The sequence below is a fragment of the Schistocerca piceifrons genome, chromosome 1 (assembly GCF_021461385.2).
Source record: "Schistocerca piceifrons isolate TAMUIC-IGC-003096 chromosome 1, iqSchPice1.1, whole genome shotgun sequence".
NCBI lineage: Eukaryota > Metazoa > Arthropoda > Insecta > Orthoptera > Acrididae > Schistocerca > Schistocerca piceifrons.
In genome coordinates this window covers 971,446,197-971,590,375 of record NC_060138.1, presented here as the reverse complement: position 1 = coordinate 971,590,375, position 144,179 = coordinate 971,446,197, and positions in this window count along the sequence as shown.

The window sequence follows — 144,179 nt, the reverse complement described above, 5'->3', positions numbered from 1 at the left end:
TCTATCACAACTAAAATATTTCTTGGCCAGTCTGTTGGGATTTTGGTTTTATTCAACAGTGGAATATTTAAATACAGCCTTCAAGTGTATTAGAGTGGCTTGGCACCATACGTCTGGGTAATAAATGACCCAGTCTTCATCGAAAGTTCGTAATTCTACATAACCTCCGACACACTTAGATCAAATGTAATAAAAAACCATATTAATCACTCAGTATCATTGATTATATTTTCCCAGTATATAACACGATGCATATCGTTTTCCCCTTTAAAGCTGTGTCTCGTGATATGCAGTGTCACTGAAAAACTTCTCAAAATGCCGGGTGTCCATAATTTGACCTTTGTGATATGAGTAATACAACACCAAGTAAGCTTATCTTGAAGTGTAAACATCGTAAAATGTCTATTTTACTCCATAAACTGTCGTCAAGCCACAGTCACTAAAACAATGAAATTTTTAAAAGGTTACATAACTAGTTTCGACGCGCTGACTACTCAGCTACAGGATTAAAATCAACTATCAGTCCACTCAGATGAATCGCGAAGTTGCTTTGAATGATGGTCTTGAACAGGCTCACATAGAAACAGAGTAAAGCAATAAGAGATCAACTGATTAACCTAGCACAACATGCAGAGGGTGCACAGACAGTAACAAATGTAGCTAAAGGCATTTGGAGTGCATCAAATCACTCAAACTGAATTAAATTCCTGGAGTTCAATAAGTTCATTGAAGACCATATACGATAAGCAGTTCACCACAGTCAAAGTTCAGTCACTGATAGCTGTACTAGCAGTGTTAAAATATTTTCTAAGAGCTGCGCTGTTAGACTGATGTATTCCTATGTACTGAATAGCTGCACATTGAAATAATTTTATTTTTGCACCACGCCCTAGCCTGGAGTACTGAACTGCCTGGAATCTACGCAGAAAAAAGAAATAATAAGGCCCGCATCTCGTGGTCGTGCGGTAGCGTTCTCGCTTCCCACGCCCGGGTTCCCGGGTTCGATTCCCGGCGGGGTCAGGGATTTTCTCTGCCTTGTGATGGCTGGGTGTTGTGTGATGTCCTTAGGTTAGTTAGGTTTAAGTAGTTCTAAGTTCTAGGGGACTGATGACCATAGATGTTAAGTCCCATAGTGCTCAGAGCCATTTTGAAATAATAGGGATAGAGGTACTATAATTATGGTGTCCAGTCACCTGTAAAGTAAGAAGAAGTATTCAGGGCCGGTCGGTGTGGCCGTGCGGTTCTAGGCGCTCCAGTCTGGAACCGCGTGACCGCTATGGTCGCAGGTTCGAATCCTGCCTCGGGCATGGATGTGTGTGTTGTCCTTATGTTAGTTAGGTTTAAGTAGTTCTAAGTTATAGGGGACTGATGACCACAGATGTTAAGTCCCATAGTGCTCAGAGCCATTTGAACCATTTTTGAACGTATTCAGGGTGCAAGAGAACTTATTCAATGAGCTGATAAAGCGAGAAAAGGTAGCCAGCACCTTTGAAATCTGAAGTTGGGCAACATTACAGCTCTGGCTAGGTTCTTTCAGGGCCTGGCTGAACAAAAATAGCAGAATAGAAGTCAGAGCCACGCAATCTCAATATCCAACTGCTACAGTCTTTTTTATTTTTTTAATTTTTTTTATTTTTTTTAATGGCTTAAGGGCTACTGCTGTTGGAGAGGTAGTGGCGAACAGTCCGTCATAAATGCCCTTACCACCCTTCAAATCAGACCCATAGTCTCCGAAGTGTACAGATGTGCTCCTATGTACTCATTTGTTCCCAGATGCTCGCCGAAACTATCTCTACATGCCCACAACGAGGTATGTTCCTTATACCGACCATCTCTATCCTCATCGGCTTTTGACTTAGAGGTGGAGACTACCGAAGGGCCAGATGAAATGACCAGTCATCTGCAAATGGATTTGTCTCCCGCAGCGACAGCCAACCACCACATGCACATACAGTGCCTTCACATCATTGAGTGACTTTAGGTAACTGTTTCTTGCTAGCGGCCACGTCTCTCGTGGGACATCTGTTCAAGCTCAGGTGGGAGTGGCGTGTGCTCTTTGTTGCTGTGCACTGGTTCCTGAAGGCTTCCACCGATACTGATCATCGCTCAGGCGTGTGCAAGCCTTTGACACTGATCAGGCTGGGGCTGCAGTTTGTGTACCGTCCCTGTACTCCGTGGCATGAGGTGGACACGATTCCAACGGTGACACTGCTTATGCACATCGTTACCCAGGCAAATATGCTGATTACAGTTCACTGAACTCTGTGGCCCACTATGTCATCTTGGCCTCTCTTACAGTGGCAACCACATCTCTGTACCCAACGTGAATAAGAATCTAATTTAAGCAGGATCGTCTTATTGGCGTTCCGACAGTTGTTTTCAGACACCGCGACCACCATTCTCAAGCCACGTCATTGCGAAGCGGATGGCATTAATTTGTGATCTTAACAGAGCTGTTTCCTCTGACACAGTAGAGGTCACATGCCCAACCTCTACACTATTATGTCAATTATTTTCACTAAAAGGTTCGGCACAGGACCCTACCCCCATAGGATACCATAACATTAAGTATAAATGTCTTGTCGCTACATTATCAACAGTGTCTTTTAAAATATTTATTTACCCTTCTATTCTTTCTTATTACTGGTTATCCTTTGTTTGACTTCAGAAATATAACCTTGATGGGTCTTAATTCTACATATGTTTGTGTTTCATACATTTTACTCCTTTGTTCTTGTGCCTGAATCTGCTCCACAAGATCGCTTTGCACAGGTTCTACTTTAGCTAGTAAGCATTTCTCTAACCCATCGACCATTTCCTAAATTTCCTTTACCAATCTAACACTAATTTGAAATTTACTCTCAATCCCTGTGAATCTGGCCTGCAATTGATCTATTATCCCTCACTACTACTTTTAACTTTGATTCCATTTCTCCCAATAGTTCAGATTTTATACTCACTATCATTAAATACATCTTTTTTTAAAATTTACTGTTAAAATGAGATTTTATTTCCTAAGCTTTGACTCCTTAGTCCCACAGTTAGAAGCCGGCCGAAGTGGCCGAGCGGTTAAAGGCGCTACAGTCTGGAACCGCACGACCGCTACGGTCGCAGGTTCGAATCCTGCCTCGGGCATGGATGTGTGTGATGTCCTTAGGTTAGTTAGGTTTAAGTAGTTCTAAGTTCTAGGGGACTTATGAGCACAGCAGTTGAGTCCCATAGTGCTCAGAGCCATTTGAACCCACAGTTAGAGTTCATTTGTCCAATTAGCACACACACCTCATGGCTCTCAAAAGTACTACGTATGGATCTTCTTTCAACCACTGAGTCTCAATTCCTAATTCTGTCTGACTTCTAGAGCTACCTGTCTAACTATCTGCACCCGCTGATCCGTAATCATTTCACTATCTTGTGATTTCGTCAGACATGACAGGCAATTCGAAAAACAGCCGAAAATGTAACTGGTGCTGTGCTTAACTAGAAATGTCTCGCACACTCCTACGGCGCAATATGACGCCAAAGACAACTCATTTGGGCACTCCTGCGATGATTGCAGTGTAAAGTATGTCCCCCCTTTAAATCAAAATTCCAGTTATTAGTGTGAAGGCAAGCCTTTAATGCTGTTTAATTCCTTTTTTACATGTCTTTCATTACCTTCAAAGTCCCTTTAAAGTCTGTGGCTGTGATGTATCATGCTCATTTCAATGTCTACATGATTTGCACAGCTGATGGTTACTGGCAAGATTTTTTGTTAGTTGTAACAACTTCTTAAACTCTGAGGTTGCAGGTCGTGTTATGCTTCACTATTAGCCGGCAGTAATACCATGCCACTCGCGGATGTGTGTCCACGAAACATAAATCAATGACATGAGGTTAGATTAATATTTAAAAACTAATAGTTATAAGAAATAATTCTCACTAGACAATTATTTGTATGATTCGTCGGACAATGAGTAAGAGCAGCTCATGAATTATAACTGTGTTCATGCATCAAATTGCAATGCCCAAAATGACAGTATCTACCAATGAGTTTCGAACACGTCTTTCGCAATCATAAGAGTAGAGCAGAGTCCCATTTTATTGATTCATTTTTGAGTAGGAAATTAGAGAACAGCTGGAGAACAGCAGAGAAAACATTACGTGTCTAAGTGCTCCTAACCACTATTACCTACCCAACAGCTAGAGTCACCAGCAAATGCTATAAACGTCGTTTTGGCATGGACAGGCTGTGGCGTGAACGTGGCGGACCTGTGACAACTGTGGCACAGACAGGTGCGGCAAGAAACTTGTGGAGCAGAGTGTGCAGCACGGACATGTGACGGCTCTGAGTTTGATGCCGAAGAACAGTGTTAACGCATGTACTCCTTCCTACCACAGCACAAAATTGTGTTTCCACACACAACTGCACTACCACTACTGCTGCTGCTACTACACTGACTAAAGCTAGAGGCCCTACACTAACTGTCCATTCTTAACGCCTCGAAATATTTATTGGGACATCTGATTCTGGTATAAATGTTGGTATGAATTGCAACTACAGCCCCATGCTGGACGAGCGACCTCTGTCACATCACTAGGGGGTTGGTAATTGGTAAAATGATAAATCAATTTGTTTCTACTTACCCAGGAGGAGAATTAACGAGCTAAAAATTTGTATCTGCCTCATCTGTAAACTGGGGGGTATGGTCATGCACTGTTGCTTTAAATCGTTATAGGGACTTCGATCTATCACGAGGCACATTAATTTAGCAAAGACAAGCAGAGACCATCAGTGAAAAGTTATATAACAACATAAGTTAATGAACGGATTAATAAAATAAAGGATATATTAAAGAAATAACCCATAAGGATAATGATGTAGCCTAACCATAGGATTAAAGTTCGCTACTTATTTATTCAGATCACTGGTGGCCTTACACAATCTGATATTTAAACACAGTAAAGCAATAATAAATTAACTGAATGACTTATTAGGGCAAGCAGAGAGTTGGAAGACAGTTAGTTACTAATGTATACCAAAGGCACTGTTCAGAGTACAAAATAGCCAAAACTTAATTAAATGCTGTAAGTTTAACATGTTTACTACAGACTATACAGCAAGAAATTCACCATGGCAAAAGTTCCAGCACTGAATGCTATACTAGCAGTCACTGTTCAGATAATTAAGTCCCAAACTGGACTATTTAAACGCGAAAATAACATTGTTACACTTGACATAAACATCATGTGTGTTATCTTCTTCTTCCCTAAAGTAATACTCGGTCACATTTGCCTCATTTAGGTCTAAGATGAAATGTCAGCTGACCGTTTAGCATGTTATTTTAGAATAGCACAGGTGTTTTGTATAGTTGTAGAACAAGTCAGATGTGGAAATACTGTAGGATACACCCGTTATATTTCTTAGACACGGAAATAGCGTTGTGCCACTTGACATGAACATTCTCTTGCTGACATACAGTATGTTCGACATACATTTTAGACACAGAAGTACTATTGAAAGGGTACAGTACCGCCCAACATTGAAAATAGGTACGAAATTCTTGTCAGAACAACACATTTTTTGTGTAAAAGTAACTCAATTTCAATTAATACAGCGAAGCCGGATACCAGTGTGGGAAAGAATGACAATTTATTTATTTAATTGATCACATGTGCACTCCCTCAAAATAAATCCCTACATCCAGTTTGGAGAGATCTGTGAAAGGAATGAATGTATGGTCGTCTGCTAACCACAGATAGTGAATCGGAATATATGATCATCTTTGAGTCGATCCTTTGGCTACCTTTGGTGAGACCAAAGAGATGGAAGTTACCAGAGCTTTGAGCGTCTGAAATGTGGCTGACCAATAAGGTAGCAAGGTGCTTCTCCCACTTCGAGAGAGGTGCGAGAGAATCGGAATACGGCCATGTTTCAGCACTCTGCCGCTGAACCTTCTGCTGTAAAGACCTGTTTTTTTGTTGTGCTCCGGAATGAAAGAGTGGAGGCATGGTATGGATGTGGAATATTTAAGAGTAGTTAGAATTAATAATTTCTCTTTCACAGGACCTTTTGTGAGGAAAATTACAAAGTGAGGCAGGTAATTTTAAGGGGATTGTAGTAAACCAACGGTCACAAAGAGCCCACGTGTAGATATAAGTTGAGATACTTCCGTGAGCTTAAGCTGAAATATTTAAGAATTAATAGCGTGTGTACAATAAGCTGAAATATTTAAGAATTAATAGCGTGTGTACAATAAGCTGAAATATTTAAGAAATAGCGTGTGTATCATAAGTTGAAGTATTTAAGAAATATCATTCCGTGTGACGCTGAATTTAAACTCTGAGAGAGAATCAAGGTGAGTCGGCCGTTTTTCCAGCAACGCCACATGGCTTGCATTGCACAGGAAGACGTGCGTTTATCTCCAGAGTTCACATTAGGAAAGTAGAAATTACAAAGTGGGGCAGTGTCGTGTGAAACTGGGATAAATATTGATTGAAGTGGGAAAGCGGAAGGTGATGAAGTTGTAACCGTTCTTTGTGTAATATTTCATATTGTTGTGTTGTGTATGTCTTGTAATTTGGGTATGTGTGTTTTGCATGGGAGTAGCAAGGTAGTTTCGAAAGATTTGTGGGTATGCCTGTTCCTTCTGTATCGCTCGATCTGGAGGAAAGTTTCGTGAGGATAATTGTGAGAGGCGAAGTGTGAGGTATAATAAAAGATCCACCATCCGATCCAGGGAGTGCACTGTTGCGGTAAATAGATTACGAGACCATAGTATGGAGATTCACTAACGTAAAGCCATGCCCACTGGGCGGAATTTCTCATGTGATTTTGTTGTAGGTTGTAGAATTTGTGTGTTTAGGAATAAATCAAATAGTGAAAAGAAAGAGATTGGTGGCCTTTTTTCATTAAATTGTATATTATTGTAATGTCCCGAATTTATATAAAAGCCGTTAAATCAAAGACAAAAGGTAAATGTGGTATTGCCAGTGCATAGTGTACAGTCAGAGTTCTATAAATCACTGATAGTCAGATGCGTGTTTCCGTTGCGTATTATTCATACAGGAGGATAATTTGTAACTAAATAGTAAGATACGAGAATTCATGTTGCTCGATAAATTAAGGAAGATTCCACTCGCTTGGCAAACCACTCATCTTGCAGGCCTGACTGCTTGATGCCACAGTATGAGAAAGGCAAGTGGGTGCCTCTCATAATTTCGACCCTGCCAGGATTCCGTTTTTTGCCACGATAATTTTGTTACCAGGATATTTAATTTGTTGCCAGGATTCCGTTTTTTGCCACGATAATTTTGTTACCAGGATATTTAATTTGTTGCCAGGATTCCGTTTTTTGCCACGATAATTTTGTTACCTGGATATTTAATTTGTTGCCAGGATTCCTTTGCCAGGATCGTTTTTGTTAGGATATTTTGTTGTTAGGGTTTGCTGTTAAGATTTTTTTTATGGAATGTATTGTGATAGCGTTAAGAAGTAAATTTTTTTCTGTTTGCAAATTCTTTCTGGATTGGTGAGGATCTTTTATTTTATTTTATGTAATTAATTGCTATATCGCACAAGGCTGGAAGATCGTTTCATAATTTTTTTTGCGTAATGTCCGTAGTAACTAGGTCGCAGTCGAAAAGTGTAGCCACCATGGAGAATAGCGATTCTGGGGTGGACGTAGCAGTGCAGCAGGAAGTAGCTGTTGACCATGGGTTAATGAGCGAGAAAGACAAACGCTCCGAAGGGGCTGTATTGTTCAGTGGACCGCTGCAAGGGGAACCTTTATGCGGCGGGCTTTGTCCACAAACGCGGGCTTTTCCCGACGACGCGGGCTCGGGACTAGGTCAGGTATTCAGTGAAAGTGAAGCTACCCTTAGCGAAGCTACCGTTTCTCAGGCGAACGAGGTGAGCGCGTCGAAAGTAGGAAATAACGATGTGATACTGCAGTTTTTACAAGCGATGAGTAGGGAGACTAACGAAAGATTAGAAGCGATGAGTAGAGATAATAAAGCGATGAATAGGGAGACTAAGGAAAGATTTGAAGCAACTAACGAAAGATTAGAAGCAATCAATAGAGATAATAAGGAGAGAGATAGGGAGAATAAGGAGAGAGATAAGGAGGCTAAGGAGAGAGATAGGGAGGCTAAGGAGAGAGATAGGGAGACTAAGGAGAGATTGGAAGCAAATAAGGAAAGATTGGAGGCAATTGATAAGGGAAATAAAGAGGCAATGAGGAAGCTACACACAGTTATCGATGAGCGTCTGCCCGCAGTTAATAATCGGTTAGATGAGGGGGAGGAGAATCTGGGTGCGTCGAAGCAAGTACAGGATGCTGTGAAAGAAAAAGCCAATAATTTGGAGGTACGAATAAGGGCAATAGAGAGCGATATTACAGAACGTAGGGACGTGTTGCCGGATGAGCGAATCAAAGAAGTTGTGGTCAGAATGAATACGATTAGTGCAGAGGTAGAAAAGATTAGTATAAGAGGCGAGACAGGCTCTGACAGTACGCAGCGAGAAGCTTATGCCAACCAGGGGGAGATACAATCGCTATTACAGCTTAAAGAGGCGCAATTAGTAATAAGTAGGAAACATAGTGAAGAACTAGCACAGTTGCAATTAGCGTGCAGCAGCGAAGGTGACACATCACCAGGTAGAGTGGAGAGGGAGATTGAGATAAACTCAAAAAGCGAAAATAGGCAGAAAGAGCAAGACGAATTCACAGAGTCAGAAGAACGGTTGTGTCGGATAAAACAGGTGGTAGACTCAACTGGGTATAGTCCAAGGCTGTCTCAATTTCAAGATCCATTACCTTCATCGTGGGGACTGCTCCTCAAAACGAAGTTTGTGTATAACCAATTGAGGGACGAGGCTAGAGCGAAAATGCAGGAAGTTATTAAAGACTGTAGTAGCTATTTAAATGAATTCTGGTCGCAAAGTAAGCAGGACCAGGTTACGCAAAGCATATTGATGATGCGAAATGGTGACGAAGGTGGTATAAGAGATCCAGTGTCGTGCTATCAGGAAATCCTGAGACGAAATAGGTATTTGGATGTGACATACGAACCTGGGGAGCTCATTAGGATCTGTAGAGCGACCGTTCTGTAACTACAACATTATTATGTATTGTTTGATTGGGATGAACTTCGATGGCAGGTCAGGATTTGACATCATGTGGATGGTTCATACATGTCCTAGAAATGTTGTTATATATAATAAAATGTAAAATGTATAAAGAGATACTAATTTCAGTCTGTCACAAACACAAAGGTGCATTGTATGTTGTAGATTTAGAGTCACCAGTTTCTAAAATGTTTATTGTGTTAGGATGTTAAAGTAGTTTAATATTTAATAACCTGTGGTAGGTAATTGTGAGCTGTATAGATTATTTCTTATTTTTTTTGTTAGAACACTTTCAAGTGGTATTAATTTCAATCTGTCACAAGCACAAAGGTGCATTGTATGTTGTAGATTTAGAGTCAACAGTTTCTAAAATGTTTGTTGTGATAGGATGTTAAAGTAGTTTAATATTTAATAACCAGTGGTAGGTAATTGTGAGCTGTGTAGATTATTTCTTATTTTTTTTGTTAGAACACTTTCAAGGGGTATTAATTTCAGTGTGTCACAAGCACAAAAGTTCATTGTATATTGTAGTTTTAGGATAAAGTTTCTAATATTTTCACTGTGATAGGATGTTAGAGTAGCCTACTATTTGATATTGTAATTATGAGCTGTATAGATTGTTTATTATTCCTTTTGTTTTTTTTTTCACACTTTCATGTTTTGTATGAGGGACGACAGGTACAATGAATAGAACGAGTGTGGGCTGTCTATAGAAAAGAGATAAATGTTGATGTTGTATGTGTAGAAAACTAGGGTGTACAATTTTAATGTAAGAATTTCCTTTTGTCTGTAATGTTGCGAGATGCACGGAAGGCTAACTGATTGGGTGTCGTAACGCCCATACCGCTAGCGGGCCGAGCTGACGATGCCATGGCGACAGGCGACAGAGCCGCGGCACTCCCCACTCCACTGTCGGACGGGGTACACTCCACGCGCCCGCTACAGCAGGTCAACGGCCTGGGGCGACACGCACGTACCACTGGCCATTCATGAGTACCGCCACCCTTACGACAGGGGAAGGTATCCCGCGGAGGCAACAGCGGGTGGTTTCTTCTGCTCAACGGCGCGCGCAGCGGCGCTACTGCAGAATGGACGAGGCGCGGCAGAGCCCGGCGAGCATTTTTTTTACCAGCAGCTAATAACTAGTACTGGACTGTGGAGCCGTGAAACAAGATGACTGCGACTTTCCATAATGTGGAAAGTGAAGGACTGGTGTTTCCACGTTGTGAGTGGTGGAAAAGATTTTGTCTTTAGCAGACAGGACGATCGTTTTGTTTTGTCTTGACCACTGAATGGTGGGATCCATAAACTTTTGGCAGTGACTTGTTAAGTGTGCTTTGTGAATTGCACGTGGGACACTTGGTATACTTAGAGGACAGTTGTCGTTTGGTGAACAATTATTGTATGAAGGCAAGAAACTAGAGTGGGACATTGACATTTGCGTCTGTAGTACGAGACATTTCTTGAACTGGTGCGGGAATAAGTGCTGTTTGTTGAAACTTACGACTTTTAATTACACCATGAACTGAAAGGACAGAACCGTGGGTAATAGTAGTTGTAGGGCCATTTTTTTGGACGAACAGATTCGTGAGGATGGTACTCTGACAGTGACTATGACATTTGTGTTTAATGTGAGATACAGTTTACTGTTCAGTGCGTGTTCAAAATGCCGATTTGAGTGACTCAAAGACTTTCGTCCGGGTAACCATGGGAGAGCTTTGACACCGAGACAGTGGTTCTAGGAAAACTATCAGTAACTTTTTGACCCCAAGAAAATCACAGAATGAAAGGCTTCCGTGTGACTCGCAAGATAGGAAATAATGTATTTGTAATTGTGTAAATGTTTTTTTTTATGTGTTTCATTCCTGAAGGGACAGCAAGTGTAATTGTACTTCATCAACATTTGTCTTTAGAATAGTTAGTGTTTGTTTTTTGTCTGTTCTGGGTTATCAAGTTCACGTAGCATGTTTATCAGAATATTTGGTACAATGATGCTCTAATTATAAGCCAGTGGCGTAATACTAACGTAGCGGTTCATGTAGCATTGATCAGTAAGGTTGTCACAGGGGACAAGAGTTTGCATTGCACAACAAATATCGGAATTAACTGATGTATTTTGATGTCGTCCATAGTAATAATCTTGTTGGTGTTTTGACTGAAGCCACTTATTTTTATTATCACAGTGGTGACATTTCACATTAAAGTGTAACGAAGGCTAGTCGAAATGCAAGTTCTTGTCGTCTATATGTGTGACAACAGAGAAAGTATTTTTTATTTGTTTTAGAATTACTGAAATTTGGATTACTCATAAAAATAACGAAGATCCCAGTAACTAAAGCAAAATTTTATCTCAAGATTATTTTTTCATTTCTATGATGTGATGTTTTATTTGTCATGTAGATTGTTGTAAATTAGTATGTGTACGTTACTCCGGATTGTGGAGAGTACAATAATGCAACAACTGCCAACTTGGTAAAGTAACAACATTTGGTCGTCAATTTGAGGTCACCAGGGGCTAAGGTCTCCTCCTGGTTACTTTGATGACTTGCTACGTTTGTTCGAATACAGTTTTCTTAAAAAAATGTTCGGAACTACCCTCGCATTGCAAGGATAGTACCGTGCCATTTTTTTCTGCATGGGTAGCCGGTGGTGAAAGGGTACAGTACCGCCCAACATTGAAAATAGGTACGAAATTCTTGTCAGAACAACACATTTTTTGTGTAAAAGTAACTCAATTTCAATTAATACAGCGAAGCCGGATACCAGCGTGGGAAAGAATGACAATTTATTTATTTAATTGATCACATGTGCACTCCCTCAAAATAAATCCCTACATCCAGTTTGGTGAGATCTGTGAAAGGAATGAATGTATGGTCGTCTGCTAACCACAGATAGTGAATCGGAATATATGATCATCTTTGAGTCGATCCTTTGGCTACCTTTGGTGAGACCAAAGAGATGGAAGTTACCAGAGCTTTGAGCGTCTGAAATGTGGCTGACCAATAAGGTAGCAAGGTGCTTCTCCCACTTCGAGAGAGGTGCGAGAGAATCGGAATACGGCCATGTTTCAGCACTCTGCCGCTGAACCTTCTGCTGTAAAGACCTGTTTTTTTGTTGTGCTCCGGAATGAAAGAGTGGAGGCATGGTATGGATGTGGAATATTTAAGAGTAGTTAGAATTAATAATTTCTCTTTCACAGGACCTTTTGTGGGGAAAATTACAAAGTGAGGCAGGTAATTTTAAGGGGATTGTAGTAAACCAACGGTCACAAAGAGCCCACGTGTAGATATAAGTTGAGATACTTCCGTGAGCTTAAGCTGAAATATTTAAGAATTAATAGCGTGTGTACAATAAGCTGAAATATTTAAGAATTAATAGCGTGTGTACAATAAGCTGAAATATTTAAGAAATAGCGTGTGTATCATAAGTTGAAGTATTTAAGAAATATCATTCCGTGTGACGCTGAATTTAAACTCTGAGAGAGAATCAAGGTGAGTCGGCCGTTTTTCCAGCAACGCCACATGGCTTGCATTGCACAGGAAGACGTGCGTTTATCTCCAGAGTTCACATTAGGAAAGTAGAAATTACAAAGTGGGGCAGTGTCGTGTGAAACTGGGATAAATATTGATTGAAGTGGGAAAGCGGAAAGTGATGAAGTTGTAACCGTTCTTTGTGTAATATTTCATATTGTTGTGTTGTGTATGTCTTGTAATTTGGGTATGTGTGTTTTGCATGGGAGTAGCAAGGTAGTTTCGAAAGATTTGTGGGTATGCCTGTTCCTTCTGTATCGCTCGATCTGGAGGAAAGTTTCGTGAGGATAATTGTGAGAGGCGAAGTGTGAGGTATAATAAAAGATCCACCATCCGATCCAGGGAGTGCACTGTTGCGGTAAATAGATTACGAGACCATAGTATGGAGATTCACTAACGTAAAGCCATGCCCACTGGGCGGAATTTCTCATGTGATTTTGTTGTAGGTTGTAGAATTTGTGTGTTTAGGAATAAATCAAATAGTGAAAAGAAAGAGATTGGTGGCCTTTTTTCATTAAATTGTATATTATTGTAATGTCCCGAATTTATATAAAAGCCGTTAAATCAAAGACAAAAGGTAAATGTGGTATTGCCAGTGCATAGTGTACAGTCAGAGTTCTATAAATCACTGATAGTCAGATGCGTGTTTCCGTTGCGTATTATTCATACAGGAGGATAATTTGTAACTAAATAGTAAGATACGAGAATTCATGTTGCTCGATAAATTAAGGAAGATTCCACTCGCTTGGCAAACCACTCATCTTGCAGGCCTGACTGCTTGATGCCACAGTATGAGAAAGGCAAGTGGGTGCCTCTCACTATACGTTACACTTTTTACATGTTTTGGTAAATAACACTAGTCGTTTGGACACATTAAAGATGATGCCAATTTATGTAATTTAGGTGAAGTTACATATATTGCGCCGACCGCGGTGGTCTCGCGGTTCTAGGCGCGCAGTCCGGAACCGCGCGACTGCTACGGTCGCAGGTTCGAATCCTGCCTCGGGCATGGATGTGTGTGACGTCCTTAGGTTAGTTAGGTTTAAGTAGTTCTAAGTTCTAGGGGACTGATGACCACAGCTGTTAAGTCCCATAGTGCTCAGAGCCATTTGAACCATTTTTTTTTACATATTTTGATAACTAATATAAGCCGTTTGGATACTCTTAAACGTGGCGCAGAACTGAGGTGTGTGTGTGTGTGTGTGTGTGTGTGTGTGTGTGTGTGTGTGTGTGTGCAATAAATTCGAGGATCCAGTTTGTGTTTCGCCAACTGTGTTACATTAATCGAACCAAGTTTATTGGCATACGCCTCTTAACCTATAAATTAGATCGTTAGTGCCAAGTTACTCTGGTATTATCAGAATATTCAGATATTTTTGACAAGTAATAGAGTGCTTTTGATCACGGCAGCAATTTACGCAAAATTAAGGTGAACCTGACATGTTTGTGACAGAAGAAGTGCAGTATTATAAATGTTTTTAAACGTTTTTGGTCATGATGCATATGTCAGATCATTTGCATACTTTTGAACTTGACACCATAATACCCAATAGCACAAATGAGCTCGGACATTTTTATATTTTCTATTTTTTTTTGCATCCCGCTAGCACAGCTGGATTAGTTCCACCATCTTGAATTTTTTTTAATTTGCTGCCATCGCCATTTTTAAGTTTTGAATTTCCTGCCAGCGCCAGCTTCGATTAAGCGACTGCAAATCTGCAGTTGCAGTTATGCTAGCGACAGTTTCCTGAACTGTGGGTAGGGTACTTGATAGCTATGCTATTGCCTTGTTATGCTGGTAATTTGAACATCTGAAATAAAAGGGAAACTACAGGTATTATTTTTCCTGAGGATATGCAGCTCCACTGTATAGCTTAATATTTGAGAGGTAACATAGTCCTCTACTCGGATCTCCAGGAATGGACGACCATGAGGAGGTAGTCACCAGGAAAAACAAAACTGGCATTCTGCAGGCCAGAGTGTGGGATGTTAGTAACTGCGTAGGTAGTTTAGATTATTTAAAAAGGGAAACGGATAAACTGACGTTAATTATAGTAGGAATTTGTGAAGTTTGGAGGTAGAAAAAATGAGACTTCTGTACAGGTGTGTACAGGGTTACCAACACAAAATTAGGTAATGATAATGGAGGAGTAGACCTAATAACAGATAGGAAAATAAGAATGCGAGTATGCTACTATGAACAGTGTAGCGAAAACATTATCGTAACCAGGGTAGCCATGAAGCCAATAATCAACACAGTTATAAAATTTAATATACCAACTAGCTTGTAGATGATGACAAGTAGCTCTGTAGATGATGAAAACATTAAAAGACTGTATCGCAGGGTAAAGGAAACTATTGAGATAGTTGAACGATATGAAAATTTAATTGTGAGGGATGGCTGGGATTCGGTAGTACGAAAACGAACGGAAGGAGAAATAGTAGGAGACCATGGACCGAGAGGAAGGAATGAAAGAGGAATCTGGCATCACTAAAACTTGGTTTAAGAATCATGAAGGAAGTTTGTATATGTGGAAAACTCCTGGGGACACTAGAAGTTTTCAGACTGATTACAGTATAATGGTAAGACAGAGATTTAGGAACTTGATTTGAAACTATAAGACATTTCCCGTGCCATATGTGAACTATGTGAGCAAAGTAAAAGTGAAAAATCTGCAAAACACCTGAGAGTTTCAGAGGGAGCATTAGGCAACTTTGGAATGAAACACGGGAAATGTATGCAACAAAAGGCTAATGGGTAGCTTTGAGACAATAAATAGGAAAGGCAACGGAGGATCGCGTAGGTAAAACGACTAGGCCAAGCAGAAATTCCTGGATAACTCAGGAGATACTGAAATTAACTGACGGAAGATGAAAGAGCAAAAATAAAGCTGACGAAATGGAGTAAAGTCCTCTAAAAATGAGAATGAAAGAAAGTGCAGGATGACTGAGTAGGAATGGCTAGAGGCAACACATCTAAAAAATCCTGGAGGACAAGTGCAACGCTGCAGGAGCATGCATAACTAGGGGAAAGATGGATACTGCCTATAGGAAAATTAAGAGAAAATGAAGAGAAGCAACTGAATCAATATCAACAGTTTAACAGTTTACACAGCAAGTCAGTACCAAGCAGAGAAGGGAAAACTGAAAGATCGAAGGAATAAGTAATATATATATATATATATATATATATATATATATATATATATATATATATATATATATATATATATATATATATATATATACATATATAATGGAAACCAACCTGATAACAGTATTTTAGAAATATAAGAGGAAATAGTTTAGTTGAAGAAGAGATGGAATGTATGATTCCCAGGCTAAAATTTGACAAATTACTGGAAGACTGAGTGGGAACAAGGCTGCTGGAATAGACAATATTTCCTCAGACTTACTAGAATCCTTGGGAGAGCTAGCCATGTCAAAACTATTCCAACTTGCGCACAAGACATATGAAATACCCTCAAACTTCAGGGACAATGTTATAGTAGCAAAGAAATGAGCTGCTGACAGATGTGAAAACCACAGAACCATCGTAGTCACAGTTGGAAAATACTAACACAAGTTATTTACAGGTAAATGTAAAAAATTATAGAAGCAGAACTTGGCATAACTCAATTTGTGTTGCAGAAAAATGCAGGAGCAGCGAGGCAATACTGATGATTTATTCTAGAAGATACGCAGAAGAAAAACAAAACTACGTTTATAGCCTTTCTGAATTTAGAGCAAGCTTTTGAAAATGTTGACTGTACTATACTATTTGCAATTTTGAAGGTAGCAGGGATAAAATACAGTTCAAGATATTAGTCACAAATTGTACAGAAATCAGTTATAAGAGTCGAATGTCATGAGAGGGGAGTCGTAGTTGAGAAGGAAGTGAGACAAAATTGCACTCTATCCCAAATGTTATTCAGTCTGTAGATTGAGCATCCTTTGAAGGAAAGCAGGAAAATTTGGAAAGGGAATTAAAGTTTACGGAGAATAAATAAAAACACTAATTTTCTGATGACATTATAATTCTGTCAGATATGGCAGGGAATTTGGGAGAGCAGTTGAGTGGGATGGAATCAATAAAAATAAATCAAGGTTAATGGAACGTAGTCGGATTAAATCAGGTGATATTATAATATTAAAGAATAATAGACGAATTTTACTGTTTGGTCAGCAAAATAACCGATATAAAAAGGAAATTGTCGATAGCATAAGGAATTTGTTAACATCTAATATAAATGTAAGTGTTAGGAACTCTTTACTGAAGGAATTTGCCAGGAAATGTCAGCTCAGTAAAGAGGGGAATAGAGGCTTTGGAAATGTGGTACTACTCTAAAATGCTGAAGATTAGATGGGTAGATCGAATGACAGATGAGGATGCACTGAATCGAACAGGGGAAAAACGAAATTTGTGGCACAGCTTGACCAAAGGAAACGTTGATAGGACACTAAGACATCAAGGAATTATCAGTTTAGTAATGGATTTAGGTTGGACTAGTTATCCAGAGATAAGGAGGCTTGCATAGGATAGAGCAGCGTGGAGATCTGCACCAAACCAGTCACTGGGCTTGAGACCGCAACAGAATGTCGGTTTTGCTTTTTTGGATGACAATATCGTCCTGAGCAGTTCCCATCTGGAGATACTAATGAGAGAACATTTTTCTTCAGAATTTTTTACCCAAGATAATACCATCATTATTTAGCCATAGTGTAGAGTTGTGTATCTTTAGGTAATATAATGAGAGTACTTTCACTTTGCTTTAAATACTTGTTTTCAGTACCAACTTAAAAAAGCTTGTTGACTAATGTTACAAGGGGACGTCAATCACCCAAACTGTTGTCTCTGCAACTACTGAAATGCTGCGGCCCTATTGCGGAACCATTGCTTAGTTAAGCCTCTCCACAGATATTTCTCCGTTGTGCTTGTAGTATGGCTATCTGTATCATTGAAGCAAGCAAGCCACTCACTTCAATTGTTCATGGTTGGGGGGTCTTTAGTTGGTAATCTAGAAAAAGTCAACTGTCATGAACTGATGTTAATAAAACGAAGGAAAATGACACTTTGTGTTGGATGTACAGACAAATCATAACGCCCTTCTTTGTGAATGCTCTGTATCTCATTTTTCCAATTTTTTCCTAGAACACTGAGCTGCTTTGCACAAGAGTTCATGTAAAAATGTGTGGGAGTATTAGCTACGGGGGTGTGTCAGCTCTGGTGGGTTGGAGTTACTGGATGGTGGGAGTGCCCACTACTATGGAGCTGCCTTTGTGACAGAATACAGTTTTAAAATCCAGTGTCTGTCACCCCCCCCCCCCCCCCCCAGTGGCTGATACCCATCCAGTAGCTGACACACACAGTAGCTGCTGCCCCCCTGTCCCCCAGTACTGACACCCCTCTAACTGACACCAACTGCATGTACACATTGTCAGCATCAGGTGACAGAATACTATTTAACATTGATATACAGTAGGTGAAACCCAGTGTTAAGTTACAGCATGTACACTGTCACCATGTATTGTGGGTAATAGTAGTCACCATGATCGGTGTAATGACACTAATGGTGTCAACTGAATGTCATTACCCAGAGTAGTATCCAACATGTAGCTATAACATAGAGGGCAACTGCTTAAAGTTTAGTTGTAACATGCAGCTTATTATAGTGGAAGTGTGCCAAAAGAAATCATAACTTACTTAGTCAATCATAGTGATTAGACTTGCTAATATTTGCATTTGCACATTGATGCATTCTGCAGCAATTTCATATTTTGTTGAGTCGAGATAAATGCACATGTCGGGTAGTCAGAGTCAACGCGTCAACTGGATGTCTGTGCCCCACCCAATAGCGCCGAAACACATCCTTTGGAAAATAGTTACACTGGAAATAGATGTAACATTAGATAACTTGCTACAGTTTTGCAGTACCATGGAGAGCAACTTGTTGTAGTTTCATTGTAACATGTGGAGCATTTTGTAAGATTTTTCTGTAATGGGGAGTTAACCCTCGGTAGCTGACACCTCAACAGTTGACACCCACAGTAGCTGGCGCCTACTGCACATACACACTGTCAGTTACTGCTGTTACAACACAATTTTAAGATCCAATAACTCACGTCCACAGCCGAGTCATGTCACACACACTGTGAAGTTATGGCACGTATACCGTCAAATTCCGGTTTTAGAATACTATTTCAGTTCTAAATGCCTATTTTTTTGCTTCAGCTATCACCACATTGTTGTATATCATTAACAGCATAAAATGACGAACATTTTTATTGTAAGATAACATTCATAACTTAGCACAGAGTCGCCATAATGTCTGGGTGACTTTGAAAGCATAACAGCACTCATTTCTTACTTATGTGATCGTCTATTACTGCTGCTGTTTCATCGAAGTCTCATCTATAGTTTCCACTATGTGACAGTGGAAGATGACAAATGGTTTACACTACAAGATGAAGTTCACACCTAGCTTAGACTCACTGCAATGTTTGTCTGACTTTGATATCGCTTTTAGAGATGAGTTTTGGGTGAATTTAGATGTAGTAGTAACACTATTTGCTTTGGCAACTCTCATCAGCATGTGTACTTTAAGGTGGAAGTTAGCTCAGCAGTGCTCTTCACAAGTGTTTTTACAGAACAAATTTCTATGTATTTTTATGAATTTAGTCCATGTTATTAATGTGTGGTATAAAGAATGAACTATGCTCATCTACTAAATTATAAGTTGTTTCAGTAGTGCCAATAGGCAAGCTATATGTATTTTAATAAGTAATAGAGAATGTTTACATGTGGAAATATTTATAAATGAAATGCGTAATATCTTGTATGTTCAATAAAATTAATTTATTATGTTAACCGGTTTTCAGCTTACAAGGACATCATCAAAGTATAATGATGATCTTCTAAGCTAAAAACTGGTTAACTTAATAAGTTAGTTCTGCTGAACATCCACAGTACTGTGCTTTCAATTTAAAACTACGTTGTTCAGCCAGGATGTAGTGGAAGAATCAGTTAACACTTAAATATTTTTTTTGAAGATTCTTTGTACTTGTGAAGTGTAATACAGTATTGAAATTCTGGTTGTCAACATTTGCCAGTACGCAAGACAGGTGGTTTTTTAATCTTATACGGCAATTAAGTTACATCAGTATTGCTGTATGTGTTTTGTGCTCGAAATCTTATATATGCTGAGAAATAATAGAACTTTATTTTGATGTGAAGTTTGATATTTTGTTCATATTCGTAGATATGTGACTATACTTGCATATTATGGTAAGCAACCTGTGTGTGTGTGTATTTAGATCATGCATTTTGATTAGATTGTCGGTGTTATTTAGTAATTAAATACTGTCAGTAAACGTTTTAGTGGGCCTTGGCACCAAAATTCCAACTGGTAAAGATTGCAGCCTTCCTCCAAAGTTATTCTTGTAAATAATCTCAAGCAGGCCTAGTTCAAATGGAAAAAAGAGCAGTTTTGGCCTGTTAATGTCATAGATTACGTTTTTATAGTGTAGACCATGATACATTATCTTATTCCCCTACCCCATCCCCTAAACTGGTGCTTGCTGCGGTGGAACATTACTGAAAAACTTCACGAAACTGTAGGTGATGATAGTTCATTCTATGAACGACCAATAAGTTAGCTTCAGATTTGAATGCCAACATATTTTACGAATTTTAAACATGGATATACTACTGTAACACTTGAAAAACGTCATAGAGCAATACAGATGTGGAAATATTTAATTTGATGATCTGTTGGATGTGGAAAGATTTAATTTGATGGTCTGTTGTGCTTTATGCCTCGCGTAGGCCTTGAAATTAATCACACTCTTTCAGAATAAATTTCCTTTACTTCACTCCTATGATAGCAAAATTTTTCTGCATCTACATCTACATTTATACTCCGCAAGCCACCCAACGGTGTGCGGCGGAGGGCACTTTACGCGCCACTGTCGTTACCTCCCTTTCCTGTTCCAGTCGCTTATGGTTCGCCGGAAGAACGACTACCAGAAAGCCTCCGTGTGCGCTCGAATCTCTCTAATTTTACATTCTTGATCTCCTCGGGAGGTGTAAGTAGGGGGAAACAATATATTCGATACCTCATCCAGAAACGTACCCTCTCGAAACCTGGACAGCAAGCTACACCACGATGCAGAGCGCCTCTCTTGCAGAGTCTGCCACTTGAGTTTGCTAAACATCTCCGTAACGCTATCACGCTTACCAAATAACCCTGTGACGGAACGCGCCGCTCTTCTTTGGATCTTCTCTATCTCCTCCGTCAACCCGACCTGGTACGGATCCCACACTGATGAGCAATACTCATGTATAGGTCGAACGAGTGTTTTGTAAGCCACCTCCTTTGTTGATGGACTACATTTTCTAAGGACTCTCCCAATGAATCTCAACCTGGTGCCCGCCTTACCAACAATTAATTTTATAAGAACATTCCACTTCATATCGTTCCGCACGCATACTTCCAGATATTTTACAGAAGTAACTGCTACCAGTGTTTGTTCCGCTATCATATAATCGTACAATAAAGGATCCTTCTTTCTATGTATTCGCAATTCATTACATTTGTCTATAGTAAGGGTCAGCTGCCACTCCCTGCACCAAGTGCCTATCCGATTAAGATATTCCTGCATTTCGCTGCAATTTTCTAATGCTTCAACTTCTCTGTATACTACAGCATCATCCGCGAAACGCCGCATGGAACTTCCGACACTATCTACTAGGTCATTTATATATATTGTGAAAAGCAATGGTTCCATAAGTCTCCCCTGTGGCACGCCAGAGGTTACTTTAACGTCTGTAGACGTATCTCCATTGAGAACAACATGCTGTGTTCTGTTTGCTAAAAACTCTTCAATCCAGCCTCACAGCTGGTCTGATATTCCGTAAGCTCTTACTTTGTTTATCAGGCAACAGTGCGGAACTATATCGAACGCCTTCCGGAAGTCAAGGAAAATGGCATCTACCTGGGAGCCTGTATCTAATATTTTCTGTGTTTAATGAGCAAATAAAGCGAGATGGGTCTCACACGATCGCTGTTTCTGGAATACATGTTGATTCCTACAGAATAGATTCTGGGTTTCCAGAAACGACATGATAAGCGAGCAAAAAACATGTTCTAAAATTCTACAACAGATCGACGTCAGAGATATAAGTCTATAGTTTTGCGCATCTGCTCGACGACCCTTCTTGAAGACTGGGACTACCTGTGCTCTTTTCCAATCATTTGGAACCTTCCGTTCCTCTAGAGACTTAGGGTACACGGCTGTTAGAGGGGGGGGGGGGGGGGCAAGTTCTTTCGGGTACTCTGTGTAGAATCGAATTGGTATCCCGCCAGGTCCAGTGGACTTTCTTCTGTTGAGTGATTCCAGTTGCTTTTCTATTCCTTGGACACTTATTTCGACGTCAACCATTTTTTCGTTCGTGCGAGGATTTAGAAAAGGAACTGCAGTGCGGTCTTCCTCTGTGAAACAGCTTTGGAAAAAGGTGTTTAATATTTCAGCTTTACGCGTGTCATCCTCTGTTTCAATGCCATCATCATCCCGGAGTGTCCGGATATGCTGTTTCGAGCCACTTACTTATTTAACGTAAGACCAGAACTTCCTAGGATTTTCTGTCAGGTCGGTACATAGAATTTTACTTTAGAATTCACTGAACGCTTCATGCATAGCCCTCCTTACGCTAACTTTGACATCGTATAGCTTCAGTTTGTCTGAGAGGTTTTGGCTGCGTTTAAACTTGGAGTGAAGCTCTCTTTGCTCTCGCAGTAATTTCCTAACTTTGTTGTTGAACCACGGTGGGTTTTTCCCGTCCCTCACAGTTTTACTCGGCACGTACCCAGTCTAATACACATTTTACGATTGCCTTGAACTTTTTCCATAACCACTCAACGTTGTCAGTGTCGGAACAGAAATTTTCGTTTTGACCTGTTAGGTAATCTGAAATCTGCCTTCTATTACTCTTGCTAAACAGATAAACCTTCCTCCCTTTTTTTATATTCCTATTAACTTCCATATTCAGGGATGCTGCAATGGCCTTATGATCACTGATTCCCTGTTCTGCGCTTACAGAGTCGAAGAGTTCGGGTCTGTTTGTTATCAGTAGGTCCAATATGTTTAATTGCTCGAGGTAATTTTGTCATCAGATTACCGATTCCGGTCTATAATGACCGTCTTCTCATCTGTTTTGAACAGTACTGCTGCTGACAATATGAATTTTGCATATGCTGTTGTTTATATATATTTGACGAAGCTGGCGGTGTTTTTGTGTTTTACATTTGACGATGCTACTATGGCTCCAGTATATTATGACATGTTTTTACAAAACAAATCTGAAGATGGTCATTACAGACCTGAACCGGTAGTCTGATGACAAAAAATGTGTGTCTATAGACGTGAAGTAAAGAAATTTGTTCTCTATTCGGATCACTGTTCAATTCGCGACCATGTCGCAGCTTATGAATCTCTTTCAGTAGCTCGTAATTCAGAATGCCTATTTCTTTATGTGCTCTCCTGCTTAGCTTAGTATTTCAGCCAACATATTTATTCTGCATTATGTGGTTTGCTGGAGTATTTTAGATGTGAAAAATACTGCACGTAACAACTTTTAAGTAATTTTTTGCGTGTACACTTTTTGACGGAGAAAATTCGGTTCTTACAGATACTTTTGATCACAGCCAAGGTGGCGTATCTGAGTCAGCACTGTGATTTGATTTTAATGCCTGCTAAAACGTTGCGCTGTGCTTGGCTGTTTCGTTTTAATATTACGCTGACATTGCCTGGACAGTGGAGGTAGAGGTGGATAGGAAGGGGGAGGTAGAGGTGAAGGGTGTGGAATGTCACGTGATGATGATGACGTCATAGATAAGGAAGGTGGGGCTTATCACGAGAGGGATAATGGATTCGTGGCCTGTCGCTATTTTTGATTTTTGAATTTCCTGCCACCACCAGCGACTGCAGCACCTCGACAACAGTGCCGACTATTGGCAGAAACTGGAATTATGTATCAGTTAGTAGTTTAGTAGCCATAAAACTATCAAGCCAGGAAAAGTTCTAAATTTTGTTAAAAATATTCGGGATTAATTTTAAGTCTCATCACATGATAGTAATGGTGGCGACTGCAACACAGAGGATGAGTGTAGTGTAATATGTTTCAGCCTTCAGTATAAATTTAAATATACGGGCTGATTACAGCAAGGAGTACATATTGTGTTTCTGAAGTTTACCTTAATTGTGAGTAAAAGTGATAGTGATCGCGTTACAATATTTCTTAAAAAATATGAGCTGCCAATTAATCATCTGTTGTTGTAACATTATTTTATCGAGGATGAAGTTATGAGTGACTAAACTGTCATAGTCACACATACAAGTTTGTAAAACTTCTGTTAGAAGACATAAGAAAATTATCTCCGCTATGAGGTCTAGAGCACAATGCGTTGAATACCACCTGCCGTGTAATCCTCTTTTGGATACCGCATGGAGCGGAACATGGTCAACAAAAGTCTCCCAGGGTTCCAGTTGTCGGAACCACTGCTTCTCATTCGAGTAGCTCCTCACTTGGACTCACAAGGCTGGGTGCAGACCGTCCCAATCCTGCAGCTTGGAGAAGACCCTGACAGTATGGGAAATTGAAAGCAGCTCTTCCGCACGGCAGTCAGACACGTTGACTGTTATGGAGACATAGGAACGCTTTATTCATTTATAAAGTTGTACCACATGACGGCTGCCAATATATGCATAGGTTGCCGCTACTGGACTGAGTCAGAATCAATGTCATTACTACTGACAAGTATGAACTGAAGCATGCAGTTTATTTGAAAATGGTGTCTCTGAGTGCAGCCGGCTCCGTTTTACAAGTCTCACTTATATTGAGGACTATGTGATGTCACCTAAGTTTAGGACAACAGTTGTATCGTATTTTTTGTGCTGTTCTGAAATGGTGATGATAGGTGATTATTTCTTTTATTAGTTTGAAACCGTGGCAGTATATCGACCTCACTGTTGGCATCATTTGCTGAATGCCACATTTTTATTCTATCGATGTTTTCGAAGATCTTAAATGTGCATTGAGTGTTTTTATCTCTGTTTCTGATTGTCTCTGTCCATCATCGAACCGAAAGGCACCTGCTCGCACAATGTCTCCGCTGAGACATGTCCTCATCTTACCAAATTTCTTCACTAATATGCAGTTGCCATCGTATAACGAGCTTAACGATAGCTGAAGCAGGCAGTCAAACAGAACGTGGTCTATATTAGTCTTGCGACATTATTTCACGAAACTGAGAAAGCGTGCTACCTTTAGGAACGATTAATTCGTACAACAATCATATAGGTGATTTTTAGACGATTATCTACTCTCGTTTAAGTGCACGTTTTTATTTTTCCAATTTATAGTTCTTCTATTCTATTCATAAAGTTAGCTAACACGGTGGACGCTTCATTAGATTCACACGTTTTATTTTAAAAATTAAGCTGGCTTAATTCTGCTAAGATTAGATATAATTAGCTACTGAAAAATTAGTGTCGTATTTTTTAAATTGAGGCGATATATATGATGATTCAGGAGGAAGAGATAATGCTTTGAGTGGTAACAGTATTGGTCATTCTGGACGAAATAGAAAACTTTAAATGAACATATGCTCTTTTCTTAACCGTATCCGACATACAGCTGTTTAAAAATCACGTGCGTGATTCTAATTTCCTCCCTCACCAACATTCACATGCGAATGCAACCAAAGTGACATTAGGCTACGTAGTGTTGTCTTTACTGACCATTTCAATGCGCAGTAGACTTGAGCATGGCAGGGCCTTCGTATTTTATATGCGTGCGTTCAAGTAAATACCGTGCGAATGAGCTCAGAGTAGCAATGCACCAGTTATCTACAAGAGCTGAAAAACGTACTGCAGTTGCCGATGGACTTTTTGGACATATTTTTATGAGAAAACGAAAGTACACTCCTAAACAAAATATTGGATCATGCTATTTGATATACTGTCACCTGCACTTGTCCTGTTCCCCATTGTTTTTATGTTACCTCGTAAACGGTTAAGAGCAGAAAATATGTCCAAAACAGTTATTTTGTTCAGAATTGCTAATACTAGCACCCCTCAGACCATATAGCGGTATTGTTGATTCTGGGCCAAAAAAGCTTCAAATGAACATATTCTCTTTACATCAAATCGATATACTGTGTTTGAATGTGGTAACAATAAAATATTTACTTACTACCACCCTTCAAAGCATATATTTTCCTCCTGACTCACCCTGCATTGGAGAAATACAGAGTCAACAGTTTATTTCATCAACATAGCTGACTCTTTAATTACTATTTACTGTTATTGTATCCTAACACATGCTTCAAAATCACTCAAACTAGTCAAAACGTCTACATTTATCTACCATCTAGTAGGGAGAAATTTAAATACGTTGTTGCTCCCATACTCCTGCAACATCTGAGGACGTCCGATATAAGTTATGAGATGTCAAAAAGTTTTGATTATCACTTCGTTAAAATGAAATTACCCAATTAATATTTTGTTGGTTCTTAGATACACGTCTACAGTAGAGTGACAAGACATCCCATATTTTACGAGGTCGCCCCTTATTTAGCTTAAGTGTCCTGCTGTTCCGATTAAATATATCCGAGACGCACATTGTCCTGTTTTTCATTCACCGTCGAATATATTTTGAAATAGCGTGGTTTTAAGTAAAGTGTAACATAAGCAAATGAAGAACAAATGTAGTGATACCCACAGAATAAAGGAAAAAAACGCTGTTATAGGGTAGCAGTGTATGTTCTGGTACAGAAATTTTTTTTCGAGAACGTACGAGTGCACTGATACCCTGTTCATTGCTTAATTAAACCAAAATGAACACGATCCATCATTTTCAACTTACTTACATCTCAATACATCTGATGCAACAATTTTCAGCTCATTCCTACGTTTGTGCTAGCTCTAAGAGGCCCTAATGCTGCTACACAAAGTATGTTCTCTATCAAAAATGCTTTATGGACTGATGAAAAGAGCAGGTTTAGCGTGGACATTACTAAGGAAATAATTATAACTAATATTCAGTTTCAGGGTAATTCATGTTGTTTTTTATAAAATTCTATTTGAAAATATGAAACTCCTGAATGATAACAAAAACTTTTTTCAGAAACTACGCACGCCTAAACTCCCAGACCAGCTGAATGCAGAAAATAGTTAACCTATGTAAATAACAATCGAAAGCTCTCACTACATGAAAGTGATATATTGTGTTTGAATATGACAACAATAAAATAATAAAATATTTACTCAGTTAGTAATGGAAAGTACTTTGATGTTTTTTGTGCATGTTTTAACAGAAAGGTACGATTAACTACGTAGTTGTAACATAAGACAAGTACTTTAACACAAATCTGCGACATACAGTATAAACGGAACTTTCCACAAAATGTCGATTCATTTCATCTTCTAACTCGTGTTCCAGGTTTTGATTTTGGAAGTCTGCTCACCCTAACGTACATTCCTGGTACACATTAAAATCCGCGCGCTACAGTAGTGTAACATGCCATTAGGAGCACCAAAACAAAGTGGTGCGTCCCGTTGATAAAGCGGAGTTTAGTTCAGTAATAGTTCTCTGCCTTCAGAGAGGAAAAGCGCTTCAACAACCTACTCACATTTGGTGGAAACGTACAGTAACAATGCACCACTATATCACACAGTGGTTATGTGGCGCAGGTTTTTCCAGAGTGGACAAACAAGTTGCAATGAAGAAGAGGGATGTGGCAGACCTCTCAATGTAGAGTCGCAAAGAGAGGTGGAGGCCCTTATGCTTGATGATCGGCCTATCACATTCCAGGCGACATTTTAGACGCGATAAAGCTCGCCACTCGGTAGGATCACCGAGTGCTCACACCCACTCAAAACGTCCACTGAATCCAGACAGAAGCGGAAACGTAGCAGCTGTATCAAAAGAGTACAGGTGACTTCACTACCCACTACATCAACATGGACTAGTTTTGGGTGCAGCACTGTGGCCCTGAGACTAAAGAGCAAAGCAAGCAGTGGAAACATGTAGATTCATCAGCCCCGATAAACCAAAGGCACACACATCATCACACAGGGTGATGCTGGGTTTTCGTCGGACTACAGTACTGTGATACTAATATATTACACTCATAAAGAGAAAAGCGTCGAAAGAACATACTATCGAAACAGAAAAAATAGGGTCATTAAGCTGCCCCTACCGACGTCATTTTGTGCAACCCCTAATGTTATATCTGGCCTTCAAATACAACGCGCGATATATTTATGTTTTCTCGCTCACTACGTACAAACTATTAGCCCTGCAGAAAAAAAATGAATAGGGCCTTTTCGTTGGAAATTTGATGCAGTTAGCTTTAGTACTGAAACTTCCTGGCAGATTAAAACTGTGTGGCGCACCGAGACTCGAACTCGGGACCCTTGCCTTTCGCGGGCATGTGCTCTACCAACTGAGCTACCCAAGCACTACTCACACCTCGTCCTCACAGCTTCACTTCCGCCAGTACCTCGCCTCCTACCTTCCAAACTTTACAGAAGCTCTCCTGCGAACCTTTTAATCTGCCAGGAAGTTTCATATCAGCGCACGCTCCGCTGGAGAGTGAAAATCTCATTCCAGCTTTAGTACTGGGCTGTAATTTACGAGTTATTCAAGAAAAACGGTCAAAGTGACCTTCAAACGCATCCTCCCTCCCACACACAGCCCCAATTGGCCACGTTTTGTTCACGGCTCTCCCTCTTATCAATGTACAAAAATTTGCGTCTGTACGAATTATTTCCCACATTCGACCTATTTTCATCTTTAATGACTGCGATTATTGAGCCACAAGTTAAGTTGGGCACTTACAAATTGTGAAATTTAGGTTTGCGTAAATTTTACCTTGGAATTTTGTGAATTTTAATAGCATAAAATTAATAATCGTATTCATCAGACGTTCTGACTACGAAACTACTGTGCTTGAAAGTTTGGATGGAATTGTCAACGTAATTAGTTTTATAGTAGCGTTTACAAAAGTCATTTATCTTTCATTACTCTTCACGGGCACGTTTAAATTAATGATGTTAACGAAATAGCCGACTATAATGGTGGAGACCAAAAAATGTCGAAAATCGGGAAGAGTTGGTGTAGAAGGAAATTTTTGTGCAGTGGTAGCAGGCAGCGCCACAGACAACATACTACAAATCCCGACTGTTGAGAGACGAGTGAGAGAGTGGAGGCGCGTGTGAAGGTCACTTTTGTATCTTTTTTCTTATATAACTCTAAAACCGTGGCTTCCAGCGAAAACGTTCCCCAGTTCAATATTTAACTACATGAAACTTCCTACAAAGAGATCCTAATCATTTTTTTCTGTAAGACTGATAGTTTGCGCATGGGGAGCGAGGAAACATGAAAATCTCGAGCGTGGTTTTTGAAGGCTAGACGTAATACTGGGGGTTGCATAAAACCACATCGGTAGGGGCAGCTGTGTACTGGTGGAAATCCTACTGCTCCTGCCGCATCCCGCATCTCAGCCTCCATAATAACCTACTTTGTCGGTCTTCAACGGTCAAATTTCTGTCGGAAATACTCCTTTCTATCCATTGAATCCATTTAGGTCGTGGTGTTCTTCCGCGCCTTCTGTTTGTCGGTCTGTATATGATACATTTTTGGGTATTCTTACTCGTACCATTCTCATTAACTATCCACACCAGGAGAGTTGACTGCGTTTTGTTTCATTCTTTATGGTATCTGTCTTGTGTGTTCCCCTCAAACATCCAAATTTGTTCTATGTCCGAAATGGGATATCGTTTATACTCGTCTCAGAAATTCTATTTCTACAGCTTGTATCCTCTTGTAGTTCTTCTCTGTAATCGTCCAGCACCCCGGACTCCGAGTTCGTGAACTGTAAACAAAACCTAGTATATACAGATGTAGCCATTACTGAGCCAGTTACCATCTATGATTCGGAGTGCTCTACGATTACGGAAAAGAACCGCAAGAAGACTTGAAAAGTTGTCCAAGGTGGTGTTTTTGCTCCATCCAAAGGCCTGTGATTACTCTCCACTGGACACAGTCACACACGTAATTTCTTTAGGGTATCAAATTGTGCCTCAACCCTCGTATTCTGCAACATGGATGCAGTAACTCCTTCCTTTTTCCTCGGACGAAGAAAATATTGCTTGTTAGGCATTATCAGAATGACGACGAAGTGACTTACAAGGTGGAACGTTTCCTGAACTGCCGAAATGCAAACTTATGGAACCAAGGTTCGCACCAAGTCATCAGTGTCGTGATAAATATTCGAGAAATGCATGACACAAACTATGATGTCTTACAATACATTTATTCATTACCGGTTTCGATCATGGACCATCTTCACAGTGGAAAAATATCTGTTGTGAAAATTGTCGCATTGAAGGGTGAGGACGAAGAGCAGGATATAGCTACCGTTATACTCTCGTTATTCCCCATCTCGTGGATCTCTCCTCTCTCTGTTATACAAAAACGGTAAGTGGTGTGGATCGGGAAATTGAATTTAACAGACTTACACGAGGGTTTAAGCTGATAATAATCATTTACTGTTACTGGTAGCTTTCTCCACTATAACTAGTTCACAGAGCACTATATACCTCTGCCTTCAACTGAGTCGTCTTATCAGCAATCAAATTAAATCGTGGGTCATTTTGCGCGTCCATCTACAATTTTAGGAAACTGCCTCATTATTACGATACCGCGGTGCCTGTGTTTTTAAGATGAACAATGCAATGCATGCATGCATGTCCGAAGGAATATTGCACCCTTATTCTTTACGAAAGACAACGTATGGAAGTTTGGGTATGGCTACGGGACGTGCACGGATAGCGGAAAATCCGAAATCGGTCCCGGTCCGGCACAAATTTTCATTGTCGTCATTCCCTTATTCAGCTGATGGTTGTTCGTATTCACAGCTGCGAGTACATTTCAAGTGTTTCTTGTTATTAGCACGTGAATCGTTTTGAAGTCTCGCGCCCGATCCGTACAAACATTCTGGATGTCAGCCCTCCACCAACACAGCCGATCGACTGCCACTCCCCGCAGCGGTAAACACAGGGCAAACAAACTCACTCTTGTCGCGAGAGGTGCAGATTTTCTTATTCTTACAACGCTGTTGGTCGCTACGATCGTAGGTGCACAGAGATCTATGCACTAGTTGTGAGAACAGCAACCTTGCAAGGACTGACATCAGGTTCTACGGTGAAAATTTGATTTTTCTTAGGCTCAGTTAAAATGTTTTGTCTACTTCTCGTATCTTATTGTGACTGAAAATCTATGTATTGTATTTCACTGTTATTTTATCTCCAGTCATCACTTTTGTTACTATTTGGTATTAATACTAAAATTTTAGTATTTATCGCAAACAGAAAAAATAAATACAGCTTATTGGAGATAAAATAATAATAATAATAATTATTATTATTATTATTATTCCCGTGGAGGCCCGGAAAAAGAATAGGCCTCCGGTATGTTCTGCCAGTCGTAAAAGGCGACGAAAAGAACAAACCACTAATAGGGCTAACCCCCCTTTTAGTGTGATTAGTTGGTTCAGGACAGAACTAAAGAAGCCTCGGACAAGTGCCGTCATGGTCGGGGACGACGCTTGAACCCTATGCCCGCCCACAATGGTAACGACACTGCTAGCCAACTGGAAAATGATTCAAATCCAAATAGAGGTGTTTTGCAGGATATGCTTCCTGCAACCACCCTAGAAGGAAAACAAAGACAGAGGATGAGATGGTCAGATGAAGTTAATCGACACCTCATGTTCTGTTATTACCAAGCAACAAACCTAGGAACCAACACAACTGGATACAGATCACAAGTATACACAACATTTATTACCAGATACCCAGAATTAAAATTTTTAACAGAACAACGACTAGCTGATCAGATCCGGGTAATAATGAAAAATAACAGGATACCCCAGTCAGAATTAGAAAACATCAAACAACAAGTACAACAAATACTGGAGCAAAATAATGTGCAATCAGAAGAAGAAGAAAATACAGTAATGGACTCAAACATCCCAGAGCAAACAAACAAAGAACAACATGCATCAATTAAACAGTCACAGGAAAACGAAATCTTAAGACAGCCACCAGAACAAGCACAAATAGAACACGAAGTGACACACATGTTAGATATAGAAGAAAAATTTCAGCTGACATATATAGAATACAAAGACACAAACACAGACATTAGACCATTCTTGCATAGACCGCCAAATAACCCACAAGTCGAAACAACAATAAAAACTATCAACACAGTCATACACAACAAAATAAATGAAAACACAACTATGGAAGAGTTACAACTACTGGTTTATATAGGAGCACTCACTACACTAAATATACACAGTAGGCAGAGATCAGAACCAACCAACACACAGAAGAAACCCACAAAACCAGCATTGCAACACAGGCTACAGATCAGAATAGAAAAACTGAGAAAAGACATCGGACAGCTAACACAATTTATAAGAAATTAAATGTCAGAAAAAAAAACGAAAAAGGATAGGTAAAGTCTCACAACAAGAAGTGATAGAGCAATTAGATGAAAAGAAGCAGAAATTACAAGCATTGGGCAAACAACTTAGAATATCCAAAAAAAGTGAAAATAGAAGGAAACAAAACCAAACATTCAACACAAACCAAAAGAAATTTTACCAGACAATAGATAACACACACATTTAAATAGACAATCCACCAAACATAACAGACATGGAACACTTCTGGAGCAACATATGGTCAAACCCGGTACAACATAACAGGCATGCACGGTGGATACAAGCAGAAACAGATACATACAAGATGATACCACAAATGCCTGAAGTGATAATTTTGCAACATGAAGTCACCCAAGCAATTAATTCTACTCACAATTGGAAAGCCCCTGGAAAAGATAAAATAGCAAATTTCTGGCTAAAGAAATTCACCTCAACACATTCACATCTAACTAAATTATTTAACAGTTACATTGCTGACCCACACACATTCCCTGATACACTTACACATGGAATAACTTATCTGAAACCTAAAGATCAAGCAGACACAGCAAACCCAGCTAAATATCGCCCCATAACATGCCTACCAACAATATACAATATATTAACTTCAGTCATTACACAGAAATTAATGACACATACAACACAGAACAAAATTATAAATGAAGAACAAAAAGGCTGTTGCAAAGGAGCACAAGGGTGTAAAGAGCAACTGATAATAGATGCAGAGGTGACATATCAAGCTAAAACTAAAGAAAGGTCACTACACTACGCATACATTGATTACCAAAAAGCTTTTGATAGTGTACCCCACTCATGGTTACTACAAATATTGGAAATATACAAAGTAGATCATTAATTGATACAATTCCTAAACATAGTAATGAAAAATTGGAAAACCACACTTAATATCCAAACAAATTCAAATAATATCACATCACAGCCAATACAGATTACATGTGGAATATATCAAGGAGACTCATTAAGTCCTTTCTGGATCTGTCTTGCTCTGAACCCACTATCCAACATCCTAAATAATACAAATTATGGATACAATATTACTGGAACATACCCACACAAAATCACACATTTGCTATACATGGATGATCTAAAACTACTGGCAGCAACAAATCAACAACTCAACCAATTACTAAAGATAACAGAAATATTCAGCAATGATATAAATATGGCTTTTGGAACAAACAAATTTAAGAAAAATAACATAGTCAAGGGAAAACACACTAAACAAGAAGATTACATATTGGATAACCACAGCGACTGCATAGAAGCGATGGAAAAAAACAGATGCCTATCAATATCTAGAATACAGACAAAAAATAGGAATAGATAATACAAATATTAAAGAAGAACTAAAAGAAAAATATAGACAAAGACTAACAAAAATACTGAAAACAGAATTGACAGCAAGAAACAAGACAAAGGCTATAAATAACTATGCTATACCAATATTGACCTACTCATTTGGAGTAGTGAAATGGAGTAACACAGACCTAGAAGCACTCAATACACTTACACGATCACAATGCCACAAATATAGAATACATCACATACATTCAGCAACTGAAAGATTCACATTAAGCAGAAAGGAAGGAGGAAGGGGATTTATCGATATAAAAAACCTACATTATGGACAGGTAGACAATTTAAGAAAATTCTTTATAGAACGAGCAGAAACTAGCAAAATACACAAAGCAATCACTCATATAAATACATCATCTACACCATTGCAATTTCATAACCACTTCTACAACCCTTTAGATCACATAACATCAACAGATACGAAGAAAGTAAATTGGAAAAAGAAAACACTACATGGCAAGCACCCGTATCATCTAACACAGCCACACATCGATCAAGACGCATCCAACACATGGCTAAGAAAATCCAATATATACAGTGAGATGGAAGGATTCATGATTGCAATACAGGATCAAACAATAAACACCAGATATTACAGCAAGCATATTATTAAAGATCCCAATACCACAACAGATAAATGCAGACTTTGCAAACAACAAATAGAAACAGTAGATCACATCACAAGCGGATGTACAATACTAGCAAATACAGAATACCCCAGAAGACATGACAATGTAGCAAAAATAATACATCAACAGCTTGCCTTACAACATAAACTTATAAAACAACATGTTCCCACATACAAGTATGCACCACAAAATGTACTGGAGAACGATGAATACAAATTATACTGGAACAGAACCATTATAACAGATAAAACAACACCACATAACAAACCTGACATCATACTCACCAATAAAAAGAAGAAATTAACACAACTAATCGAAATATCCATACCCAATACAACAAATATACAAAAGAAAACAGGAGAAAAAATTGAAAAATACATCCAACTGGCTGAGGAAGTCAAGGACATGTGGCATCAGGATAAAGTTGACATTATACCAATTATACTATCAACTACAGGAGTCATACCACATAATATCCACCAGTACATCAATGCAATACAGCTACATCCAAACTTATATATACAACTACAGAAATCTGTAATTATTGACACTTGTTGAATTACCTGAAAGTTCCTAAATGCAATGTAACACATACTGTGCAGTTAAGAGGAAGTCACGCTTGATCAAGGTCCATGTCACCTTCCATTTTTAACCAGACACAACGTCTGAGACAAGAAAGAAATAATAATAATAATAATAATAATAATAATAATAATAGAGAACAAATGAGGGCTGAGCACCATAACAGCCAAAAGCACGGAAACAAAACTTTGAGAAAAATAGATGTTTGCAGAAATCACTTTGTAGGCAGTTTTGACTGCTTTTTAGCCAAGTATCCTATATTTCCTATAAAAATAATTTACTCAATTTGAATTGTTATTTTATCAATATTTAGAATTATTATTATTAATATTAATTCATAAAATTTTCGCATATTGACTACTGTCAACAATTTCTTTTCGACTGTGGTATGGTTTGTAATTAATGTGAAACTGGAATCAGAACAGATAATAACAACGCCACACAGAGAATTCGCTACTGCCTTTATCCCGCATTGGGCGCAGGGTCGGCAGGGTTAAGGACGGATTTGGCATGATTAAGTTAAGGGGTGGCTGGATGCCCTTACTGCCGCCACCCCCCACCCCCACCCTCCGGGACGGAATTAGTGTACCCCAGCTGTCTGCGTCTAGTGTAAATCGTGAAATAGTGTGAATGTGTGTCAAATGTCTGCGAGTCGTGTAACTTGAGGCCGGATGTGGGGACCAGCCAGGTATTCACCTAGTACGATGCGGCAAACTTAAAAACCACATCCAGGCTGGCAGGCACACCGCCCGCCGTCGTTAATCCGCCTACCCGAGTCCAGGAAGCAGCGCGTTAGTGTTCTCGGCTATCCTGGCGGGTCTCTGACTCTCCGTTGATATCAGGCACGAAATATTGTAGTTTCATTAAGTCTATTGTTTCAAATTTGATCTAGTAGTTTTGTTAAGTCCTTGTGTTTCAAGATTCCTATTTGCCTTTCACCTACGTATTTGTGTACTAGATTTTGCAAGGGAAATCAGAAATCGTCGTCCGCCTCGATGTGAATCAAAGAAAATTGTGACCTCCACGATTCCAGTGAAGAATATGTTACTTCAATGGCAACCTGTTGAAATCTTCATGGCAGCAAATTTTCCGGAATGTACATTTTTACCGGAACATCAACTTTTGTTTTGGTGGTGAGGTCAGTAACACTCTTAAGTTTTGAAACCCTCAGCATTCATTTTAAACAATTGAATGCTGAAATCATGGCATGTGAGGTTGTGGTGGGACATTTCTTTAACAGCTTCCAGCTTTTATCAAGAAACAGGAGTCAGTGTAGCCAGTTAGCGTTTCTAAAGCAATGGAAATTTGGTCTCTGGGCCAATATCTACATCTACATCTACATACATACTACGCAATCCACCATACGGTGCATGGCGGAGGGTACCTCGTACCACAACTAGCATCTTCTCTCCCTGTTTCACTCCCAAACAGAACGTGGGAAAAATGACTGCCTATATGCCTCTGTACGAACCCTAATCTCTCTTATCTTATCTTTGTTGTCTTTCCACGAAATATAAGTTGGCGGCAGTAAAATTATACTGCAGTCAGCCTCAAATGCTGGTTCTCTAAATTTCCTCAGTAGCGATTTACGAAAAGAACGCATCCTTTCCTCCAGAGACTCCCACCCGAGTTCCTGAAGCATTTCCGCAACACTCGCGTGATGATCAAACCTACCAGTAATAAATCTAGCATCCCGCCTCTGATTTGCTTCTATGTCCTCCCTCAAACCGACCTGATAGGGATCCCAAACGCTCGAGCAGTACTCAAGCATAGGTCGTATTAGTGTTTCATAAGCGGTCTCCTTTACAGATGAATCACATCTTCCCAAAATTCTACCAATGAACCGAAGACGACTATCCGCCTTCCCCACAACTGCCATTACATGCTTGTCCCACTTCATATCGCTCTGCATTGTTACGCCCAAATATTTAATCGACGTGACTGTGTCAAGCGCTACACTGCTAACGGAGTATTCAAACATTACGGGATTCTTTTTCCTATTCATCTGCATTAATTTACATTTATCTATATATAGAGTTAGCTGCCATTCTTTACACCAATCACAAATCCTGTCCAAGTAATCTTGTGTCCTCCTACAGTCACTCAAGGACGACACCTTCCCGTACCCCACAGCATCATCAGCAAAAAGCCGCACATTGCTATCCACCCTATCCAAAAGATCATTTATGTAGACAGAAAACAACATCGGACCTACCACACTTCCCTGGGGCACTCTAGATGATACCCTCACCTCCGATGAACGCTCACCATCGAGGACAACGTACTGCGTTCTATTACTTAAGAAGTCTTCGAGCCACTCACATATTTGGGAACCAGTCCCATATGCTAGAACCTTAGTTAGGAGTCTGCAGTGGGGCACCGAGTCAAACGCTTTCCGGAAGTCAAGGAATATGGCATCCGTCTGATACCCTTCATCCATGGTTCGTAAGATATCATGTGATAAAAGGGCGAGTTGCGTTTCGCAGGAGCGATGCTTTCTAAAGCCGTGCTGACGCATGGACAGCAACTTCTCTGTCTCAAGGAAATTCATTATATTCGAACTGAGAATATGCTCGAGAATCCTGAAACAAACCGATGTTAAGGATATTGGTCTGTAATTTTGAGAATCCGTCCTTCTACCCTTCTTATATACAGGCGTCACCTGCGCTTTTTTTCAGTCGCTCGGGACTTTACGTTGGGCAAGAGATTCGCGATAAATGCAAGCTAAGTAAGGAGCCAATGCAGTAGAGTACTCTCTGTAAAACCGAATTGGAATCCCTTCAGGACCTGGCGATTTATTTACTTTCAACCCATTCAGCTGCTTCACAACCCGAGGGATGTCTATCACTATGTCCTCCATACGGGAATCTGTACGAGACTCAAACGGCGGTATGTTTGTACCATCCTCCTGCGTGAAAATTTCTCAAATGTTAAATATGGAAGTGAATATCTGAGAAATCGGTGAGGCAGCTTTTCAAAAATGTTGATACGTATATTTAAGTGTACAGCACAGATAAAATTGGTTCACTGTAAGCTCAACAGTTGTCAGGCGCATGGATACATGCTACAGCTTCAAAATAGATGACGGTGTGCTTGCTATCCAGAGATTCAAATGATTTTATTCTCCACAGTAAGAAGTTGGAATTGGCTGTATTAGAAAGGTGCTGTTAGATCGAAGTAGTAGATCTCATATTTCCTTAAATTTTCTCGTCTTTTGGATTCTCCTTCTTGCTGTGAATCCTAAAGTTTCTAGTTCTTGACTAATTTTTTCGATTCGCACGTAGAGCTGCTTCGGTGTCGGAAGGGTTGCCGGCGCGGAAGGGGCCACACCACTGCTACGCGGAGCGGCAGGTACATCGCTCGCAGAGGCGGCCGCCTTGCCCTTGCCGGGGAGGAGACGCAATTTCAGGCACAAGGTCGACGCAAGTGCCTTCAAAAGCACTTCCCGCGCTTCACTACGCGATAAAATATACGTAACGCCGCTTCCGGCTAATTCGAGCACAGCTTACAGCGCACTTTGCAGCAAACTTTTTATTGTTTTCCTTCGCCCCTTCCACAGCCCCGACGTCCCGTACCTACACGCTGTCGGCCGTCCTGCAGACATTTTTGTCTGCTCTTTTCTCGCTCCGCTAGAGCACAACAGTTCTCCCCCGCATGAACTTGCAACTTCGTCGTCATTTTATTCAATAAAAACGAGAAGGCGTTCTGTGAGAAGAGAGAGAAAAAAAAATTGCTGAGGAATTTGATTTAACTGTCCTTAATATCCCCCGAGGCGGAACGACGGAGAAGAAAAAAAGTTTTGCCACGCTCTCTTTCTTTCTTTTCTTGCCCCCCTCTTCTTCTTTTTTGTCTCTGCGCCAGAGTCTGGCTAATACGAGAAAATTAAGTTTTACTAAAATGGCGGTAGCAGGAGTTGGGACAACCGTGATGTGGGAGCGGTTCGCCCCACCTCCCCGGCGGCTGACAGCGTCGTGCTGTATATTTACCGCCAGGAAACTTCGACAAAGAGTTGTGGCCTGGCTGCCACCCTTCCGAGCCAGTGGAACCGCCGACCACCGACCGGCGACACGGTGACGCCACACCGTCTTTCCTCCTTTTCCTGCACTCCTTGCTCCTTTTATTTCCAACAAGTAAAAATAAAGCAAAAAAGGTGTGCGAGTGTTCCCTCGTAATTTCGGGCGTGCCGCAGTTATGCAAACGGACAAGGTGCAGCGACTTCATATTTATTTCAGAGCAAGAAAGGACTTTCAGAACAACATTAATGTTGGAAAAAAATGTATGATTGTTTAAGCTCTTGTACTCGTTCCTCGGGCACAAAGTCACGGCCGGTATTTCTTTTCAGCCCACCCCGGTTAATATCTTACCAGCCGGTAGTCGTCTTTTTGCCTTTCTTTTCTCTGGAGCAGGTAATTACTGAGAAACATAATAGCGGCGCGCGTTTACCTCGTGGGCAAGAATACACTCCAGGACTCCTTAAAGAATTAATGACTCGAAGAGGGTGCTCGACGAAGACTACGCTTCTTGATGGCCTTTTACTGACAGCCCTCTCTATAAAAGTTAAAAACACGGGAATCAACCACCTCAGTGAAATCGAAAGAGTATGTGCTAATGCACATACTTTGATACTGAGACTACTGTTAGAAAATGCTTGAGGATTTTACAAAATACGAATAGAGAAGCAAATTTTTCCGATGTCTGCCCATTTTCTAGCAGTATCAAAATTTGACTCTTCTTGGAGAGGAAAGCTATGTTGAAACTATTATCGGCATCTGCACGTACGCTCTGTAACTTTCTCTCATATTGCTGTTTTATTTTCACGTTACCTACCTTATGAAACAGATGTATTTGACTAATTGAAAACTTGAAATTCTGCACAAAATACGTAAAAAAGAAGACTACACTTTAATATCTAGTTGACGAGGGGAACATCAGAGATGGATGGAATAATAAACCCTAACAAAACGAGTATTATTACGTTACTCAACGCTATTAACGAGTCGTAATTATTAACGAAATAAGTGTCTGCTTACAAGAACCATCCTTTGAATGAAGAACCGTCCTTTGAACGCAGATAAAATTTATGTTCGATAGCAGTTTCTAATGATATGATTCCATCGTTGTAGGTATAAGAAGAAACATTGCTTAGGTATGCTGAGTAAACAAAGGACACATAAATGTTACAGTTATAAAGTGCTAAATTTGCATCATACTAATTTGGACGTTTTATTTAGAAAAGGCATTTTATGTTTTAAAGTTGCTGTTTTTGGTGCAGTTCACAAATGTAGTTTCTATCTCTCTTTGTGATTTCTACTTGTCCTGCTCAATTTGGGTACTGCTCTGTCACAGTTTTCCATTTTATATTGGCTACGCTGTGGAGTTACAAGTAGTACAAACACACCACACGACTGGTGGTGATATGTGGCAGTTGGAAGGTGGCATAGTGAATTTTTTTGCCAAGCACCACATACTGTGTTTTGTTAATTTTGTGTTCAACGGAAGTATGATAACTGATTTCGTAATGCAACGCAAAGACACATACAGAATAACCTTTCACTATCAACAATAGAGAATTTCACGAATCAGATAAAGCGAAGAATTCTTAATCCATTTCCAAAAATCAAGCAAGGGCGTCCACAACGATTTTGTTTTCATTTAATTTTCTTTTTAAGTCATAAATCATAGAAATAAATGAAAGTACTCTTCCTTTAATGTTCCCCAGACAAAATAACACCATTCATACAAGAAAGAATCTTTCTTCGTCAGAGACATAGGAAGATTCATGTGATACGATATTGTGATTCTGAGCTTCTCATAGTTATGGCTAACGTTTATAGCCTATTTAAGCATTGAGAGAGCTAACTGCTGCAAATGTGGCGATGTAATGATTTGTTACCTACTTCCAGGAAAGTTCGTCATTTTTCTCTGAAATAAATTTTGAGATTTACTTGTGTTATCTAGTTGAGAATAACTTAGAGTCCAGCTGAAGCGCGCAGTGATAACCGCTTGGGCGATTCTCTAAAATGTCTTATTTTTCTTGATACATCGTAATTTGTGACAGCAAATCTATACTGCTCACTTCTGCGACTTAGTTAAATGTACAAACTCGAAGGAGCGCAGCAATTTTTGTGCACAGGCAGAGGTTATTTTTATCTTCTTAAAGATAGGAGTAGGATTTCTCATTAAGAGCAGTTCGTCGGTTTAAACTACGAGTTGCTAAAAATACGAATATCTTCTATGATACGTCATTTTAAGCTGTTTCACTTGAAGATGAGATAAAATTCTTGGGGACTCTTCGTGAGGATGAACATGTAATAAAATTGTGACTGTATATAGCTTAACATAATTTGTTTATTGAACTGTTTCTCTCTGAATAATACTTATTTCTGGCCTGTAATGGTGCAATATTTTCAGGCGTGTTTGTTATGTTTTGTTGAAAGCTGATGTTCCGTCCCAGACGTTGACTGTCAGCTACTAAGGCTAACAACCAGCACATTGTGGTCTGAAAATAAGATACGAACTTTATATCAGAAAGAGTTGTAGATGTGCTCCGGAAAGAAACGAAAGCGTAGAATGTAATAGTAGATGAATCGCACATTAATCAATCCAATATGCCTGACAAGAGATGAATACATGATGCAAGCGATGACTATGCAATTTAATCATTACGCATCTATTGTTAAATATTTCTCCAATGGTTTCTTACTGATTTCAATGATTAGTGAGATTTATTCCGATACAGTAATTTAGATTCCTATTTTTGTGGTGTAGCGATCTCATTTTATCATCCAATAGCTGTCTTAACGTAAGTAGGTTAGCCAAACACCAGTAAACTTCTGATTCTTTAAAGAGTCGAAATCCGATGTATAAAACTGCTTTAAACGTCTGATTGCTTACAAATGAGTTAATGTGTTAAATACTTCATTTTAAGCATCTAAGCAAAAACAAATTTAGAAAAGGTTTGATATTATGTTTAAATTTTGTTGGAAGTCGCTAAATGCTCTCATTATCAAACACTGGATGAATATAGTCTGGATGATTTGCGCACCATTTTCAGCAAAAGCTTATTTTTCACGCATCTAAATGTTAACGTCTTCGCATCTCCTGAACTATGTGCTGTTCTTTGATGTAATTTTGATACATTCAGTGGTATATGTGGCTTACTATCTGCAGACTGCGTTGTAAAAAAGAGTTAGTAATAAAGAAGTAATAAGTTAAGACGTCCTGGCTGATGCTGTCGTTTTATTGCAGGAATAGCGGAACGTTTATCTTTCCTTCATTTTGTAGCGGGGCATGTCACCGACAAAAGTTTCGAAAAGATTTGAAATTATCTGTAAAGTTTGTTCGAAGCGCTAAGCACTCTCATTCGCAATACTGGATGAATAAATATAGTGCCGGTGTTTGCACGCCTTCAATTATGCTGACTCAAGACAAACACAGTTGCTTAATGTAAGACTTGTCTTATTGTGTTAAAAGTTTAATGTAATATTATACCTCTTAATGAATAGATTATGACGAAGATCAACAATTACGCATAGGTATTAAAAACCATATTTTTGTTACCCCTGGAAGTCATTATATAGGCAACCTGCAACTGGAATTGGGTTCCAGATTCCAGGATAGTCACTTAGTAATACAAATATGGAGTTTATTGCCAGAAAAAATAAGCATATGCGTTGGAGTTTAGTGACGAGATCTTTTTTTTGTGAACCTCTCAATTTCTTCCAAAATTCAGTACATGCAACTAATACATGTTGTAAGACGTAATACCAATCCGAAATTATAACTGAGTGAGCTTATAATAAAAAGTTCATTACTATTGAAGATAAGGCTAACTTTATTACTGATTCTCAAAAAACACGTTTATGCAACATTTTGTAACGGAGATTGCGCATTGCTGCGGATGTTCGTACGTTGAAACCATCATTCAGAACAATCTTCGTGTCTTCTGAAGATTGAAGGTGACCCCTTTCTGAAACCTTCGAGTCCCGCCCCAGTAGGAAGTTTTACGACGAACTTTATTTCGCATCCGGAGCATTCAGGACAATGTTCTTCACTGCTTCGCTTTTAATTTAAGTCTTTCTTGGAGGACGCGCTTTAATGGACTGCCCCAATGAAAATTAAATGAGATCATGCGTGACGGTCCCCCAAGGACATTATTTAAAACACTTGGCGCGTCGTGAAAGGCGAGGAAAGAGGCATTCGAAACCATTTCCCTCCTACTAAAAAGCCGGGAGTAGGAACTTCGGGAGATAAAATAAAAAATCCATGAGTCCTGCCGGGTCGGATTATGGGGCATCGGGGACGGTCTAAGGTGACATGGGAGTTTCATACAATAAATATTATAATACGGGGAAGAGACGCAAAACAAGAGGGCCGCGATACTCACGTTCCGTGTTATGCGAGAGCGTGGGAGAAAGAGTGTCGGAGGTGGAGGGGGGAGGTGGCGGGGGTGGGGTGGCGAGGGAGAAAGGAAGGGGGGGGGAGGAGGGAAGGCGGAGGCGGGAGAAGAGCGCAGAGCGGCGCGGGTCGGCGCAACGCGGCGCAGCAGGCGTCGTTGTTATGAGCTTCCTACGGTGACAATTGCTTCCGAGGAAAAAGTTTTATGGCAGGCGTGGGACCAGAGGCGGCCTCCGGTTCGGTGCGGCGGCTCTTTTTCGGTGTTTGGGGCTCCAGGGCTGTCGCCGTTAGCGCTTGTATGGCTTGCGGGCGCTGGCTGTGCCAAAGGTGGCGGCTGCCACTGTATGCTGGTCAAACAGCAGTTAGTACCCCGTCACATACGATGACCGGACACGCCTTAAATGGTCCTCTGCATTTCCGCGAAGACTTTCTCTCATGCTGCCACCCAACAAGCCTTATTTTACAGATACGAGAGTTGGAACTTAAATAGTGGCAGCTATTTATTCACAACCGATACAAAAGAGTTACATGTTTGCACCTGTTACTGTCTTTCAAAGTAGTCACCAGTCTTGTGCAGAACCCGTTGCCAGCGATTTGGAAGGCGTAGTATACCGTTAGCGGAGCCTGGAGCGGTCTACTGCCTGTCGAATCTCTGGAACAGTTCTGAAGCGAATGCAACGAAGTGGTTCCTTCATCTTCGGAATCAAATAAAAGTCACAAGGACTTAAGTCCGGGGAGTATGGTGGATGGTACAGTACTTCCCAGTCCCATCGACAGAACAGAGCAGCCACAGCTTGGTCTGTATGCGCCAAGCAATGTCATGCAAAATGATGGGTCACAGGTGGCTCTCCAAAAACGAACAGTAATACTGTGCATTGACGGTCTGCCGTGGAGGAGCGTAATGCGTTAGGATAACACCGTCACGGTGGTACACGAGAATCACCAAAACTTTAGACCGCTCCATTCGCACCATCAACAGAACAGGCTCTGCTAACGGTATACTACACCTTCCACATCTCTAGCAACGTGTTCTACACAAGGCTGGTGACTACTTTGAAGGACAGTAACAGGTGCAAACATGTAACTCTTTTGTATCGGTTGTGAATAAATAGTTGCCACTGTTTAAGTTCCAACCCTCGTATGTGAAAGCTGCCACTGTGGGAGGTACGAGGTGAGGCTATGAAGACAAATCAGAAGCCTCTATACCAAGTACACGCATTTACGGAGATGGAAAGTGGTACAGCTACGTTTACAAACATACTCCGCAAGCAACCGTACGATGCGTGACGGATGATACCCTATACCACTACTAGTCATTTCCTTTCACGTTCAACACGAAAATAGAGCGAGGGAAAAACGGCCGTCTATATGCCTCTATATGAGCCCTACTTTCTCGTACCTTATCCTCGTAGTCGTTACGTGCAATGAATGTTGGAGGCAGTAGAATCATTCTGCAGTCAGCTTCAGATCTTGGTTCTCTAAATTTTCTCAGTAGCGTTCTTCCAAAAGACTGTCACCTTCCATCCAGTGTTTCGAGTTGAGATCATTAAGCATGTCCGTAACGCCTGCGTGTTGTTTGAACCTACGAGTAACAAAACTAGCAGCCCGCCTCTGAATTGCTTCGATGTCCTCCTTCAATCTGATCTGGTGCGGATCCCAAACACTCGATCAGGACACAACAACAGATCACACTAGGGCCCTATAGGCGTTTACCTTTACATATGAACCACACTTTCCCAACATTCTCCTAAGAAGCCGCAGTCAACCATTTACCTTCCCCACAACCTTTTTCCGTTTCATATCGCTTTGCAGCGTTATTCCCAGCTATTCAAATGACGTAACTTTGTCAATCAGGACACTACTAATGCTGGACTCGAATATCACAAGTTTTCTTTTCCTACTCATATAAAGTAATTTACATCTTTCTACATTTAGAGCTAGTTGTCATTCCTCACAAAATCTAGAAGTTTCGCCTTGGTCGTACACTAATGAAACACCACCAAATAACAGATTATCTTCCATACCATATGGAACTCGTAGGAGTCACCAACATTATTATGAGGACTGACTCCGTGGAGACGAAAGCACTGTAGTATTCGTTTTAGGGGCTACGCATATCAACCAAGGATTCATACACTACTCAAGGTTGAAATTTTCGCTCTGCAACGGAGAGTGCGCTAATATGAAACTTCTTGACAGATTAAAACTGTGTGCCGGACCACTACTCGAACTCAGGACGTTTGCTTTTCACGGGCAAGTGCTCTACCATCTGAGCTACCCAAACACGACTCACGACCCGTCCTCACGGCTTCAGTTTCGCCATTATGGAAACATCTCCCAGGCTGTGGCTAAGCCATGTCTCCGCAATATCCTTTCTTCCAGGAGTCCTAGTTCTGCAAGGTCTGCTGGAGAACTTCTGTGAAGTTTGGAAATGAGGAGACGAGGTACTGGTGGAACTGAAGCTGTGACGACGGGTCATTAGCTGTGCCTGGGTAGCTCAGATGGTAGAGCAATTGCCCGCGAAAGGCAGAGGTACCGAGTTCGAGTCTTGGTCCGGCAAACTGTTTTAATCTGCTAGAAAGTTTCATTCCTCAAGGTATTCATTATTCGAACTGCAATGTGAGGTCTTGAGTTATCCTGCTGGAGTATGGTATACGGTACATTGGTCATGAAGGGACTGATAATAGGGTTGTTTACCAGTCTTGCCACAGACTGACAAATATTCAGTCTTCCTTAAGCAGTTACCAAATATCCTGCTGTCATATCTAATAAGTCCACATACCATCGTTCCATGCATTAGAGAGGTACAGGTCTCGAGAATAGCTGCTCCCTCCGTCCTTTCACCAGATTATCTAGGCATACGTCTCTGTCGATCTGGCCGCCACAAACATGGGCGAGACTCATCGCTAAACACTACAGAAAGCCACTCAATGTCCCAGGCCATTCTGGCTCTACACCAGGCAGGCAAATATTTGTTGCCTGTTTATTGTGTCAGCGATAAACGACCTATTGGAATCTGAGATACCAACGCAGCTTCCGGTATTCTGTTCCCGACATATCGTGGTAACACTCTGGCTGTAACCTCTACCGGTTTTTCAGTTATGTAATGAAAGATTTAGTCCTCCTGTAAAGAGCAATGCGAGCTCTTTTTGCTCCATTGGTGTCTTGTGTATATATTGTCACCACTCGTTTTATAGTCATTGCACTACAGTGAGCTGTCAGTGCGATCTGATAATCTGATGTTCCCGTGTCTTATGTCAATGATTAGCCCTCCCTAAAAATCCGAAAGATGCCAATAAGCTGCGTGTGCACATCCTTTGGGCATGCTGTGCTGTGATCTTCACCTGAAAAGTCCCAGTAACGTTAGACGCACCCATCAGCCATCATGTACTCTCAACGTTATCAGTCTGTACGATGACATTATAGTGCACTGGCAAAATTGAACATAAGTTCTCATATAGATGAAATTTTAATCAACATTTCCAACAGGCATGCCGATAATATCACTTTACCTACAAGCCCACTCTGCATTGCTACCACATATCACCTTCCCCCCCCCCCCCTCCCCCTATGATGACATAGATGATAGCAAGCATTGTTGCTAGATTTTACCATCTGCCTTGATAGGCCAATATTCTATACGTAAAATGGCGGAAAATACAAAAATTGGTGAGAAATTCGAAATAGCCCAATTATGCCACAGGTTTTGCCCACCTCCTTCATATCCCTGAGGAAGTAGGTCACTTTTCCTAAGTGTAAAATGACAGGGAATTAAAAAATGCAGAATGGGCATGTGTGTAATTCCAAAATTAAAAATGGCGATCCAAGGTGGCAGACACAGGGACATGGGCGCAGGACGCATGATATTCAAGTCAGTTTCGCTGAGTATAGAATCAAGATGACAAGCAAACAAGGCTGGCCTGGAAATAGGAGTTAAGAATGAAGTGTCAAGTAAGTCCAGTCCTCGAATTCAATATGGCGACCAAGATGGGTATTGGGATTTCCCCAGACCGATGTAGTCAGAATCCAAAATGAGTGGGACCATCTTGTATGGTTGTCAGATTTCCCCAATTCAGAATCCAATATGGTGTTTGCCAGAATTCATAGGTTCTAAGTTCAAAAACCAATCCTGAGTTTAAATGGCAGGAAATTCGAAACTCATCGGTTTTCCGTTGACATTGTTGTTCACTCTTGTTAAGAGTCCATTTATGAGAAATTTAAAACTATGTTCTGTTTAAACAATTATGGTAGGAACAACTACATTTTATTTTAAAAGAAAATATTCAGAGAGTGTCTTCTCTGTAAGTCACAAAGTTTCTGATCGCCGAGCTACCATGATTGTAGTGGACCAGGATTCAAGACCGACTGGGTAGGCTAGGTTACTGCTTTGATAGCTGCCTCTCTGAGCAATCAGATCTGTCTGTCCCAGTACTGGAAGTGCTACTAAGTACTACATGCATGTGCGACTGAAGTGCCCATCATAGCGAGACCAAAGACCATCGCGGTTTTATGGTTACTGAGCAGTAGCTGCATTTGGCACCACACTGCTCCTGTCATATGACTGCAATCACTACTTCAGCACTGTGGAGCTGCCACTCTTACCCCACAACTCATGGAGCCCATGACTGCATGGACACTGCTATATCAACGTTCACGCCATGTCGTAAATGTTAGACTGCAATCTGAGATGGATCCAGACTTGTTCTGTACATAGTTGAGATAATGATGTTTTTCCCCATACAGCTCTAAGCCTGTCACTTATTTCTAAACATGTTTTCCCATAAAGATACGAATGAGATAGATATGCTATTTTCGTACTAATCATTCTAAGCCTCTCAGTTATACATAAATGGCCTACCATCGGCAACGTGAAAATCTATACCAACATGTTTCTCCTCTGTAAGAAGGACTCTATTACTCACTCACCAAGCAGTCAGGCATGCTGGGAACTACAAGGCTATTTATAATAAAGCCACGAAAATTCACTCATCAGAAATGCGGGGACACATTTTGTAGGCCTAGGGTTATAGAGTTTCATGTTACTCCACATACGTACTCCATGGATAAATCTGGGCACAGTCAGTGCAAGACCCTTCTGATGTTGTAATCAAAGAAAACATTGATTCAAAACTGGTAGAACTCAAACAGTGAATAAAAAAATTGATGATGATAATTTTACATGAATAGCCTTCCTAACAGACCATCTCTCACAATAGTACAGAAAACTGTGTGGCCAGTGTGGCACCGCTGATTTAGTTATAGTTATATGTTCATTCTATAGATTCAAACAGTAGATCACAGAATCTTCTATCCTACCAAAGATTCAAATGGTAGGTCCCCACAATTAGTTGTATCAAATCGACCACACACGTCGTTTTACAAAGTTAATCACATTGCATTTGGGAAATGATGATTTACCACCAATAAGTAATGATTTCAGCTGGGAATGTGTGATCGGAAAGAGAAGTAGCCAAGCTCCAACAAAACAGCTAACATCATGTATGTATCGTCAAGGTTCTTGCATACAAGTGTGTGGTTTGTGTAAATACATAATTTAACTTATTTTTTTTGTTGCCTTACAGTATTGTGGAGTATTCCTGACAAAGATGCATCAGCAAGAGCATATACCCACATTTAACAAGTCTTTCACGCTAAAGTCAAGAAAGTAAATATGTCAGCAGTGGGACGATGTCTGATAATGAACTCAAGCTAGCTGTGATTTTTGAAAACCTTTATTATTGTGTCACTAATGTGATATTATCCCTACAGTTTGGTGTAGCCTGTGTGATAACTCAAGTAGGATTGTGGGTATGTTTGCTCAAAATACTGAGACACCTACAGTGGCATTAGGCGATCACAAGCTCAGTGCAAAAAATTTCCCTATGACTGATGTAATTTTTTAACGGAACAGAATAGACTCAATTGCAGGAAGTAACTTTCAAGAATTTGAAGTGTAATAGCTGTGCCATATAGCATGCAATCAGGTGAAGACTTTACAATTACATTATCATACACGTGGTTTTATGGTAAATACTGTACATTTCTGTATCTTTTGGTGAAGAATTGTCTAGTTTTGCAGTTTTTAAAAATATTAGATTCAGAAAACCACTGTTGTTTCAAATTATCTATTACTGGTATGTATTGCACAAATGATTAAACTTACAAGTTGAGTATCCAGCACAAATGGTTTTTCCAAGCTTACTCTGTATGTTCTACCTATCTGACTACCGCTATAATTTTTAATGAAATCGGCAGTAGCACCTTCTTTGGAGTTATTTGCCTTTCATAACTGCTTGAAATTTCTGTTAGTATCGACCGTCATTCAACTGCCTCATTTCATCGATAACCAAAAAACTGTACTGCGAATCATTCCAGGAATCTCTCTGAAAAAATGTAAATTCACTGAATGCCATGTCAGTTTTTACATTTTCTTGGTTTTAAATTCATATTGTCTTGCTTAAAAACGATAATATGGTTTGTGGTATCTCTTTTCAGTTGCTTTTGGATCAGACAGTACATCTGACTTAAGTAAAATTCGTCAACCCCTCTTGGTGGCAGAAGCAGAAGTATTTATTTTATCTTGATTTTCCACTGTAATGTCATGAGAGCTCAAGACGAAACATCCACTTCCCAAGAAAATGTAGGAACTGACATGGCATTCAGTGAATTTACATTTTTTCAGAGAGATTCCTGGAATGATTCGCAGTACAGTTTTTTGGTTATCGATGAAATGAGGCAGTTGAATGACGGTCGATACTGACAGAAATTTCAAGCAGTTATGAAAGGCAAATAACTCCAAAGAAGGTGCTACTGCCGATTTCATTAAAAATTATAGCGGTAGTCAGATAGGTAGAACATACAGAGTAAGCTTGGAAAAACCATTTGTGCTGGATACTCAACTTGTAAGTTTAATCATTTGTGCAGTACATACCAGTAATAGATAATTTGAAACAACAGTAGTTTTCTGAATCTAATATTTTTAAAAACTGCAAAACTAGACAATTCTTCACCAAAAGATACAGAAATGTACAGTGAAATATTATTTATGCCAGAGATATATAAGAAATCTGCTTCAATAATGGCAACAAACCCCAAGAGTTTGAAATGTAGAAACATTATTAAACTGGCTTAAAGTATGTACCTAATACTGCCGTTATTGAGATTCAGAGTGAGAAAATTGACAGGTGATCTCACCTGTACATCCACTATGTTGAACGGAATGAAACAATTGAACGATTATGATTGCTCATAGCATTGGCCACAGCCAGGGGTATAGCAGTTCGAATGAAATCATTTCAATAATTTAAATGTTTCAAAAGCATATGGTTGAATAATCATGGACACAGTTGTTCAAGAGCTCTATGAACCAGCATGCAAGACATTCCTGTGTAGCTGTTTTCTAATTCGCGGTTTGGAAGATTTATGACACACGGATCTTATAGGTATGAGACAACGTTCATGGGACAAAAAATAGTTTCAAACACTGGGGCTTTAACTGCGGAACCGAAGACAGGGAAGGCAGTTGCACAGGTGTTTGATCAATTGCTGCTCTTAGGAACCAATCACATTCCACACTACCTTGAAACAGATCATGGTGTCCACATTTATAACAAATATTTCAAAATGGCAATGGATTGGCATGGAATATACTGTTCTCTCAGATGATGGCTAGTATCGTGGAGCATTTTAACTGAACAATAAAGGCGTGCATATGGGTGTGTTTTAACCTTCATGGTTCTTATAAATGCATTCATATGCTCTTACAAATCATTAACCTGTTGAGACGCTGCTATTAACAAATCGTTAGTTTGCGATCATAGAACTTTAACTTCGAAATGTGCTGAAGCACTTTAAATAATTTTCACGGATTTTTGGTGGGCTGAAGTAAACATGTCAACTTACTAAGGTCCTGACATTCACAAATATCGTGTCAATAATAATATACTGTGAATAAAAATAAAGGATATTGTGTTCATTTTTTGTGTGCAATGAACTCAGTTTGTGAAAAGATTAAACAGGTGTTGGAAGTGAACTTTATTTCACCGAAAATTCCTGCCTGCATATTTAGTAAACTTATGACTGATATTAATTTGGGTCAGTGGTTTGGTCGGTCATGGACAGTGACATAGCCAATGTTCTGAGCTCCAATGGTGTGTTACGAGGTGCTATGAAGAGCGTTTTCCTTTCTGTATTTAACGTTTATTCATGCTGATGCAAAACATTCCTGATAATGAGCTTCCAAACTCCATGTACACTATACTAAAACAGAAATTTAATGTAGATGACTTGTATCTATTTCAAAACACAAGACTTCATTTGAGAAATCACACCTATCAACTTGGTCTGCAGAGATATTTACAGTTTCCAAGATACAAGAAATAAGCCCTAGAACTCACATCTTACAGCATAACAGCGATAGCTTGTAATTTTTTCACAGAGGATATACAGAGAAACAGTGAGGAAGACGTCTTCTTTGTAAAATGTGTTATAATGTGATGGAGGAATAAGGCCTTTGTTAAATGACTCAGCTTCCTCTCATTGCTCAGCAAATGGGTAAATGTAAATGGTTTGCTGTACAAATAGCCGCACAAACCTCAAACAATGCAATAGCGTAACATGCATGAAAGGAAGCACATGCAGGGGTAGTGGTATTCTCGACAAGTTACATGTACAACTTCACATTCACATGTACAACTTTTTTGGACATGGAACCAAGCTCAAGAACAACTAGCGTGTCATGACAAGAGAATCAGTCTTTCAGATGAGGCTTGCAGACAACACGATACTGCATAAACAACAAAACAGGTTCTCCCGGACGTCATGCTACAGATCCAGTTTTAGCCGACAGAGTTAACGAAATACGGGCAAGAAGGAATATTTGTATGGGTCAGTGTATTGCTGCACATACAGTAGATAAAGCAACGCATGAAAAACTTAAATTAGGTATACTGTTCAATTTCAGTCACGATACGAATGTATCTCGTCGTCTCTTGAAGATTAAGAACAATAATAAGAAGAAAGGCAAGTCAGAGTGCTTAAAAGATGCCTTCAGTTATTATTGGCAACCGTTAAAAGAGCCTCGAAAGGAAAACTGATTAAAACAGTTGGAGTCATACCACTGCCTTGCAGATCAGGTGGAATCCTTCCGTTGATAATTCCAACTCTGGTTCAAATGGCTCTGGGCACTATAGGACTTAACTGCTGAGGTCATCAGTCCCCTAGAACTTAGAACTACGTAAACCCAACTAACCTAAGGACATCACACACATCCATGCCCGAGGCAGGATTCGAACCTGCGGCCGTAGCGGTCGCGCGGTTCCAGACTGTAGCTCCCAGAACCGCTCGGCCTGTTAAGCAGGAACATGCATTAAAATAAAGTAGAACAGATGGTAATGCATGTGTCAAAGATGTCAATCCAAAAGACAGGAAGACTGTGCATGAGATAAATTTTGAAAATTGCCTACATCTCTATCAACGGAAAAGTGTATTTAAAACTTTAAAATCACTTGGCTCTGGTATTCAGTTACCTTTAAATTTCAGATTTTGGGAGTTGTTTGAATATCGTCTACTTACAGCTAATCTTAGTGGTCATAGGCTTTTTTTTTAAAATATCAGCTCAAATACAAACTCCACAATTCACCATAATTACGTTTAAAATGACAGGAAATTGAATGTGAAACACTATCTGAATGAATCCATGAATTTTAACTGAACAAGCACAAAAGTTTTCCTTAATTCCAAGTTTACCCTGTGTGATAAGTTACAACATGATTGGTCTAATAATGTGGAAACCTTCATTTCGATGTGTATGCTAAGTTTCGACCAATATACCATAAGAGTAAAGAGAATGGAGGGTGTCCACTCAGTCCAAAGGTATTTGAGAAGTTAGCTTCAGTTGTCATTGTAGATTGGTTAAAATAAAATGAGAGAGTGATGACTGGGCTGATTGAAATCCATATTGAATCTGAAATCTATCAAAACTTCCCAAAAAACGTAGCAGCATTCATATTAACATTACATGAATGCATCATCAACTATATCCCACTTACTGAAATTGTGCATACATTTGTATGGATTAATATGTGCAGTATGAAAACTAAACCCTTTCATGGCGGCACCTCGAACTAAGATAATTGTATTTGATGGCCAAGGCTCCCTTCATAAATATGGACATAATATGCCTTCATGAATGACTGACGAGTTGTCATGACATTTTCTACTATAGTCATCTTGAGAAATCCTTTTAGAGGTGTTAACTGCATCAAAAAGCGTAAAGTGTGTTATGATCAAGCCGAAATTTTCGTGGAGTGAACTAGGACGATGGTGAACTGACTCTCGAAGACATGGTGACATCTCCTAAGAAGATTTTAACGTACTGACGCGATTGTTTACGTGGACGGAAGTAACAAACCATTATAGACACATGACATTTACAGGAACATCACTGTTAGAAGTCTAGAAACATAGCAGTGCCCTTAGGATGGAGAATAAGAAGAATAATAATAATAAGAAGAATTGTTTTGTTTGTGCATTAAAAATGTATAATTGCCATTGAGCTGGATTACAAACAAATGATTTAAAATAATCTGTCACATATTCTTCTTTAACAAACATTCCATGAGCGCTCACAGTAATCCCCTAGCACTCCACACCCCAGGAGCCACAGTGTCACATGTCTACTGTTTCAAGAATCTGCAGTTCTAAAGGCTAAATCTTACCCACACCACCACTCCCTGGTCATGAGTATATAAGGCAGCCAGCATGCCACATTTCACTTAAGTCTGACTACGGCATTCATGTGTGTCATTAGCATTGTGATCAGCATCATTCTCATTAAGAGATCCAGCAATATCAGCAGTAGTGGCAACAATTGCCCCTGTTTTGAGGAGAGGTCGATGACAGCACAACATCATTTCTCTTTGATGAAGACACATTTGCAATTTTAATGGAATGTGTTACAGTTGAGGATCTTACATGTAGGCAGCTTTTATTTTCTGTAGGTATGTGCATGTGCATGTGTGTGTGTGTGTGTGTGTGTGTGTGTGTGTGTGTGTGTATCTGTAAATTTTCTTTACTTGAGACTATCGTTGTTGTTTTAGGAATACTGAATTATGAAGATGATGATGATCTGAGAGCAAACCCTGTAGATGTGACTACACCGTCTCCAGGTGAGTATCATGTGTACATGTCTGTGTTAGTGTCTATATTCTTTGCCTTTTACTTACCCAATGTCATTCTTGTCTTAGAACCAATCATTTCTGATGCATTGTCACTACGACTGCTCTCGGTTTTAGCAACATTATCACATGCATAGAAGTGCTGGCCACACTTCCTCACTGTGCGTTCATACATGCATGTCTGTGCTAGAGTCTGTATTTTTCGCATTTTTCGTACATGGTGTCATTCTTGTTTTAGGATCAATGAATTATGATGTCTCACCCACTCCATTCTTGATTATGACAACACTGGAGATTTGGTTTCCTAACAATAGTAGATATTTAGAAATGTTGGCCAAGCTGTATCAGGAACTTAATGATGATGAGGATAAGCAGTATAAATCTCTATCTCTCTATATATGGGTGCTTGTCAGGTACTGTTTTTCCGTTCATGTATACTTAACAAGTGTCATTGTTTTGTTTGTTCTAGTGGGCCAGATACCCTCAACACCGGCCAACAATACGTCATAGGACAATAGATACTTGTGAGGCAACTTCTGCTATATCAGAATAGCACAGAAGAGTATATGTGTATGCTGGAGGAGAAATTGGAGGTGTATGTGACCCCTGACTGATTCACACGAGGCAGAGTTTCTACTTTGGCAATGTATCTGCCTCTATACGTGAGTATGTGAGTGCAAATTTTTTTCACGTGATGCTTATAGACTGTAGTACAGCTTTTTCAGCATTCTCGAGGAATCAGACCTGCCCCACACAAAGCTACTAGTCATGAAAAACCGACATTTGGACTACTGCATCCAATGTCTGGACCAGTATGTGTATGAATGTCATCGATGTTTACATCACCATTGTCAATGACACCTGGACCATCGAGAGGAGCAGTGCCATCGTTGATAGTCATAAGAGGCCTTCAACACTTTACTGATGATAGTGTAGTAGTGGGCAACACTCATTCTGCCCATTCTCGTAGCAATGATTAAGATGTTCAGGTATGACATGCAGAAGTATCATCCTCAGTGTTTCGAGGTACTTTTGGGGATAGGATATTGCATCTGTAATATGGTAGGGTATTGAGATCCTATCCTTTTCCTAAACATGTATCTACCCATTTTGGAAAGGGAACTATCCAAGATCTTAAATTAGCTATGGTATGTTATCATTATGACCAGTACTATGATATGCTGTGAGTTCGCTCTTACACCTAAGAAGGTGTCTTGAATAATGTCATTACACATATGTGGGCTCTCAGCAGAGTCCTGCATTAGACATTCATGTCCATGTTTTCTATATAATACGTAGGAAAGGTCCTTCTGTATCGTCCTTCCAGGGGTTATAGCTAGAAAACAGAGTGTTATTAACATCGAGAATAACGACACACATTGGTTTTGTATGGGAACTTCTGGCTTGTGAGAGATATTACAACAAACATATAGTGCGTACAAATAAATACCAACTGTAAGATATTTGTGGGTATTATAAACATGATTCCACAGGAACCTTCAGAATATAGGTAAATTTGAGAGGCAGAATCCCTATGTATCTGTACATGAACACATCCTGAAATGATCCAAGTCAGATGATGCTGTTCATATGCACAACGTCGCTAGACACGTACACTTCCTCAAATTCGCTGGTTGATATCAACAACATATAGATTTATTGTTAATCTCCCAGGATGAGAAACAGTACTACTGCTGAATCAAAATCGTGTCCCACCTTATTTGCTCCCAATTGTCTGCAAGAAAAGGTAAGCATCTTTTTTTTTTTTTTTTTTTTTTTTTTTTTAGGTGCCCGAACTCGGTGTATACAAGTAAGCGATTAATACAGCATCTGTTTGATTGCTCTGCAGATGACCCCATATGTGTAGGAATGCCCAATGAGACAAATAAATTGTTAAAGTTTAAGAATTTTCTCTGCAAGGAGTGAGCGCTCCTCGCTCTGTGTGCTGTCCCTGAACGCGGACTTACTAGGAGCGGAGGTGGGGCTATGAGGATGATGCGACTGCCTCACATTCCACTTTCACAGAACGGCATTTGCCTTTTGTAGCAGCAAATCAAGCTGTACATCCATACGATTCTACACAAATAAAAATAAAAAGTTTTGTATCACCTCGGTTCCGAGAGTTCCGCAACCTGTACATACTACCCACAAGGTCTTGAAGGCACTGTTGGTCCAGATTGTCCCACTCCTCAACGGCGATTCGGCGTAGATCCCTCAGAGTGGTTGGTGGGTCACGTCGTCCATAAACACCCCTTTTGAATCTACCCCAGGCATGTTCGATAGGCCTCATGTCTGGAGAACATGCTGGCCACTCTAGTCGAGCGATGTCATTATCCTAAAGGAAGTCATTCACAAGATGTGCACGATGGGGGCGCGAATTGTCGTCCATGAAGACGAGTACCTCGCCAATGTGGTGCCGATATGGTTGCTCTATAGTTCTGAGGATGGCATTTACGTATCGTGAGCCGTTACGGCGCCATCCATGACCACCATCGGCCCCACGTAACGCCCCCAAAATAGAAAGCAACCTCCACCTTGCTCCGCTCGCTGGACAGTGTGTCTAAGGCGTTCAGCCTGACCCGGTTGCCTCCAAACACGTCTGGTTGAAGGCATATGCGACACTCATCTGTGAAGAGAACGTGATGCCAATCCTGAGCAGTCCATTCGTAATGTTGTTGGGCCCATCTGTACCGCGCTGCATGGTGAGGACTCTATAAATGTGAGACTGCAACTTTCTCATCCCAAAAACATCTGTAACAGGCCCCTTATATATATATAAAGCAGATAGGAATATTAGGAAGGACGTAGGAGGCAATATGCTAACGCCCGTCTTGGAGGTACCGTCAGGACAGAGCCGAAGCAAATTCCTTTCTTTAACTGTGAGATCTGTGCGCTAAGATGCGGGAATTTGTTTGGTCAGCCTGGTCTGACATAGTAGCTCTGGAAAATTATTGAGAAGTGGGAGGACGCTCCAAGAGAATGACACTTGTCTTTGGAAGACTGCTAAGGAGAAGCTAGGATTGGTTCTCGAAGAAGGACGAATGTCACGAGAGAAGACAGAAGGGACTAAGCTGACACTACATCTGCTGCTAGTGAGACAATAACTTAGAATTTTGCTCGCAGAGTACGCTGTGAGCTCCAGCTGGAGCATGATGTAAAGTTTACGATAAGGAGATTTTCGGGATTCACAGGTATCGTCCAACACTGGCTGATAGCAGCAGGCTAGCGGACAACAAAAAGACGTTGTTAAAAAAAAAGACCGTAAGATCTTTAATCGACTTCGGCGTGTATTGGCTACAATGTATACAGTAAACATTAAAGTGCTAATGAGTAGGAGGAAGGCTTCCTTCTGGCGTGCATAATTTTACGGTCTCAAATTTTGACAATCTGTGTCATGAGATCATGGAAACGGATCAGTGTTCTAATAGTGTAGTAACCTACCTATCGCTTCCTAGTCCTGAATCTTCTGCAACCTTAGTTACCCGTAACCGTTTCATGTTCTTGCGATAATTTTTGAGTGAACAGGATGTTATTAAACATGTTCGTGTTGTACTTCGATGTAACTGCTGCACTCGTTTTATGTGAGGAATTATAATAAACAATAGAACTTATGGTAACCTTGACCGTCATTACACACATATCTCACCTGGTCACAAAATTAAATCACAATGTCACTATTCCACTACGCTTTCGAAGTATTTAGGGCGATAATTTAGGGTTAATAAAAATAGTTTCATAACAAATAATAGTTTACAGTATTAATTGGGCATCTGCATACTGATACAGGTTAATTATCTAAAGACAGAGGTATTGGGGTACTACAATTTGACCATTTACATTGTTGTGTTCAGTTTTATTATGGGCAAGTACATTTGCACTTCAAATGTCCTTTCATTAGGAAAGGAGGCATTTACACGTAATTAAAAGTGTTTAATTTTACAATAGGCAGACACATCTTTTCTATAAGAAGAGACGCATTTACACTGAAAGTTTGCGAGAGAAGTAGCGTAGGGAAGGTATGTGAAGCTGTGCAGGATATGGAATATACACTGCACGACCAGTCCTGGCATGGCACAGGGTGGCACTGTGACTTGGCCCAGCATGGCAGTTGATGGAGCAGCAGCCTGGCCCAGTGCAGCTGCAATAGCAAGCTGTTCGTGAAGTTAGCAATGTGTACAGAAGGGACTCTCTCTGCATTTTTTTACCATAAATGTTTAAACAGCACATTGTTTAAAACTTACGGAAAGTCCAAATTTAGCACAAGTGAACTGTAACATCAGTGGAAAGTCAACGAATTTCGAATTTCCAGCCATTGAAATTTATTATCAGATTCTAAACTTAGAACATATGAAATCTGTCCACCATCACATTGACGTTAAAGGGTTGGAGAAATCTGACAACCATACAGGCTCAGTCCATATCCGCAGGTCCATGATCTTTCATTCTGATGACATATTGCTTGGGGAAAGCCAGTGGTTATCTTCGATCTGCACCTTGAATTTGCAGAGTTACATAAAATTTGATACTAGACTCGTATCCTCAGGTCAGCCATCTCGGATCGCAGTCTTGGATTTTATACGTAGTAAAGTAACCTGGCAACCATACAGCCCGTGTCTGTATCACTGAGTCCACCATTTCGAATCGCCATCTTCGATTTTTAAATTAAGCACCAACAAGATAACTGCCCATCTTGCATTTTTGAATTTTCTGCCACATTACACTTAGGACAAGTGACCTACTTCCACAGAGATATCAGAGGTTTGTGGGAAAAACTTGTAGCTCAATTGAACTATTTTGAATTTTGCTCCAATTTTTTAATTTCTCTCCATTTTATCTGTCATGCCAGACAGGTAATTTGGCAACAATGCATGATGTCACAAATGGCATTATGGAGCAGGGGGAGGGTGGAAAATCTGGCAACAGTGCATAGTGGGTTCATAGTTACCCAGTCCCTCTATTTGGAAATACTGAAGAATCTGTATGATATCTTTCGGTCAAAGTATTCATACTCTAATACTTTCCATTTCCGGTGGCATATGTGGCAATGCCACCCCCACTTTAACCATGGACCTTGGCGTTGGTGGGGAGGTTTGCGTGCCTCAGTGATACGGATAGCTGTACCATAGGTGCAACCACAACGGAGGAGTATCTGTTGAGAGGCCAGACAAACGTGTGATTCCTGAAGAGGAGCAGCAGCCTTTTCAGTAGTTGCAGAGGCAACAGTCTGGATGATTGACTGATCTGCCCTCATAACACTAACTAAAACGGCCTTGCTGTGCTGGTACTGCGAACGGCTGAAAGCAAGGGGAAACTACGGCTGCGATCTTTCCCGAGGGCATGCAGCTTTACTGTATGGATAAATGATGATGGTATCCTCTTGGGTAAAATATTCTGGAGGTAAAATAGTCCCCCATTCGGATCTCCAGGCGGGGACTACTCAGGAGGACGTTGTTATCAGGAGAAAGAAAACTGGCGTTCCATGGATAGGAGCGTGGAATGTCAGATCCCTTAATTGGGTCGGTGGATTAGAAAATTTAAAAAGGGAAATGGATAGGTTAAAGTTAGATATAGATGGAATTAGTGAAGTTGGCATGAGGAACAAGACTTTTGGTGAGGTTAATACAGGGTTATAAATACAAAATCAAATAGGGTTAATGCAGGAGTAGGTTTAATAATGAATAAAAAAATAGGAATGCGGGTAAGTTACTACAGACAGCCTAGTGAATGCATTATTGTGGCCAAGATAGATACGAAGCCCACGCCTACCACAGTAGTAAAAGTTTGTATGCCAACTAGCTCCGCAGATGACGAAGAGATTGATGAAATGTATGCTGAGATAAAAGAAATTATTCAGATAGTGAAGGGAGACGAAAATTTAATAGTCATGGTGACTGGAACTCGACAGTAGGAAAAGAAAGAGAAGGAAACGTAGTTTGGGAATATGGAATGGCGGTAAGGAATGAAAGAGGAAGCCACATCCTAGAATTTTGCACAGAACACAACTTAATCACAGGTAACACTTGGTTCAAGAATCATGAAAGAAGGTTGTATACATGGAAGAAGCCTGGAGATACTGGAAGGTATCAGATTATATAATGGTAAGACAGAGATTCAGGAACTAGGTTTTAATTCGAAGACATTTCAAGGGGCAGATGTGCATTCTGACCACAATCTATTGGTTATGAACTGTAGCTTAAAAGTGAAGAAACTGCAAAAAGGTGGTAAATTGAGGAGATGGGACCTGGATAAACTGAAAGAACCAGAGGTTGTAGAGAGCTTCAGGGAGAGCATTAGGGAACGATTGACAAGAATGGGGGAAAGAAATACAGTAGAAGAAGAATGGGTAGCTTTGACAGACGAAATAGCGAAGGTAGCAGAATATCAAGTAGGTAAAAAGACGAGGGCTAATAGAAATCCTTGGGTAACACATGAGATATTGAATTTAATTGATGAAAGGAGAAAATACAAAAATGCAGTAAATTAAGCAGGCAAAAAAGAATATAAACGTCTCAAAAATGAGATCGACAGGAAGTGCAAAATCGCTAAGCATGGATGGCTAGAGGACTAATGTAAGGATGTAGAGGCGCATATCACGAGGGGTAAGATAGATACTGGCTGCAGGAAATTAAAGAAATCTTCGGAGAAACGAGAACGACTTGCATGAATATCAAGAGCTCAGATGGAAATCCAGTAATAAGCAAAGAAGGAAAAGCAGAAAGGTGGAAGGAGTATATAGTCTATACAAGGGCGATGTTCTTGAGAACAATATTATAGAAATGGAAGAGAATGTAGATGAAGATGAAATAGGAGATGTGATACTGCGTGAAGAGTTTGACAGAGCACTGAAAGACCTAAGTCGAAACAAGGCCCAAGGAGTAGACAACATCCAATTAGAACTAATCACAACCTTGGGAGAGAAGAATATCATAATTCCAATCTCAAAGAGAGCAAGTGTTGACAGATGTGAAAATTACCGAACTATCAGTTTAATAAGCCACGGCTGCAAATTTTCAACACGAATTTTTTACAGACCAATGGAAAAACTAGCAGAAGCAGACCTCGGGGAAGATCAGTTTGGATTCCGTAGAAATGTTGGAACACGGGAGGCAATACTGACCCTACGACGACTGGAAGACCAGCTCAACGGAATGGGCAGTGTCTTGAAAGGAGGGTATACGATGAACATCAACAAAAGCAAAACGGGGATAATAGAATGTAGTCGAATTAAATCGGGGGATGCTACGGGAATTAGATTAGGAAATGAGAGGCTTAAAGTAGTAAATGAGTTTCGTTATTTGGGGATCAAAATAACTGATGATGGTCGAAGTAGAGAGGATATAGAATGTAGACTGGCAATGGCAAGGAAAGTGTTTCTGAAGAAGAGAAATTTGTTAACATCGAGTAGAGATTCAAGTGTCAGGAAGTCGTTTCTGAAAGTATTTGTATGGAGTATAGCCATGTATGGAAATGAAACGTGGACGATAAATAGTTTAGACAAGAAGAGAATAGAAGCTTTGGAAATGTGGTGCTACAGAATAATGCTGAAGATTAGATGGGTAGATTACATAACTAATGAGGAGGTATTGAATAGAATTGGAGAGAAGAGAAATTTGTGGCACAACTTGACTAGAAGAAGGAATCGGTTGGTAGGGCATATTCTGAGGCATCAAGGGATCACCAATTTAATATTGGAGGGCAGCGTGGAAGGTAAAAATCGTAGAGGGAGACCGAGAGATGAATACACTAAACAGATTCAGAAGGATGTAGGTTGCAGTAGGTACTGGGAGATGAAGAAGCTTGCACAGGATAGAGTAGCATGGAGAGCTATATCAAACCAGTCTCTGGACTGAAGACCACAACAACAACAATGTGGCAATGATATCAATAAAAGTTTGTTTCAAACATCTCTGTAAATGTGAGCAATATTGTCAGTCAAGTAGAAAACTGTGTTGCACAATAGTTTATACAGATTTTTAATAAAGTCATGTTGTGTGGATGAACCAGAGTAACATCAGATGAAAGCATTGATCTCTGACATTTTATAGCCAACTGCAGTTCATTCATAGTTCGTGGAGTTTCGAATGACGTCTACTCCCTAAACTCTAAGAAATAATGTACTCTTATTGGCTGCTGCTATTAAACATGACTTGAAGATAATTAATTTTGTTTATAGCTAGTACCACATTATACAAACCAACTTTTTTCCTTAAGAATACATACACACAAATTTAACACACAGAAAAATTCATAAGTTAATTAACTTTGAAGTGTGTACAAACAACATAAGGTCACAGACATACGTCCAGATACTGAATACAGTCAACTGACCATTCTTTTGTCATCAGGACCGCTCCAGATCGCCAGGAAATGATCGTTTTGGGCATACACATATGATATGCTGAAGAGCTCTTCGTTCTGCACCACAATCACAGCTGAGTGATGTTGTTAATTTCATTTTTACATTGAGTCAGTGCACCTTTCACTACTTGAACTTATTCTGTTGAATGCAGGTCAGATCCTTTGGTGCTCTTCAAAACCAGATGCGTTTCGACGAGTATGGCGAATGGACTGCAATGCATTTTTCTGCCGCAGGGTAAATGAGTCAAAGAGCAGTAGTTCTTAATGCTGGAGCTGATATCATAAGGTATGTGCAAGATGTTATTGCTTGTTTTCATCTTAGTGTCATTTCTCAGCAAGTGCTCTTTAAAGCTGAACGACCTGTTAAGTCTGACACCTAGATAATGTGGACTTCTGTCGTGACTCAACTGTTTCTGTTCAAAATTTATATTTCATTGCTGACGAACTTGTTACTAAGATGGAAACTGATGACTTCCGTTTTGGCAGCACAGATGACAACATCGAAAAGCATACCAAAGGGGTGTAGAATACATGACGCTTTAGTCTTCTCAAAAGAAAGAATGTTAGTCATTTTAGTCGTCATATTAACTGTGAGAAAGCTTTGTGAAATGTGGATGCCAAATTTGTCAACATTCACAAAAGAAAAATTTGAAAGAATTTTTTTATCAATGTTTCCAGAGTTTTAAATAATCAGTCGAAGCAGTGGATGGTATCCTGTAGTTTTGCAGCAAGAAAGATGAATTCTTGTGTTTCCTGAAATATGAAGATATTTGTTCTAGTTGAAAAGCTTGAAAAAAGAAAACAAGTCATGTACCTCACAACACTTCTGGAGAATATACGTGGGAAAAGGCATGGTAGGAAAGAAAAATCGACGAAAATCCATCTACTCAAAACGGTACATTGACAAAGACGAAATCAAGGAATCTGAAGTCCCACTTGTTTGGTACATCGACATTATTCACCAGATTTTGAACGTTAGGCCTCCACCTGTTTTCTCTATGTAAATGTGTGACGACATTTTGAGTCCATTGAAAGATTATGACAGCTTCAGACAGGTATTTCCTGGATCATCCATAGTCACAACTCAGAAACTGATTCTACTTACAGGGAAATAACTTCGATCAAGTGCATCGATGTAAAAGGCTATTGCACTGAATAATAAGTTCGTTTGCTTGCTTATGACACCTGTCTGTCACTAATACTTGACCGCTATGATCTCTTCAATGAGGATAGCCAATGAGGTAATTTATCAGAGACACTACTTTCAAGTGTGCGACAGTCCAAGAATTTGGTTTAGACGAAAGCATGCTCAGATAGCCGACGGGGTGAAGGTGACCATTCCCATGATATCGGAAATCCGAGTTAGAGACCCGGTCCGGCATAAATTTTCAACTTTGGCCATTGAATTATTTGAAGGTCCAATTGTGTCTGATGTCTACACCTCCTTCGACATACTGGTATTTACGATCGCTAAATCAAAAACAGTGGTGCCTGTTCTGTCGGACATATCTGATAGAATAGGAATCACAAGAATGATATGGATTTTGGAAGAATCTCTCGCAGAATAGCAAGGTCTATTTTACAAATAACAAAAGATATCTCGAGGAAGTGTTTTAACCATACGCAAAAGCATGCATCTACGAAAAGTTACAGAGTTTGAGATATGCTGCTTCAAAATTGTAATGGGAGATTCTATTATGGAAGTAAGACAACAACAAAAGAACGATATTCTTCAGTCCAAACTGTTGAATATGGTACCAGACATGACAGAGGTCACATATTTGTAAAATTTTCTGATAAGAAAAAATATGCGTGTGCTTAAAGCATCTTCTGAAAAAAAAAAAACGAATAGAGAATAAGATCGACGGGAATGGAATAGAGCTAAAATTATTTTATCTGTATTTTGTTGTATAAGAAAGAAATGGCACTAGACGTGGCATCCCTCAGGAATTTTCGGATTGTAAACGATCAAAGAATCATTAAGATGCCGAATAAAAGCACATATAAAGCCACAAAGAAACACACTCATCAGTCAAAAAGCAATAAACGTAGACTATAAGATTATATTTAAACAAAGAGTGGTATATGAGATTAACTGAAACAATGTTAATATCTTTGAGTATTAAAGTTGTATAGAAATAGACAAAATGGGTTACGATTATACAAAATTTCTTACCCAAAACGACAAGATTTTTTTAGGTACAAAGAGTGTAACAGAAAGAAAATTTCAAATCGAACGTGATGGGTATAAAAGAGAAAGAGAGGAAGTAAGAGTTTGAAGAAAGAGAAGTTAAGCAATACTGAATGCACTGAATAAACAAAACCATTCCGAAATATCTTCGAAAGGATTTAAGAAGATAAAATAAAAATTTGGTGAGTGAAACAGTCAAAAACAATAACAGTATGAAGAAAATAGCAGTATGTATTGGATGCAAACCATATACCATCAGATAAGATGACAAACGGAACAGAAACTAAGAACAGAGATATGATAGCACAAATATTACAAGATCTCTTAAAATAATTGTGTAGTTGAAAATATTAATCAGAAACACACTTAATAGTAAAAGTAATTACATTTTAGAAACATTTTCAGATAGGTGTATAAAGTCATCAGAATAATGTAGAAAGAAAGAAGAAATAGCAGCAGCAATAGTTAAAGCTGGAGGTAAGAAAATAAAACGAGGACATTCAAAATTGTTGCAAAATATCTGTGGAGGGAAAAAATTCCCCCAATTTGCAACAGTGCTGTATTTGCACTAACTATACCATAATGAAAGGTAACAGACAACACAGAAAAATTATACAGTTGTTAGTCACTACTACGCAATTTGCAAAAGATACTCTAAAACTGTCTCCAATGTCATAGGGAAAAACTGAATTTGAAGCAGTCAAAAAAAAAAAAAAAAGTTCCAAGCTGTATTTGCAATTAGAAGCAATACTGTTAACCACTTGGAAGTTGAAAACTAAATTGTTGACTGGATTAAGGAGTTCGAATTACCGCTTTGTCCAGAATCAACAAATTTTCAGAGTGTTGTTGACAGTTGCGACAAAATCTCTACAACAGCCCTTGAGAAGCAAGACACTAACTCAGTTTGTGGTAGAACGCTGAAGAATACATACATCAATGTTACAGTTACTGTTACACGCCGTAAGGTCTGAGATAGTACACAGGACGTTTTTTCTGGACCTTGCAAAATAACAAATGCAATAAACATTTATGTAATAAACGTTACATTTCCTGTGGAATTATGAACATAATTTATATATTTATTTCCCAGTGAGCTACAGCTATGAGCTACAACTTATTAAATAGAAAATTACAGTTTTCTGTGAAAAGGTGATTTATTAAAACTCTGTACAAATAAGTTTAAATCAAATTTCTATCACTTTTAGCTAACGAATTAGGAACCTTATTATTGTATGGTTGATGCAACATGCTGTACATAACTGGTGTGTTCAGATGGATGTCCTGATGGTGAAGTGTTAATTCAAGTGAAGTGTTTACATGATTACCTGTTTTCCTTAAAGCACAACTCACTGTGCCTTCTGTACAACTTGTAGACGATATGTAAAGTTGCTGGTGTCAAAACGACAAGTTTCCTCAACGCATTGTGGAGCACAAACTGACCTCCTAGAGATACGGAACTATCTCAGTGGCCGTGCAAAGAGGCTGATCAAATAGCATATACTGAGCACCTGAAGTTGAGTGTAGCAGAAGAGCACAAAGTACACAAAGACAACTGTTGCGATCTACTTAATGCAAAATATAATGAGATGAAATGAAATTACGAAACTAAGAGAAAACTTTCATCACCTTCTCCTTGGTAAACTCTATAGATTTGAAACATGCTCTGGAGAGACCACCATAAGCCATTCCAAACTGAAATATGAGACCCTAACAATTTTCAAAACAATGAAGTTATTGAATAACAAAACGAATATAAAGAGTTGTAAAATGAAATAAACTAGGGTAACTTCATGGCGGAGCTTGACATTACACAGTAATAACCTATGATTTCTCACAAGTTGAGCTTAATGGTTGTACTAAGATATTCGATTGTCTTCATGGCAAAACATCTGTGAATACAAAAAGTATGCCACATGCATCTTTCATTTGGAAACTGGGTGGGTCTAAGAATGAATAATTGAACATTTTGGAAAATAACAAATAAATATGAATTGAAATGGACTCTCAGCAAGTTAGATGATTCAAAATAATCTAAGTAATATTAAAAGAAATAAATGTTACAGAGATCTTTCAGCTACAGGAAGTGAGCAAAACATGAGTTTACGGCATAACAACAGAAACATAAATTTATGTTTATGTTTATGTTTATGAAGAAAATAAATAGTAAAAGATTTAGGTAGATGTATTGCCTTACATACAAACTTTTAAGTAGAATGTTATATTTAAAACATATATTGATAACACTAGAGACTGTGTTATGTAAATGTGTGATGTATGTACATGTATGCATCAACGTTATTGCAAATAAGACTATTTTGGAGTAAATAATTTAATGAGGAGAAGCATTCTAGTACAATAGCTCTTAAATTTTTAAATGTGATTGCAGTCACACAAGATAACATTAGAAAAAATAATAAAATAGCGTGGAATTTGATCAGGTGACAATAATTGTGAGAAAACTTTTGAGAGTTCCTATATAATCTTCACTGAGGACGTTCATGATAAAAATATATATTTAGGATAGTATTTGATCCATTTTCCTCTCTCATCTTCATTACACAGAGTGTAAATAAGATATTTTCCACACATTGTATCTCCCTAAAATTACTGCAAAATTGTGAATACAGAAAATGAGTATACCTTGTTTTGGGGATTTGTATGGCAAAAAGCATTTGACGGGTAGGCTACATTGTTTGGTGCACAGGAGAACACACACACATTTACATATGATGGTTTCATCGCAAAATTGTTAATTATGGTGATACAGGTCAGAACAGTCTATTCTTGTTTGTTGCCTATTCTGGATGTTAAATACCAGTTGGTCCATGTCAAGGTTCCTGTGACCATCTATGACATGCTACAGTTACTGTGGACTTACAGAAATTTCATGGAAGGAACCAAGATCTCATTCCCCATATTTCATGTCAATTACCCGGTTAGCACCTTACCTGGGCAATCAAGAGCTTACTAAGTGATGAATTCCATTCTGCTTCAGACAGTCATCATACTCTGTACTGGTGGTCTCAGCTAACATCTGATCAGGTAGCCTGTGCATGTTGTGGCAGTGTCAGCCTCTGTCTTGCCATCCACCCCATGGCCTGGAATGTAAAAATAATTTAAAATAATTAATCTAACAGTATCATATGGCATTTCAATAAACAAACATATGATTTATTCACATCATCTCTCAAGTTGGATGTCTTACAATATAAAAAATAGTTACTCTATTTCTCTGTAACTTGACAGATCTTTTCATCCCACGATAATACACATAAAATTTGCTATACACAGTTATCAACATTAACCTAATTACATAAAATCATAACAAGTTCTTAAATTAGCTCAAAATACAATAAATAGCATCTATGACCAATTCAAAAGCTTGATTTTACATGTAATATAGATAAAAATACCATGCCACAAAGGCTTATTCATCAATTCTTGAACTGACAAAAATACACCACTACTTACTGCTCATTGCTACCACACAAGATCTACATTAATCACAGCTATGCCATACTTTACAAATACTACAGTTTGACTACTTATAATTCCAACACCCACTATGGTCATCTTGTTCTTACTTTTTGAGTATCTATTCTCCCAACATGTCCTTTCTTGCCTGCAGAATGACTTGAGAAGTTAATCAAATAATGCCTCATCACAAAAATGGAGAAAGCTTGGTTGGAATTGCTCAGATTATCCTTTAACTTTAAATTAACAAACTCTTGTCATCTGTACTCCATCTGTAACGAAAATTAAATTTTTCACATTCATCATTGAAACAGTCCTGCAACTCTCCTCTGTCCTTGGAAATCACAGTCAATGCATGATCTCCCTTCCTGTAATGCATTAACAGCAAAGCAATGAGCCAATGCACAATGTTCATCAGTCAAATACACAATTTCACACACAGAATGATATAAAATGTCACAAACACAAACAGTTAGTAATTGAAGGATAAAAATATAAAATTAAGTCTCTTCTCCTCTTCAGCATCCGCAACTAGAGACAATGCTAGCAGGAAAGTTCAAGTGCACTTCCTCCATACATACTGGTGAACACAAAAATATAGCAGAAATATATCTCCCAACTGGCAACTGTCAGAAACAAAAGAAAATTTTTCATAGGCATAACTTCAATACTCATACTCCACATAGAAAATAAGTTGTCTGGTTTTTGTTCACTACCTCAGCGTCTAAAATATCTATACAAACAACAGTTTTTGTACACAGCCTTAGCACCAACATAACTTACAAAAACGTAATGGTTGGGTTCCATGATCACAATCTATACACCATACAAACGGATCCTTGGGGGCACACAAATACAGTAAAAGAGAAGAACATGCCCATGTGCACTGCAACTAATCTAATCACAATCAGATAAGGACCAGCACCTAACAGAAGCATTACCATTTCAGCATAAAATGGGCAAGCAAGTACAAATCAGGCAGTTCACTGAAAAATGTCAATATGTCTTCAAAAATTTACAGCATCAAGCAGTTAAATCAGGCATCCAGAACTTCAAATTCACATAACATCATTAACTTCAGAACATACAAATATTCGTCAATAAAAACATAAATTCACTTAAATAGAAAAAATTTTCAGTGGAGAACAACATATTCACACACATAAAAAAGACATGTTAGTTCATCAAGTCATACACATCAAATTAACCATTCTGAGAAGAAAGAAGATTACTCAAAGGCATTCAAGGTGGCAGTCAACAATCAGTATCACAAATTCCTTTTTAAACTGAGGAATACCAAAATTTTTCAAAGGAATCAACTTATCTTTTGCCACTCACATACATAATTTTCTTTCAGTATTAACTCACTAACATTCAGGGATAAAGAAGTCGAAAGTATTCATTGTTATTACTCTTATGACCAGTTTCCAGTTGCTTAGTACCATTCATCTCGAAAGCAAACTGTTGTTTAATTATTCCTGTGGTGATTACATTTCATCTCTCATCAACTACTCTCCATCTGTTAGGAATAAACATAATGTGGTTTCACTCTGCAAATCAAATCACACTCAGATTCCTTACAGAATTATAGTTACACAAAACGTCTGTATGGCTTTACAGTTAAGTGGCAAAAGAGGCTTTCTTCATATATACTTGGGTAATAGTAATCTCTCTCAATTATTCTCTTAAATAAGCTGTAGGCTCCATGCACCTGGCACTACCAAAAGTACATCAGTAACTATCGGCTTATCTTACTCCATTTGGATACCAGCATACACAAATCATCATTTCCCAACCAGGATGCAGTGTTCCCAACACCAAGAAACACTTCATTTTCCTATCTTCATAGTCTCAAGAACTGAGATAGTCACTGTTTAATCTTTCGGACAAGTACCCAAATTCAACCCAGAAACACAGTATGACACATTGTCTACCAACTGCCTCCATTCATTGGGAAAAACAACAGACCTTAAGCAGTCATCAGTCCACTAAACGACAAAATTTTATCTGAACCCCTACTTTGGAGGGAATTCACAAAGACACAAAAAAATTCGCTTCAAATAACATCTTCGCAGTATTCAGTACAGCCACAAACAAAAGACAAAAGAAATCCATTATTCACCTCAAACAATATTCAATGCCACCACAGTCTATAGAAATCATCAGTCATTTTACACAGTCACTCTTTACTGGAAGCAGAACTCACCTCATGATCTCATTTAAGATTATTTGTACCTGACAACCTGTAAGGGTTCACACCCTGAAACAAAGCCAATTTACTTTCATTAACTAGCGACCAACATAAAATTTCTTGCCGATGACTTTAACCTTTTCACAATTTCCACACAAAGAGATGTTGATAGGAAGAGAACTGCACTCATGTAGACACAGGATAGAAACCTCACTTCTTATCAGTTTCATAACCACCCTCTCACTGTATAATAATCCATTGATTGTGAGACAGGTGAAATATCCTTCACATCATATGCACTTTCCAAACACGGAACATGCAGCTGCAAAACAACAAAAACACGCTTAACACATAAGCATAGAAACATCGCTTCATCTTAACCGACTAACAACCATGTACCAGGAGTAAGAAATTTATAAACCTTCACAACCTATCAGACCACGCTTGCACATTATTTACACCAAGTAATCACTTTCCCATGCCTTCCAACATTCACAAATATCCATGGTCCACGTCTCAAACTATTCATCAAATTTCATGTGGTCCACAGCAAACTCATTACCCTATACCATTCCACTAAACTCCTATAATATCCACACAACATCAGTACATAGCGTCACGAGCACTAATAAGAAAGGAGGTACACCAAAAAGCATTCTGTGGTAAACTGTCCACATCAACAACTACAAAGAAGCATTACTCAACACTCTTATCATGTCACACGCACAGAAAGGAAAACATTATCATTTATACAGAAAACTAACTCACGAAATCAATATATATAAATGCAAGGAAATATACAAAAATTCGTGGGAAACCATCTTCATAATCAGTGGCATGGCCTCATCATTATTACTAACCACCGTGTGCCATCGTATTATAGGTATCGTCTACAATTGTATACTAAAGTGACAAAAGTCAAGAGATGTCTCCCAGTATTGTGTATCAGTGCAGCAGCTCTATGTGACATGAATTCAGTAAGTCAGTGGAGGACCATTGCAGAAATATCGAGCCATAGTCGCCGTAAGCATAGTCTATAGTCGCGCCATAATTGCGAAAGTATAGATAGTACAGGACTTTGTGCACGAGCTGGCCTCTCGATTATGTCCCATAAATGATGGATGGGACTCACCTCAGGTGATCTATGTGGCCAAATCACTGGCTCGAATTGTCCAGAATGTTCTCAAAAAATACCATTAAATACAGGATCGTTGCCTCATGTTTCCTGAAAACACTTCCAAAAGAGAAGATGCACCTCAAAAACATGTCCACTGCTTGATTCTGTACAAAAAGTAAATAGTTAATTAACACACAAAACAAGGTCATTAACGTCTTCCTTCTCAACACTACACATTAGAACCTTTGGACTGCTAAACACTACCACAATGACGCCAGATCTTCTGTCAGTTTCAAGGAAGTCCCTCTTGTACATGATTTGTTGCCCATTACGTTCTACAGTATTTAAGCAACCATGAAGACATTAACGACCTATCAAAATCGGAAAATTTCTACTTAAGGTGTCCATAGATTATCATACAAGTTAGAAACAAACCTGCCTCCAGTGGCATGTGGAATCTGTGGATCGTTGGAACAAAAACTTGCATCACTATTAGGGACAGCAATGTAATCTGTCAAGATAAAAGAATTTGTGCCACCAAAGCAAAAGAGATGCAAGCCATGTGCCACGTCGAGTGGAGCGACGCATTCGAGTAAAGTGTTGCGCTGGAGCCGCGAGACGGCACATGGCGAGAGCACGTGACTGCCGCGAGCGCCGCCGTGGCTGAGCTGGGCTCAAGCATGGGAGGCGATGTATTCAGTTGTTCCATGGACACCAGCCACCGAGTTCTGGGTGGAGCCAAGAGCGAGTGCCCCAAGATGCTGGTGCGCTACAGTATGGTCAGCTGGACATCGCTACGGTCTGTGTGAGGCATGGTCTGGCAGAGGGTTTGGTATCTTTTCCCAATTAGATGGACAGCCCAGTAAAGGTGCAGAAAAAGATCTCTGCATGTCAAGAGAAGCGCTAACTGAGCGCTTTAGCAACTGACGGTTATACCCTGGTGGTTTTGTGGCTGATGCAGTGCACTGTGTTGTGTATGAGTGGCACACTGGGTATATTCATAACAACATTCTGCACTAAGTTCATGGTTGTCATGTGACAAGATGGTTGCTGATTAATGGCACATGGGAAGTGCAAGTGTGCACTGTGAATGAGAGCAAATTAATTTGTGAAATTACATACTGTGATCAATTCAATTAGGCAGAAAGTGATTTTGTGTGAATCACACAGTGAGTGTAACTCAGTTGTTCACACAATTTGTTCTAAGAACTGATCTTGTTCTGTGTGAATGATCACCTGTGTGTGCATGCGTGTGTGTGCGAGCGTATGTGTGTTCGTGTGTGTGCGTGTGCACGTGTTTCTATAAGAATTTATTAATATATACATATGTAGGTAGTTTGGCAGAGTGTTGTGGGGTAACTCACTGTGACATTGTGTCTCGTGATGACAGTAGTGCTAGATCAATGTTTAGTTACATGTTGTGCAATTGAAATGTTTTGGCAGCATATATTTAATTGGTGAAGTTGTCTCCATTACCGTTATTATCTGAGGGCCATGCATTGTAATTCCTAATGTTGTTGCCTTATTAAGTATCCTAGGGCAAACCCTGAATTTTAATTCTATGTACTGTGTGGAACATATTACGTTGTATTTATGGTATGAGTCCTGCTTAAAGATAGTAACAGGCTACAGGAACATATATCGTTTTATTATGATTGTATTATTATTTTGTCATTCAGAAGTATTATGCATTTAGTAAATAAACTGGTAAATTGAGTCCCACCTGTGCACAACCACCAACCCAGACCCATCTCCACCTAAATTCTACACGGCAAACAACATTGTAATTAGGCTACTGGATCAATTCGCACACTATGTGATAATGTAAGAAAATCCAGGTTTAATGACATTTAAGTGTAGACTGACATCATTACGCCGTGAACTGCAAACAATAATATACCCAAAAAAAGTTTGCAGATCACACAGGCACATGATATCCATGCAAGATTAGTGTACAGACTATTGAGTCCCTTACTTTTTGTTTTGTTATTTACGGTTACTATTTTTACCCATAATGTTAATTGTACTAAATGTCAGAATTATTTGAACTTATGGAGATCCATAATAATTATTTTTAGAACAAAGAGCTATAAAGTATTCAGAAGGATGAGAAATTACTTCACATCTTAACAGTGAAAGAATATGTAGTCAGAAAAAGGGGTCTTACCATATTATTACATTTTTTGTTGCACAGAATGAAACATTTTCCTCATTGTTTAATTTATAACTAAGCAGTATTGTAATTTAAATAAATAGTGAGAAACAGAAATTTCCACATCAAATGAAATAGTTACATCAGTCAATTTCTTCTATCTTCCAGGAGAATCATTATGTTTTAACAAATAAGATACAAGGCACAGAACCCAAGCAAAGAAGACAACTGAAGATGAACGATAGGAAGGTCTGTGGGGAAGTAAGGAGGCCCAATAAAACGAAAAAAAGGAAATGAAAACAAAACTCATCCACTTGAGCACTTATCCACGAAAGGAAAAGGTCCTAGGTTCGAGTTCCGGTCTGGCACACAGTTTTACACTGCCAAGAAGCCTTAGTCACATCACATGGACGCGTACAGTGAGGGTAGCTAAGTCTCAAGGTTCGATGTAGTCATTCCAATAATGGTTTTTCCTCCATTTTATTTCACTACAAATTCTCTTCTGTCTTTCCATACATCGTAATTCGTCTAGAAATTTCTGCTATAAGTAAATATTTTCGGTAGGATTTCTCCACTCTCCAAATCGGGTTAAAACCTCGTCCTGCAATTAAGTTGTAATATAACTAATACTTCAGCGATAACTCCTCTGTTTGGAATCTTTGTCGTCCAGTGAGAGCCACGGGGCGTAGTTTACACTTACATTGAGTATCCTCACCTGCGTTTACACTAATGTCGTTCCAATCATGCAGCGCAAAATTACTGGCGATGTGTACGTCTTCGGATGCAAACCCGGTCGAACCTGTTCACAAAACTCTCGCTTGATCGCACAACTCTGTCATACTATTTTTAATTCGGGTATCACTCCATCTTATCTGCACTGTACTCGCTTTTCGGATTCTTTGCTTCTCTCTTTGAAAACTTCTTTCCAATTACCGTGTTTAGCGACTGCATTGGAGAAATAACCTTGTACAACTTCAACCACTTTCTCTACACTCTCATGCACATAAAAAGTACTCCTCCGACTAGAGTGCCCTTTGTTCGTTCTCGTCCCGCTCCGTATTACAAAACCTCTCGAATCCACTTACTTCATCACTCAGTTCTTTTTTTGCTTTATCTTACTTACAAATGAGTCACAGATTTTTCAACATTATCACCACCACCCGTTAGCAGTACTGGATAGGTACCCGATCTACGACCGCACAATCTATCGATGATATGATGTTCCTGGATATCTCCTTTTCTGGTATTGGAGTGCTGTATGTGGCAACTTATTCTCAGATATCCTAAGAACTCGTTGGTGGATTTAGACTGGTATGTAAGTACATCGTTTACCACCGCTTCTATGTGCCATTGTTTTCTTTCATTTTCTATTTTCACTCGCCCTTCAAAGTTAAGCCACTTAGGCCAAGTTAAAACTCTTCCGTATTTACATCTCAGTACATATTCTGTAAACCACTGTAAAATGTGTGTCTGCAGGTACTCTCAGTTGTAGTAAATATTACGGCATCTTCTCGTTCCGTTAACGTGTGGAGCGCAAGAAGACTGATAATTTCAATGTCCCCTTGCGCGCTGTACTTCGTCGAATCCTGTCTTCGCAGTTCCACTGGGCGTAGTACGAAGCGGGGATTCCTCACTTAACATTGGGTCTTGAAACTGTTTATGTAGACTTTCACGGTATAGCTGGCGACTGCTTTGAAGACACTGTGATTGCACGTTTTTCAGCATTGCCGCATCTGTGAGCTATTTATTTTGGATTTATCATTTGCGCAAAAACACCAACAATCAATAACACGAAGAAAAGCCAGTTTTGATACGACATGGTTACCCAATTTTATTTTCAGTGTTTCATTTAATCTAATTAAATTCTTTTACGACTGCTTGGTTTGAAAATTGCAAAATATGGGTATCCAAATATACGTATTTTAGGTTTACTATTGAAAGACATTTTCAGATTACAAGCATTGTCTTATAGTTTATGAAATTTTCCATACTATACTTTGTGAATAGGTTTTAAACTTAGTTTAAGGCTATGTGTAAATCCTCCTCTCTTTCACCCATTAGTATCTCCTTATCTGTAAAAAACAGTATTCGCAGCATTCTGTTTGTGGAAATTGTTACACTAGGTGAATTTCCTTTCATTTGTTGGTTAATTAGTTGTTACAAATAACGCAGAACAGTAGTGAACCACCACATATTTTTCTATGTTGCTGCTTAATTTCTATAGTCTCTGTTTATTTTAAACTGAGTAACTTAATTTTATTCCGCATAGATTAGTATACTTCTTTTACTGCATTGGTAGAATTATTTGGAAGATGATAATTTTCTTGTGCTTCATATGTCGATTACGTTTTGAGGCGCTGATGAGGCTCCACAAAATCTAAAAAAGATAATTGAATTCATTTGTAATATAAAATGTACTTATGGGTACATTTTCCACGTTCATAGTGAGCTCCTCGTCCGATCTAATACTACCGCATTTCAGTATCAGTATGGGCCCTATGATGTTGTCTTGCGTTGGTTTACGGAACTCACTGTCTACAGGTATTACACGTGGAGCTACTAGTAATTCATTTTTACACGCAACCTACTTCCTTCAAGTTGATTGCAAACACAAAGCATCTATCATTTACAAGGCTCCCCTATTCTAAACTACAGCAATTCACTTACAATTGCTCGTCATGCACAGTGCATTTTTCCTACAACATATGCACAAATACCACGACAGAAGAACTGATACAAGCTAAGAAAATAATCTAAGAGGAAAACTATTTTAGTTGTAGCAGTACATTATATTAATTGAAAGAAGGCCAATGAGAAGCCGAATCTCCACTTGCACCTAATCTGATTTTTCTATTTTCATGTTATTCCCATGCAATTTAATTAATAATTCTGATACTGTTCTTCCCTCAAAACAGATGAATCTTTGTGAAAAAAAAAATTTACTTTGTGTGGCATAGAATTTGTAAATGACTGTGATGTATCACGTGATCCAAACTCTTTGGCTATTGTCTGAAACCTTCTCGGGCGTATAACCGTGTAGTATTGTCTAAACTGTGCAATACTGCCAAGAGGCAGCTTCCCGTCATCTTTGGGTGATACTCTGTACCGACTCTACGCCCGAGTACCGTTCAGGCAGTTACTACATCGGGAAAGCCTCAGACATTATACGTTGGCTATTGTTGTTTTTAAAGTAGCTGCCAAAAAATTTTAACAGTTTTGAATATGCAAAGCAGATAAACTTTTGAACCACGTTCTTCAAAGTTTTGAAAAAGGTAATTACTATTTAGTTGAACGATAATAGTGTTGGTGACATGGATTTGTCAGATGCTGCAAAGTCTGAAAAATTTGCGCGAATAATCAGAGTTATTCGTCCGGTCACAGAATTACCACCATCGCATCACGGTAATGTGATACAGTTGACGCACTTTTACGGTACTTTTGTACGTCTATATAAATAAAAATAAGTTGCCACATATATGAAAGATCATCACTTATGAACGGCTCGACCGATTTTGGCGAATTTTATTACTTGTTATGTTTGTAATTATCACGATGAAGTTTGTATGAAAAACATTTTTTGGAAAATCCACCGGAAAAGTCGGAAGTTTTGATGGTTTTTTGTGTGAAAACTTCAGTGAAATAAATGTGACTGTCGGTTTGACAGTTCCGCTGTCACATATCTTCATAAAAAATTGTGACGTTTATCTTGATAGATATGCTGCCGCAGGTTTTCATAACAATAACAAATTTCGGATTGAATTCGGATGGAATTTCGCGAAGAAGAATACGATTGAAAGCGATATTTCTGGGTGTTGCAGAGACGTAATTGCTGTAAGTTCATTGTAATTTGGTGTGTAGCGAACTTTCAACTGTTTACAGTCCGTGGTTTATTTCTATGGAAAAAATGCCACCAGTGAGGCGTCGAAATAACGTTCGACGTACGAGCAGCTCAAGCCAGCTACGTGATCGTCGACTCAATGACACTGACGATGAACGTAGAAAGCCGTTAGAGGCAGATGGGTCAAAATTAAACAACAAACGCTTCCTGTCAAACCGGCTAGGCTGTAGTTTGAAAATGTACGGTTTTGTTTTCCTTTTTCATTTTTAACAGAAAACAGGAAAGTTGTGTTTATCGATAACTTTATGGTCCTATCCGTTTGTAAATTAAAGCTGTTTGAAATACTGTCATTAAAGCTACTGTTCTCACAGATCCAGCAACTAGAAATGGCTCTCTCCGACCCCATTTATTAATGAGTCCAACCGATTTCTCCATTCATTTTGGCTTCTGCTCCCAACCATGGTTTCGCTCCCAATATCAATAAATAAGGTCAAAGAAAGGGGGGAAGCGGAGAGGAAAAGGATATAAAAAAGAGGAAGGAGGATATCCACAGAGAGATGAGGGAGGAGGAAATGCATAGAGAGAGAGGGGGGGAGGAGGAGATTATGACGTATATCCCATTCCCAAAGATATTTAACAACTCGGAAGCATTACATATTTCACTAGTCTTTTAACAAATAATGAGGTATTAGATAAAACTGCAAAAAAATATAATTTGCTGAGCTACATGACTGGTGAAACATGCAGTTTGACTTCTTATATTTCGGTGAACAATGATAATTTTGATGTCGTTTAACAGATGGCCACAGTAATCCACAAGTGATTGCGCCAGAACATTTGAAGTAATTATTATCGTTACTTTCAATGACAAAATTGTCGGTGACTGGGTTCTGAATGTCGACTCATGTAAAGGCATCCCGCTCGCAACAGCAGTAGTAACAATACTAGCCAGTGGCAAATATTTTGTGCTTTACTCGATTTTGGGTATGAATCGTGCTACATGCTGTCAGCGACTCAAAATAAAGACGTGACTCAGCGAAGTATTGATTCGAGGAATCGGATGAATCTTTTCTGTGCAAGTGGCCACATTTATCAATGAACCTCATATGAGGGTTGAATCTGTGGTTTTATCTAAGAAACCGGATGCAATACCGGAACAAATAATTGAACGCAGTGCATGGCATATGTCAAGTGCCACTTGAGCAAAACCAGAATTTGGGTAGGCCGGCAAATTTGATGTCCTGTAGGGAGGAGAGTTCTGTGCTTACATTCAGCGGCTACCCCATTTTCCAACAAGACAGAGCTGTATAGGATTGCATCAGGCTTGCATTAAATCGCAGAAGCATTAATTTGTCACGGTGGCCGGCATTGTCGTCTTGGCTAAGTCCAACACTGATGCTAAAATTTTGTTAAGATATTTTGGGAAACAGAAAAACTAACTGAAGATAGTACGCAGCACATTTTATTGAATACTCTACAAGAAATTCTGTAAGATTATTCATCGTTGACTTCCGTTGCATAATGATCCAAGTAAACTAGGCGATTCTTCTCACGTAACCTCAAGACGTTGATCTCAAGTTGAACATAAAGTCGTAAGGCAGTCTAAATTGAAGTTGTGCATGTTTCGTAGAGGAGTATGAAGACCAGGGACACAACGAACCAGTAGCCTTTCCCAAAACCTCTTTATAATTCATGCCTCGTCGTGCAGTGATCCTATAATATTATTTATAACCAAATGAAGAATTGCCTTTGACTGTTCAACTAAATCAATTACTAACACTTCACGTGACATTTCGTTAAAAGTTGAGTCCATAAACAGCAATTATGCTAAATAATTCTTCGTTTTCACATTCAGTGCATTTTATTTATAGAAAGAAATTTACAGACTTGCTTTTGAAGCCGAAGAAGATTTTGCCTACTAGCGGAGAAAGTGGTGAAATGACTAATTTACGTCCATTCAGGAGTGTCCAGATACATACGGAATGGATTGCACTCCTTTGCGAGCAATCCATTGTCTTCAACAATGTATGAGGAAAGCGGTTACTATATCAACGCAGCAACAATTCTGTGTTAGGCTGAGGAAGCAGTTAAATATCAGCAAGATCCATTAGCCTGTTTCAGAAAGGTGGTCCTTATTCCGGAAATGACGCAGCAACAGCCGTAATTTGCTTGGAGGTATTCCTTCTGCGTTGCGATAAACAGAACTTCTTGTAAGACTTGACAATGGTGATGATGTAAAAATCATGAGGTTGCTTTGGGATCCAGCCATTGATCAGTTTTTATTTCTGAAGAACTTAAAGCCAACACATCATTGTTATAAAATCACAAAGCGCACTATCTCGTCGGTTAGTTCATGCACTTTCGAGCCTTGGAGTTTGATTATAGTCATTGTGATTACATTTAAAATACTCTTCTACCTTCCTGCATAGAAGCAGCTAACATGAGATGAACCTTTATCTTCAGAAATGAAGTGCATTTGGCAGTTATTATACGAAGACATTAGGTTAACAGAAGAGATTCGTATTGAACGAAGAGCTTTGATAGAAGCAACAGTCAGTAGAATTCAACTAAACGAATTCTGCAACGCATCCGAGTGAAATAGTTGTGCACCAAATCACAGGAGCCTCCATTTAAAAAATTGTCTTTGCCTCTCGTAGAACTCTGTGGATGTAATACTGATTCTCGCCATTTGTAGCTATGTGTTTCGTCACTGAATGTAGGCATCAACCAAACATATCTATGAGCTGACGCAACTGACTCATTAATCGTGCTGACATGGCTCGAAATTTAGTCTAAAGGATGGAAGACATTCCTGGGGAACTGTATTTACGAGATGCAACATAATATTTTACTTGCTTCATGAAATGATGTAACATGCTCCCACAACACATCTGAGTTGAATCATGGGGAGTATATACAGCCAAAAAACAGAAAAACAGCCCTTGGTGGGAGTGACAAGCTAGCTTAAGAATGATGTCATTTTTTCGCCCGTTTTGGAAAACATTATTGCAAGATTAGCCAGACCAAAAATCTAAGATCGTCTGCTAGTTTGGAATAGTATGCCAAGACGAAAACTGTTAATCATTTGTCGATAGTCAAACCTATTACGATTGCAATGAGTGTTGCATTCGGTCTTATGGTTATTATTAACTCACGATTGCCAGGGAAGTGAGAATAACCATAGAGTTGTCTCTTAACGAACTGCACTGCGCTTTGATGCAATGCGTCTGAAGAACATATACACTCCTGGAAATGGAAAAAAGAACACATTGACACCGGTGTGTCAGACCCACCATACTTGCTCCGGACACTGCGAGAGGGCTGTACAAGCAATGATCACACGCACGGCACAGCGGACACACCAGGAACCGCGGTGTTGGCCGTCGAATGGCGCTAGCTGCGCAGCATTTGTGCACCGCCGCCGTCAGTGTCAGCCAGTTTGCCGTGGCATACGGAGCTCCATCGCAGTCTTTAACACTGGTAGCATGCCGCGACAGCGTGGACGTGAACCGTATGTGCAGTTGACGGACTTTGAGCGAGGGCGTATAGTGGGCATGCGGGAGGCCGGGTGGACGTACCGCCGAATTGCTCAACACGTGGGGCGTGAGGTCTCCACAGTACATCGATGTTGTCGCCAGTGGTCGGCGGAAGGTGCACGTGCCCGTCGACCTGGGACCGGACCGTAGCGACGCACGGATGCACGCCAAGACCGTAGGATCCTACGCAGTGCCGTAGGGGACCGCACCGCCACTTCCCAGCAAATTAGGGACACTGTTGCTCCTGGGGTATCGGTGAGGACCATTCGCAACCGTCTCCATGAAGCTGGGCTACGGTCCCGCACACCGTTAGGCCGTCTTCTGCTCACGCCCCAACATCGTGCAGCCCGCCTCCAGTGGTGTCGCGACAGGCGTGAATGGAGGGACGAATGGAGACGTGTCGTCTTCAGCTATGAGAGTCGCTTCTGCCTTGGTGCCAATGATGGTCGTATGCGTGTTTGGCGCCGTGCAGGTGAGCGCCACAATCAGGACTGCATACGACCGAGGCACACAGGGCCAACACCCGGCATCATGGTGTGGGGAGCGATCTCCTACACTGGTCGTACACCACTGGTGATCGTCGAGGGGACACTGAATTGTGCACGGTACATCCAGACCGTCATCGAACCCATCGTTCTACCATTCCTAGACCGGCAAGGGAACTTGCTGTTCCAACAGGACAATGCACGTCCGCATGTATCCCGTGCCACCTAACGTGCTCTAGAAGGTGTAAGTCAACTACCCTGGCCAGCAAGATCTCCGGATCTGTCCCCCATTGAGCATGTTTGGGACTGGATGAAGCGTCGTCTCACGTGGTCTGCACGTCCAGCACGAACGCTGGTCCAACTGAGGCGCCAGGTGGAAATGGCATGGCAAGCCGTTCCACAGGACTACATCCAGCATCTCTACGATCGTCTCCATGGGAGAATAGCAGCCTGCATTGCTGCGAAAGGTGGATATACACTGTACTAGTGCCGACATTGTGCATGCTCTGTTGCCTGTGTCTATGTGCCTGTGGTTCTGTCAGTGTGATCATGTGATGTATCTGACCCCAGGAATGTGTCAATAAAGTTTCCCCTTCCTGGGACAATGAATTCACGGTGTTCTTATTTCAATTTCCAGGAGTGTAGAAGATACAACAACTAGGAAACAACGACCTTATCGATACGGCTGGCCAATATGTGGTGCTCAATCCTTTTATCGACGATCAGAAGTTATTTCGAGCTGGAAGATTGCTGCGAAATACAGACCTACAGCACAAGAGAATTCATCAAGTCACGTCGTTACTTCACAGTCATCTTACCATCTGCAATTCATTTATGTTCCAGTCATGATATAACTTACGATAACTGTATGAACTCTGGTGGGTTACAATATGCAGCAGTATGTTACGAAGTATCGACAAGGTGTAACCCAAAGATTATGAGCAGTGTAGTGGAGCTCTTGTAAGTCTCAGACTCACACCTCATTGTACTCATCATGAGGTAACCCTTTACTGCTTGTTACAAAAGACGATGTACCAGAATCTAGCCACATTGCTGATTAACGAGCTAAATATATGGTGTAGCTTCCAATCACCTGCAAAGAGTGTGTGCTATCTTGTGCACAATCTTGTTACTTGTTCTTAAAAGTTTAGCTGTTCATTTATAAACATTTCTCTGAACCTATAAACAGAGTTTTCACTAAGTGTGATGTCATATAGCTATATTTCGGGATTCTACTGAGTGATGATGTCCCCTTGAGCGAAATATTTATAGTTTTATGGGCAGCAATTTGCAACTGGTTGCACGTGCACGAGCGCTGCTTGTGCAACCGTGCACAGCATGCCGTCTTCACAGCACTCCTGGAAACTTCATATGGTACTACCTGTATATGTATTATCAGCTGCACTTACTTCTTCCCATCTATTTGCTGCAAAAAGGGAGGTGGTAGTCCTTCAGAAGTGATTTATTATGTTAGTAGCTGATCATGCAGCCTTCCTGTTGCTTACTTACACCATTAGTATATTAGGCAGCAGAAGGAATAAAATTTGATTGTGATGCAAAAACAAACTTAATTTAACGCAAGGTTTTAAAAGTATAAATACACAGTACAAATTACAGGGTATAAGTGTAACAGATGCATTGTGATATCAACTCGTTTACTCTCCACGCATTTCACACTTACGCTGTTATGTCATCCAACATTCCCCTTTCACCGCTACTCCTGTCTATTTGGGTCGTCATCAAGAGTTTTACCTATCGCAAGAAAATGCGTTATTAACCATCAGCTGTTTGTTGTAAATTTGTATGTCTACTGGTTCTGGTCAGAGACTATCATTACAGAAAGGTTGTTACCATCAAAACTGAATATATGTAGTGCACATGAAAATAAAATAACAAAAATGTAGGTATACATACGAGGTGAGAATAGATTAGGTGAAAGCATATTTCATGTTCCTTATAGGCTCATAAGGCATCAACATTATCACAGTGGAAGTCCCAAATCAGTAGTCAATTACAGAACTTACTGTAGTAACACACTATTTCAACGATTAATACCAAAGTGACGAAAAGCATGCAGCAACACATGCACACGAAAAAAGCAAAGACAACTGTGTATAAGGTACCAACACAGGTGGTAAAGTGTGTGATACATCCACTGGCGGTAATAATGTCACTTTATGACAGAAAAACACAGTATAAGGTACACAGAGTTAGGTGGAGTAACTCCATTGAATATCTTTGGTAAGACAAATCGAGAACTTATGATAGTGAAAGTTATCAATGTTGACATTATTACATAACAAGAAAATAAAAAAGACATCACAACAGTGAAACCTAATAATTGTTTCTACAAATATAACTACATATACATCATGTACATGGTGCCAAGTAAAACAACAATGAAATTCAGACTATAAATACATCATATTGTGGGTAGATGCTGAGCTATACTAAAGCCTAAATTTACACAGTAAATAACACCAGGTTGAAAAAAATAATTAAATAGCAGTAAAGCATTGTTAAATAAGTAAAACCTGAAATGACTATTAAAAATATATATCTGATGGGAACTAGTTGTGTCTTGACATCAAATGATTTTTTGTGTAGGGCTTACGCAACTTGCAAGTTTGTAGAAAATATTAGAAGATCCAAGCATAAAATAAAATAACATATGTACTACATTGTTGACATGAAGAAAGCATAATCTATTTGTTTTTTAAATTATCTTTTGCATTAACTGTGTTATGTGGATATTCTTTAGAATTGTAAAAGATATCAGTTTCTTTAAATGTGTTCATCTCTAGAACTTACACACACACACACACACACACACACACTTTTTTATATACAGGGTGTTTCAGGAAACATTCCTCACACACATATAAAGAAAAGATTTTATGTGGACATGTGTCCGGAAACGCTTTATTTGCATGTTAGAGCTCGTTTCAGTTTCGTCCGTATGTACTGTACTTCCTCGATTCACCGCCAGTTGGCCCAATTGAAGGAAGGTAATGTTGACATCGGTGCTTGTGTTGACATGCGACTCACTGCTCTACAGTACTAGCATCAAGCACATCAGTACGTCGCATCAACAGGTTAGTGTACATCACGAACGTGGTTTTGCAGTCAGTGCAATGTTTACAAATGCGGAGTTGGCAGATGCCCATTTGATGTATGGATTAGCACGGGGCAATAGCCGTGGCGCGGTACGTTTGTATCGAGACAGATTTCCAGAGCGAAGGTGTCCCGACAGGAAGACATTCGAAGCAATTGATCGGCGTCTTATGGGGCACGGAACATTCCAGCCCATGACTTGCGACTGGGGAAGACCTAGAACGACGAGGACACCTGCAATGGACGAGGCAATTCTTCGTGCAAGTTGACGATAACCCTAATGTCAGCGTCAGAGAAGTTGCTGCTGTACAAGGTAACGTTGACCACGTCACTGTATGGAGAGTGCTACGGGAGAACCAGTTATTTCCGTACCATGTACAGCGTGTGCAGGCACTATCAGCAGCTGATTGGCCTCCACGGGTACACATCTGCGAATGGTTCATCCAACAATATGTCAATCCTCATTTCAGTGCAAATGTTCTCTTACGGATGAGGCTTCATTCCAACGTGATCAAATTGTAAATTTTCACAATCAACATGTGTGGGCTGACGAGAATCCGCGCGCAATTGCGCAATCACGTCATCAACACAGATTTTCTGTGAACGTTTGGGCAGGCATTGTTGGTGATGTCTTGATTGGGCCCCATGTTCTTCCACCTATGCTCAATGGAGCACGTTATCATGATTTCATACGGGATACTCTACCTGTGATGCTAGAACATGTGCCTTTACAAGTACGACACAACATGTGGTTCATGCACGATGGAGCTCCTGCACATTTCAGTCGAAGTGTTTGTACGCTTCTCAACAACAGATTCGGTGACCGATGGATTGGTAGAGAAGGACCAATTCCATGGCCTCTACGCTCTCCTGACCTCAACCCTCTTGACTTTCATTTATGGGGTCATTTGAAAGCTCTTGTCTACGCAACCCCAGTACCAAATGTAGAGACTCTTGCGGACGGCTGTGATACAATACGCCATTCTCCAGGGCTGCATCAGCGCATCAGGGATTCCATGCGACGGAGGGTGGATGCATGTATCCACGCTAACGGAGGACATTTTGAACATTTCCTGTAACAAAGTGTTTGAAGTCACGCTGGTACGTTCTGTTGCTGTGTGTTTCTATTCCATGATTAATGTGATTTGAAGAGAAGTAATAAAATGAGGTCTAACATGGAAAGTAAGCGTTTCCGGACACATGTCCACATAACATATTTTCTTTCTTTGTGTGTGAGGAATGTTTCCTGAAAGTTTGGCCGTACCTTTTTGTAACACCCTGAATAATTATGCATAAGCGTGGCGCCCTGCGACGTCATCTTGGCGCCTGGCGACGCTTCAAACAAGTTTTGATCGCGCGAAGAAAAGGCCACAGCTCAGACGTTTTGTGAGGTGAAATATGGGCTATGATGTCACATTGGCACATAATTTCACCACAATTGTGCCCAACGTCGTAATGGACGCTGTGATGTAGACATGTCATTTTCACTTTTGTAAGTTATCGATGAGCACGTCAGAGAGAAAGCAAGTTATGTTGCTGTTAAAAAATCTTTGGTCTTGTCGTGACACAGTCTTTGGCTCTGCGCAGTTTGATACATTCTTAGTTGAAGTGTGGTGGGTGATGGACGTGTTAAGTAGTGCTGTGTTGATTTTTGATTGTATGTGTTATATGAAGAAAGATTTTTTGTAAAGGACAGCAAGGATGAACATGGTGTATGTATTGAAAGGGGAAAAGAATATCAATTCTGAATTTATTCTTTGGAGGAAAGGAGTTTGAGGTAAGACTGCAACACTGCACAGAACGGGGTACAAAGAAGGAGCCTCCGAGAAGATTGTGAGCCTGAAGACTGAAGACAGGCACAATCGGGCGTACCCTGGAAACGGTGAAAGATTTCACTGGCTTTTCCTTCTAACACCAGATCAAGTTAAAGTTCAAAACCAAATAAACATCAAGATGCAACGGCCTTTATCAAGACCACCCCTTGTGACGATCTTGATAAATATTGAGGGATTCTCTAGCCATAAGATTGTTTTATTAGCAGACATGTGCTATAAGCATAAATGCGACGTATTGTTGATGCAGGAAACACACTGGGGAGCCACCAGCCACAGACCTAAAATAGCAGGAATGGATTTCGCCATTGAAAGACCTCACGACAAGTATAGGAGTGCGATTTTCATCAGACCCGGGCTCAACGTAACATCAGCTGCAATGTCAGAGGTAAATAACATTGACGTACTCGCCATTCGCGCCCAGAAGTTCTCTGTGACGTCTGTGTAGAAACCACCAGATGTGGACTTTGTTTTCCATGAGCCAAACAATTTTACATATGACCATATTAATTTTGTCATGGGCGATTTCAACTGCCATGGTGAAGCATGGGGATATAATGAGACTGATGAGAATGGTGTACAGTTTGAATCCTGGGCTGACACTAATGACCTACAACTCATTCATGACCGAAAACAGCCAGCAACGTTCAACAGCAGAAGATGGAGAAGGGGATATAATCCTGACAACATCTTCGTGAGTAGGAAGTTGGCAGCACAGTGCATGAAGCTATCCCAAGTACACAACACAGACCCCTTATTTGTGTTGTCAATGCCATGGTTAAACCAGAGGAGGTGCCTTTCCGAAGACGGTTTAATTTCAAAAAGGCAGACTGGCAGAAATTTAAAGAGCAATTGGACGAAGAGATTGAGAAAATCCCTCCTCGATCAGATGAGTATGGTAGATTTATTGATCTTGTGAAAGGGATCTCAAGGAAAAACATCCCAAGGGGTTGCCGTACCCAGTACATCCAGGGTCTGACCGGCAGCAGCAAGGTCTTACTTGACAGGTACCAAAAGCTGTTCACTCAGGAGCCCTTCAGCGAAGATACGATGGAGGCTGGGGAGGAACTAATGCAGGCTATTGCTGAGGATAAGAGATCACGATGGTGCAAACTAGTCGAGAATCTTGACATGAAACAAAACAGCAGACGTGCATGGAAATTACTAAAAAAACTTACGTGGGAACCCAACTGACCACCAGCAGAAGAACAACGGGGTAACAGCAAATCAGATTGCTAGCCAACTTCTGAAGAATGGGAAAACAAAGGGAAAAGAGAAAGGGAAAGAGTTATACCCAAAGAACAAAAAGATTACGGACTCCTCAATGCTTCATTCACAGCAACCGAACTGGAAGACGCCATTCAGAGTATGAAACTGAATAAGGCGACTGGAACTGATGACCTTAGAACGGTGCAGATAAAACAGTTTGGGCCCAAAGCTCGAAACTGGTTACTACAAATGCTGAACACCTGTATTAAAGAGCTGAATATTCGAAAGCTTTGGCGGCAGGTGGGAGTGGTGGCTTTACTAAAACCTGGCAAGAAGATAAAGGACCCCAAAAGCTACAGACCAGTGTCACTTCTATGCCATCTCTATAAGATACTGGAGCGGATGTTTCTCAAACGGGTGACAGAAACTATAGATGGAAAGCTCATAAAGGAACAAGCCGGTTTCTTTACCAGGAAGATCTTGTTGTGGGAAAATATTTAATCTGACGCAACATATAGAAGATGGGTTTGAAAAAAAATTAATAACTGGAGCAGCTTTCATAGATCTTACTGCTGCATATGACACGGTAAACCACAGAAAGCCATTGGGAAAATTATATCACCTCACAGGGGACTGTAGGTTAACGACGGTTACTGGTAGTCTTCTGCAGAATCGAAGATTTTATGTCTTCCTAAATGGTAAGAACAGTAGATGGCGACTGCAGAAGAATGGCTTACCACAAGGAAGTGTACTTTCTCCCATCCTTTATAATGTGTACACTAATGACCAACCTATATCTCAAGATGCAAGACTCTTCGTATATGCTGATGGCACAACTGTGGTGGTCCAGGGGTCCAATTTTGATGCAGCATCTGGAAATCTTTCTAGAGCGCTTGAAGAACTGGCTCAAAACCACGACGCCAATCACCTCAAGCCAAACCCTGACAATACCCAAGTATGTGCTTTCCACCTGCGCAATAGAGATGCAGGAGTTGAGCTCGACGTTACATGGCAAGGTAAGAAGTTAAAGCACTGTCCAACACCTAAATACCTTGGGGTTGTACTTGACAGAAAGCTTTCTTTCAAGCATCATTGCCAAACACCAAGGCTAAAGTCTGCTCCAGGAATAACATCATCCGCAGCCTGACAAACTATGAATGGGGAGCTCAACCAACAGTACTGAGAACATCAGCACTTGCTCTGTGTGTTTCTGCAGCAGACTATGCAGCGCCAGTATGGGAAGCATCTGCACATGCTAAACAGGTTGATGTAAGTGTAAATGAGACAATGCGAATTGTTACAGGCTGCCTCAGACCCACACCAATGAGTAATTTGTACCTACTTGCTGGAATTGCCCCATCCAAGATCAGAAGGCAGGTGGCAGCAGACGCTGAGAGAACAAAGAAAGAAACAGATTGTCGACACCCACTGAATGGGCACGTCACCTCAGGCTCGGAGGCTTAAGTCTAGAAACAGCTTTATTGCAAGAACCAAGATCCTTGACGGTTCACAGGAAGATAATAGAGTCCGTAAATGGGAGAATGAACAAACCGCACTGCAGATAATACCCAAAGAGCAAATGGCACCTGGAAACAAACTTCCTTATACAGTGTGGAGAACACTAAACAAGCTGAGGGCTGGTGTGCCCAGATGCAAAACTAATCTGTGCAAGTGGGGACTGCTGACTAACGATGACGACGTTCTTTGCGGATGCAGAGAGGTTCAAGACGAGGCACATCTGCTTATGTGCCGACTACTGCCGAAGCCCTGCAGTTTTAGTGACCTGCTACAAGCCAACGACAAAGCCGCATCGGTGGCTAACAATTGGAAAAATAAAACTTGATCTGGACACGGAAAAGAAAGAAAAAGACTGCACAGAACTTACTCAAAGCTGAGTGAAAGACCACCCCACTTCTCTGAATGATGTACTAACGTACTAAGTTATTAAGCTGTCTGGTTTTTGTAGTAATTCTCTGCTACATTGTACTTTTTTCAAATCATTGTTCACTTTGTTAAGCGTAGTATTGTTCAGACCAGTGTTACGTGTGAAGATCACAAGAAGTTTTAGTGTGTCTTTTTGAATAGATACTTCATTTTAAAATCGTGTCTTGGAAAATCTCTTCATATGACTAGTTACTCTCCCCATCCCACTGTTTATAGAAGGTTTATCATTACTCATTACCGCATTGCACCGTATGGTAAGCAACAGTTTGAATATTATGAGGCAATTTTATTTAAAAATAGAAATCTAGCTTAGCCGTTGCCTCCCTGCTGTTTACTGTTGTGCTTTCGAGAAATCTGTAAGTGTTATATAGACATGAGGTAAGTGAAAATTGTGATTAGGTCGAGATAATTGTTTTATTTCAGTTGCGAATTTAATGTAAGGACAAGTTGTACTCAAACCAGTTACAGTTCAGTCCAAATTGGGTTCTTTTTGGTCAAAGATTAGAACACGAGTTTTGTATTGAATAACATAGTTTTGGTAATACGTAGACATTTTAGGGAGTGGGACGCAAAGCTGTGATAAATTTCATACAGAAAGACGTAGTGGGGAACTTACAGCGTGTTACAAGATGAGAAGTTCGCCATACCCCGTTTTACCTACATTTCAACCATTCTTTTGACGCCTATGCTATGGAGGTCAGAACTGTGACCTCAAGTGCTGAAATCACGCCATTTTTTACCGGTGGCTGAGGAAAATGTTTCAGAAACACCGACAATCACTATCGATACGAAAAGTCCTCAGGAGGGTCCATAAAGGACATCAATGAAACCACCCTTCCCTTTGGGGTATTGTTTCCCATAATGTCATGGTCGAATGCCACAATTCGTAACGCGATGAGCAATAGCCGACGTACTTGACAACGTTCGACACTAATGACTCCCCCGCCCCCCCCACCGGTCCCGGACGATTCGATGTTACTCTAAGGACATTAGGGGCCTGCAACACCATGAAAGTGATCTGGCACGTTTTGAGTGTATTGTGACCGCAATTTTTGCTCTTCTATGGAACCAGCAGAGACCGTTCAAAACCATTCGATGAAATTTGAAAGTGATTCGAAGCAGAAGGGTGTTACGCATTTTCATCTCCCCTGTTTCGCGCTCACCTGTGTATCCGATGGACAATCAGCAGTAGATATTCATCGGAGAGTGAAGAATGTGTATGGGGCAGCACGTCTGTCGAAAACCACGAATGTAAATGGTGCTGCTACTTCATGATAACGCACGTCAACATATCGAAAATGTCGTGACGATGAAGTTACGGATTACCATTCTAAGTCTTCCTCCTCTGTACAAATTGCAACTCAAACCCAGCCCGATGCTGTTCCCCTTGTAAACTTGTATCAGTATTGAAGGGGCTCTCCGATATTGGAACAGGGTGTTAACATTGGGCAAAACTGGGTTAACCCTGCCTGTACCGTAGGGGGAGAAGGGCGTAGGTGATATATGTCAATCATATACAGTTGATGTTCCTGACACATATTGAGTCTCACCTTTATCTACGATAATGATGCACGTGAAAGCAGCGATGGTAGCTGCAGTGCAGTGCCAGTGTGACGCAATGATTAGCGTAGAGGAGACCTGGTTTCGAATCCCGGCGCTGGTTCAAATTTTAATTCATTGCTTCGGACTACATCCTTATTGAAAGTCAAGGTGACAATAATATATAGCTGATGTTGCTGAGACATAATAGAAATCAGAGTGCATTATAAATCATTTCTTGGGTCAAAACTTCATGTAGAAAGGAGTCATTACTCAGGTCATTTTTCTGAAGACGTACTTTCCAGTACACTGAGCAACATGCAAGAGAGAATCTGATTTACAAGGTATAGGTTTTGGCTGATAGTGTGTCTTCCTGACACGGATCTCTCATTATACAACACAAACATGACACGACTCTATACATACATCCACTACAGTCACTTGCACTTAACAGATACATACAAAACACAAGTCTTACATACCGCAAGGAGCTGTTTTATGTGGAGGAATAGTGTTTCTCAGATATTATTTTATCTTCCTAAAGGTAGTCAATTAACAGACCTTGTTTAGCATTCCGAAACACTAAACTTCCCTGCTATCGTCTTCGCTTTCTTTGGAGTTCACGAACCAGCCTCTGTCCAATGTTTGGATTGTTATTTTGATTCTGTTCCGTTGTGGTGAATCCGTGTATCATCCACTGACACATAGACCTACCAATAAAGAAACTAACATTACTCCACTAGCGTACGACTTTTTTTCGTATTCATAGTGAACAGGCACAACACCTCAATTTGTACAAAACGTCCTCATGTGAAGTTCTTCGTGTTCAATATAGCCGACAGTTTCTTCTTAAACTATTGTTATCTTTGAAAGTTCAAGCACATGCGTACGCTGATCTTCCAAGATAATACCAGAGACTTTTCCGACGGTTTCATTAAAGTTAGGCACCCCTTTTTTTCTCTGTGGAAATTCAAGAAGAGGAGTCACCATACACAAGTTGTTGTTGTGGTCTTCAGTTCTGAGACTGATGCAGCTCACCATGCTACTCAAGTTTCTTCATCTCCCAGTACTTACTGCAACCTACATCCTTCTGAATCTGTGTATTCATCTATTGGTCTCCCTCTACGATTTTTACCTTCCACGCTGCCCTCCAAAGCTAAATTTGTGATCCCTTAGTGCCTCAGAACATGTCCTACCAACCGGTCCCTTCTTCTTGTCAAGTTGTGCCACAAACTCCTCTTCTCCCCAATTCCATTCAATACCTCCTCATTAGTTATGTGATCTACCCAACTAATCTTCAGCATTCTTCTGTAGTACCACATTTCGAAAGCTTCTATTCTCTTCTTGTCCAAACTATTTATCGTCCATGTTTCACTTCCATACATGGCTACACTCCATACAAATACTTCCAGAAACGACTTCCTGAAAATTTAATCTATACTCGATGTTAACAAATTTCTCTTCTTCAGAAACGCTTTCCTTGCCATTGCCAGTCTATATTTTATATCCTTTCTACTTCGACCCAGATCAGTTATTTTGCTCCACAAATAGCAAAACTCCTTTACTACTTTAAGTATCTCATTTCCTAATCTAATTCACTTAGCATCACCCGACTTAATTCGACTACATTCCATTATCCTCGTTTTGCTTTTGTTGATGCTCATCTTATATCCTCCTTTCAAGACACTGTGCATTCCGTTCAACTGCTCTTCCAAGTCCTTTGCTGTCTCTGACAGAATTACAATGTCATCGGCGAACCTCAAAGTTTTTATTTCTTCTCCATGCACTTTAATACCTACTCCGAATTTTTCTTTTGTTTTCTTTACTGCTTGCTCAATATACAGACTGAATAACATCGGGGAGAGGGTACAACCCCGTCCCACTCCTTTCCCAACCACTGCTTCCCTTTCATCCCCCTCGACTCTTATAACTGCCATCTAGTTTCTGTACAAATTGTAAATAGCCTTTCACTCCCTGTATTTTACCACTGCCACCTTCAGAATTTGAAAGAGAGTATTCCAGTCAACACTGTCAAAGGCTTTCTGTAAGTCTACAAATGCAAGAAACATAGGTTTGCCTTTCCTTAATCTTTCTTCTAAGATAAGTCGTAAGGTCAGTATTGCCTCACGTGTTCCAACATTTCTACGGAATCCAAACTGATCTTCCCCGAGGTCGGCTTCTACCAGTTTTTCCATTCGTTTGTAAAGAATTTGCGTTAGTATTTTGCAGCTGTGACTTATTAAACTGATAGTTCAGTAATTTTCACATCTGTCAACACCTGGTTTCCTTGGGATTGGAATTATTATATTCTTCTTGAAGTCTGAGGTATTTCGCCATACACAAGTATTAACCTCAAAGTCCGCAGCTCGTGGTCGTGCGGTAGCGTTCTGGCTTCCCACGCCCGGGTTCCCGGGTTCGATTCCCGGCGGGGTCAGTGATTTTCTGTGCCTCGTGATGACTGGGTGTTGTGTGATGTCCTTAGGTTAGTTAGGTTTAAGTAGTTCTAAGTTCTAGGGGACTGATGACCATAGATGTTAAGTCCCATAGTGCTCAGAGCCATTTGAACCATTAACCCCAAATGAATTTTGTACCGCCAAGTAGATATTCTGTTTTCACCATTCTGAGAATTCCCCTTCTGCGTCTTGTCCAGACAGCTGCCTGTATCAGACAACCAGTATAGATGGAATGATCGTAGTTTAACACGGATCTAGTTGAAAGTTGAGCCGCGCGGTGTAGCTGCGCGGTTGGGGCTCCCCCGTCGGAGGTTCGAGTCCTCCTATAGGTATGGGTGTGAGTGTCGTCCTTAGTGTACGTTAGTTTAGGTTAGATTGAATAGTGTGTAAGCTTAGCGACCGATGACCCCAACAGTTTGGTCCCATAAAACCTTACCACAAATTTCCATTTTGCCTAAAGTTGTACCAGTCTCTGAGGAACAAGTCACTTACGGTTCGGTCTACTGACGATGCCGATAACTTTTCAGACCACCGTCGTATCCTTTGGGATCTTCAAGACAACAATGCCATATGAATGTTTCTTCCTTAGTTCCTCTGTCGGTAGCGCCACATTGGGACGGTGTTCGATGATCAAGTCAGTGGATTTGTATTACAAGGGAACTGGGTTCACAACTTGATGCGACCATTCAGTTTTATCCCGGTGTTTGAAGCAATTTCGGGTGAATGCCAGATGGTATCTGCCTGTTTACTGCATTCATTTGAATTAGTGCTCCGTTTATAGTGACCTGCATGCCAACAGGATGTTAACCTGTAACCTTCCTTCCTTTTCACTACAGTACCCTCGGTACCACGGGAAGTGGTGGCACATACGGCCTAGGAGGAAGCAGCGAGGCGGTGATCATGCGTGCCCATAACTCGCTCCGGCGCGGGTCCCAGGCCGGTAAATAACGCGGCCGGGTTAAGCAGCCTTAGGGAATGGCGGCCTTAATTGTGCGCCGCGGCACTGGGCGGGGCGGGGCTGGCCGCCTCCTGATTGCGAGCGCAGCGCCGCGCCGCGGCCGGCGCCTTGACTTATTAATTCATGGCCGTGTAGCCAGGGACTCCCTCAAGTCCGGCCCGCTGCCTCTTCCTGTCTGGGGAGTACTTAATTAAACAGATAGCAGCAGATCTGAGCAAGAACCCGAGCTGCGCTACCGATGAGAAAAGGAAGAGGTTAAAATTAAAACAGGGAAAAAGTTTTTTTTTGCGGCGAAGAGCAGGGCACAGAACTGGAACTCGTGCTCCCAGGTGCCCCCTCCACCAGCCTCTACCACCCACACACACACACGCAAACACACACACACACACTGTACTCTACGACCCCGTCCTTTTGTGGGCTGTGGCAAATTATTCGACCGAGTCGAGAAAAGGCCCTTCCGGGCGAGCCGCTTTCCTTGCCGGGGCCGGTGTACCTCCTCAGCAGCCGCGTCCGCGGCCGCGACTCGCCGCCTCCCGACAACCTCTGCTCCCCCCCCCCCCTTTCACCCCTTACAACCCCTCTGTCCCCCATCTACTCCTACAACCGACTTCCACACTGCGAGAGGGCTGCTGGCTCCGTACCAGCGCCCGAGACATTTTTCCTAGGGATTGCTAATGAATTTAGCCGCGCCTCCTCTCGCTGCAGCTAGATTACTATATATACGCTCCTCCCTCCCAAATTAGTCCAACTCCGAAACCTCTCCTCTCGTAGCGCGCTCCCGCGGGAATCAACTTTGCGTCGTCGACAATTTGAAACTTATTTTAACATTCATATACATGGAGCCCCCGCCGAGGAGTATAATCTGCATATCTTGCCGCTAATTTAAATTAACATTACGGCGCGTTTTCTCCGCGAATTATTTCCACGGTTTAACATTTAATGCATTAGTAAGAACAGAGGTCCCACGCTCCACGAAAGCTTGTGATACTAGCGCTGAATTTTGAAAAACTTTGTTCCTCGTTGCATGGAAATTTTTAGTGCAGTGTACAACTGGCTCGATAGTCTCAACTTCTCTATTCGGGTCAAGCATATCTTTCGTACCGACACGGTGAAAATTCCGTACATATCTTCTGTTTCTAGGACGGCAGTGGTAACGGTGATTTCACAGTTTGAATTCAGTGCCAAATATTTTTTCTCCTTCTGTGTTCTCACCTCGGTTAACGAAACATATTTCATTCTCCTACCAAAGTTACAAACATATTCTTCAGACGCTGTATTTCTTATTCCCACAGAATGATGATCCCTGAAGACTATTATTGCACAGAACGCAACAGAAGGGTTTGTTAATGGTGGTTTACAAATAATGATTAATTGGTTCTTCTCTGAGGATTAACTGTCCCTAAATTTCGAGAAAACGCACTGTATTGAATTCTGTACAGGAGACAGAATCATATCAACAACTGATGTAGCACATGAACGGGAGCCAGTATATGGGGTAGGTTGCTCCAAATTTTTTATAAAAACTTGTATTGGAAGAAGTATGTTACTGAGCTTCTCAAACAGTTAAATTTACTACTTCTGCTCTTCGTATAATTACTAGTCTTGGAAAAAGACGAATCGACAATCTATTTCGCATATTTCCACTCAGTACTATCGTATGGAATAATATTCTGGGGCAACTTATCAGTTAGAAAGAAAGTAATGATTGCGCAGAAGCGAGTAGTGCGAATAATATGTCGTGTTCACCCGTGACCGCCATGTAGGCACTTCTTCCAGCAGTTGAGCCTTTTAACAGCACCATCATAGTACATACTGTACATTCGCTAATGAAATTCGTTATAACCAATTCATCACAGTCTGAGAAAAACGGTGACATCAATACCTACAACACTAGAGGAAAAATTGCCTTTGTTACCCATTATAAAACTCGCAACGGCTCAGAAAAGGATTCAATATGCAGCAGCAATGATTTTTGATCATTTACCCAATGTCATAAATTGTGTGATAAGTAGCAAAACACGTATTCAGTCTGTCCTAAAATCAGATCTCCTGAATAATTCTTTCCATTCCATGGACGAATTTCTATTTAAAAATTAGTAATCTGAAAAATGGAGAAAAGGAATTTAGTTTTTAAACGTAGTTACTTGAACAGGATTAAAAGAATAGTGTGTTCATTAATGTTAACACTAATCATGTACACCGGTAAACTGACTCGTTCCGCATCATTTCGATAAAAGAATCGTTCAAATGAGCTATGAAACATGTAAGTGACAATTATGATGTAATACACATTTAGGAAGTATGTGAAATATGGTCGTAATCATTCAAGGTATGGTTGAAAAGTAACTGATTTATAAATGAAAATTAATTTAAAACACATGTGTTACTCAAAAGAATCTCCTTATATGAAGACTAAGACAATTATCCAGACACGATCTCTTCCTTCGAAACAAGCAAAGTGGACCCGCATTCGGAAAACGCGAGATTCCAGTCCCTGTCTAGCTACCTTGATTCAGATTTTTCTCTGATTCCTATAACTAATTTGGGGAAAATGCTGAAATACAAAATTGTTGTCGCTTTCGTTGACACTTATTGATGTTCTGCCTGTTGACTTTCGTCTCGGGATCTTCGGCAGACGTTTAACGATTTTCTTTTTTTTTTTCGCTAGCACGAGATGCTGGTGTTGTAAAAAATGCGGCGGACCGGAGTCGGGCTCGTGGCCGAAGATAATATATACCCGTCACAACATCGCCTGAGGACTTTTCCCTGATTATTGTCGCAAGATCAAAGAGTGTCTCATATCGGAAAAGGACAAAGGGGAGCCAGTCATAAGGTCGGGAATATACAACATGATGTCCGAGTACACGTGGAAAAGTATATGTTGAAATGACTGGACAATCCATCAGTATGAGGGTCATCGAATATAAACGGACCACGGTTTGTGACAGATGGAGAAGTCAGATGTGGTGGAACAAGCACGGTGTGACACCGACAACAAAATAAAATCCATCGCCATCCATGTTCTCGAATAGTTACCACGCCCGTTTGTTCAGGGAAGCTATAGAGATTCCCAAACTTGACAACAGTTTTCACAAGAAAGAAGAAACCCCCGAAGCAAACGGATCCTGCATTCTCATGCTGCAGCGAACGATCGTTGCAGGGGCTTGTTTCAGTCCTCTACCAGCAATGCACGGTGAACCTTTGACACTGCCAGTCAGTCGTACTCGCGTAACTTCAGAAAAACTGTCAAACAAACGTCAGTCGCAGATTCAGAGACAAAATCCGTCCGTCAAATGCTGTAATGGTACCTCGGAAAAATACAGTCCGGATTTTCTTTCCCATCTTCTTCCAGTCCGAGGTTTTGTGCGTTTCTGATGACTTAGTTGTCGATATGACGTTATTCCGCAACCTTTCTTCCTTGCCTCCTCTCTCGACAAATTGCCTCGCATCTTTCAAGATGGAAAAGTAGCAGCAATGGGAGAAATCTAGAGAAAGGACCGATGAGGGAACAGACAATTTTGGCCGTCCTTGTTACAGCCGGATTCAGGTTCTTGGGGAAACAGAATTCCACTAATGCCTAAAGGATCGCTTTCTGATCAGTTTCTTGTGAAACGTTAACTACGTGATACGGAACTGCACTGGTTTTCCCTATTTTGGAACTCAAAGAACATCGCAACACGTTTTTGGAAGTCCTTTCAGGGATTTCAGTATTTACCGTCTCCTCTACGACAAATGTTGTTAGAGATGGAACATAATCATTATTTTCTGGGAAACCATCCCAGCATTTCCCTTAAGTTATTCGGGGAAATCACGGAAAACCTAAATCTCAGTTGTACCGTCATCCTCCAGGTTGCGGGTCAAGTGTCTTACCACCTTTCCTCGTAGTTACGAGAAGGGGAATACTTGTGCTTCCGTTATTACTCGCAGCCGGATTTGAAGTAATGTATGTATGTTCTCTCAGCTATACGATACAGCACCCAAAAACCCATCATGTTTTCCAACACATTCAAACATTGCTGGAAAATTTTCAGTTGTTATTCGTTTCAGTAGAAGTACATGCGCTTGTATTATTTAAGTTTCTAAGGAACGAATAACTTCTACCTTTCACGAATGTAAATACAGAACGACAGAGACAGAAGCACTCAATGTGAGTACTATCTCGAATCAAAGACACATTCAGACTCAATATATCAATGACGCAGGAGGAGATCTGGAAAATTTCTTTCACAACTGTTGTCAGTTCATTGTATTTAAATAAAAACAAACTACCCAGACGAGGAAATGATAAAAAAGAAAAACATTCGAAAACTATCGTCAAATGTAGTTGCTTAAATTACCTGTCAAAGAGCTACACAACCACATTGATGTTTTGTGCTCAGCACATATTCTAAAATATGATTAAGTCTGATGACTGTACGTCAGCTATGTGATATAATTTGAAATCACGATGATGTTTTTAATCGCATCAACCTTAGGAGCACCTGTGAATATACTAGATACCAGCGGATGTTTTGGACCACAGGAATAAATAAAAATTCCAATGAATATGTTTATCTGTTACAAAATTAGGATCAACAGAGTGGAAAACTTTCAGGAAGAACCTGCAGTAGTATGTATCAAAAGTAGAGAAGCTGTTAGAAAAGGTAACAATATAAATTATTAATGGAGATGAGAAGAGGCCCAGAATTTCGACCAGCTTATAATAACAGACGGCAGAACGAAGGAATATGTAGAGGCAATTGCTAGCACATATGGTGTGTTATGTGATGGGGTGCAAAATTCTTCAGAACGATCCACAAGTCAAATCGTGGACTGGCTAGGCTTCGGTGATTGTGCGGTAATAGTCCTACTGAATGCTAGGCTGATTTTTGACGCTGTGAGATGTAAGAGTAACTGAGTGATTGATCCTGTAGACTGTCTCTAAACGAAAGAAAACTGGGGTGCTGAATTTATTCATATGTGGTGACCGTAGCCGTTGATGTAAACACAATATGTAAAATTGCGTCTCAGTTGTGCACATTTTGTTGTATCACTACTGGTGTCTGGCCTACATTCATACCATTTGAAACTGGACTTTTTTTTAAGAAACCGGGAGCTGTATAGTAAAATAACGTATCTGGAGAGAAATTTTACGTGCTTCTTTTAGTGTACGTAAATTATTGATATTTAGTGTTTACAACATTGTTCACCAATGTGCACTTCCTGAACTACAGAGGAAATGAGTACAACTCGTATCAACCTGTAAAAGTGGAACAGGATTTGCAGTCGTAATCTGAGCTGCAGATGATGTGATAAAAGTACATAAGTAAATTTAGTTTGGCTACGGATTTTGTACGCAGTTCTACTTAATGGATGAGTTCATGTTCTTGGGATCCTTCAAATGAATCTCAGCCTGGGATCTACCGTCACGACAAACAGCCTGATGCGGTCATTCTAACTGCAAATCACTCCGTACAGTGTTGACTCAATAACTGACTACCGTAAGTGATTCTGTTGGCTTACAGCTGATATTTTCATATAGCACTGTACACCAGTTTCACTTTTGTCTCACGCATGATATTGTCTACTTTGAATATCAGTGACCAGTCATTCCACAAAGGACTAAAAAATCTGTAGCTTTTCCTATTGATGCCATCCATCACTGTACAAAGGAGACATTCAACACCAAATTCATATAACTACTGAAGTTATAGTCTTTTCCTGTATTGCATGTCTAAATAGTGAAAGTCATAACACTCTGTATTGTCCGACGTCTTAAAATTTTCGATTCCGTAACGTTTCATTACATCCTACATAAATTTTCAGTTTAATAATTGCTATGACGCTACACCTACATCTACCTATTCAGTCCAGAAGCCACCACAAGGTGCATAGCGAATAATACCTTGTAAAGCTACTAGTCATCCACTTTTCCTGTTGCACTCGCAACTGGAGCGAAGAAAAAATGACTGACTATATGATCCTGTACGAGCCTTGATTTCCCTTATCTTGTCTTCGCCATCCTTACGCGAAATTTACGTTGGCGTTAGTAGAAACGTTCTGTAGTCAGTCGCAAGTGCCGGTTTTCTAAGCTTTCTCAATAATGTTTCACAAAAGAATGTCGTTTTCGCCCCAGGAATTCCCATTTGAGTTCACGGAACATTTCCGTAATACTCGTGAGTTGATCGAATCTACTGCTGACAAATGTAGCACCACGGGTATCATATTGTCTAATCATATCCATGGCTGAAAATATTTTTGTATTAAATGTTTATTTTCTGTTTTATTTAAACGATTATGCTATTTTAAGAGTCTTAATTCCTAAGGTAGTAATTACTTTTTCAATTTATTTGCTTTATCCAGAATTCTGTTTTTATATGTCTATTTGTTGATGACTGCAAACTTTATTTCTATGAACTAGACGAATGTTTAATTGGATTAACGCAAATACGCCACGGAAAACAGTAAAATAAAATCTGAAAGGGGTGTCAGGTGCGCCATACTTGCGATTCTGACCAGCGCTGTTTTTTGTGGTGCAATTACATCGAAAACTCGGCCGTTGCGCAAATAATTTGCTATACTAATTCAACTATTTATCAAACAATCATAAATTGTTAAAGAATGAAATCTTATTACGCATAAAGAAATTTGCGTGATCTAGGTATTCTTAAATTTCGCCTTAAAGTTTTAATCGGGAGTATTACATTTTATTGTCGTCGTTTTTTCAACTTGAATAATAATGCTCTCTAAAATCTGACAGATGGAATCACCACAACACGTTCTCAGTATCAAACACGAAGTAATACGTCTCTTACTATCAGCAGAACGTTTAAGTGGATTATCAACACTCAGACTATTCATTAAAATAGTGTTTTTAAACCTTAGCATCGTATTTGAGCATCCTTTACTTGGCTCATCATCGACCTTACTTGAGGCGAGGACTCTGCAAGACGTTGCCCCACAACCATAAGGGACCCTTATAAGTCCGTGTCTAAGACTAGCCTAGCAGCGTTACGGTAAGGAGCAGAGGAGAAGACCAACATACACACCGAACGTTTCATGCATGTACTACTCTTATTATCAAACCTACTACATACACAGTGACAAGAAATGTTCAAAATAAAAAAGTGGAATACAGCAACAGTCTTACAGTCTAAGTGCTTTCTTATGCATCCAGATGCTTTTTGTGTGTGTGTGTGAATTCCTAAAGGAATGAACTGCTGAGGTCATCGGTCCCTAGACTTATACACTACTTAATCTAACTCATACTAAGAACAATATACACACCCATGCTCGAGGGTGTACTCAAACCTCCGACGGGAGAGGCCGCACAATCCGTGACATGGTGCCTCAAACTGTGCGGCCACTCCGCGCAGCTACAGATGCTTTATTCGATCAATTACAGTTAAAAAAGTGTTCAAATGTGTGTGAAATCTTATGGGACTTCATTGCTAAGGTCATCAGTCCCTAAGCTTACACACTACTTAACCTAAATTATCCTAAGGACAAACACACACACACACCCATGCCCGAGGGAGGACTCGAACCTCCACCGGGACCAGCCGCACAGTCTATGGCTGCAGCGCCTTAGACCGCTCGGCTAATCCCGCGCGGCTGACAGTTAACAAACAGAAGGTTCTTTAATGTGTTTTTAATAAACTGAGCCGTCGGAGTATGCAGCAGAGTTCCGACTCCCAAAAAACATTACATACTCCTATTTTCCCATGGAACGTCATATGATTATAACCTAGTGCTAAATATCATTTGTCTGATTTAAAAAAATGAAGAAAAGGGAATTTACTGTGAAACGCAATATTAAAAATTTTGGACTTGATGATACCAAATACAAAACTCCACGTTAATTATAAAACAATAACATGTAAGAATGTGTGGGATAAGACTTTATCACGGTAATGCAGACCACTAAAGAATTAAATCAAAAAGAACTGGAGAGTGGATAAATCAGAATGGTTGAGAGGTACATGTTCTTAAGGAAGAATGAATTGCAGGAGAAATTGAAACGACATACAGAAAGATTAAAGTTCATCTCGGATAAGCGAAGTGTAGAGGCGTTAACCTACGAGTAAAGATGGGAAACATGTCAATCACAGATGACATACCGGATGGAAGGTATGAATACACTGAAGAATTACAGAAGTGAAGAAAGAAACTCGTTTGAAATATATGGTGAGTTTACAACGCATTCTGAATTTAATAAAGCTCTAAATAGTCTGAAACAGTAGTAGTTGGTAATATACAACACAAATTTCTGTAATTTGTACCAGGTAGATAATTATTTGACTTGTTTTCAAAAACTTATGAACTGGAGAACCTTCGCTATCAGATTTCTAATAATTTTCAGTGTAGTGGCTAAAATGAGATGAGCAAGACAGGAAGAATAATTGATGGAATCCTCCACTTACAGCAGTGTAGTTTCAAGTAGAGTATAGCAACTAACTGTAAGCTTAAATGGAAGGAAATCTAGAAGAATTTCAAGATACGTTAGGGGCCTTCTGAAATGTCAGATGAAATTAAAGCTAAAATTTGAGAGACAAATAGCGAATAATATGCAGTATGTACAAACTCCATCCCAGAAATATAAAAGTGGAAGCTCTAGAAAAACAAATATTGTTAATATAGATGTAAGGTGGAAAGCGGAGGCAAGGTGGCCAACACCTGCGATATAAAGACACCATGAAACGCCACCTCACAGCCTGTGTCATTCCGAGCAAACGTTGGGAGGAGCTTGCATTGCACCGATCAGAGTAGCGCTCAACTGTACACAAGAGTGTGGAACAGTTCGAGCATATTCGCCTAAAGAACCTGGGCGATAAGAGAAATCTCCGCAAATCTAAGCCCAATCCTAATTACATCTATACGTACAACTCCACTGGGCAACTGTATTGCACTTAGTGCGACCGGATCTTCAAAGCAAAGCTCGGTTTTGCGAGACACATCCGAGCCCGCCACAATACGGACTAAATGACTGATGGACTCGCTGAGCCGGACACGGCGAGGAGGTCATGAATGAATGAATGAATGAATGAATGAATGAATGAAGGTAGGTCACAGGAGACCCGTAGATCGTGCTGGCCTGGGAAGTTGCTGCACATGTTATAGACCACATTGAGTGTCATGGTCAGTGTGTGGGAAACCATTTTCCTGTTGGAGTTACATATCAGCTTCCTGTTGCACGAACGGCAAAAGAACGCGTCTAACGACATTCTGCGCGTACCGAGCGCTGTTTTGTGTCCCCATCAGAAACACCAAAGGTGAACGAGAGTTGTAAATTACCGTACCCAGATCAAAGGCCTGGGGTGGGACCAGAGTATCTTGGACGAATGCACTCTACGAGACACTTCTCACCCGATCTACGTCGTACATGCCTACGACCATCTCTTGCGTGCAGGTAGAATCTGCTGAAGGCCAGGGCGGCACTCCATCTTCCAAGTGATCCTCTGACGGTACCAGTCGAGCCGTGCACGTTGATGCTGTAGAGAGAGTGGAAGTGTGCGTGCCCGTAGTCCCACTAAATATTTCGCATTGACAGGTCTGGGCTCACAAGCCCTCTTATTCGTTCTGTGGTACCTGTACGATATGCCACTGCTGCCGTTACAGTACGACGATCCTGGAGGGTGTCCGTGTCGCGTGGACGTCCGGAACCTCGTCTACAGGTGTGACAATGTTCGCGTGACCACCGATACCAGCATCGTTGCATAATTGACGCAGCACGTCCAACTTGTGTGGCAATTCTTCAAAAGCACCATTCCGTCACTCAGAAGGGCACAATTTGACCCTTTTCAACCTCGCTCAATTGGCCGTAGGAAGTATGAGTGCATCTCTGAGGCATGATTACCTTCTTTTTTCAAACGTTTACACCAAACTGACGCTATTGATTATTTGTTCATTTTAGTAGCACACGTTTTAAGTTCGGAAAATTCTTTATTGGGTGGCCTACAATTTCTAGGAAAATTATTCCATGACAAATTTGGTAAATTTATGTCCTCATTCCAAAATAAATTACATTCACATTTAGAAATGATATATTTGAATCAATAAATTTCTATAAGGAAAAAATGAGTTATTTAAGAGTATTGATTAAGTTACTTGATGCCTTTGACTGTGAGGGTGAGAAATCCTCGTGCAAAACTTAAAGTATTGTCGTATAATATATGCAGGTTTATGGCTCTGATCATGTCTACAAGGTAGACAGAGGCGTGTGCCAGTGCCACTAAAATTTCAAACAACTGCCCATAATATACCACAAGATATTATCTTTGTTACGTCATAGTTTCTAAGTCATTTTAATGATCTTCCGTTAACACAGTCACAGGATGAAAATTTTACTTTTCTATCGTATAAATGTATGGGAATAAAGAATAAAAGTCTTCAGATTGAAATGGTCTCTTATTTTTATTAGAAAATATTAGCAGATAAAGGTAATTTAGTTTTTCATTATATTTTTTGAAGAATCAGGACATATAGTTCAGGAAGAGCCATAGAACCCCAAAATCTATAACTAAAGTGTATTAAAAATAAAATACAAGAAGTTAGTGTTACATTTATGGGACTACAACCAGATCATAATCTGAATCTGAAAACCTACTTGATGAAAGGCCTCGGTCTATATCTTTGTACATTCGCAGAAAACATACTTATACAATTGATTTAAACCAAAGGAAGTTTCAAAGGAAAGTAGTTTTTTCCATATTTCCATTCATTAATGAGTTGCAGATTAATTCTGGGTGGAGAGAATGGTACTTCCAGCAAAACCATTTTCAGAATATGTAAGTATATAAGCCTACAGAAGGTTCTTTGAAGAATTTGAAAGGCTGACAAATGTATCACATTGCATGTATTCCTCAGTTGTTGTTACCACAATTTCCTTAAGGAAAACTGTAAATCATAGTAATACATAATTATTATAATGAATAATAACGATATAATAACTAATTCTAAAATAAATATTATAATAACAATGAATTATAGTAACAGGAATCCCCAGTGTATTAGTCCCAAGCTTGGGGCTGTATCAGGCAAATGGTGAGGAAGGATGAATGGGAGGAGTAAGAACCTCGTAAAAACAACCAGGGTTCTCCTGACCCGCAAGATGTGTAATCTTTCCCCCGGAATCCGAATGTCTGGTTACCATTCATTGGCGGATGAACTGATTACTATCTGTGGTAAAGTTGTCTTTGTTGCCACGAGTCATGATTGCTGTATGCTCATGTTGTATACCACATGTTACCGTGCACTTCATTGCAGCCAGGGCGCCGCTAGAGCATTTGACAGAGTACTTTGTATATCTTGGTTGTAACACTGACTTACCGATTCATCGTTCATCTCATCCCTCACATACCTGGTAATGTTTTATAAAGAGCACTTGTACAGTTGGTACAGGAGACATATAACAACATTTTATCAACATCTGAAGATGGTAACCGTGCTTACCAAAACCGGTAGTCGATAATAAAGGTTGTCTGCAAGCGATGTTGGCTAAGAAATTCACACTCTGTCAAGTAATTATTACAGATCACCACTTACCATTCATGATGAGTAAATTAGTAGTTTTCTTTACATGTTTCTTCAAAATCTGGGCCGGACTTCTCATTTCCTTTCTAAGCCAACTAATGTGGAAATCCGGTCTAACCACAGACGATAAAGTGGTAGATTAATAAAAGAGACATGAGAAGATGCTGGAGTGTCTTACTGCTTGCACTTTGACTGAGACTTCCGCCTGCTGTAATTAAACGTCGTTTATGGTTGGTTTCCATCAGTAAGTCCAGTGTGAACAGAGCAGAAACAATTGGAGCCACTCTTGTCATTAGCTCCTTTTAATAGAATTTGGCTAGACATTTTGATTCTCTGTTTAACAGGTCGAGGTACAAGCAAGTCAAATCTTAGTTAGGATGTCTGAGTTTCAAAAGTGAGTCGTGTGACCCTCAAGTTAGTGGGGCACTCTTTGTGGTACTTGATGTTTCATGGGAAAATAGGAGTTTTTAATATTTTTTGGGAGTCGGAAATTGGCTGCATACTCCGACGGCTCAGTTTATTAAAAACACATTAAAGAACCTTCTGTTTGTTAACTGTCAGCCGCGCGGGATTAGCTGAGCGGTCTGAGGCGCTGCAGTCATAGACTGTGCGGCTGGTCCCGGTGGAGGTTCGAGTCCTCCCTCGGGCATGGGTGTGTGTGTTTGTCCTTAGGATAATTTAGGTTATGTAGTGTGTAAGCTTAGGGACTGATGACCTTAGCTATGAAGTCCCATAAGATTTCACACACATTTGAACACTTTTTTAACTGTCACAGCTTCGATTGTAGGCAACTGACTGTATTGCGATATGCTGTCACGTAATGGCCCGAACTGTTTAATTTGCTGTTGCACTAAGCATCGGCGTTGGCGTCTTGCAAACAGCGTTGTAACTTTGTCAGTGGCGCATGGATTAACTTCGAATAACTTTAGGCGGTTTCCTCGCCGTATGATTCGTTACTTCTACAGTAAGATTCCTCACTTTGTACCTATATCTACACCTGATTATGTTTGGCGGCGATATTTTATTTCAATATCTGTGGCTACTGATATATTCCATGTACTTTAGTCTTTTCGAAGTACACTCTACACCAGGCCTAACCAAGTTTTGCACCTTTCGAAACACTCTCGCACTCCGAGAGAGCTTGTGTCTACCCAGTGCTCCAGCTTCCTCCATCACTCCGCTACTCCGAACAGGTATGTCATTAAGACAGCTATATGCCGAAGGCTGCACGCGCAGGAAAGTTAGAATGACATGTATCCAACATAGTGGGACTACTTCTGAGAGACGAATATTGCAGCGTACTTTTATAGGAAGGAATTTATCACATTTATTTCAGCTTGTTAGTTTTCAGCCAAAGCAATAAATTTCTTAGTTAAATATATACCTTAGCTTGTGTTAATTGAATGAGCAGAACTAATTACCTTTTTATTAAAATAAAACTTTACATGAAAGAGTTTATAACGTTGTAATGTTCATAAATTCATATACATTTCGATTTTAGAATAAGTAATGTATCTGGAAAAGTGGGTAGTGATATAGTCATTCATATACAGTTACAGAAATCAAAATCTGATAAACCTGACGTTAGTATGTTCGTCAATTTCATAACAAGAAAACGCTCGCATTCATTGTTGAACAAAACGTAAAACAACTTTAGCACCTTGTCTGTGCGGTCGAGGATAATGATCTCGGGTAAGAATATTGTAAATTCCTGGATCGGAAAAAAGGCTCATGGAACAGAGTGCTACACTGTGCGTCTATCAGCACAAATTTGAATTGATGAGGTACGCCCGCAGCCAAAAACGAGTGTGGTCTGACAAATAAATCGAAATCAGTCTGCAGTCGTGCATATCTTGAATCTCTCTGAGTACTCATGATGCAATGTTTCAGTTGCTGAAACGTAGTCGGTCATGCCTGGTCAACAAGTGACTGCCCCGAGTTCCGGGACATGCTTCGAGTCATGAACTTGAAGCTGATTTCTCCATGTATTTAATTTTTTTGATAGGCTCAGTCTTGTATGCTATATCCGTTACCATATAATTCTCCCCTTGGTTTAAAAAAGTCAGTGGATTAAAATAACTGATGATCTCGACCATAAAAGACCGTCATTTCTTTACTTAACCTTAATTCAGTGTTTTTCCTAACGATCACCTTCAGTTCAGCCAGCATTCTCTCTCATTCGAAAGAAGACGAGTACATCGTATCGTCTTCGTGACTGGTGTGGTAATGGGCGAATGAGTGTCTTTCCGGATCATAATGGAACGATGGCATGACCATCATACAATACGAAAAGTGATTGAATTCGCACTCGGCATTGAATGATGGGCTTCTCCACCTTTTCTTTTTTCAGAGATGTGTGTACACATTATAGTACTCTTAAAACTGAACGTAGATCTAATTTAGAACAAACTAATAGCGCGTGACAAGCGGCTGCGCTGCTCTAGTGGCGTCGGGCTGCAACCTACCCGCCCTACTCGCCGCTGCGCTCAGAGCACTGGGCGCGAGCTCGGTCAGAGCGCTCGCCCTAGCGGAGCACTGTTTGGCCAGGACTGTTATAAGCAGTAGGACTGAAATCAGATGTTATGGGAGGGCACAAAAGCACCATCATCGCGCTTACTATCAGGATAGCATTCAGGTAGATGATTCCGAGTATGACACACCATCCGTTTACTGATCTACCTAAAAAATGTTAATTAATTTCGGTTCCCTATAATACTGTCCCTCCCCATAGCAGTAACTGTAAATAAGTGATACGTCGTCCTCACTATTAAATGTTGACCCCATGTGATACGGGTAATTTACGAACTGTGACTGATCATGTACTTCTGACAGCTCATTTCCCCAGTTTCCGTTCAGAGGATCGGGGAACTAGGGGGATATCAACGCCAGAAAACGTATAACAATACATAGAATTAAATGAAAAACTCCTCTGTTCACTTACACCGCCCGTGCACATATGCAGCAAGAACACAAAAGAAAGAAAAGACTAACTAATGATGAGTACATGTCAGTATAAGTTGAGAGTTAAGGTCTTTTATTAAATTTAAATGAAAGTTACACTATTAGAGTAATTCCCAGAAATTTCTGGCTTAATTCAAGTACTTCCTAAACTCTGGCAAGTCTGAAGACAGCGTCTGTGCACTTTCCGCCACTCCATGTAGAACTCCCAGCCTCTTCCTCGAGTAGTGTACATCCTGCTACTTCAGTGCCTCTCCTCGTATTTAACGCTCTCCAGGTCCCTCCCTTGGGCCGCCAACACCAGCCTAACACCGACCGACACCGCACCTTTCCTGCTCCCATACCCCGACGCTAATTACTAGCCCTTGCCCTCTTTTAAAGGTTGTCCCTTAAATATCAATAGAAATGTGATTATGCTGGTCACTCGGACCCAACCAACTCACCGCCTTACTAGCTTCTCCCAGATCGATAGCCCGGTACAGCTTTACCTTTAACAGGGAAGTAACATTTGTGGCTGCCGACCCGACATCCGTTCGGCGTTTGCAAATAACCTCTGGGCCCCCGGAGCCACCATGGATCCATAATAACTCTGAGGATGGTTCAAATGGTTCAAATGGCTCTGAGCACTATGGGACTTAACATCTGAGGTCATCAGTCCCCTAGAACTTAGAACTACTTAAACCTAACTAACCTAAGGACATCACACACATCCATGCCCGAGGCAGGATTCGAACCTGCGACCGTAGCGGTTGCGCGGTTCCAGACTGAAGCGCCTAGAACCGCTCGACCACTCCGGCCGGCTAACTCCATGAATGGATTTTTTTTTAAAGGCAACACGCTACTTAGTTTTGCTTAGATAAAGGGTAGTTTGTTCCAGAGAGAGACAACAGCGAGAGAGAAGGCATTTGAGAGCAAGGACACTACGGGTTAAGTGAAAGCTATAGTTGTGTTTATGATGAAATGATAAGAATCTGATTCGTGACGCGAGATGTGCGGAGTGTACAGACTGAAAAGTTAATGAAGTAAACATAGCATACGATAGTCGCGCAATTTTTCTGGCTGGTAGCAACCACACTAACAGGAAGTCATACTGTCAGAGAAGCAGACGTTTCAGACGGAACACACATGCAATCATAATTTTAGCTGCATAGACATGGTTGTAATTTGTATGTTGTTAGCGCTGCTTTGGGAACGTATTTATATAGTAATGGATTTATGACATTATGCAGCTTGGGAAGTTGATTTATATGGCTGACATTTATTAACAAAGAAAACTGTACTGCTTTGCAGCGCCTATTATTAACATTAAACAGGATTAGGAGTTCCAGCAACAAGAATCTAAATAAAGGATATTATAAATGCTTGTATCACCATAAAATTTATCTTATTCTCAGCCAATTCTAAATTGACTGTAGTTTCTCTTTCCAAAACGCATTCAGAAATAATTCATTTCTTACAATCACACCCTAAGATTGGAAGGAAACAAAATATGCCCTCTGTACACTACTGCCCATTAAAATTGCTACACCACGAAGATGACGTGCTACAGACGCGAAATTTAGCCAAAAGGAAGAACATGCGGTGATACGCAAATGATTAGCTTTTCAGAGCATTCACACAAGATTGGCGCCGGTGGCGACTCCTACAACGTGGTGACATGAGAAAAGTTTCTAAACGATTTCTCACACACAAACAGCAGTTGACCGGCGTTGCCTGGTGAAACGTTGTTGTGATGCCTCGTGTAAGGAAGAGAAATGCGTACCACCACGTTTCTGACTTTGATAAAGGTCGGATTGTATCAAATCGCGATTGCGGTTTATCGTATCGCGACATTGCTGCTTGCGTTGGTCGAGATCCAATGACTGTTAGCAGAATATGGAGTCGGTGGTTCAGGAGGGTAATACGGAACGCCGTGCTGGATCCCAACGGCCTCGAATCACTAGCAGTCGTGATGTCAGGCATCTTATCCGCATGGCTGTAACGGATCGTGCAGCCACGTCTCGATCCCTGAGTCAACAGATGAGGACGTTTGCAAGACAACAACCATCTGCACGAACAGTTCAACGACGTTTGCAGCAGCATGGACTATCAGCTCGGAGACCATGGTTGCGGTTACCCTTGACGCTGCTTCACAGACCGGAGCGCCTGCGATGGTATACTCAACGGTGAACCTGGGTGCACGAATGGAAAAACGTCGGATGAATCTAGGTTCTGTTTACAGCATCATGATGGTCGCATCCGTGTTTGGCGACATCGCAGTGAACGCACACTGGAAGCGTGTACGCGTCATCGCCATAGTGGCGTATTACGCGGCGTGATGGTACGGGGTGCCATTGGTTACACGTCTCGGTCACCTCTTGTTCGCATTGGCGGCACTTTGAACAGTGGACGCTACATTTCTGATGTGTTACGACCCGTGGTTCTACCCTTCATTCGATCCCTGCGAAACCCTACATTTCAGCAGGATAATGTACGACCGAATGTTGCAAGTCCTGTACGGGCCTTTCTGGATACAGAAAATGTTCGATTGCTGCCCTGGGCAGCACATTCTCCAGATCTCTCACCCATTGAAAACGTCTGGCCAATGGTGGCCGAGCAACTGGCTCGTCACAATACGGCAGTCAGTACTCTTGATGAACTGTGGTATCGTGCTGAAGCTGCATAGGTAGCTGTACCTGTACACGCCATCCAAGCTCTGTGTGACTCAATGCCCAGGCGTATCAAGGCCGTTATTACGGCCAGATGTGATTGTTCTGGGTACTGATTTCTCAGGATCTATGCACCCAAATTGCATGAAAATGTAATCACATGTCAGTTCTAGTATAATATATTTGTCCAATGAATACCCGTTTAGCATCTGCTTTTTTTCTTGGTGTAGCAATTTTAATGACCAGTAGTGTATTAATAAAATATCAAGGTCACTTTGCCGGCCGGTGTGGCCATGCAGTTCTAGGCGCTTCAGTCCGGAACCGCGCGACTGCTACGGTCGCAGGTTCGAAACCTGCCTCGGGCATGGGGGTGTGTGATGTCCTTAGGTTAGTTAGGTTTAAGTTGTTCTAAGTTCTAGGGGACTGATGACCTCAGATGTTAAGTCCCATAGTGTTCAGAGCCATTTGAACCAAGGTCACTTCGGTTGGTGTTTGTTGATACTCCGGCAGGTGGTCTTTGAGGGGAGTTCTCTAGTGCAATTTTCTTTACCATTCATTGTGTGGCTGATGGATTGTCCTAGTGAGACTTAGGCGTTCACAAGTTGGCAGCCGGGCTGCGACTGTGGCGGCGGCAGCGGCGGCCAGGTTGAACTGGAGACGCAGTTACTGGAAAAGACTTTAAAGGAATTGATAACAAACGTCTGAGGTCTATCAACGTGTGGTGCGGGGTTTTCAACAATCGCTTCATTAGTCCCTGTCGTATGGTTGGTACAATTGTTCGCGACTGGTTTGAAGAACATTCTGAATAATTCGGACGAACGCTATGACCACCCACATCTCCAGAAATGAATCCCATTGGACATTTATAGGACATAATCTAGAGGTCTGTTCGCCCACAAAATCCTCCACAGGCGACATTTTCGCATTTATGCACGGCTATAGAGCAGCACAGCTCCATATTTCTGCAGGGGACTTGCATCGATCTTTTGAGTCCATGCCACGTCGAGTTTCGGTACTACGCTGAGCAAAAGGAGGCCCGACACGATGTTAGGAGGTATCCTATAACTTCTGTGGCTTAAGTGTATAGCAACATCGAAGTGGGAGATACCTTACTGGTTTACGACTCACGAGGGCTGTTGCTGGATATCAGCGCGAGCGAAGTGGAACAGTAGTTTGACCCTGATCTCGCATTCTAGACTACGACGGCGGTTCCAGTCCCAGTACACTCATCCAGATTTACGTTTTCTGTAGTTTTCCCAAATCGCTTAAGGTAAAAGCCAGGACGATTCCTCTCATCTACATCTACATGACTACTTCACAATTCACACTTAACGGTTTGTCAGAGAGATAACAGAATGACAATCAGACTATTCCTCGACCGCTCCACACTGGAATAGTACGTGGGAAAGATGATCTATTCTTTCTTTAGGATCTCTATTTTCTGTTGTGTTATTAAGATAGTCATTTCTCCCTATGTATGGGCCAAATAAATAATTAGGCATTCTGAGGCGGAAGTTGATGCAGACAGAATTTGTTTATTCAGATTGTTGGAAATAATAAACCAAACAGAAGTGTCTGCGGAAGGTACTGTGGCCATTTGGCACTTGTTAGACTGTTTGACCTCCCCCATGAACCATGGACCCTGCCGTGGGTGGGGAGGCTTCCGTGCCTCAGCGATACAGATAGCCGTACCGTAGGTGCAACCACAACGGACGGGTATCTGTTGAGAGGCCAGACAAACGTATCGTGCCTGAAGAGTGGCAGCAGCCTTTCCAGTTGTTGCAGGGGCAACAGTATGGATGATTGACTGATCTGACCTTGTAACACTAACCAAAACGGCCTTGCTGTGCTGGTACTGCGAACGACTGAAAGCAAGGGGAAACTACAGCCGTAATTTTTCCCGAGGGCATGCAGCTTTACTGTATGGTTAAATGATGATGGCGTCCTCTTGGGTAAAATATACCGGAGGTAAAATAGTCCCCCATTCGGATCTCCGGGCGGGGACTACTCAAGAGGACGTCGTTATCAGGAGAAAGAAAACTGGTGTTCTACGGATCGGAGCGTGGAATGTCAGATCCCTTAATCGGGCGGGTAGGTTAGAAAATTTAAAAAGGGAAATGGATAGGTTGAAGTTAGATATAGTGGGAATTAGTGAAGTTCGGTGGCAGGAGGAACAAGGCTTTTGGTCAGGTGAATACAGGGTTATAAATACAAAATCAAATAGGGGTAATGCAGAAGTAGGTTTAATAATGAATAAAAAAATAGGAGTGCTACCAACAGCATAGTGAACGCATTATTGTGGCCAAGATAGACACGAAGCCCATGCTTACTACAGTAGTACAAGTTTATATGCAACTAGCTCTGCATATGATGAAGAAATTGATGAAATGTATGATGAGATAAAAGAAATTATTCAGGTAGTGAAGGGAGACGAAAATTTAATAGTCATGGATGACTGCAATTCGAGAGTAGGAAAAGGGAGAGAAGGAAACATAGTGGGTGAACATGGATTGGGCGAGAGAAATGAAAGAGGAAGCCGTCTGGTAGAATTTTGCACAGAGCATAACTTAATCATAGCTAACACTTGGTTCAAGAATCATAAAAGAAGGTTGTATACATGGAAGAATCCTGGAGATACTAGAAGGTATCAGATAGATTATATTATGGTAAGACAGAGATTTAGGAACCAGGTTTTAAATTGTAAGACATTTTCAGGGGCAGATGTGGACTCTGACCACAATCTATTGGTTATGAACTGCAGATTAAAACTGAAGAAACAGCAAAAAGGTGGGAATTTAAGGAGATGGGACCTGGATAAACTGAAAGAACCAGAGGTTGTACAGAGTTTCAGGGAGAGCATAAGGGAACAATTGACAGGAATGGGGGAAAGAAATACAGTAGAAGAAGAATGGGAAGCTCTGAGGGATGAAATAGTGAAGGCAGCAGAGGATAAAGTAGGTAAAAACACGAGGGCTAGTAGAAATCCTTGGGTAACAGAAGAAATTAAATTAAATATTTCATTTAATTAATGAAAGGAAAAAATATAAAAACGCAGTAAATGAAGCAGGCAAAAAGGAATACAAGCGTCTCAAAAATGAGATCGACAGGAAGTGCAAAATGGCTAAGCAGGGATGGCTAGAGGACAAATGTAAGGATGTAGAGGCTTATCTAACTAGGGGTAAGATAGATACTGCCTACAGGAAAATTATAGAGACCTTTGGAGAAAAGAGATCCACTTGTATGAATATCAAACTATCAGTTTAATAAGTCACAGCTGCAAAATACTAAAGCGATTTCTTTACAGACGAACGGAAAAAATGGTAGAAGCCGACCTCGGCGAAGATCAGTTTCGATCCCGCAGAAATGTTGGAACACGTGAGGCAATACTGACCCTACGACGTATCTTAGGAGCTAGATTAAGAAAAGGCAAACCTACGTCTCTAGCATTTGTAGACTTAGAGAAAGCTTTTGACAATGTTGACTGGAATACTCTCTTTCAAATTCTGAAGGTGGTAGGGGTAAAATAAAGGGAGCGAAAGGTTATTTACAATTTGTACAGAAACCAGATGGCAGTTATAAGAGTCGAGGGGCATCAAAGTGAAGCAGCGGTTGGGAAGGGAGTGCGACAGGGTTGTAGCCTCTCCCCGATGTTATTCAATCTTTATATTGAGCAAGCAGTAAAGAAAACGAAAGAAAAAGCAAAGGACTTGGAAGAGCAGTTGAACGGAATGGACAGTGTCTTGAAAGGAGGATATAAGATGAACATCAACAAATGCAAAACGAGGATAATGGAATGTAGTCGAATTAAGTCGGGTGATGCTGAAGGAATTAGATTAGGAAATGAGACACTTAAAGTAGTAAAGGAGTTTTACTATTTGGGGAGCAAAATAACTGATGATGGTCGAAGTAGAGAGGATATAAAATGTAGACTGGCAATGGCAAGGAAAGCGTTTCTGAAGAAGAGAAATTTGTTAACATCGAGTATAGATTTAAGTGTCAGGAAGTCGTTTCTGAAAGTATTTGTATGGAGTGTAGCCATGTATGGAAATGAAACATGGACGATAAATAGTTTGGACAAGAAGAGAATAGAAGCTTCGAAATGTGGTGCTACAGAAGAATGCTGAAGATTAGATGGGTAGATCACATAACTAATGAGGAGGTATTGAATAGAATTGGGGAGGAGTTTGTGGCACAACTTGACAAGAAGAAGGGACCGGTTGGTAGGACATGTTTTGAGGCATCAAGGGATCACAAATTTAGCATTGGAGGGCTGTGTGGAGGGTAAATGGCTCTGAGCATTATGGGACTTAACATCTATGGTCATCAGTCCCCTAGAACTTAGAACTACTTAAACCTAACCAACCTAAGGACAGCACACAACACCCAGTCATCACGAGGCAGAGAAAATCCCTGACCCCGTGGAGGGTAAAAATCGTAGAGGGACACCAAGAGATGAACACACTAAGCAGATTCAGAAGGATGTAGGTTGCAGTAAGTACTGGGAGATGAAAAAGCTTGCACAGGACAGAGTAGCATGGAGAGCTGCATCAAACCAGTCTCAGGACTGAAGACAAGAACAACAACAACATCCAGATACTCGAATGGCAGAACCCCCTTCCTAGTCACAAGCAGGTCGGGAAATGCAACTCGAGTGATACGCATATCACCCCGAGGTAGAGTTTCAACGGGTTTCTGCATAAAAGGTAGCGTATCAAGGAAGCGTAGCGTAATTCTTGGCGTCATTCGTTTGGAGAATAAAATGTATTTCTCAACGTTCTCAGGTAGGACACTGGCCTGATCTTTCTCCATGTCGAAACGATCCAAGTGCTCAACAAGAAAGTGAGCATCATACCCACTTAAATCATGGGAGAAAAATGGGTATATGCTTTGGAAGCTGGTACTTCAAATTGCACTTACTGTGAGCTGCGCCACACGCCCTATGAGGAGTCTCTACTTTTCTATCTAACAGCAGCCCACAAATATGACAGTTAACCACGTTATTGTACAAATCTTCATTCTCCTTCGATTTAGTCATGGGAACGTGGTCGCTGCAAAGCTTATCAACCTCCCAAGAAAGTTTTTCGAGCTCAGTGAGCAGTCAAACCACTGGATTATCCCGGACAGAAGATTTGTAATGGTTAAGACTTGAATCGTGGGGCTATACAATTTGGTATGCTGCCGCATATGGTATGTGTTTTTCTGTAAAGGTGGTATGTGCGGCTGTAGCATCACCTTCATAGCAGGTCACAGGATTGAGGAGGTATTCAAAGTCGGCGTGCACCACAAACGGTTATCGCTCCCGATAGTGAGCGTTTTTAAACTTTATGAATTTGTTTTCTTCAGTAGGCATAATAACATATACCGGGTCATTGGAAACACTGTCTACTAGATGCACTGCTAATAACTTTTCTGAGGAAAAAATAATTCAGACATCTGAAGCAAACATGCTTTACACCATGATCGGTTGTGGGAGGGAAGGAACCGGGATGGTCTTTGATCCACACATAATGATAATTGCATTTTTTGTTTTCGGTGAATAAGAGTACGTTTACATGCATCTTACGCTCACTGGCAGATTTTCAGAAATGGAGGAGGCCGACGACTTTATGCTTGTCCTTCTCGTCTCACTTGCTTTTCCTCTCCAGGTCATAACCATGAACCAATATTCCGGTATTCTGCACCTCAACTATAGGTTCGTCTTGGATCTCGACGGTGAACTCGTCTCCACTGAAGTTATAACACTTATGAATGTCAAGGTATCAACCATATAGAGATGTACGCTGCGGTTTTTTCTTGCACGCCAAGATTGACCATGCAAAATAACCCTGATCCTTTTCATTTTGGAATTAATATATGCCTTCTTATCAGCTATATCCTTAGGCAGCTTGATGTGGCTGAATCCTCCATTTACCCAATCATAGGCAGGTGCATGGATGTCCAGGATGAATGCTTTAGCTGACCCTGTAACTCCCATCTTGGAAAATCAGGCCAGTATAGTTCTCAAGGTAGAGTCACAGTCATTGAAGTGCTCCGTGTTTTCACCCATTGTCCCCACAAAGATATTAGATAATGTAGTCTTATCTCTTCAATGCTAGAGGCAACTGAGGAGCACAGTTTCCATGACAGGAAGGCACGCTCTTAGAAACCCAACAGTGTCCCGGTATCCTCCTGCTACATTCTCGATCGTAGTGAACGAGATTCGCTCCTTAAAGGTGTCTGCAATAACCGAGTATTCTAACTGCAATTTAGTGTTGCTGTTCTGATGTCCTTCACTAAAACGACGAGAGAGGGAACTGCCGCTAGTTACAGAATCTTTCCTATTACTAATATTACAACTAGGTGATGACTGCATCAACCCTGTTGGCGAAGGTGGTTGCGGTGATATTTTGAGGGGTTTGGGCCATGGTGCACATACCTGTTGACGATAAAGGGATGGTGTGGAGGAGGAAGAGATGCTGTGGCATCGGGCTACTGTGAGCAGCCATGTTGCAGCTGCTGCTGCTGCTGCTGCTGCAGCCCTGACCCGCTTGCCAGAGGGAACATGGCTCATGGATGCCAGAGCGGTGCTGGAGGGGGGGGGGGGGGGCACCGTGGGCGGGGTCAGCGGGGGAAGCGGCTTCTTGCGTGGCGTCTAGTAGTGCCCTTGCCGGTGAAGTTTGCCTAACTGGGCCCTGCTTTGGCAAAGAAGGCTCTGCCGACGAAGGTACCCACGCTCCATATTGCTTGAATTGTTCCCATGATGTTGCTGCTGTAGAAGAGAGAGAGAATAACGAAAAAAATCAAGTACAGCGTTCCAGACGTCGCCTGCTGCTGCAAGGAAAGAAAGAACACAGATTATCTGTAAGCAGAGTAAGTATATATTACCTATTTCGCTCTGGTTTCTTGGTATCTCTCAGGAAAATGAATGTCTATTTCCTGCACCCACTGAGGTATTTCGTCCTATCCTGAATTGGGAAAGACTCATCTGTCCAGCTCCCCTACATGACCTGCAATACAAAGATCTAACAATAAAAACATACACAAACAACAACAAAAAATACAAGAAAAAATTACGCATACAGGAGATCTGCGATGATCCCAGCTTATCCACAACACTTACCCCTCCCTGTTCACATTCTTCTGCCAAGAAATCATTTACAACAAAGAATATGCGACGTATTTCATGCATACCATGAAAGTTTTGTCAAACCTCAGCATACTACGCATACACAGAGCTACAAAGAATATATATATAGACCAATGTATACGGTGTTACAAAAACGTATGGCCAAACTTTCAGGAAACCTTCCTCACACACAACAAAAGAAAATATGTTATGTGGACATGTGTCCAGACACGCTTACTTTCCATGTTAGACCTCATTTTATTCCTTCTCTTCAAATCACTGTAATCATGGAATGGAAACAAACAGCAACAGAACGTACCAGCGTGACTTCACTTTGTTACAGGAAATGTTCAAAATGTCCTCCGTTAGCGAGGATACATGCATCCACCCTCCGTCGCATGGAATCCCTGATGCGCTGATGCAGCCCTGGAGAATGGCGTATTGTATCACAGCCGTCCACAATACGAGCACGAAGAGTCTCTACATTTGGTACCGGGGTTGCGAAGACAAGAGCTTTCAAATGACCCCATAAATGAAAGTCAAGAGGGTTGAGGTCAGGAGAGCGTGGAGGCCATGGAATTGGTCCGCCTCTACCAATCCATCGGTCACCGAATCTGTTGTTGAGAAGCGTACGAACACTTCGACTGAAATGTGCAGGAGCTCTATCGTGCATGAACCACATGTTGTGTCGTACTTGTAAAGGCACATGTTCTAGCAGCACAGGTAGAGTATCCCGTATGAAATTATGATAACGTTCTCCATTGAGCGTAGGTGGAAGAACATGGGGCCCAATCAAGACATAACCAACAATGCCTGCCCAAACGTTCACAGAAAATATGTGTTGATGACGTGATTGCACAATTGTATGCGGATTCTCGTCAGCCCGCACACGTTGATTTTGAAAATTTACAATTTGATCACGTTGGAATGAAGCCTCATCCGTAAAGAGAACATTTGCACTGAAATGAGGATTGACACATTGTTGGATGAACCATTCGCAGAAGTGTACCCGTGGAGGCCAATCAGCTGCTGATAGTGCCTGCACACGCTGTACATGGTACGGAAACAACTGGTTCTCCCGTAGCACTCTCCATACAGTGATGTGGTCAGCGTTACCTTGTACAGCAGCAACTTCTCTGACGCTGACATTAGGGTTATCGTCAACTGCACGAAGAATTGCCTCGTCCATTGCAAGAGTCCTCGTCGTTCTAGGTCTTCCCCAGTCACGAGTCATAGGCTGGAATGTTCCATGCCCCTAAGACGCCGATCAATTGCTTCGAACGTCTTCCTGTCGGGACACCTTCGTTCTGGAAATCCGTCTCGATACAAACGTACCGCGCCACGGCTATTGCCCCGTGCTAATCTATACATCAAATGGGCATCTGCCAACTCCGCATTTGTAAACATTGCACTGACTGCAAAACCACGTTCGTGATGTACACTAACCTGTTGATGCGACGTACTGATGTGCTTGATGCTAGTACTGTAGAGCAATGAGTCGCATGTCAACACAAGCACCGATGTCAACATTACCTTCCTTCAACTGGTCCAACTGGCGGTGAATCGAGGAAGTACAGTACATACTGAAGAAACTAAAATGAGCTCTAACATGGAAATTAAGTGTTTCCGGACACATGTCCACATAACATCTTTTCTTTATTTGTGAGTGAGGAATGTTTCCTGAAAGTTTGGCCGTACCTTTTTGTAACACCCTGTATATGTATACTACTTACAACGATGTTGCTGGAATTCAGCACCCAAGCCGTCAAGTATTCGCTGGACATGTAATGAAACGAAACGAAATTCTTAGTGAAAACAAAAGAATTGGCGTTTATCGATTCTGATACTCGAAGTCATCTTCAGAAACAACGTATCACATAAAAGTTGAAGTTTTTTTAGAATAAAATTACGTATACAGGATACTATGAAGAAACAATTAATGGACTTATACGAAGTTCTTAGTGAAAAAGTGACTTGTATCGACTTGGATCCACCAAATCATCCAAAACGACCAAGACTCATTGACTGTCCTCTAAATAATTGTAACATATTACATATGCGAAGGAATATATATATATATTTATACAACTTACGACGATACTGCTCCTGTTGGACCTCTGCCTCCAACTCTTCCATAATTTGGAGGATGTGCACTGAAACAGTAAGACAAAATGTATTCAACACTTTGAAATTTTTAGGGTGTAGGCACAACGTTACAGTTGCCGATTTGTATCTGAACTTACCAGGTAATTCCCATTTCTGTGACTGCTTTGGACGTTTACTGCCACTGGCACTATCGCTGCTGTTACTTGAATCTGCTGCAAAACACTTCATATTCCTGCACAGACAATGACAACAATGAAGGAAACAGTCTAATAATGCACGCAAGTAAGGAGTGAGCTGACCTGACTGTGGACAATTGCAGACTGAGACTGGGAGTGGAGGGGGTAGAGTTTATATGGACATACAAATTTGATGGGAATCAATCAGAATGTAGTATTCTCAGATACCTTGGTTGATATGTTGGTTCAAGCACTCACAGACAGGAAGTAGCCACTTGACATGGCTCATGACAGGAAGTGTGTGGGGGAGGGGATGAGTGCGACTTCCATTCTGCACAGTTCACAGTGGTTATGTGAAATGGCTGGCCCAGCGAAATAGACAGGGCATGGACGAGCAAAGCCCTGCAGTCAGTGTGAAAGATTGAACAGTGTAATTACATACATGAGTTATGTTGACAGTATTCCTTACGAGAACAGAATAAAAAAGCAATCAGTTTAATTACTTCTTTTCGATGTATTTTACAGTCTTCATAATCTTCCCAAACAGCCAAGAAAGATGAGCAAGAGAGCTCCAAACCCAGCAGATTGAACTTTATAAATAAATGATACGCCCCTTTTACAAACTTGAATTTGTGTCATGAGATCCTCCTCCTCCAGCACAGAGCCATCCACTTCCAGGTGGGGAATGGGAGGGAAGGGCCGAGGGATTTCCCAGAGGGGGTTAACCAATTGGTCAATTGAATTAATTAGTCAATCACATTGATAAAATGGGAGGTTGCAATTCAAATAACTCAAGCCTGAAAGTGTACTTGTTTGGTGGGGTGTAGTGGGAGTGTCTGAGGTTTCCAGAGAGGTTGGGGATGAGGAGAGGAAGGGATAGGGAAGGGGGAGGTATCCCAGAAGGACAGATTATCCCAATATATCGACGTCAGGGGGTCGTAATCCACTTATCAGAACAATTGGTTGAGGTAAGAAATCAGTCAGCTTTCACAATTTAATTAATTTGCATATAAATTCGATAACAATAGGTGAAGGGCTGCTATGGAGGCCCTGAATGTATGCCTCCTCCAGATGCAGGCAACCTGCACAAGCAAAATAGGCCAAAATGGTGTTGTTCTACTACTGCCATGCACTGTTTTAAATGCCAGAGGTTTGAGAACACCGCTCCAGCTTACAAGGGAGAAGCCACCTTTGACCATTGTGATAATGTTGCCCACGAAGCAGTCATTCGTTTTTCTCTTTCGAAGTTTGTTGTTTGGGGTAGAGACTGCAGTGTTTGCCTTGAAGAGAGGAACGTACAGCAGTTCTAAAAACAACGAAGGGTATGGCGTGTAGTAAGGCAAGACAGATCTATAAAGCTGCGCAACTTCCCACTTTCACTAACTCATTTGCTTCAGCTATTAAAAGGCCTTCAGAAAGGCAATACTTCTACACAAACGGAGGTTAATAGTGCTAGCATTAATACCTGCGTTTGTAAGCGCAGTTGCAAGAGTGCTGTTACAAAGAAGCCTATAGCTCCCCACAGAACATCAGAAAAGGCCATTGCTGACACTGTAGAGCTTCCAGTGCCTCAAAAGGCGGTGTCAAGTGAACAGGCGACCACTACCATTGCCACTATCATGAATGTTCTTCCAAAGGCTTCTCTGAGAAACAAACCTGAAGGGAGGCGTCAATACCAGAAGAAGACAGACGGTAAGACCAGTATATCTCTCTCTGTCTGACCTTTCTAATGAATCTGTTTTAGGGACAATGGAATACGAGGTCTGCCTGAAGGAACCGCCTAACCCCATGACTAAGCCTCCAGCCGTCGCTATATCCCCACCCCAGTGGAGAGACAGGTTGGAAGGAACATCGGTAACATGGCTCCCATACTGATATGGAATACCATTCGCTTCAGGACGCATGTGGAGGAACAAACTCCTAGCGTTGGAACTTCCACTGTGACTGTGATTACAACGTTTATACTTGCTGACAGCCTTGTTCTATGAGGATATACCTTCCTCTACAAGGAAAACCTGATTGGTGAAAGGGCCAAGGATGGGATAGCTGTGGTTGCAAATAAGACACACCAGTCCTACTGACCTGAAATAAGTTGCACTTGAAATTCATGTACATCAAATGATCGCTGTATACTCCCTGTGCTTAAACTACAATATGCAATAGATTCTGAGTCTCCCACAGATCTACAGGCCCACTCCACAAATCATTTCATCTACTGGGAGACTCCAACGCCCATATAGTTTTATGGGTTTCACATTCTACTTGTTCCAAGGGCTGAGTTTTAGGGAGCTTCACGATGTCCCACGCCTATGCATTATCAGTATGGGCATCCCAATCATTTTAAAGCTCATTCTGGGTCACACTCAGCCACAGACCTCTCTTTATGCTCTCCGGTCCTCTTAGATTCCACTGAGTGGGATCTTCATTCCAGTGACTACTTCCCAGTCTGGATCCACTGAAGAGTCGAGGAGCCCTTGACAGAAAGCCACCAAGATGGATGATCAGCACAGCATACAGGACACCGTTTAGACAGCTGGATGTATTTGAACATAGAGGCAGCGTCCAGGAACGGATGGATCATTTCTCAAGTGTGGTCTACCGTGCTGCCGACCTATCCATCGCAAAGTCTTCAGGTCTTATTAGAAGGAGGCCTGTGCCTTGGAAGACCGGTGAGTGCTGTTCAGCAATCCAGGTCACGGATGCGGCTCTACGAATGTTTAAGTGCCTCCTAACAACAGAAAACTACACAGCCTTTCGAGTAGCGAGATTGAAAGCTCAGTGCATGATCAAGAAGAGCAATGAAAATGCGATGGTAAGCGTTTCTGGACTCCGTTAATCGCTCCAACTGTTCTACGGAAGTATATGAAAGCATTAGGAGGATTTCTTGTAAATACAGTCAGTTACGTCTAGCAGCAAACTAAAGTAGGAGTGTCCCCAAAAGACGTCTGGAGACATCACACAGACAAGGGCAGGGAATTTTGCAATGACTGCTGCTGCTACTCTTAGCCAGGATTCAACGTTCTGCCGCTACCATGCGTCCATTGAGTTGGAGTTCGGATCCGACAGAATTATGTATTACAACTGTCCTTCCTCTATGTGAAACCTGGATTCGCCACTGTCTGAGGCTCGCGATACTGTGACCTAACACGACTAATTCGAATACAGCATGCTGCGTAACTTCTAGTTTGCGTCAAAGGAAAGCCTTATTAGAATGTGTGAATTCGCTGTAGGAGACAGGACAAATTACCAACTCGTAGAGAGAGGCATTTTGATACATATTCTCAAACCAGGAAATGGCTGTAGTTGTCTCAGGAGCGTAGGCTTAACGAGGTGTATGGGAAACCCCTTGGAGCTAATGGTCAACCATCGACTGGTTTGGATATTAGAGGACAAGCAACTCAGCGGTGGATTCAATAGATGTCGATCGGCTATAGAAAAACTGACCCTGCTAGATGTGGCTGTGAGTGGGCTTCCTGACGTAGGCAGCATTGCAGAAGGATTATAATCATATAGTTATTTTTGACACTAGTAAGGTGTATGACACTACTTGGAGGCACAGTATTCTAGGGCGGCTCCACCAGTGGGGCTTCTTTGGCCAACATCCTCTTTTCATTTAGTTCTTCTTATCAAAACACTCTTTAGGTACATAATAGATGACGGGCTGTCAGATATTTTTGAACAGAAGAATGTTGTTCCCCAGGGAATTTTCGTAAATGTTACCCTTTTGGCAAAGCCATAAGCGGCATAACGTTTACGGTAAGGAGTACGGTGCGCTGCTCCTTTCTTCTGGACAATTTTTCAGCTTTTGGTCCTCCTCCAAATCGTCAATTACAACTTACAAAGGAGAGGTTGGAGGAGTTGGCTGCAAATACCAGTTTTACATTTTCTGCTGTGTGTGTGTACTAATTTTAATGATAGTTGTATTTTTTTTTTACCTTGCTTACATATGTGGGACACAGTTCTACATTTTAAAGATTCGGCAAGGTTTCTGGAACTCACTTTTTATTCTAAATAATTTGTTCCTGGCTACACATTGCAGCGACAGTCTGATTAAATGGAAAAAAGAAAATAGAAAGCACATGTTTCTAATATGGATGGGATTTGGATATACATCCTTATCTTGTTCTGCCCTGTCTCTGTCTATCTCCTCCTCCTCCTCCTCCTCCTCCTCCTCTCGTTGTTCACCTCATGGTCCTCCCTTCGCCTATCACTGCCTCCCTCTCCTCCATCCATCTTCTCCTTCACCCCGTCTCCCTCTCTATCTCTTCCTGCCCTCTCTCTCTCTCTCTCTCTCTCTCTCTCCTCTGTCTCTCTCTGTTCATGAATTACTAATGTTGTGTACGTCGACAATGCACCATTTTTAAACTACGAGAACTTCGCGCCACGTACTCCGATTGGCCGCGGGACTCCCCTGTTGCCGGATGCTCTGGACAACGCATGACCAAAGTGCTGCCTGTCAACCCACGAACGGCAACAGGGCTATCCCACGGCCAATGAGAGTGCGAAGCACCAAGTTCTCGTAGTTTAAAAATGGTGCATTGTGGGTTCCTACCGGCATCAGCTATCCAGGGTTAAAATTTCGTGTGTTTAGTGTGTTTGTGGGTCTGAGTGCAGGTGTTTATTACAGTAAGACGTAAAAATATATTGGTCGATACTTTTTAAGATTTTTGGTAACAACGTTTTCCCTTTATATGGTACATGTATAATAGATATTAAAAATATACACTATGGCCTATGTCCACCCGAATGTTGATTAGAGTACTGTGTAAAAATTTGGAATAAAACAGTCAAGAATTTTTCGAGAGTTTTGGTAGTTATATTTATATATATAATGAGTCGTGAATGAGGACATTTTTTTCGGAGGACCGCATGCTGCTATGCGCAAGTGACGGACCGTTATTAATTTTGTTCTTCTCGGTGTATTACGTACATAAAAAAGAAACGGTTAACCATTTAACGGCGGCCGCGGTGGTCTCGCGGTTAAGGCGCTCAGTCCGGAACCGCGCGACTGCTACGGTCGCAGGTTCGAATCCTGCCTCGGGCATGGATGTGTGTGATGTCCTTAGGTTAGTTAGGTTTAAGTAGTTCTGAGTTCTAGGAGACTGATGACCACAGAAGTTAAGTCCCATAGTGCTCAGAGCCATTTGAACCATTTGAACCATTTAACGAGAAACCGACAAATCCCATGGTTACGACGTATTATTCACCCACAGATGCATCACATGACATACCAGTGACCTGATTTGTATCTACAAGCGTTTGAAAGATAAATCCCATCGTAATGTACAAAGAGCGTTCAAAAAGTTTTGTACAGTCGTCTCTAATTTTTTTATTTTTTGCAGGAGGGAGAATAAAATTTTTTGTGAACATGCTTGGAACATTCAGCTATACATTGATCCTACTCAATGTAGTCTCCACAGCTGTGACGCATCTGGCCCAACATTCTTTACATGATATAGATGCACTTTGGTAAAATTCTGTGGATTGACTGTCACACCATCGCTTGACACAGGAAATAAAGTCTTTCTTACAATCAAATGTTTTACCGTACAGGTGAGCCTTCAGACGACCAAAGAGGTAAAAATCAGACGGAGCCAAATCCTGACTGTAGGGAGGTTGAGGAACAATTTAGCAACCCATTTACCTGATTTTCTCCTGCGTCATAAGGGCTGTATGGAGTTTGGCATTGTCATGGTGTAGTGTGATGAGCTGACCCTGAAGCTGTGGTTGTGGGTCTTGACGACACGTCGTAGCTTGTCCAATGAGAAACAGTAACGGTTCTAGTTAATTGTGGAGCCATGTTCCAAAAAGTCAATGAAAATAACACCGCACTGACCCCAGAAGAAGGAGGCCATCACCTTTCGGCCCGCTGTTCGTGAAAGTCATGGTTTCTTCCTCCGAGGGGAACCCGGATGACGCCACTCCATGGATTAGGTTTTACTCTCAGGTTCGGACAAAAACAACCATGTTTCATCCTGGGTAATGGCGCCGTCAAAACACTGTTTCCAGTCTTCAGTAAAGGTCTTCATGAGACCCTCGCTCACATTCTTCCTCATAGTTTTCATTTCTCTTGTCAATAATCTAGGCACCCAACGTGCAGAGATTTTGCTGCACCCTAGTAACTGTACCAGTGATACCACACTACCCAATGACAAAAGAGTCATTTCAGCAAGCTGTTGTGTCATCACACATGTCATTTTGGCTGATTTGATCAATGGTTTTCTTATTCACAACAATCACTGCCGTCGATGGTCTACAGCATCGTGGATTGCCGAGCAGAGAGAAATCACCTTCTTTAAACTTCTGCAAGCACCGCTGGATACTGCTGTGATCCACTGCGTCCTCCCCATAAACAGGGAGCAACTTCCTGTGAATCGATGTGGCAGAGTCATCGCCAGTCTAGAAGAGGAACTGCATCATCGACGGTTGTCGCAACCTGACATCTACTTCACGCTACATTATGGATCACCTGTAAATAAAAGAAAATACTTTTATACACCAACTTATATCTAAATGTTCCAAGTATGTTCACAAAAAATTTCATTCTTCTTCTACAAAAAATGAAATTAGAGACGTCTGTGCAACACTTTTTGAACGCCCTTTGTGTGTGAAATTGTATTAGAACTTATGAACAACACGTTGTCGGCCGTGACAATGTACATTGTCATGTCAGGGTTGTTTGTCCTGTAAACGGAAAGAGCGGTCATTGACGGAAGCTAAACAGTGGTTTGCATGGCGTGTTTACAACAGCACTGTGGTGTTCACTCTAGCCGATGCTCGCCGAGCTTCCAGTTGCTAATAGACGCGTCGCTGTGTTATTACCATGGCAAGTTTCATAAACGAGAAATACGTCGACATCAACGTCAACTATGGGCTTGCTAATGGAATAGCGCACTTCTCAAGACAACTGTGTCACGAGAGGTTTCCGAACCGGTGCCTTCCACCGGCAAAATCATTTTTCTCTGTGGAAAGGTACACGAGGGAATATGGTACTTGTGAATCACCTCCAGGGTTTAGTGGCCGAAGCCGACCGTCGATCTATAGTGCAGATGACGAAGAGAATATGTTACAGACTGTTGCTGAGGACCGAAGAATAAGCACCAAGTGCCTCGCCAGAGCGGTCGGACAGTGAATCCGCTTAACCGACACGAGTGGGCGGAAGTAAACAACCACAGCACAGTGGTACGAGGGTACCAACAACGATGCGGTGTCAATATCTGTTGTGGTACTATCGATCGATATCTTGTATGACCACATGTGCCACGATCAAGGGTGGCAGGAGAACAATATCTGCGTTTCCTCGATGTTGCGTTACCGGAATTATTGGAAGACGTTAATTTGACCTCTCGTATGAAGCTGTAGTACCTGTATGATGGAGCCCACACTCACTTCAGCAGCACAGTGCGATGCCAACTGGGGTGGTAATTCCTTCCATTCCGAATGAATTGGTCATGGAGGCCCTATAGCATGACCAGACATATCGCCGGATCTTAAACCACTGGACTAGTTTTTGTGGGGCCATCTGAAATCTGTAATTTATGGACGAGAGATTGTTGATGTCAACAACCATGGACGCAGAATACAACATGCCTGTGACATTACGTGAAGAGATACAGATATGATGGATGGTGTTCAGAAATCCTTTCTACGAAGAGTCGAACTTAGCCACATGCACCCTGACCATCATTCTGAACAATACTTGTGAAATGCCACTGTAGCTTGTGGTCATATGTGTCTATGTTACTTTAGACTTGTATAGTTGTATTATATTCGTTTGGATTAACCGAGACGTACCTGAGTAGTCGTATTTTGTAATCTGATTCTTTGTATTCGTTCCTTAAGACAAAATCTCGGATACAAAAACCAAATAACGAAACATGCTTACACAGTAATTCAGTCCCTTCTCACTTTCCTTCCTCTGTGATACATAAGATTGGCTGGTGAAAACGGAACGAGATAGATGTGGACGCGGTCATTGCTTGCATTATCACAGAAACCGTCGCTTGAGCAGCATATATGATCCTCACTGCTCCAAATACACTGTACTGTTGTTCGACTAGCTATGGGATTCTTTTTCTCAAATCGTCCTCTAACAACAAGACCATTTGGGATCCATGTGAAGAATTTTCTGGGGTCATTTGATGTGGGAAAGTACAAATCCAAGTCGAGGCTTGGAACGGACTGCACCCTGGTTACTGGCTAGATCCAGAGTAATCTTAGATTGAACATGGCTCAGGAGAATATACATGCCAGTGTGTATTTAATACAATATTTTATTACATTTTAAATGAGTATCACAACTCTATAGCTGTATTCACGGATGGACTACGTTGGCTGCTCTATTGTCCTCCCTGATCCAGTTACCGAGATGCAGAAATACACGCGATGAGGATGCCGGGGCGGGTGAGATGTGTTACGACTGCTAAATTCCTCGTCTGTTCCGCCTCCCTGTGTGCCCTTGGCTCTTTACAACACTTGTACCTAGCAGATAAAGTAGCCTCCAGAACATCCAGGACGCCCTTTTCCACCTAAAAATGCTGGAGAAGAGGGTGTCTTTCTGCTGGGTACCAGAGTATAAGGGTGTTAGGGGAAGGTAGTTCAGTGTGCCATCCACCTACATGCTATCACATCACTGTTGAGGTACTGTGTCATGCGTGAATGGAAACAAGAGTGACTGGCAGTGACAGATAATGAGATGTGCCTAGTACGATCGATAGCTCGGCCTTGACTTAACTCCTTCCAAACTCACAGGCGGGACAGGTCCATCTCACACGTCTTCGCAAAGGATACAGCCCTATGACGCATGGCTTCTTGCTACGGCGAGATGTCTCTCCAGTGTGTGGTGCTAGTGGTGTACAGATCTCGATGACCCGAATTTTAGTGCATTGCGTTTTATATTCAAACAAAAGGAAGGTAGCTAATTTACCAACACAATTGCCCTCTGTTCTAACTGACAATGACTGGAATGAGGTATGATTCCCAAGTTTCTGTGCGATGTCCCGTATGTAGCTAAAGTTTTAGGATGAAGCTTTTAAGGTGTCCTCAGGGTGTCCGGCGCTTCCACGTTTTTGGAAGTTATCAGCCAGCCACGTATTCATGTGCGATTATTTTACCTTTCCTCTTATCTTAATTGTGTTGTAACTGGTAGTTTTAGAACATCCGACTGTAGTTACGCTATCTTACAGGTTGTGAGATAGTGTGATTATTTGGGTGACCTTGAGTGACTTTATGATATGACTTACTCTTCCTTGTTTTACAACATTTTAGACATTTTTTCCAAATTCGTTTCTAAAATGGTTCAAATGGCTCAGAGCACTATGGGACTTAACTTCTGAGATCATCAGTCCCCTAGAACTTAGAACTACTTAAACCTAACTAACCTAAGGACATCACATACACCCATGCCCGAGGAAGGATTCGAACCTGCGACCGTAGCGGTCGCGCAGTTCCAGACTGTAGCGCCTAGAACCGCTCGGCCACACCAGCCGGCAATTCGTTTCTACTATCTTTAGTAAGAGCGCTGACAACCTCACTATTGAGCACTCATAAACCATAATCACACACACACACACACACACACACACACACACACACACACACACACACACGAGCGCGCGTGACGTTAAACCCTAACCAGCCCTCCTACTTCTTTTCGGGTACCGTCAGAGCGCCACGGGTTTGCAGTCCATGAAAGTACTAATTTCGCAAACGCAAACTTGTTTGCACAGGCAGGCGTTACTTCCGTGCCTCTTGGAGATTCCAGTGCTGCAGTGCTCACTAGTGTTTGTTTGCGTGCAGTGGCGGCAAGGCACACTCTCAGCCGCCCGCTTGCCAGCAGACACACGACACTCGCCTGCGACCTGTACCTGCAGTAGCAGCAACGCCGGTAGCTCGGCGCGTCACGCTATGACGGGCGTGTCAATTAGCGCTGTCACGCGTGCAATTAATGGCGCCCGTCAGGTAAACCTCGTTAGGCCCGCCGTTGACGACTTCTAATTGAGATCTCAATCCGGCTGGCAGCCGCTTCCGCGACCTCTGTCAGCCTTCAACGGTCCCACGGCACTCAAATTGTGCGACCCCGTCTGAATACCGTAGCAGCGTACTCCGGATGACGACCGCAGTTTTTCTCATGACGAATAACGCAGACTATCATTAGCCTACAGTACATTTACCTATCATTGCAACATTTTATCCTCCAGTTAGTGGAGATATGTTGTACCAGGTGACAATGCTTTTGAAAGATGTCGCTATTGACATACGGTTTCTAAAAAATCATTTTACTCTTGTTTTACAGAGCTGCAGCGCCTCTCACTTTCATTTCAGCATATCAGAATATAATTATTGAAGTATATATTTGAAGACATTTGCCCTGCATGAAAACTAAACCGAATACGAAATTACTGGAGAAGCTTGTCATTGGGTGCAATACGCATAACATGTTCCAAGATAACGAGCCCGAACGAAAAAAAGGCAACAGCCATCGACAATGCTACAATACTGTTACAGCAGCTTCGTTTGAAAAGTGGTGTAAGCTACGAGACTTCGTGGGAAAGTAAACAGAACCGTTTAGATGATGGATTGACAGGAGGGAGCGATATTGTACAGTTCTGTTCTCCTTTGTGTGTTTTCCGACGCGTTCGGTGGCACAATCAAAATTTCACGTTTTGTTAGCAAAATGCGTGTTTCAGTAACAAAGATCCCATAATGTGCTTACGGTTTCTAACTACCGCAGCACCTCCTGAACTCTACATGGTAAGGTTAACACTCGGCGAAGTGGTTAATAGGAGGAATATATGGCCTGGTTTAGAATGCGTTCTGGTAAGCCCTATTTTACCTAGCATATAACTCATTGCCTAAATGCCTTCCATCATGTCAACGGTGAATATGTTTTTAAATTCAGTTATAACAACATTTCAGTGATCGGTAGTTTCGCGTGTCACGTCTTCTTCCTTAGATGTAGAGGCACTGAACACAGTGCTGTTTGTTTCCAGAAGGGTGTCAGATGATTCAGATGGCTCTCAGCACTATGGGACTTAACATCTGAGGTCATCAGTCCCGTAGAACTTAGAAACACTTAAACCTAACTAACCTAAGGACATCACACACATCCATGCCCGAGGCAGGATTCGAACCTGCGACCGTAGCGGTCGCTCGTTTCCAGACTGAAGCGCCTAGAACCGCTCGGCCACACCGGCCGGCGATGGGGGTTAATTTCAGTCATTGTCAGCTACTGTAATAAGTCCTGACGCAGAGAAACTTCTTAGAGCGTGTATGTAAGTGTAATTGGAAAGGGAGATGAAAATACATATCAATGTGAATAATCCAAACTTTTCTCAAAAGCTTTCGTAGAAACTGCAGAACTCCTAGCCGTTTTCGAAAGACTCCCAGTATACAAGAGGTTGCAATCAAAATCATACTACATTAGCGTTCACCGTCGATGCTTAAACAACAATATAATCAACAAAACTAACAATCTGTTGCCGTATTCACAGCACACGAATACCTTCGCGACAAGGACAACATTGTGATTCGGTTTAAGAGCTTTTGCTGCACGACAAGAAATGAAGTTGCTACGTTTGTGTGAAGCACGGTTTTTAATGACGAAATATGGTCGAATCATGAACTTAGATCTCCTGCGGGACGTGAGGCTTTGGATTCATGCCAAAGGCAAACAGAAAGTTCAGTCTTTGCTGTTAACTTAAGGGACAACGCAATGTGGTACTAGTTCCAAATATATCACTATGACTCTGTGAGAAACTGTTTAGTTACGCTACTGCGTCTCCATTATAATCTTGGAAGGCCTAGACAGTATCTGCATCAGCCGCAAAGTAGTGAGAGTGCTGAACATACTAGTATACAATTCATATCATCACCGGCTGTTCTATTCGATCTCGAGAAATAAAAAATCTAATTTCAAAAGCTAATCATTAGGGAAAGGTTTGCACATGAGCGTGTCAGTCTACATCATTTGATTACTCATTGGTTTTTATTTCTAGACGACCTGTCAATAGCAGAATGCAAATGTGGCAGGTGTGAGACAATAGTAGAAGGAACAAACGAAGAAATCGGTCAAGTAGTTTCAGATGCGCTCCACTGTATGTGGCAACATGTGTGGAAGATACTGCAATAATTTGCGCATTAGGCTTCCCCATACTAAAAAGCTGCTAGAGAGACAGGAACTCATAATTTGTGAGTCCGAACGTGTTGTCGTGCTGAAATGAAAAGGAGGAATCCTCTCAGCAGAGGAGAAATAACACGTGTCACTCTGAGTGATGAGTGCCCTGCCAGCGCTCACAAAATGATTGCGTTTTGGGACCTACGGGGAACATAGATAAATTAACGTCTTGTAAGTTGAAGAACCAAGGAGGACAGATTTATCAATGAAAATCATTAGCAGTCAAAGAAATCCAAGACACTGTCATCTGCAAAATGAAAAGTGTCTCGTTGATAGCTACTTGTAAGGTGTCAGGCAAATCCAACACCTTCCATGAAAACCCTGACATGATAAACAAATCCAGTAGTATGTCACATAGCTACGAATAAATCGTGACATTAAATTAACCAAAGTAATACGAGTAACGAGTGAGGAAATGGAATACCACAGACTAACACAAGAATGCCTAAATGCATGTCATACCTTCCCACTGTGAGACAGACGCAGTTCCGAGGGGAGAACAGAAGCCGAGAGCAAGGCCCTACGATAAGGGACGGACCCCCACGTCGCCAGCTATCTGCTACGACCACACCATCCGCAAGTTTTTAGCGTGAGACTTTTTCGCGTCTCTGTTACGTTAGGACCACCCTCCTGCCCATGTTAAAAGCTAGAGCCCTCCAGAAGAACAGTATAGATCTTACGATAACACGAAAAGGGCTACACCACCCGCAAGTTTTAGAGTGAGACTTTTTCGCGTCTCTGTTACGTTAGGACCACCCCCCCAGCCACATCAGCCACTGTAATGTACAACAAGTTAGATAAGTAATTAAAGATAATTGAGGGTCACTGTAGACCATTTTGATAATTTGCTTTTTTGTGAAACTTAATTTAAACCTAGATTATAGATGTGATATGGCATAGGTCATCCTTCGATCCATTGTAGAACTTGGAAACCCATTCAGGGAATATTCGTTCACATTTTTGTTGAACGCAGTTGGTTTTTATCATCCTGTATTAAAACATTTCCTTTTATCAATAGTGCAATTTATAAACAATTTTTTGTGAGTAGAATAAAATTTCCAATGGTAAACTTAACTGCTTTTTCGACGTTATTTTACCAGCTAACTAAAAATAGGAAAGCCTTGAACCCCTTCCACTAAATTTAGTTAGTATTAAGATTCTTTTACAGGGAGTGCAGTGGAGCTGACGCTGAAATCATTAAATATTTGGTTATATCATCGCTAGTCTCACTGAACTCTTCTGAATTCTACATGTCATGTGTGGTCTGGCGTCTCCTTACCAGCAACAGGTCCCAGGTTCAAACTAGTCAATTCCCTAAAAAAACACGCTCAGAGCGTCTTTGCGCGAAAGTGGTAGGGAGACACGATATAGAACGAGCAGACACCACGCAGAATGTTTAGAAAATGGCGACCCTGCCAGGATGGTAAAATACCATGATTGAAGGTCGACCACATGTCTAACTAGGTCAGAAAAATATCCTGTTGAAAAATTTTCATAGTAAAAATTTTTTTTCCTAAAGTTTTAAATACTCGAAAACATTAGCTGCAGCGATAGATAGTAAGAAAGTGTCAGAGACAATAGCATAATTAAGTTGTGAATTTTAATATTGTTAGAATTAAGTTTTCTCCTCAATGCAAGCGCACAGGTGGCGGATACGTCGTTGACAAGTTGGTTCTGACCCAACAAGTAAGTGAATGGATTGTCAGTGTTGGTAGCGTCAAGTCGTGTGAAAAAAAGGTTTATGAAACGTGTGAGATCGTATGAGCGCATGTTGACGCGAAGTAGGGCGCGTGAATTGCTTTTAAAACAGAAAATAAGGTATTGGGAAAGATTAGCAGTGGCAGATCGAGACCTTGACCGAATTGAGGTAGAGACCCAGCATGAAAATGGACAGAGAATAGAGGACAGTACAACAGACGATGCAGTATCGCGAGAAATAGGACATATAACGCACCATAACGAGGATAATGCACGTCAAGGCACAGAAAACCTAGGTCAGCATACGACAGAGGAGTAGGAAAGTAGAGAGACAGTCGATGAGGATTCTAACTTGCGTCTTGAATACGTAGAACCCATAGTACAAGTAATCAGAGCTCCCTCACCACAGAGTACAAGGAATGCGAGCAGAAACGTGTCACCGCACAGTTCAATGCAATCGGTTGCAAACCGACACTTGGGCGAAAACACAGAGCGTAGGACGTCGGAAGAAAACGCAATAGGACCCACCAATCTGGCAGAATTATTACAATTAATGACGGAAACCATGACAAGACAAAATAAAGAAATAGCGAACAAAATTCAAATTGCAGAAACCACGAGACAAATGCGTGAGATTAAAGAACAAAACAAAAAAATTCAGTTACACCTAAGTCATATTGAAGACGAGGCAAAAGAATCTCGAGAAGTGCTAGGAAACTTAATAACAGGTCACAATCAATTGAGAACAGACATTGACAAGGTACAAGCGGACGTACAAACATTGCGTAATGACATTCAGGACGAAATCAAAACATTACGTAACAACACTCACGGAGAAGTCAAGAAACTAGAGAAACAGATAAACGAAATTACTAGGCAAGCAGCCGGTACAGCGCGTAAAGTTGTTGAAAACAGTGTGTTACACAAACGTATCACAAAAGCAGCGCTGGAAAGATATGATAACCGCATAGTCAAAATAGAAGCGCAAACGAAGCGACAATTTCAGAAATTGCGAACAGAGTTGTTGCAAACCATTGAAGAGCGTAGTGGACAGGATCGAACAAGCACAGAGTCTGCAACCACATCCGTATCTGTAACAGCACCGGAAAACAAGCAATTAACGAAGATATTACGCATTTGCGATTCCAATCACAGGCGGAAAGTAACATACGTGAAATCAGACAGCCTGTACAGCAACAAACACGTTTCGAAATTCTTGATGAACAAACGTCATCACAAACACATGCGGAACCACAAATGTATGTTTCAAGACAGTTTGGATCGTGCAATGAAGCGGCAAGGTTAGCCAGACACGATACCGAACCAATACCTGATAATGGAAAGCCAGGTCGCGAAGAGTACAGTGCAATGCATTCAGCTACACGTTCACAACCGATGGAAGAAAATTATTGCGTACCACTCCAACGATACTACGCAAGGGTAGGCGAAAGTTACAGTGGACAATATCCAATGGATCTACCACAACCGGAAAGAACGACGGGAGAAATAATCAGAAACAAAAGTGGCGAAGAATACCGAATTTCATATGGAACTATGACGAAGTACGACAACGATCATTTACTCACAGTCAGAAAATTTCAACACTTTCGAGAAGGAAACTCATTACATCCACGAACTTTTATTGATCAATTCCGAGTTGTATTACCAGAACACTGGACGCCAGCACACAAATTAAACTTTATATGTGCACACATGTCAGGAACAGTCGCAGAAAGCATGCAAAATGTTACAACGACATGCCGATCGTAAGAAGATTTCAGAGAGAATTTTCTCTCACGATATTGGTCCAGCGAAGCACAGAACAGAGTGATATACGAATTATTACAGAACCCATATTTTGAAAATTCAGGAGAGAAGAGTCCCGTGAAATTTTTCGAATTAATGGCAAAGAAAAATCAATGCTTAGATGTACCATACAGTGATGGAGAGTTGATTAAATTATGCGCGATGAAGCAACCATTGAAATACCAGCAATCATTAGTAGGTCGCGGAGGCAATGACGTCGAAGCATTTAAAGGTATTCTAAGGGAACTAGAGTTCATATTTTCGGAAGATGACACAAGAAAAAGACGAAGCGCACGTGAAAACGAAAGCAAAAAGCAGTGGGATCCACAAGACACAGTACGAAGAAACTATAATTACGAACCATGTGATAACTTCGCATCAAGAAACGACAATAGATTTCAACAAAGAACCGGTTATGGATTTAGAAGAGAATATGGCAATAACTATAATTCACCCAGGAACGGCAACAACTATTACAGAGAGAATAACGACAACTGGAACGGGTACTGGAGAACCAGTAGACCGACAAATTATCAACAAAGAAACCACTATCAACAAGCTGAACAAGAAAAGAGAATAAAGATAGAAGAGGTGGAGGTAAGACCACCAAACCCCGATAAACGTTCGAATTGACAGCTAAGCGCCCATGCCAAAGAGAATGACGCACCGACCCAGGACAACTGCAGCACCTTGAACAGAGAAGTAAAAATCTTATCACGAGAAGAGAAGAAGGAAGAAACAAATCCGCAGGGACCAGATGAAAACGAAGACAAGAAAATAACAATATCGTGTTGGGACGAAATTAATTGGGAGAATACTGATGAGGAAGATGAATTACCAGAGGCATAGACAACAAATGTAGGAGGAAAAGACGAAGTAATGAGTATTGCAGAGCTATTTGAGATGGAAAGCAGGAAAAGCGAATTCAATGAGGATAATCTGCAGTTGACAGAAGTTGAAAATAAGTTACGAGTGGGCACACAACCCAACGTATATAATGAAGAAAGTTATGAAGCGATAATTAGACCATTTAGATGCGATTATGTGGAAGTAGCAACGAAGAAGGAGAAGATAGACGAGGATGAGAAAAAAGTAGAGGATGTTGAAGAAAGCGTAAATGAAGGAAGAAATAGAGAAGAGGAAATAAAAGAGAGAGAAGTAGCAGTCGAAGCTTATCCTACAGAAAGTTCGAATTCACAAGGGAAATTCCTGAAAAGACTCATGTATGATTCAGTGGAGGATTCGTTGATGCAAGAAGAAGAAGAACAGGACCAACCTTTTCAAATGCAACCAATTGTGAGGGCTGTAGTAAAGCATATCCCAGTCAATATTGTAATTGATAGCGGAAGTGAACTGACTGCGATCTCAGAAAATTTATTCATGCAGTGTAATGCCAATGAGGAATTGCCAGTTCCGAAAACACGTAAGATTAAAATAAGAGGTCCTATTAGAAACAATGCTGCGGAAGTTACGAGACAAACAAGGTTAACTCTTTTGTGCCAAGGTCAAAAGATCGAAGCCATCTTCGTGATTATACCTAAACTAACTGTAGATTTGATTATAGGTGCAGAGTTTTTAATTGAGAGACGAGCGATAATATGGGGAAAGGTAGCATAACATTCAGGAATGTCACACTTCTCTTTGAGCAAAAGCTAAAATTAGAAGAAATACCAGTTATAAACAAACAATTAAGAATGACGCGAGATAAAGAGGATGAAGAATTAGAATGGTATGCACAAAACGGGGAATCGCCTCAACTCATGTTAGAAGTCCATAAAGAAATCGACGAAAAATTGCAAGAGGTTCAAGGTATTTCGGAACACAGTAAAAGAGAATTAGAGGGTATTTTACGAGATAAAGCAGAGGTATTTTTACCTAAGACTGGCAGTATTAAACACTTTCAGTACAAGTTTGAAGATTAATTTTATTACTGGTAAATAATCAGCACACTATTTCAAGATTATGTTGCAGATAAGATCGCCAGGAGAAAGAAGAATGAAGAGAGAGGAAGGTGGGAAAAAGAAAGTAGTTTCAATAAAAACAAAAACAAAAATAACACCAATAGTACCATAGTTTAAGGTGAAGGGATAAAGCGTAGCTAGTCTAACAGCATGAAATACTAAAATGCTATACACCACAACAGTACACAAAAAATAAAAATAAAACGAATTTGAGGATTTTTGTAGAAGTTACGATTCACAATATCTTAGAATTGTAACATGGAAAGGGCGCCGAAATTTGTAAAGCTTTTTAAGAAGGTGCAAAATAATGTAGGTACTAGATATATGTTAGATGACTATAAGTAAAACTTTTTGTAAGAACCATTGTAAAAACTCCAGCAAGGACGAGATGCAACGACCCACAAGTTGCAATGCGAGAAGTATCAAGAAAGAAAAGGACGTAATTAGCAAGACACGATTCCTACAAGGCAGAAGCGTTGAGAGAAGGGAAAGGACAGCGAGACCAACAGAAGGCCCTTGTAAATGAAGTGGGCAATAAATTCAACCGCTAGGCGGAACCCTGCTGGGACGGAACGCCCTGCAGAGACCAGACGCCGAACGCTGGAAAGGTCTCCGAGCGCCCCCACTCAGCGGAGCGAGAAAAAACGGCCTGACGAGAAGACCGCTTGAGCAAGCCACCACTGGCAAAAAATATGTGTAAAAGTCACACTACCGCTATTAAACAGCACGCTGATGCACGAAACTGAAGAAAACGTCAACAAAGTAGAAATGACATATCCAAACCATTTATCAGATTGTTACTAGGAGGAGAACTTCAAAGCGACTAGTTATCAATAAATATTTCCATATCCTGCCCAGAGAAGAATCACGATTCAAGTAAGAAGCAGAGAAAAAGCAGGAAGAACAGAAGTTGAAGATTTGCAAGATTGAGGCCAAGAAAGAAGATGGGTGAAGAATAGACGACATAACTTCCCAAATCCCTATCCTATTGTAAACTAGTCGTCTGCGAAGTATTACAACGAAAAACGACCGCTTTCAGCGACACATAACGATGACTTTTACGCATACAAAGCCAGTAAACCATGAGATTCTGCACTCACAGCTCCATTCTATTATGGGACCTCCACAACAGCAACACACACTTGCAAAACCAACAAGGAATGACGAACGAAGCTGTACATCAAATACTTGCCCACATCCATCTCGCTCAAGTCCATCACCTTCGTGCAAAAACATTCGCCAACCTCATGCGTAAACATTCATAGGATTGTGTGAATGTGTGAAATCAAATTATGTGATGTAGGAATTGTGCAAAAGAAATGTGTGAAAAACTAAATAAGTTAAGCACACCAGACAGCTAATAAACTACAAAATAACAGTCATTGACTATGGACTTAAGTAAAAAATAGACTATCGATAAAAATAAGTCATTAGTTCTGAAATGGACAGTATATAAAGAACAAAAGTAAGACATAATAAACACTAAAACTATTTGCCACTTATTTTCTCCTCATAAAAATAAAAGAATAACTATATTTTAATTATTTTCTCCTTAAAAACAAAGAATAAAAAATTATCTTGTTGGATGTTTTCCCTTTTTTTTAACATTTGTACCATTTGTTAGGGTAATATCTCAATACTTGTGTATGTATATTTCTTTGTTAAAGCAATTCTTGGAAATAATTCTTATTTGTTAGTGTAACAATGTTGAAATGAGTCTCTAGAAACAAAAACATTTTACTTGTACATGATATTTAGAAAATGTGTTAGGAATAGATTTTACTTAATTACTACATTTACAAAAACAATATTTCTAAGAAAATCGATGTGAAAGACTCCTCACTTTCGATAACAAACTTCTTAAAAAAATATTCTTCTCTTGTCATTTTTAATTATAATGTGGAAGAAAATAAAAATATAAATTAGTAATAGGGTGTCAGGCAAATCAAACACCTTCCATGAAAACCCTGACATGATAAGCAAATCCAGTAGTATGTCACATAGCTACGAATAAATCGTGACATTAAATTAACCAAAGTAATACGAGTAACGAGTGAGCAAATGGAATACCACAGACTAACACAAGAATGCCTAAATGCATGTCATAGCTTCCTACCGTAAGACAGACGCAGTTCCGAGGGGAGAACAGAAGCCGAGAGCAGAACCGTGTTAAGCGAGAAGGCCCTACGATAAGGGACGGACCCCCACGTCGCCAGCTATCTGCTACGACCACACCACCCGCAAGTTTTTAGCGTGAGACTTTTTCGCGTCTCTGTTACGTTAGGACCACCCCCCAGCCCATGTTAAAAGCTAGAGCCCTCCAGAAGAACAGTATAGATCTTACGATAACACAAAAAGGGCTACACCACCCGCAAGTTTTAGAGTGAGACTTTTTCGCGTCTGTGTTACGCTAGGACCCCCCCCCCCCCCCCCCCCCCCCCCAGCCACATCAGCCACTGTAATTTACGACAAGTTAGATAAGTAATTAAAGATAATTGAGGGTCACTGTAAACCATTTTGATAATATACTTTTTTGTGAAACTTAATTTAAACCTAGATTATAGATGTGATATGGCATAGGTCATCCTTCGATCCATTGTAGAACTTGGAAACCCATTCAGGGAATATTCGTTCACAATTTTATTGAACGCAGTTGGTTTTTACCATCCTGTATTAAAACATTTCCTTTTATCAATAGTGTAATTTATAAACAATGTTTTGTGAGTAGAATAAAATTTCCAATGGTAAACTTAACTGCTTTTTCGACGTTATTTTACCAGCTAACTAAAAATAGGAAAGCCTTGAACCCCTTCCACTAAATTTAGTTAGTATTAAGATTCTTTTACAGGGAGTGCAGTGGAGCTGACGCTGAAATCATTAAATATTTGGTTATATCATCGCTAGTCTCACTGAACTCTTCTGAATTCTACATGTCATGTGTGGTCTGGCGTCTCCTTATCAGCAACAGGTCCCAGGTTCAAACTAGTCAATTCCCTAAAAAAACACGCTCAGAGCGTCGTTGCGCGAAAGTGGTAGGGAGACACGATATAGAACGAATAGACACCACGCAGAATGTTTAGATACTGCATGGCTACAATTAAAACTACAACAACATGAAGGTGGCACACGCAACAAACATCAAGTAAGGAAATGGGCAATACTACATGCTTCGATATGCAAATGATTAACATTCCAGCACAACCGCATAAATAGGCGCGGTTATCGTCATCTACATTCTATCTGTAAGAAACATTATGCCGGAGGTTTGTTAGTCATAAATCTAGTGTGGATGTTGTTTGTTTGCGGGAAGATGGTGTTGTGACGCTTGGAAGAAGGAGAAAAGTTTACCAGCGCGTGCGGCACTGGACAGCGGCAGGATGATGGACTACCGAGAGTGGAACGTGTCATTCCACAATATTGCTGCTCGCGGTGATCGGGATTCGATGACCGTCATAAAAATAAAAAACTGATCAATCTCAACAGGTCATACGCAACGCAGTGCGGGATCTCAACCACCTCATGCTACTGACATTGACCTACCTGCATTATTCGCTTATCCGTGTGGGATGGTACAGCTGTGTGTACGTGTCCTGAATCAGGAAATGAGTTTGTTTCTAGCAATAGAATCATTCACATGGACACTTCGGCGATGCCTGAACCGTCAGCTCGGTCAACTATAATGCAGCCGGCCAGGGTGGCCGAGCGGTTCTAGGCGCTACAGTCTAAAACCGCGTGACCGCTAAGGTCGCAGGTTCGAATCCTGCCTCGGGCAGGGATGTGTGTGATGTCCTTAGGTTAGTTAGATTTAAGTAGTTCTAAGTTCTAGGGGACTGATGACCCTAGATATTAAGTCCCATAATGCTCAGAGCCATTTGAACCATTTACTACACGTCTCACTTTAACTATGGTTCTGCCGTGCGGAGCTTACGTATTAATACACGTCTCACAAAAGTTAACTAAATATCAGAGCGGTTTCAGCAGAACGTTATTTCATAGGCTGAGACATGGACGCATCAGTCATCAATGATTTAAATATTATCGTTAAGAAGACGCAAACACCAAGCGCTAGCTCGCCTAAGACTAATTGTGTGGTGAGATAAGTTGCGGGTCTACTTAGCCATCTCTAACATCAAGGTATGAAGTTATCTCGCGGCTGGTCCCGGTGGAGGTTCGAGTCCTCACTCGGGCATGGGTGTGTGTGTTTGTCCTTAGTCCTTGGGTTAATTTAGGTTAAGTAGTGTGTAAGGTTAGGGACTGATGACCTTGGCAGTTAAGTCCCCTAAGATTTCACACACATTTGAACATTTTTTGAACGTTATCTTCGCCGTCGCTGGAGCCGCCGTCGACATAATAAATCGTGATGGAATACCCGTAAAGTACGGTAGCTTCCCTGATTAGCTCTAAAGGATCTACACTATTTCAATAAAATTATTTTGGCCCCTATTAGTGGTCATTAATATGGGATGTGTCCACTATTCGCCTTTATCTCGATTTGAACTCTGCTGGGTACGCAGAATGTCTGTTGAGGATGGCAGCCCATTCTTCCTCAAGAGCCGAAGCCAGGAAAAGGTAGTGATTTCGGACTCTGGGATTTGGACCGATGGCCGGACGTGGTGGCCGAGCGGTTCTAGGCGCTACAGTTTGGAACCGTGTGACCGCTACGGTCGCAGGTTCGAATCCTACCTCGGGCATGGATGTGTGTGATGTCCTTGGGTTATTTAGGTTTAAGTAGTTCTAAGTTCTAGGGGACTGATGACCTCAGAAGTTAAGTCCCATAGTGCTCAGAACCATTTGAACCATTTTTTTGGACCGATGTCAATATCCCAATTCAGCCAAAAGATGTTCCATTGGATTTCGGTCGCGACTCTGGGCGAGCCACTCCATTTTAGAAATGTTGTTGTTCGCAAACCATTGCATCACACACGCTGCTTATGATGATGCACTGTCACGCTGATACAAACAATCGTGGTCACCGAACTGTTCTGCACTGTACATAGTATAGAACGCTATAGGATGTGTTTATATCCATTTACCATTTTGTTAGGTGCGATAAAAGGACTGCAACCCGACCACAAAAACACCTCCATACCGTAACACCACCTGCTTCGTACTTCTCTGTTGGCTCTAGAAATTAAAGTAGGTAACGTTCTCCAGACCTTCGCCAAACCCAAACCCTCACATCGTAGTGTCATAGATTGTAGAGTGATTTATCATTCAAAATTACTCGTTTCCAGTATCCAGTGTCCAGTGGCCTCGCCCTTTACGCCAC